This window comes from Diceros bicornis, chromosome 26 (assembly GCF_020826845.1).
Source record: "Diceros bicornis minor isolate mBicDic1 chromosome 26, mDicBic1.mat.cur, whole genome shotgun sequence".
In the NCBI taxonomy this organism is placed as follows: domain Eukaryota; kingdom Metazoa; phylum Chordata; class Mammalia; order Perissodactyla; family Rhinocerotidae; genus Diceros; species Diceros bicornis.
This window is the reverse complement of record NC_080765.1, coordinates 28,245,389-28,389,567: the sequence shown is the minus strand read 5'-3', so window position 1 is coordinate 28,389,567 and position 144,179 is coordinate 28,245,389. Positions and strand designations below refer to the sequence as shown.

At 46.5% G+C, this 144,179-nt stretch overlaps 2 protein-coding genes and 1 pseudogene across 2 annotated transcripts; 2 read left to right on the top strand and 1 right to left on the bottom strand.

The window, feature by feature from the left end:
- The first annotated feature begins 37,645 nt into the window (after window positions 1–37,645).
- On the top strand, window positions 37,646–61,375 carry SCNN1B (sodium channel epithelial 1 subunit beta). Its single transcript, XM_058569871.1, has 12 exons — window positions 37,646–37,957; window positions 40,326–40,599; window positions 42,712–42,902; window positions 52,158–52,261; window positions 54,048–54,211; window positions 54,542–54,649; window positions 56,903–57,020; window positions 58,105–58,180; window positions 58,281–58,338; window positions 59,027–59,088; window positions 60,448–60,523; window positions 60,791–61,375. Exons 1-12 carry the CDS (start codon window positions 37,647–37,649, stop codon window positions 61,169–61,171), a joined length of 1,923 nt encoding a protein of 640 aa, XP_058425854.1. The 5' UTR covers window position 37,646; the 3' UTR covers window positions 61,172–61,375.
- A 4,504-nt stretch (window positions 61,376–65,879) lies between these two features.
- COG7 (component of oligomeric golgi complex 7) lies at window positions 65,880–141,085 on the bottom strand. Its single transcript, XM_058569868.1, has 17 exons — window positions 140,745–141,085; window positions 136,748–136,896; window positions 136,324–136,440; window positions 132,553–132,721; window positions 120,767–120,849; window positions 119,881–120,003; window positions 108,012–108,210; window positions 102,623–102,750; window positions 101,488–101,642; window positions 96,298–96,414; window positions 93,990–94,055; window positions 88,725–88,911; window positions 86,722–86,862; window positions 80,928–81,011; window positions 77,328–77,442; window positions 69,209–69,352; window positions 65,880–66,289 (listed from the first exon to the last, which is right to left on the bottom strand). Exons 1-17 carry the CDS (start codon window positions 140,911–140,913, stop codon window positions 66,123–66,125), a joined length of 2,313 nt encoding a protein of 770 aa, XP_058425851.1. The 5' UTR covers window positions 140,914–141,085; the 3' UTR covers window positions 65,880–66,122.
- Window positions 112,496–113,123, top strand: LOC131422542 (peroxiredoxin-1-like; annotated as a pseudogene).
- Window positions 141,086–144,179: the final 3,094 nt, after the last annotated feature.

Genomic DNA, 144,179 nt, shown 5'->3' with positions numbered 1-144,179 from the left:
TCATCTATAAAACAGGGATAATACCGGTACCTATTCTATGGAGTTGTTGTGAGTTTTGTGTCTGGCACTATAAAAAGTGTTCATTCTCATTATTATTCTAAGTCTCTCATTTTTTTACTCACAATTTTGAAGTCTATGAACATTCATATACATAGATGGAATATGTTCGTTTTAAATGCTGTATACTATTCCATCAAATAACCATTCCACATTTTATTTTGTTATTTATCAACCACAAATAATGACAATGGTAAACTTCTTTCTACTTGTAGAGGTTCATAAATTTACAGCATCAAAACTTCTTGGTTGACTGATTTTCTCCAGTAGGGCTCAGCCTCCTGCAGGCACAGCATCTATGGTAGACAGAAGACAGGTCCCCCAAAGATGTCTATGTCCTCATTCCTAGAATCTGTGAATATGTTAAATTACATGGCAAAGGGGAATTAAGCTTGCAGATAGAATTAAGGTTGGTGATCAGTTGACCTAGAAATGGAGAGATTATCTTGGATTATCTAGACAGGCCAAATGTAATTACAAGGGTCCTTATAAGGGGAAGAGGGAGGCAGAAGAGAGAGAACCAGAGATGCCGTGTGTGAGAAAGACTTGGCCTGACATTGCTGCTCTTACAATAGGGGAAGGGGCCACAAGCCAAGGAATGCAGGTAGTATTTAGCTGGAAAAGGCAAGGAACTAGATTCTTCCCCAGAGCCTCCAGAAGGAACACCTTCCTACCCACTTCTTGATTTTAGTGGTGTGGGACTTCTGACCTCTAGAACTGTAAGGTAATAAATTTGTGTTTTTTATTATTTATTTATTTTGAGTGTGTGTGAGCTAACATCTGTGCCAATCTTCCTCTATTTTGTATGTGGGTTGCCACCTCAGCATGGCATGATGAGCGGGTGAGTAAGTCCATGCCTGGGATCCCAACCCACGAACCCCAGGCAGCTGAAGCAGAGCACTGAACTTTAACCACTATGCCACCAGGCCACCCCCTAAATTTGTGTTTTCTAAACCACTACATTTATGGTCATTTGATCCAGCAACAATGGAAAAGGAATCGTCTGTCTGTGGTGGGAGACACAAGGCAGATATTTGGGGTTTGCCAGGCACGTGTGAAATGAAGACCCACGTGTGAAGGATATTGGCAAGAAAGTGGCTGAAAGGGCAGTCCTTGGAACCTTGACCTGATGGGCAGAGAAGAGAGAAAACAGTGAGAAGGAGAGGCTGCCCCAAGGCCTGGTCTTGGCTGAGGCCGCAGCACAGGTGTGTGGGAGTCACTGGGAGGAAGCCAGAGGTTGTTTGAATTTCTAATACTGGGTGGGGCCTTCAGGGGATGACAGGAATCCAGGAGTGACTTCGGAGGGGGTGGCTGAGGCAGAGGGAAGGGGAAGGTCCCTGGGAAAGCGAAGGCGAGCCAATGCAGAGGTCAGGTGAGGTGCGTGGACTTTCCTGGGGAGATCAGCTGCAGGAGCCCGATCCTATGCAAATTCCCGAACGTCCTCATCTCGCCCCGAGGACCAGCTGTGCCTGCCGGGGTGTGGATGTGACGGGCGGGCTTGCGGCTGTGCAGGCGTGCGCCCTGTTCCGGTGCGCCGCGGGGCAGGGGGAGTGTTGTATGTGGCACGTGATGCGCAGTGGGGGGCCTGTGGGGGACAGCGGTCTGTCTGGGGGCCACGCGGATGGGGGGCGCTATATGTACGTATGTGGGGCAGGTGTGGGTGTGGTGGGGGTCCGGATGTGCGGAGGGAGAAGGGGGTGTGTGCGCGCTGGGGGCGGCGGGGGCGTGGGCGCGCGAGGGCGTGTGCGGGCCTGGAGCTCGGCGGGGCGCGGGTGAGCGAGAGCCGCCCGGGAGGCGGCCGGGGAGTCGGACCGGTGCGGTGGCCGGGCCGTGGGTGCCGGCTAGCTCCGCCCGCGGGCGCTCCCGGGATCCCCGCCTCCTCCACCGCTCCCTCCCCGTCCCTGTCGCCGCGCTCCCAGCCCCAACGCCACAGCCGCCCGGCCGCCGCCGCCGCCGCCGCATCCCGGCCGCCGAGCCGCCGCGGGAAGCAGGTATGACAGGCGACCCCGGGCGACCCCGCCTGCGCCTCGCGCCCTCCGCTGTCCCTACCTCAGTTTCCCACCGGGGGGCGCTTGGGCGCTTGGCGGCTCGCCTCGGGGCGCAGGGGGAGCACTGGTGGGGTGAGAAAAGCCCCCGGAGTGGGAGGCGAGGGACGGGGCGACAGAGAGGGCTGCGGAGTCCCGGCGCCGAGGGCGGGGGGAGGTTCAAGAGGATGACAGCCGCGACACCCGAGAGCTCGGATGGCCAGGAGGCGCCGGGGAGCACAACGCTTCGCTGCAATTATCTGACTTCACCCACCCAGCATCCCTGGGTGGTGGGCCTTCTGGGTGTTCCCATTTTACAGAGGGGAAAACTGAGGGTCAGAGGGTTGGAGCAGCTTCCCTAGGTCCCAGCGACAAGTGGCGGAGCCCAGATTTGAACCCAGGGAGTCTGACCCCAGAACCTACCTCTTACCCTGTGGGGGAATGCGGGTGTGTTCTCCGAGTGTCCCCCTTGGGGCCGTGCTGGGGAGAGGTCAGATCCGACCTCCCTGCTATCTATCCCCCAGGACGGGGCACGTCTGAGAAATGTCCTATCCCCTCCGTGTGCTAGGGCAGGGTGAAATTGGGAACGGAGGTATGCCGCGTGGAGCGAGGACCTCCCGCACTGGCGTGGAGGGAGAAACTGAGGCACGGAGTTTAGGGAGGAAGCCCGGAGCTTCTCCCATTCACAAGGGGCACAACAGCGCCCCCACCCATCTCTATCCAGGAGCGCAGGCTGTCCCTGGCTGCCAGCCCTCAGAGAGTCGGGGTGGGGGGGCCAGGAGGACCTGTGTGACACTCCTCAGGCCTAGGCATCCCCCTGGCTTCGACATCCACCAGTGACCCGACCGACCTACCCACTGAACTGTGTCATTCCACAGAGACACATGGGTCCATTCTCCCTTGTCTGTGACCTTCCCTCCCTGCCCTCCCTGCCCCCCAAAGGTAACCACCTTCCTAATTTCCTTCTAGACCTTTCCTACACCCATGTAGTCATATGTGTGCATACCCACAGAAAGTATGTAAACTGCATACTAATGTGGTGGGTGGATGTCTAATAGAAATGACATAATCCATCCACATCATTCTGCAACATGGCTTCCCTCCTCCCACCTCCGGTTATGGCTTCCTTGAGAGTTATCCATGTTGCTGCATATAAATCTCGCTTATTTATTTGAACCACTGCATAGTTTCCCACCATGAATATGCCTACTGGTGGGCATTTAGGTTATAAAAATTTCGGGACTGGTTTTTATTTCAATCTCTTCTGTAAATTGACATTTCTGGGTTAAGTAAGATGTCTTTGTTCTTTGTCCTAAACTAACTTCCCAGGATCTGAATTTGGGGGAAAAATCCGCTCTTGTCCGTTGCACATGCACATGTGTGCACACATGCATATATACATGCACACACACAAGGCATACAGACATGCACATGTGCGTGCATACAATGTATACACACGTGCACACAGGTCTGTGTGCACACGTTCACATACACACACTGCACACACGCACACATGCACGAGTGCACGTACGCATGTCTCTATCCTGTCTGTCTGTAGGCAATGATGAACACTACACCCGCTGTAGCTGCCATCTCCGCTGAGCCCAAAGGCCTGGGCCTGAGCCAGGCCACAAGTTCTGCCTGTCCAGGCCCGAGGGGGCAGAATTCCCGTAAGGGACTGCGTCCAGGGGTTCTCTTAAGATGCCACCACTGCCACCCCCACCCTCCAACAGGAAACAAGAGTTAGGAACCATGGCTGGCGGACTGGAGTGTCCAGGGTCCTGTTTGTGCCCCACCAAGTTTCCAGGTCCAGGCTGTGGCGTGAGCTGTGCTTGCCCTGGAATGTGTGCCAGGGCCGTCACAAGTCTGGTGGAGTGCCTGATAACAGCTGGCTGGGGAAAAGCTGGAATCAGGGCCACTTGCCTTCCAATCCCAGCCCCACCACTTCCTAGCCTGGGCACCTCCCTTCCCCGTCTGAGCCACAGTTTTCGCGTCTGTGTCACAGAGATGACAACGGCAACCTCCCCAAACTGTTGAGTGGCCAGAGGGATGATGAAATAAAATTCTCAGAGCTCTGTCAGCTCTCGGTGAGCAGGAAGTCTTGTCCTGAGCCGGGGCTGGCCCCAGGTGGGGGTGACCTCAGAGCCACCGTTAGGGACCGCATCCACACCCCAGGTGCAGGCTAGAGACTCCTGAGTGCTGAGTGGGACTGAGGATGAGATGTCTGCTTGTCGAGAGCCAGGCCCAGCTCGCAGTGGATCCCGGAAGGGTCACAGCACCCACAAAGGGCCTACTGTGCACCTGGCCCTGAGCGAAGATGCAGAAATAAAGTGGGCAGAAGTCACAAACGAGGCCTGTGGGCAGGTTTGTGAGCCTATACGCCTTTGTAAATTTTAGCTTACTCCTAAGATTTTAAAAAGTGCAAGATGCCACCTAGAACTCCATATTTCTGTATCCTCTTGAGAAAAGAGGATCAGAAAAGCTGACAATTCTGTGGTCCCCACCTGCTCGCCCTTCATAAAGAGCAGCATAATATAAAAGTTAATAACAGACACAGCCAGCTTCTACGTCCCAGCCCTGCCACAGGTGAGTTGTGTGGTCTCAGGCAAATTATTTAGCATCTTTGTGACTTCACTTCCTAACATGTAAAGTGGGAATAATATATTTATTATGCCTCAAAGGGTATTCTAGGCATTAAATGAGTCAACACACCTAAAGATCTTAGAACAGTGCCTGGTGTGTGGTAAATACTGTCTAAATGTTGATGATGCTGATGCTGATGCTGATAATGGTGGTGTTAGCTTGCCTGGTCCCTGGAACGGTGCAGTTTGTACTCCAAATTGCACTCCATATAAAATGCTGTCGAACTACAAGTGAAGGAGGAAGGAAGGATGGAAAGTAACACTTTGAGTGCCTTCTTCAAATAAGATGCCACAACCCTAGATATATTTTCTGCCCAAGGACAGGAAGAGGACAACATTTCAAGGAAAGATACAAAGAGCAGGGGACTTCTAAGATGGGTTTTGAAGGATGAATAGGAGTTTCTTTGGAGCAGTGGAGTGAGAAACGCATTTTCACACAGAGGAAACAACCTTTACAAAGGCCTGGAGGCATGACCAAGTGAAGCATGTTTAGGAAATGACAAGTAGTCGAATGTGGCTTTGAGGTAAGGTATCTCCAAGTATGGGGAGAGGCAGGAAGATGAGTCTGGGGAGACAGAAAAGGACCTTGAGATCACGATGGGGCTTGCAGCAGGAAAGGGGATGAACATTTCTTGAGCACCTACTGTGTGCTGGTGCTTTTACTCACCACCCTGTAGTCTTCATAAAGCCCCCGGGAATCAGGTTTTGTGATCCTCATTGTACTGCTGCGTTAGACAGGCTCAGGGAGGGTCAGCCGCTCACCTAAGAGTTTGCACGATGGGTCAGCGGCAGAGCTGGGGTCAAGCCCCAGATCTGTCTGGTGCTAAAGCCAGTTCACCCTCTCTGAGTCTCAGTTTTCTCATTGTGAAGTGGAGATGGTACCAGGAAAACCCACCACAGAGGTTTGGTGTAGGATCAGATGAGAGAACAAATGCACAGCTCTCAGCACAGCCCTGGCACACGGCAGTGCCGTTGTTATTTTGATGGGAACAAAGCCCGTGTTTCTCCAGGCCTCTCGGCCTGACTCGCACCACTGCCCAGCCTCAGATGGAGGACCCCAGGGCGTGAATGACCTGGGCCTGTGGGTCTCGAAGTGTGGGCCCTGGACCAGAAGCATCAGCGTCACTTGGAGCTTGTTAGGAATGCAGATTCTCAGGCCTCCCAGACCTACTGAATCAGAGACACCGGGGGTGGGCCCAGCAACCTCTATTTTTTTTTTTTTTAAAAGATTTTATTTATTTATTTTTCCCCCCAAAGCCCCAGTAGATAGTTGTATGTCATAGCTGCACATCCTTCTAGTTGCTGAGGCCGTGTGGGACACGGCCTCAGCATGGCCGGAGAAGTGGTGCACGTCCAGGATCCGAACCCGGGCAGCCAGCAGCAGAGCGCGAGCACTTAACTGCTAAGCCACAGGGCCGGCCCCCAGCAACCTCTATTTTAACAAGCCTTCTGGGTGATTCTCACGTACGCTAAAATTTCTAGAGAGAATTTTAGAAATTTTTAGAGAAAATTTTCTCTAGCCTAGAGAAAAACTTTAAATGGGATCCCCTCTGGCCACCTGCACCCACCTTTCACTAGAAAAGTGGGTAGATGGTGAGAATTCTGTTCTCAGCAAAGACTAAAGCTGGAGGGCGAGTCCTAAAACAAGTCACGGCCCACTCAGCACAGCAGGCTGGAAAGAAACATTTCTTTATGGATAGGAAAATTGCCGAGGGGCTGAGTGGAGTTCCCAGGGTTATTATTCTTTAGAACTTGCTCTCCTTCCTAATCTTGCAGCCTCCAATCTGCTCACCTTGAGGGTCTGGGGCAAGATTTGACTTTCAGAGGAGCTGTTTCCCAGTGAAGGAGGCCCTCTGGCAGCTGAGGACTCATTCTTCTCCCATAAAAAGCCTGTTATCAGAGGCCCCTCTGTGCCTGGGGCCTTTGTGGGCAGTCTCTTCTCCCTTGGCCCCCATGGGAACATGTGTCCTGGCACAAGTCCTGAGGGTAGGGAACAATCCCACGACTCTGCAGTGAGGACCATTAAGAAGGTCCCAGGTCAAGTGATAAGGAGCTAAGTCCAGGTTGGGGACAGTCACATTCTGCAGAGGACTTCTAATGGAGAAGCAGCCCCCCTCTGCACGTCCTCTTTGATGCACTGATCAAGAGTGCGAGGCAGTACAGCCTAATGGGTAGAACCATGGGCCTTGCCTGAAAGATCAAGATTGCTAGGACTGCCTACATAAAAATTAATATTTTACACATGACCAAACAAACAAAAAAAACCAAACACCCAAAAGGTCAGGCACATGAAGCTAGTAAAAATCTTTGCCACTTTTATGACAAAGAGTTAATTTCGTGGAGAGCTCTTGCAAATTAAAGACCAAGTGCCTCTTCCAAAAAAAAAAAAGAGAGCAAAAGATATGATTTGGCTATTTACATAAAAAGAAATACAAATTGCATTCAAACAGATGAAAAGATGCTCGACCGTACTCTGAACACAGAAATGCACAAAAAAACCACACTGATTCTGTTTTCCAGCCGCCAGATGGCCGGGTAACACTCAGTGTTGGTGGAGAAACCAGGACTCGCAAACTCCCCAGGTGAGAGCACAAATTGGTGCAGCCTCGGGGGGAGTTAGGAAAACTGTCAATATTGAAGATGCCTGTACCCCCACGACTCTGCAATTTCACCTCTGGGAATTGACTTAGTGGGCATCCTTGCGTGGGGCCCAACATGTTAGAACAAAGATAGTCAGCGTCGTGTGTGAGAGCAAATGATCAGAAACCATCTAAACAGCCGTCAGAAAGGAACTGAGTACTATCCATGTCGAAACAGCCACAGGAGAATACGCTGCAGCCATTCAAAAGGAAGCAGTAGCCCTTTATGAATGGTTGGGAAACCATCTCCGGGATGTTTTGTTAAAAGAAAAATGCAAGGTATTTTTATATAGTCTTCTACCGTCTACGTGTGTGTTTTAAAAAGTGACTTGATATGCATACATATGTCCGTGTTTGTATATGCACATTACAATCTGGAAGACTCTGGAAGCTGGTGATAGTGGTTGACTTGGGGGGGAAACTGAGGGTCTTAGGTGAGAAGGAGACTTACTTTTCACTGCATACCATTTGGAACTCTAGAAGTTTTTTCCCCCATACATTGGTTATATTATACTTATAAAATCTAGCCGCGCACATTTCTCCTTATTATAAACAAGCACGACATTAGAGATAAGGTGAACTCCCCCTTTTGATCACTACCCAAATTATATATTTTCAAATGGAAAATGAGTTAATATTTTTAAAAGTAGGGCCTTTGATCACACAAGAACAAATCCTGTATGAGTCCCTAGAATAGGCAAATTCATAGCGACAGGAGCAGAAGAGAGGTCCCCAGGGGCTAGGGTGGGCGGAGAGTGGGGAGTTGGTGTTTGATGCGTACAGCATTTCATTCTGTTTGAGATGATGAAAAAGGTCTGGAGATGGACGGTGGTGATGGTTGCACAACAATACGAATGCACTGAATGCCACTGAAATGTACACTTAAAAATGGTTAAAATGGTAAATTTTATGTTGTATATTTTGCCACAATAAAAAAAAATTAGAGATGACAAAAAAAAAAAAGGTAGGAGTTTTGATATCAGATTCCTTGGGTTCTAGTCCTTGGTTCCACCACTTCTTAGCTGTGTGTACCTGATCAAGTGTGTGTACGTCCCTAAGCCTCAGTTTTCCCACCTGTAAAATGGGGCTGTCACTGTGTGCCAGCTCACAGGAATCCTGCCAGGATTGAATGACTTTGTCCATACAAAGGGCTTGTTCTGCATCTCTGGAGCTATCGTAGAAGGTCAGGTTTAGGAGAATAGGGAGGCTGGAATCAGCCACTGGACCAAATATTAACACTAGCAGATTCAGGTGGGATAAGTGTCTAGGGAGTTTGTAAAAGCATCATCTATCTTTTTATATCACTATGCATTTGCAAATAAAAAAATTATGTTTCCATAATGTAAATGATAAAATATAGAGTCAGACAAAATCTTCTTGTCTGGTGGGAATACACAAAGGATGCAGCATTTCTTAACCTGGGGCCTGCTAACCAACAGAGATCTGAATCCTGGCTCAGCCACTTACCAGCTGTGTGACCGCAGGCAAGTTACTTAACCTCTCTGTGCTTCAGTTTTCTCATCTGTAAACTGGAGATGATAATAATTCTCACCTCCTTAGGGATGTTATGAGGATTAGATGTGTCAAGTGCTTAGAACAGTGCCAGGCACAGTAAGTCCTAAATAAATGTTTGTTAAGTAAATAAGTTAACTTGAAATAAGCCTGAAAGTCTTAGCATTTTTGTTTTTAAAGAAGGAATTTATTTTTTACACTAAGGAGGTGGTGTCCTAGCCAAGATACAGTCATGGGCTGAGCTGAACCTGGAGGAGGCCCTGGGGTGGGTGTGCTAGGAGGTAGCTTGGTGAGGCAGAAGGAAGATAAAGGGTGCCCAGCTGGTGAGGGGTAGGGTAATAAGAGACTGAGGGTCTAAGTGGTTCAGGGATTTGCCTAAGAGGCAACACAGCAATAACAACACAACCCGAATTCAGCCCCAACTTTCTCCTCCTCCCCAGTGCCTCCATAACGGGGAGAGTCTTGAGGATTGGGGGCTGGGGATTTGGGGGCCCTACAGCAAACACAGCCTTTTCCTTGCAGACCTCTGGGACAATCCAGGCAGCCTTGTTTCCTCCTGATGTGCCAGGGAGCTCCTCCCCGAGCCAAGGTCTAGAAGAAGGGCTGAGATCTGGGAGGTCTGGTACCCCCTCCCTCAGGAGCTGTCTGACTTGGCCCCGCTGAGGACCTTAAGTAGGAGCTAGCTCGCCACCTCCCAAACAAGCTTCCCCCACCTGCACGCTGATTGCTGAAATTCCACGGTGGGTCTCGCACCTGTGTCTGTGTGTGGAGTTGATTGGTTTTCCGGGTTGAAGGAAAGGCACACCCCTACCCCAGGAGGGATCACCTCTGTCCTTGCCCAGTGGTTTGCACTGCAGTGAGAAGGAGCTGGATAGAGGCTTTGGCGAGTCTGGTTCGTGAGAGAGACCATAAGAAACCTTTGGGGTCTGAGGCCTTGGACCTGAAGGCAGGCTTTGAAGGTTGGTTTAGAGACTAGGGAAAAATGTAAACTGTTTCCAAGTGTGCCTATGTCGGTCCTCCTGAATGAAGGAGGGGCCCTTTCCTGGGGGAGTCCTGGTTTGCTGCAGGCTGCTTCGAGAGAAAAGACTTACCGCCAAGGTTTAGGTGTCCAAATCTCCCAGACTCCTTCCTGCTCTTTCTCGGACGGGCAGTCTGTGGAACAGCTAAGAGTTGGGGAGTCAGGCGGGCTGGAGTTGGGGCTGAGCTGCATGTGACCTTGGGCAAGATGCTCACTCCCTGAGCCCCACCCCTGGCCTGTGGACGGGACAGGGGTACCTCCCGTGGGGCCCTTGTGGGGCGTCAGCGAGCTGAGCGCAGGGTGCCTTAGCTCAGTGGCGGGCAGGTGACTGACCCCAGTCACGGCCCCACCCTCCCCACTGCTCTGATTAACTGCAGACAGGCTGCACTGTCCTGGCTCTGCTTTGAGAAGCCATGAGGGTAGGGCGGTGGGGGGAGGGGCCTGGGCTGAAAAGCCAGAAACACCTTTGCTGCAGAATTCAGGGAAAGTTGAAAGATCAGAATCAGGGCCTGGGGGTGTGTGTCGAGGGAGGGGTGATGTTCCAGTGGAGGGTGGACTGTTTGGTTGTAACTCGCTGGCTGTTGGAACAGGAGTCGGTCTGGGCCTCACCCCTCCCTGACCCCTCTGCCACCAGATGACAGGGGGTGGCAGCCAGACCACAACCATAGGATGACCAGCCCGTTGGGCATATCTCCTCCTGCAGAAGGCAGAACCTGCAGGAGCAGGGCCTGGAGTGTGTGGCGGGGTCGGGGGGGGGGTCGGGGGAGACGCATTTCCCAGCATTTGGGAATATTTAAGAGTGTCTTCTGAATGCTACAACACTAGGTCACAGGATTTCAACTTCTAGAGGGCAAGGTTTTGTCTGTTTTGTTCACTGCCTTGCTGCTGCAGCCCCAGCTCCCAGTAGATGCTCCATGGATGTTTGTTGAATGAATGATGGATGGAGGAGTGCCAGCAATGGGCTGGACACTGGAGATACAGTGGTGAGCAAGCTACGTCTCTCAGCCCCCAGGAGACCCCTCAGCTTCCCACCCCAGGACCCCCTCCATCCTTTCTTCTACCCGTGAACTCCCACTGGGGCCCACCAATGGCGGCTGGGCCTGAGATGAGTGGGCTGCGTTCTTGTTGGATCTTATGATCTAGTTTGCTAAAAACCCCGCCGTAAAGACCCCTCCCTGCTGTCAGACAGCTCCGAAAAGCATCTCCTTCACTCGAGGAGGTGTGGCCACTCCTTCCGGGAACCGTGTTGTTCATTTGCCTTGTCCAAAGGGATGAACTGGCTTCAGTTTCTCTTTCGACACATGATGTGTATGGTTCGTCAAATAAATGCCGATGGGGCCCATGTGAATTTCTCCTTTATGGTGATAATCAAAACAGGCAGCGTTTTTTAAGTGTACACTACATGCCAGGCACATGCGTTATTTCATGGAACTCTTTCAGCAACCATAAAGGGCAGGTACAAGTATTCTCCCCCACTTGACACCTGGAGAAACTTCACTCTCTCACTGCGTGATTTCGTTGTATCCTTCCAACAGTCCAGTGAAACAGGCAGTGTAATTGTCTGCATTTTGCAGATAAGAAAACGGGCCAGAAAGGTTAAGTAACTTGCCCAAGGTCACACAGAGCTAGCAAATGGTGGGGCTCGGGCTTAAACCCAAGCAGGCCGACGGCCGGGTGCACTTTGCTCTCCCCACCCTGCCTCTCCTGGCTTCCAGTGTCATCTGAGAGGGGAGTGTGGAGGACGAGTGGAAATTTTTTGTCCGTGACATGGCTCTCGAAGCCCTTGGTTCACCTGCAGCCAGGTATAAGGTTTCATCTGTTCACTGCCCCAGGAACCACCCTGGGTCGCTGTGTGGTTGGCGAGCCTAATCCCTCAACAGAGAGGGGCAGCCAGAGCCCAGCGTGCATGTGGCTGTGATTCTTGGGGCAGCAGCCCCTCACCTTCCTAGGCACCAGACCCTCAGCCTCCCCCTCTCCCTGGAGGCCCGGGAAGCCCACCAGGGCTGGGCCTGCCTCCCAAGGATGTGGTTCCACAGCCTGGACCCAAGGCCTAGAAACACCACGCTGGATTTCAGAAGCTGACAGGAAATGGGGACTTAGCAGGGAACAGGAGAGGCCAAGGGAAAAAAATGTCACCATTTTTTCCCTTTCTTGTCTCTGATTCATGCGTTTCACCTGGTGTTTGAGGAGGAAGGTGTTTATTTAATAAACTCCAATGCAGTGGAGCCTACTCTGGAGGTCTAGGGCACAGGGAGCCCGGCTGACCTGACGCTTACAGAGTGCTTACTGTAGAGCAGGCGCAGCGAGCAGTGTTTGCCTGAGTTACTTCACTTAATCTGCACAATAACCCTATCAAGTAGGTGTATCATCATCATCACCATTATCATCCTCATTCCCATCATCATCGTCACCCCCGTCGTCATCACTACCATCCCCACCCCCACCAGCACCACCATCCCCATCCCCATCATCACCCCATCGTCATCACATCATCCCCAACCCCATTGCTGTCATCATCCTCATCCTCATCATCCCCATCCTCATCATCACCCCATCATCATCACCATCATCATCCTCATCATCCCCATCATCATGCCATCATCATTGCTGTCATCACCACTCCCATCGTCATCACTGTCATCCCCATCATCACCAGCAGAACATCGTGCCCACTCACATGGCTTCTCAGACTCAAGGCCCAACCTACAGATGGGGAAACAGACCCAGAGGACATGACTCATCCATCCCCTAGAAAGAATTATTAAGAGTTTGGACTCTAAAGTATGGAAGACTCAGATTTGATTCCTAGCTCTGACACTTTCTAGCTGTGTGACTTTGAGCAAGTGACCTAACCTCTCTGAACCTCAGAGTCCTTGTCTGTAAAGTGAGGATGATCACAGTTCCTGCCTCATAGGGCTGTGATGATCGTCACACGAGCTGGTGCGTGTAAAGTGCTGGCACAGGGCCTGGCTCAAATCATAAAAGCAAAGCAAACATGGGAGAACACTCTGGCAAGGGGAGCCGCAGTGAAGGGGAGAGCTTGGGGCGTTTGGCTGGGAGTTCCCAGCAGCACTGGATGGCGAGGGGCAGGTGCTGCCTAGCGTGAGAACGGGCACTGGAGGGCCAGCAGGGTAGCTTGAGGGCAGGACTGGAGAGACTGCTCAAGGGCCCTTCTCTCTTCTCAAGGAGCCGGGGTGGGAGGGGTGAGAAGGGGAGCCTCACCTGGAGCGGGGCTGAGAGCTCAGAGCTGGAGCTGCGATCTGTCCAGGCTGAGAGAGATCCGGGAGCAGGATCCTTTTCAAGCTGGAGGGAGGAGGCCCCAGGAAGAGCCAGCCACTTCCTGCTCCTGACCCAAAGGGCTCCCCAAGCTGCCAGCCCAGACCCCCACCATCCATGGCATTTCCTTCTGAGCCCTTCTCCCTTTTTAATGGTATGTTTCTGAACAGCAGTGGATTGACGGTGGGTACCCAAGGTCAATCCTACATCACGCAACCCTGAGCATCTCATCTCCAGCCTCTGGGGCTGCCATGAACAGCTGTGTGGGTTGTGTGCTCCATAACTCCAGTGGTGTCATTCACACAGACTACATTGTGAATGATGCCCACTAGAGTTGTGCAGTGCACAACCTGCACAGCCATATGAGGCAGCTCTGCCAGCTTCCTTCTCCCTGGAGAGGGTGCAGAATCTAGGTTGGGTGTTCCAGGTCTGCCTGCAGCTCAAGGCAGAAAAGGTTGAGTGGCGTCTGGATGCCAGTCAAGGTGCAGAGAGCCCAGGTTTGCTGCCCAAGGCTCGTGTTTAAGAAGGTTGTGTCTGGGCATTGTGGTGACTGGTGATGGTGATGGATGATTGGTCGTCCTTAACATAGATTTTTGAGAGGCAATATAGCAAAGTGGTTATGAGAGCAGGCTCTGGAATCAGACAGATAAGGTTCAGTTCTGCTCTGCTACTCTCACTGTGTGACTTTGGCCAAATCAGCTGACCTCTCTGTGCCTCAGTTTCCTCATCTAAAAACTGGGTATATAACAGTACACGTGGGTATATACTGGTTCTTTCTCTCGTGGAGCTGCCATGAAAGGAAACAGGATGGTGCAGGTAGAACTCTTAGCACAGTCTGCCACAGAGTTAAGTGGTCACTACAGGTGAAAGGTCAATCGCCAGCCAGGGATGTTGGGCTCGCAGTCACCCACCGAAAGGCAGCTCCCTGAACTCCTGCCAGGACGATGGAGGCTTTGGGGTCCCATCTGAAGTCTTTGGCCCAGAGCCAGATCAAGCCAATACTTGATTGGCCCTTGTCAACATAACCCTTTTGTCATCAAGTGCCACTAAGGTTTTGGAGGCTGTGCAGGGGAGGTTGTGCAGGCAAATACCGGGAAGCAGAAGGTGGCCTGCAGTCCAGGCCCCCGGGCCCTCAATTCATTCCTCTAGCCCAGGGGCCAGCAAACTACGGCCCAAAGGCCAAGTTTCGTCCGCCACCTGTTTTTGTGCAGCCAATGAGCTGAGAATGGTTTTCCCATGGTTGACAAAAATCAAGAGAAAAATAATATTCTGTGACGCATGCAAATTAAATGAAATTCAAAATTCGGTGTTTTTATATAAAGTGTTATTGAAACACAGCCGTGCTCAATCATTTAATATTCTCTGTGGCTGCTTTTGCACTGCCGTGGCAGCCATGAGTAGCTGCAACACTGACCGTATGACCCTCGAAGCCTAAGCTGTGACTGCCTGGCCCTTTACTGAAAAAGCTCACCGACCCCTGCTCTCGCTGTGGTTCCCAAACTCTGCTGCAGGTTGTAGTTACCTGGGGAACTTTTTAAAAGTTGGATGCTCAGGTCACACCCCAGACCGAGTGAATCAGGCTGTGTAGCGTGGGAGTCAGGTATCAGTATTTTTTAAAGACTTGCCCGTGATGCCACTGCGCAGCCAAGTTTGAGAACCTCTGTCCCAGCCCTCTTGAGTCCCTCCCGTGTCCTCTTGCCACGCCTGGGAGGGCAGTCCTGAGCTCAGAAAGCTCACCCAGAGCTTAAGGCACCTTTCCTGCCCCGAGCCCTGTGAGCAGGGTTGCGGCCTGGAGCCCCACGGGCCTTATTTTATGTGACCCACACTGTAATTTTTAAATCAGGAAATTTCACTTTGGCATCTGGATTTCCAGATTTTCTTGAAAAATTGGAAGATCTGGCCATCCTGAGCGATTTCCAAATGGCAGTCATCAGCTGGATCTGACTTGGCTTCATTTTTTTAACATCACTTGCTTGGCCGCTGAAAGCATTTGAGTTTGAGACCCCCGACTTAAGGGTAAGGAAGTCCAGGCTGGCACGTGTCAAATTTTAACACGCACACAAGTGCCCTGGGGCTTGGTAAGTGTAGATTCTGATTCAGTAGGTCAAGCGCCATCTCGAGCAAGCCGCCAGACCGTACCGATCTGCTCGTGGTGGCCATGTTTTGAGTATTAAGTCTGCAGGGTTCTCATACTTTGGGGTGGCCCAGAATCTTGCTTTGAGAACCACTGCTCCAGGCTCTGCGCTGTGTGCCCGGCCCATTGGCTCTCACCTAGAGTGGGGGTGCTCTGAGGTCCCCCAGATGGCGGGATTTTTGTTCCCCCTGAGGTCAGTCTCCTTGACACCCAGCTGTCACCGAGGGAATGAGATCTTCATTGGCTTCTTAAGGCAACTGTCTCTTTGACCAGACCCAAGCGGTTTCCCCAAGTTCACATCCACAATTTAAAGACATAACTGGAGCCCGGAGACGGCAGAACTTTCTGTCCATGCGTTGCAAACCTCTTCCTCATTCCAAGGGGTTCTGATCTGTGCATCTTACCACAAAGGCCCCCTCCGAGGAGGTCTAACATTAGATACCACAGGGAGCCCTGCTCAAGCAGATCTGAGTCCCAGATAAGGGGTCTTAGGTGGGCCCAGGCCTGCAGCTCCCGGCCTGAAGCCACAGGGCGCAGGGGAGCAGCCACACCCCGCAGATAGCTGTGGCTGCAGTAGCTTCAGGGACATGGGCAGGGCCCCCTCTGGATCAGGCTGGGCCCAGTGCCATCCGCCACGACTGCCTTGAACAAGAATGACCACCTGGGCCAGGACTGGTTCCCCAGAGTCCTTGAACTTGAGAAGGCTGGCGGCTGGATCTGGATGGGTGAGCCTGAGGAGATCGGAGATTGTGAGTTATTTAGTGCTCTTCCCGGACCCTTGAGAGCAGGGACTCGCTGCCTCACAGGGGCTCTTTGTTGGCTCCAGAAACCAGAAGCCCCTGCCCGCTGTTGGTCCCAGGCAGGGCCTTCAGGTCCCACGTGACAGGACGGCTCGTGGGGCCTGGCCCCTGGGGTGAGCAGGCATTTGGGGAGGCTTGGACAGCCCTTGTGCAAACGCTGGCTCTCCCCTCACCAACTGGGTGACCTTGGGCGGCCGTCTCTGCTGTGGAAGCAGACTTTGCAGGATTGAATCCATGATTAAATGAGATCATGTGTGTAAAGGGCCTGACAGTTTCTAGCACACTGCTCGCCAAGCAGTAGTTGCTATCCTCAGCAGAAGAATAGATATTTATTACGACTATTTAGTTATGTAACTTGCTCCCCCACAGCCTCCCTCCTGTTCTTCTGCAGCCTGACAGGCAGGACAGTTAACGTATGCTCAAAAAAGCACTTATTTGGCAGCAACTGTACTCATTTCAATATTCAAATTATATTTAAGTGCCTACTGTGTGTCAGCCATGGTTCTGGGTCAGCACTGTCCAATATAAATATAGAACAAACCACAAATCTGAGGCACATAAGCAACTTAAGATTTCCTAATAGCCACATTTAAAAAAGTAAAAACAAACGAGTGAAATTAATTTTAATCATATATTTTATTGACCCCCATACATTCAACACATTATCACTTGAACATGTAATCAATATTAAACATTACTGAGTTTTTTTATGTTCAACGTGTCTTTGTTTGGTTTGGTTGTTTTTTTTTTTTGTGAGGAAGATCAGCCCTGAGCTAACATCCATGCCAATCCTCCTCTTTTTGCTGAGGAAGACTGGCCCTGGGCTAACATCTGTGCTCATTTTCCTCCTCTTTTTTTATATGGGATGCCGTCACAGCATGGCTTGACAAGCAGTGCATCGGTGCGCACCTGGGATCTGAACCCAGGCCGCCAGCAGCAGAGCATGCGCACTTAACTGCTACACCACGGGGCCGGCCCCTCAACGTGTCTTTTTAAAAATTTTTTTGTGTGTGTGAGGAAGATCAGCCCTGAGCTAACATCCATGCCAGTCCTCCTCTTTTTGCTGAGGAAGACCGGCTCTGAGCTAACATCTATTGCCAATCCTCCTCCTTTGTTTTTCCCATTTTTCTCCCCGAAGCCCCAGTAGATAGTTGTATGTTATTGTTGCACATCCTTCTAGTTGCTGTATGTGGGACGTGGCCTCAGCATAGCCGGACAAGCGGTGGTCGGTGCGCGCCCAGATCCGAACCTGGGCTGCCAGCAGCAAAGCGCGTGCAGTTAACTGCTAAGCCACGGGGCCGGCCCCTTTTTAAAATTTTTAATTGTGGTAAAAAACACATAATGTAAAATTTAACCATCTTAACCGTTTCTAAGTTCGGTAGTGTTAAGTACATTCACATTGCAGTGTAACCCATCTCCAGAACTCTTTTCATCATGTACAAGGTTAATATTTTACGTCTCTTTTTTGTACAATTTCTTGGAAATCTGGGTTGTGTTTTACACGGAGAACCCATCTCGGTTTGACCAGCAGTGTTTCCAGTGCCCAGTAGTTGCTGCATGTGGAGAGTGGCTGCTGTATCGGGCACAGAGGCTCAGCTCCTGGGGTAAAGCCGGGAAGGAGAGAGCCCTGGGCACGCTTGTGGGAGCAAACCTCTAATGGAGGGAGAGAGACGGGAAACCAGTGAATGGATTACAGTCTCTGATGGTGTCAGGTTCTTCAGGGAAAATAAATAGGGCAGTGGGCTAGAGCGCTGGGGGAGGCAGTGTTGGGAGTCAGGTCACTTCTGGGGGGTGGCGTTTGAACTGAGGCTTCAAAGAAGAAGCCAGCCCCATGAAGATCTAGGGTGATGGTCCTCAGCCCTGCCTGTGCATCAGACTCTGTGCGGAAGTTTAAATTAATACACAGATGCCAGCCCCCGCCTCCATCGGCGCAGTCAGAGTCACTGTACATGAGGCCCTGGCCCGTGTATTTTTCCAGAGCTCACTGAGTGATCCTGATGCACGGCCAGGAGAGCTGTGAAAGCTGCTGGGGACCAGTGATCCACAGGGCGCCGTTCCACACAGTGGGCACAGCAAGTGCAAAGGACCTGAGGTGGAATGATCTTGGAGCATTGGAGGAGCAGAAGTGAGGAAGGGAGAGATGGGTAGGAGGTGAGTCTGGAGGAGGGCAGGGGCCAGGCCTTGCTGGCCTTGTAAGGAGTTTGGGTTTTATTCGAAGTGCGACAGGAAGCCATTGCTGGACTCATCGTGGGAAAAACTGCAAGGTCTTTTTGCCAAAAGTTTTGGACATTCACTCTTTGTCTCTGCCTGAGTAAAAACAATACAAAAACAAAAACAGGTTTAAGGTTCCAGGCATTGCCTTTAACCTGGCAGTGAGGAAGGACTTCCAAGGCAGGTGGTAAAATACGGGAGTGTGTTTCCAGGAAGGTTCTGGCATCCCTTAGTTGGGGGAATAAAAAGAATAGATTCACCCGTGAGCCGAAACTGTTCCTGTTTGGGGGGCAGGGGAGAGACTCACTGCCAGTCTTTCCAATCCTCAAGTCAGGAGGGCACCCTCCATTCTCCCTCTCGGCACACCCACTCACCCTCATGCCTCCTGGTTCCTTCTCTCTTTTCAGCTTTCCTGAGTCTGCTAAGGCTGCTATAACAAAAGGCCACAGACTAGGGGCTTAAACAACAGACATTTATTTTCTCACGGTTCTGGAGGCTAAAGTCCAAGATCAAGGTGCTGGCAGGGTTGGTTTCTCCTGAGGCCTCTCTTCTTGGCTTGCAGACAGCCACTTTCTCGCTGTGTCCTCACATGGCCTTTCCTCTGAGAGCAGGCATCCCTGGGGTCTCTGTGTCCAAATGTCCTTTTCTTATGAGGACACCAGTCAGATTGTATTAGGGCCCACCCTAATGGCCTCATTTAACTTAATCACCCATGTAAACATCCTATCTCCAAATACAGTCACATTCTGAGGTCCTGGGGGGTTAGGACTTCAACACATGAATTTTGAGAGACACAACTCAGCCCCTAACACAGCTCAAAGTGGCAGGTGGATGGAGGGAGACCAAGTGCCCGCATACCCCGCTCCACTCACCCCTACACACACAAGCACCTGTGGTGTTTAGAATGTTTAGGAGAAAGGCACCTTCCAAGTGGAAAGGTTTCCAGCCATAACCACGCCTTGCGACCATTTCAGGGCATATCAGCTGAATGTCAACCCTGCCCCCAGCCCTGAAGTCCACAAGTATTTATTGAACACCTACTGTGTGCAGAGTTCCAAGCTCACTCATCGGGGAGTCTGTGCAGGGACCTCCCGACCCAGTAGGTGGATTGGAGAGGGATATAAATAGCCATGGTATGAGGCAGATGGGAGCAAATAAAATAGGAGGGGTTGGTCTGCAGAAAATATGACAGGGCTATGGAGGAGGGACGATGGCTTCCATTCAGTGGAGACTGGGAAACTTCTTGGAAGAGGTGGCCTTGGAGCTGGGCCTGGAGGGAAGGTGCTCTAGGAGAGAAATAGTGTGCTGGTGGGAATTTCCAGAGTATACATGGGATTCAGCGACTGGTCTGATGGGACATGGGTATGAGAGGCACAAGAGGAGTTGCTCACAGACATTCATCCCTCTGTGCCGGACACTTTACAAGGTGCTTCTTATTTACAATTTCATTTTCATACTAACCCAATGAGGTAGGTACTATTTGCCCCTCATTTTACACATAGGAAAACTAGGGCATAGAGAGGTTAAGTCAGTTCCACAAGGTCACACAGCAAGTAAGTAATAGAGCTGGCATTTGAACCCAGATTCTTAACCACCACCCCATTTTGAAAGGAAGTGAGGGGAATATAAGGAGATGTGTAGGTTGGGGCCCTTTTGTAAGGCATCTTGAAAGCCAGCTAAGGGTTTGGCCTTTATTCTGCAGACACCGGGAGCCATTGAAAGTTTCTGTCAGGAATGTGACACGGTGACAGCTGAGCCTCCGGGAAGTGCAGTCCCAAAACCAAGTCATTCATTTACGGAGCTGGGAAACTCCCCTTCCAGCACCTGCCCTTTCTAAAGCAGCCTTGCAGATAAGTCTGTACATTTACGAGCCACCCACGTACTTTCATCCTTCTTTCCCCAAATAATGATAATCGGAGCCAGCGTTTATTCAACACCATGCTGAGGGCTTTACGTGCGTGATCTCATTTTAATCATCACTGAAAATAAAAGCCCAGGGAGGGAGATACCCTTGCTGGCCCCATTTATAGATGAGACAACTGAGGCTCAAGGAGGTGATGTGATGGGTTCAAAACTCCACTCAAGTCTGTCTGACTCCAAAGCCCACTTTTTTTTTCCTTTGGTGAAGAAGATTTGCCCTGAGCTAACATCCGTGCCCATTCTCCTCTGTTTTCTATGTGGGATGCCACCACAGCATGGCTTGATGTGCGGTGTGTAGGTCCGTGCCCGGGATCCGAACCTGTGAACCCTGGGGCGCTGAAATGGAGCCAGCGAACTTAACCACTACACCACCAGGCCGGCCCAAAAGCCCATATTTTTAATAATAATAAAATAATTGGGGCCCGCCCCGTGGCTTAGCGGTTAAGTGCGCGCGCTCCTCTACTGGTGGCCTGGGTACGGGTCCCGGGCGCGCACCGACGCACCGCTTGTCCAGCCATGCTGAGGCTGCGTCCCACATACAGCAACTAGAAGGATGTGCAACTATGACATACAACTATCTACTGGGGCTTTGGGAAGGAAAAGGGGGAAAAAAGGAGGAGGATTGGCAATAGATGTTAGCTCAGGGCCAGTCTTCCTCAGCAAAAAGCGGAGGATTAGCATGGATGTTAGCTCAGGGCTGATCTTCGTCACAAATAAATAAATAAATAAATAAATAAATAAATAAATAAATAAATAAAACTAGAATAATTCACGTTTCCCAATGGGAAACAGAGAGAGAGGCTATAGAGCTGGACCTCCTACGTGAGCCTCAAAATATTACCAGGTTGACCTTGTTTTTCTGACTTTAAGCAGGGACACTGCATTTTATTCCCAGTGGAATAACCACCTCCCTCCTCCACCTCTACGCCCACCCCCCGGCATCTTGCAGGGCTCGGCTCTCCGCTGCAGGATGCTTCCAGCCTTGCCAGGGAGGGACGTAGGGAGCCAATGAAACTGACCACATTCTTCCCTGCCGGCTGTCAACACACACCACCCACTCTGGGCAAGGAGCCACTTGCATGGCTGGATGGGGGCAGGGCCATGGGCTTGCGTACTCGCCATTGGCACCCCCAAGTCATCTGCCCGTGAGGACACGATGACACGGCTCCTGGCGCCAGGCCTGGTGGGTGAGGTGTTTTCCCCTGTAATTGTGATTGCGCAGGACAAAGCCTGGTGTAGCTGAGTCCTCGGCAATAAGGAAAGCAAACACAGTGTTGAGACTCTGTCAACAAGGGTTGGGAGGACAGGAGCCATCCAGGAAATACGAGTTCTGATGCTGCCACCTCCTCTGAAATCCATCCTTGGCTCACCTTGTCCCTGGGAGGAAAGGAAATGTCCTCCTGCATAAATTGTGGAAAGAATGATTAGGCTACTGGAGACCCCTGGCTGATTTTCCTAGCTGACTGAAAGCCCTTCCCTTTGGGTTTTTTTCTTTAATTTTTAAAAAAACTATGAGTAACAAAATTTTGGAACAGTTACAAAGATTATAACACAGCTGAAGTGTACAATCTGATCTGAACTTCTCTTACGAGCTCCCACTCTGCCAAATAGTAGACACTTAACCCAGCCAATCCAGCACCCCGATACCCCCTTCCCCAGCTGCATCTAAATTCTAGAATGCCTACATTTAAAAAAAATTCTTCTATAACTCCCACTGCCCTAACAACCATTGTTCCTGACAATCAATTTTTCCATATAGTTATAATCTCACTTTTAACAAGTAACAGTCTATCATAAGCTTTTTCCGTGTTGGTATAAAAAATCATTTTTTCATTTATTGTTTTTTATGATACAAGCAATATATGTTCATTGTAGGAAAGCTACAAAACACCAATAAACTAAAAACATTTTTTTTAATAACCCAAGATCCTTCCACCCAAAGGTAATCACAAAAAACCTTCTGGTTAATCCCATACAAATTTTTTTTTCCTGTGTACAGAGATACCTACAAATCCATAGTTTTTTAAAACAAAAATAATTAACCATCCTTCTTAACAGCTCCCCATATTCCATCATGTGCCCGTATCATAGTTTATCACATCCTTCTGTTCCTGTTGTACATTTAGGTTTTCTTGCCATGAGAGTCTGTGTTCATGCAGAGAAGCCAGGCAGTGAGGGTTCTATCATCAGAAGATCCGGTCACTTTTCAAATCTACCTGTGGTACTTGGTCACCAGGTGAACAAGGAGATGATACAGCAAGAGCACTCTGGTCTCATGGTAAGACAGATCCTCCAAGGCTTAGCATATTGGCCTAAGGCCAGATGCACATTTGTTTCTCCTCTAAAAGGCCGTTCAAAAAGAATGGCAGTTACGGCCACATCTGATGCTTGGAGTTTGGGGTCTTCTGGCTGGGGCGGCAGGACACGTGTCAGGCTACTCCTGAGATGGAGGCTGATACCCAGGAGTGGAGAAACCTACAGAACGAGTTTTGTAAGACCATCGCCACGCAGCTGGGGGCCGAAGGGTCAGGACGGTGGGTTGTCTTTGAGTAGCAAGTGACAAGGTATTTTATCTAATCTGGTGAGTTTACGAGACAAGGGAGGATCTTTGCTGAATCGGTCTTCCTGTGCAGTGTGGCGTGTGGAGATGGTTTTTAGATGGTGCCCAGACAAATGTCTTTCATCTCATTAGTAATTATTTATGTTGAGATGTATTAGAAAACATATATAATTAGTAAGATCAAACCTGTGATTTTGTTGACATTCTTGCTTAAGGAGGTATTTAAGTAAAAACAAGAGTGAGTCAGTGTAAAGAACAATATTAAGTCAGTGAGAGTGTAATTGGTGCCCAGATACAGCCCAAGTCATGAACGTGGCAGTCAAGCAGTTAGTCCCCGGGGACAGAAAGCCAGCAGCCGTCCTCAGCCCCAGTCTTTGACCTGCCTTTGCTACAAGAGGCCTCTGTCTTGAAAGGCAGCTTCTCAGAGCTTCTTTGCCCCTCCAGTGTGAGCTGGATCAAGATCCCAGAAGGTACTGGAAACAACCAGTCGGCACAGACTCATCATCTGAGTTCTTAAAACCTAGAAGCTGGTCTGGTCCCATCACTTTTGAACATGGAAGTCCTGTCCTAAAACTTTGTTATAAATGCCCCTGAACTGCGGGACGTGGTTTCACCGTCTGTGCCGTAACTCAAGCATTTCTTTTTGAAGTGAGATTTTTAAAAGGATTTGTGTATTTGAGATTTTCTTTAGACTTTGGATTATCGTGTTGGCGTATGAAGGGGTCCAAGGGGTCTCCCAACTCTTGTTGATGACCCATTTATGTATGTGTGAGTCTTTGAAAAGGAAAGGTTCTAGGCTTTTGACTCTGAGCTCTTGGTTGGAGCTGGTCAAAGTGACTCTTAGGAAGTGGGTCATGGATCGCCACGGGAAGGAGGTCCCCAGGTCTCGGGTGGCATGGCCCAAAGTTCAAGGAGAGTGCAGACTGAGGTTCCTCATCCTGCGGCCATCTTCTTTGGTGACCTTTGTAACTTTCACTATCAAATAAGTGAGCTCCTATATCATTTGCATATCACCACCTAAGAGCCGAGTGGCATTTATCTGGTTGGCATCATGTTGCAGACATTGATTTAACTGTTCTGTTTATTTAAAATGCTGCGGTTTTCATTTTGTATTTGGAAAACAATCATTTTTTTCCACTTGCATAGGCCCTTGAAAGAATAAAGGCTAGTAAGAGCTGATGCACATATAGCACTGTGGACCAGACCTTGTTCTAAGCACCCTCAGAGGGAGGTGTAATATTGTTCCCGGTATTCAGAGGAGGAAATGGAGGCCCAGAGACACCACGTAGTTTGCCCAAGGTCGCACAGCACACCTGGAATCAAACTCAAAGCTTGGCTCCAGTATCTAAGTCCTGAGCCAGTCCCCTATACAGGGGGTCATGGGAGCCTTTCCTGCAAACTCTCTTTATTGGATTTTTTCCCATATCGGAGGAAATTCACCCCCACGTTCCAGCCAAGGGACAGGAGACTTTCTTCTTTGAAAATATGGCCCAGCTCAGCCATATTTTCAGGCAGAAGCTGTTGTTTGGCAGGACCGCCTCTGCCAGCCCATATGACGCCTTCGAGTGAATTAGAAAACGGCGCCTCTCTATGTGGATGCGTGATTGGGGGCCCACGACTGGGCCTGCGGAGCACAGGCTGGGCTTCACTCCTGTCCCCCAGCCTCCAACCTGAACAGGCCCAAACCGCACACTCATTCTTGGTCCCCCGATGGTTAGGGAAGAAAGCAGGTGTAAGCAGCCATTCTTGGGGCCCATAGAGGCCCCATACCACCAAGAGCATCAAGTGGTAAAGCGTTTTCTCCCAAGTGCCTCTCTCTTTTGGGTCCTGCGCCCAGCTTTTCGTGTGGTGCCCGAGGGGCGAGGGCGTGTGGCATGCTGAGCTCTGTGCAGCGGGGTGCCTTGTGCTCCAGGCCTCCCTGGAGCCGGGGGGGGGACCTCAGTTATGACTTCACGTCTGGAGACCAGACCAGGTTTTCCAAAGACCCTGGCACCGGCTCCCTGCAAGGCATGGCCCGTGTTCTTCGCCACCACCAGCAGCTCTGAGCACTTACCTGACCTCACTACTCATCTTTCGTCCCAGGACCAGCCAGACTGGCACAGCAGGGCCACTTCGAGCTGGGTTGGGGTGACAATGGCGCAGGCCTCTGCCCCTCGTGCTTTGCCCATCCCCCACGCTGGCTTCTGTCAGGGTCCCTGCTCTGCTTTTAGCCCTCCTGGGCCGTGTTCAGTGTCTGCAGCGTTGGCTGAACAGGCTCCTTTCATTTCCCAAGACCTGAGATCACAGAGCGCCTGTCGTAATTTGCCTCCTCGGGAAAGATGGTTTCATTTTGCTTGGGGACAAAGGGAGAGTGCTGGCACCTGAGTCACTGCAGGATGTCCCAGGGTTTTACAGAAGGTGCAGGGAGGAGAGTGCACAGAGTGGGGTCCCCTGCCCCTCAGCCTGACGCTGCCAGCCTTCGACAGGGAGCCCGCACCACTTCTTTCCCAGGATGGCTTGGAATTAGCACAGGAGGAAGGGAGTCTGTATTCCAGGTCTGGGCTCTGCCTCACCACCTGCATCCTTGTGGGCTGGCACTGGCCATGCAGAGGGGCGGGATGAATCTATGCCACCACACCACAGGGTGTGGGTTAAGGAAAAGGCTTTATAGGGAAACCTACAAGGTCAAAGTCACTAGCACAGAGGTGTTTTTGATCTCCCCGGCTTCCGTCATCCCGCAGAGAGGCATGCCGGGGCCAGGGCAGCTGCTGGGGTGGAGAGGGCTCCATTCCAGGGGAGGGATCCCCAGCCCCCTGGGTCTTGCCTCGTATGGCACAAGTATGGGACATGGCCTTGCCAGTGGTGAGCACACATGGGCTGCGTACCTGGCTGCTGGTGCCAGGCAGGCTGGGTTTAGGGGAGCTATTTACAGGAGTTGTCTGGGAAAGCCAGTTGCCAGCCACTGCAGACCTTGGAGACTGTGGGAATGCCCTGCCAGCGAAGGACTCAGTCCCACAAGAAGTAGAGCCCAGATGCCACTTCTCCGGCTGGCCATTTTCCCACGAATGACAGTCCCAACCACCCAGGGTGAATACTCAGGGTCATTTTGAATAATTCTGCTCCTTGCACAAAATAATAATGATAATAATAATAATAAGAGCAGCTACCATTTATCAAGACTTACTATGTGCAGGCACAAGGTGCTTCCCATGCATTATCTCGTTGAATCCTGACAACAACCTAGAAGGCACAGGTACTATTATCCCCCTTTTACAGATGAGAAAGTTAAGACTCCAAAAGGGCAACCTATGCCGTTGTGGATTGAATCCCTCTCTTGAGGAAACAGCAGAGCCAGCCCCTAACTGGGATCTGACTCCCAAACCCTATGCCATCCACCCCCTGATGGATGTAAGTCTCTTCTGGGTCCTTAACATCGGGCATTTGGTGGCCTGTGCTTGTCTGTGCTGCGGATGGGAACTTCTCATTGCCCTTTGAGGTTGCTCCCTGCCCCATGGAATGAGAGGGTGACTCCACCAAATCCCCACCATGGAGTGAAACAGTGGAACACCTACCAACATGCCCCTCCACACTGCCAGACACCACCCTAAAATGTGGGGCAGTGACTCCAAAAGACATCTCCATAGGGTGCAGGAGTGTGGCCACTTCCCTGACACCATAGCGAGGGGGGACAGTGACCCATCCATGACCCCGCTGCAGAGAACTCGGAAGTGACCTCAGCGTGACATCGCCATAAATTCTTAGCATTTCGGGGCTGGAATGAACTTGAAAGCACTTCTAAATCTTTCACGTTGCCTCCAACCTCTCAGGTCGTGGTGGACAGAGAATGGGCATATTTGGTTTTATTATAGTTTTATTTTTTGTTTATTTTTTTTAATTATTTTATTGAGGTCATATTGGTTTATAGCATTGTGTAATTTCAGGTGTACATTATTATATGTCAGTTTCTGTGTAGACTGCATCGTGCTCACCACCAATAATCCAGTTTTTATCTCATGCACTGCGGTAGAGACAGGGCAGCTTGTGGCTGACGGCGGGGGGGGGGCCGGGGGGGCGGGTACTCCAGCTGCTCCAGCCCAGCCGGGCCACCCGAAGGCAAGGCTGAGAGCATCAACACCTTGTCTCACCTGAAGCACTCACGGCACACCTGTCGGGACCGCTCTAGTCCAGCCCTCACCTGCAGCCAAACCCCCCGACAAGCCTGACACGCAGCTGTTCTTCCTTGCTTTGCTGCCACGGCTCCCATGGTGGAGCCGTGCACCCCGTACACCCACAGCAGCCTTTTCATTCTGGGCGGGCAGGTTGTTCCCAGTTTGAGGGCATGACAGTGTTGCAATCCCCATCATTGCTGTACACACACCGGCATGCCCCAAGCACCCATGCATGCACGCATGCACAAGAAGTGGAACTGTTGGGCCACGGCTGTCTCATTTCAAATGTAATAGAAACTGCCAAATTACTCTCCAAGAGACCGCACCAACCTAAACCCCATCGGCGTGTAAAGGTGTGCTTTTCCCCAAAGCTTGGCCAATACTGGGTATTACAAAACCTTTTCATCTTCGCGATTCTAATGGTTGCCCTATAGATTTTTTTGTAACAACTCCAATCAGCATAAATTTAAAAATTGCTCTTTTTAATATTTTTTTTCTGTGTCCTGCGGGCATGCAAGCTACACAAAGACAGGGATTTCTTTCTTTCCTGTTTATTTATTTACTGATGGATGCTCAGCACCCAGAACAGTGCTTCATATTTATTGACTGATTGAATGAATAGATTAGACATTGATATGGTCCAAAATACAAAAAGAGTAGCTCATGTTTAAAAGTCTCCTTCCCTGCCTGTCCCCCAGCCACCTAGTTCTCCTTCTTGAAGGCAATGGCTATGCACACACAGTAAATGTCTCAATACTACTTCTGTTTCCTTTTTTTTTTTTTTCCACACAAATGCATGCAGGCTTTATGTACTGTTCTGCTCTGTCTTTTCTCTCACTTAACAATGTACCTTGGCAACATTCTCCACCTCTGATCAGCTCAGATAAGACCATTGTGTCACCCCTCCTGGAGGACTGTGGAGGGAGCCACTTTTCTTATGACCTCCATTAGTCACGCTGAGTTTCGCTTTATGGGAGGACCCTTGGATGTGGGAGAATGGCAGCCTTGGGTGAAGGAGGTACATATGCCTTCGTGGAGGAGGAGGGCCAGCCCCATTGCTACACTGTGGACTTCGCGCATGCCCACCAGAGCAAGTGCAAGAGGTCAGGTGAGGGGTGGCTGAAAGCCAGGTGACCTGGTTTTTATTTCCAGATCTGCCTCTGACTCACTGTGACCATGAGTAAGTCCCTCTGTGCTCTAGTTATGTTCTCTGTGAAATGGGCATAATTATGCCTACCCCAACATACTTAAAAGGACGGTGTGCAGATGCATGAGGAAATACTTAGAAGAGATTGTATGTTTTAGCTGGGTAGAAAACAATTAACAGAGAATTTCCTAAAGGGTAGTAAGCAAGATGATTTTAAGTGGTACACAGAGAAAACGTTTTTTTTTTTGTAAGGAAGATCAGCCCTGAGCTAACATCCATGCCAATCCTCCTCTTTTTTGCTGAGGAGGACTGGCCCTGAGCTAACACCTATTGCCAATCCTCCTTCTTTTTCTCCCCAAAGCCCCAGTGGATAGTTGTATGTCATAGTTGCACGTCCTTCTAGTTGCTGTATGTGGGACGCCGCCTCAGCATGGCCAGACAAGCGGTGCGTCGGTGCGCGCCTGGGATCCGAACCTGGGCTGCCAGTAGCAGAGTGCGTGCACTCAACAGCTAAGCCACAGGGCCGGCCCCCTATTTTTTTATTTTATTTTTGTAATGTTCATGAGTTTATGTATACAACCCTCTACAGTAATTTTTTGTGTGTGTGTGTGGGGAAAGATTTGCCCTGAGCTAACATCTGTTGCCAATCTTCCTCTTTTTTTTTCCTGCCCAAAGTCCCAGTGCATGGTTGTGTATCCTAGTTGTAAGTCCTTCTAGATCTTCTATGTGAGCCGACGCCACAGCATGGCAACTGACAGACCAGTGGTGTGGTTCCATGACCAGGAAATGAACTCAGGCCCCTGAAGCAGTGAGAGCACTAAACTTTAACCACTAGGCCATCAGGGCTGGCTCGAGAAACCTTTCTTAAATAGTGAAATTATTTTAATGTGTATTAGGCAAAATGGCTTAGCATGTCAAAGTTATTTCACAGGCACAGTATTGCTTGATAGTCTCAGTATTGCTTAGGACAAGGCTGAATTTTTTTAAGCAGAGAAAGTGAGGTCGTGTTATATATTAAGTAAATAACGACACAAGTGCTACAGTGATTTAGCAAAAATTGTGAAGGTGGTATGCAAATGACTAATGTTTGGGAAACATTGAATTAGCAGACATTTTGGGGAAAAATAACAAAATCAAACTTACAGATACTTATATGAAAACCCATTTTAAAGATTTCTTTTTATTTAATGCAAACATGTAGGACACAGTAAATCAGGCATTGACAAGCTTTTTCTGTAAAGGACCACATACTTCTCTGCCATATAGCCTTTTTTTAACACCCGTCTAAAAATATAAAAACCATTCTTAGTTCCAATAGACACCAAAACAGGCTTTGGGCTGGATTTTGAGCTGAAATTTGCAGACCCCTGCAGTAAATTAAGGAGTTTATTGAACATAATAGCTGCTAGTGCCCCAAATACAGGTAAAACAACTGAATGAGACCCATTTATTAATGCCATTTATTAATAACATTAATGTTTTACTCACTCCCCTCTTTTTTGGTATCATTCTGAACTTGTGGATTTTTTTTTTATTGATGTTTTAATGGTTTCTAACATTGTGAAATTTTGGGTTGTACATTTTTGTTTGTCCATCACCCCATATATGACTTCCTTCACCCCTTGTGCCCACCCCCCACCCCCACTGCCCGGGTAACCACAGTCCAGTTTTCTCTGTCCATGTGTTGGTTTATATTCCACATATGAGTGAGATCATACAGTGTTTGTCTTTCTCTTTCTGGCTTATTTCACTTAACATAATACGCTCCAGGCCCATCCATGTTGTTGCAAATGGGACGATTTTGTCTTTTTTTATGGCTGAGTAGTATTCCATTGTATATATATACCACATTTTCTTAATCCAATCGTCAGTCGAGGGACACTTAGGTTGCTTCCACTTCTTGGCTATGGTGAATAATGCTGCAATGAACATAGGGGTGCATAAGCCTCTTTGGATTGTTGATTTCAGGTGCGTTGGATAGATTCCCAGTAGTGGGATGGCTGGATCATAGGGCATTTCTATTTTTAATTCTTTGAGGAATCTCCATACCGTTTTCCATAGAGGCTGCACCAATTTGCATTCCCACCAGCTGTGTATGAGGTGAACTTGTGGATTTTTTATGCCTTTAATATGTTTCAATCAATTGCATGTTGTTGTTGTTTTTAAAAGACGCTCCAATTGTCCCGTCTTTGCCAGTGAGAACCCCTTCAAGGAGTCCTTTTGATCTTTGATACCTGCCTTTGCTTTCTGGGGTGATCAAATATCCCAGGCTCATCTTGTACATTTCCTGCACCAAAACTGATATCAGCCATTTTTCTAAGAAGCCTTGGTTCCTTACAGTCAAGAATGGTATTTAGAGACCAAAATCTGGGTGCATGGAAAGCACATGATATTTGCATTTCCAAATAGAAATGATGTCCAGGGTATGTCCTGGCCCCTGGAGAGATTCTGACCGCTCCCCTAAAAAACTCTCCTTCACCATCTCTAGCCTGGTACGGTGAGCTGCGTCTGTGGCTCTGACCCTGGTGAGGTGCTTGAGGAGAAAGAGGCAGTCGTGTTCTGGGGCTGCCCTAGCAGAGACGGAAACATGAAAGCTTTTTCAATAACCAGAGTCAAATCCATTTTCAGGTTAACCTTCAATTAACTATAAAAATCCAGCTACCCAGAACCTTATTCCCTGGTAACCTTGGATAATTGAGGTTTTGCTGTAAACATAAGTACAGGGGGATTTTAATGAAAGCATCTGACCTATGATTTACAGGGGTCACAAAGTCAGATGTCCATGTGAGCCAAAGCAGGGAATAAAAAAGTGAGTAAAGTGGGCTGAGTATAGGAAAATAGAGAATGGGGTGAACTGGAGTGGAGTGGGAAGCAAGTGCTCCATCATAGGTGGGCAGAAAGTTCCATGTGGGGACAATTGTCAGATCTTTCTGATTTTTCAAAAGATGAAGAAAATTTACATTTTTAAAAATATGAAATAAATAATTATTAAATATTTAATATAATTTAATTTTCATAATTTTTAAAGAGCAATGGATTTACACATTATGTTAAAACTTTAGATAGAATTTATATACAATAAAATAACTCCATTTTTAAGTACAGTGTTTGATAAGTTTTTATGAATGTATATATCCAGTTAATCATCATCTCACTCAAGATATAGAAGATTTTCATCACCTCCAGAAAGTTCCCTTGTGTACCTTTCTAGTCAGTTCTCTATTTACCCCAGGCCTAGGGAATCTCTGATCTGCTTTCTGTCACTGTAGATTAGTCTGTCTTTTCTAGGGCTTCATTTAAATGGAATCATATAGTGCGTACTCTTTTCTCCCTAGCTTCTTTTACTCAGCATGATGTTTTTTTTATATCCACCCATGTTGTTGTATGTATCATTAGTTGGTTCCTTTTTTTGTTGCTGAATAGTATTCCATTGTATGCATATGCCACAATTTATTTATTTATCCACCTGTTGGTGGACATCTGGATTGTTTCCAGTTGGAGGTTGTTAATGAATAAGGCTGTTGTGAATATTTATGTACAAGTCTTTGTATGAACATATGTTTTCAGTTCTCATGGATAAAGAAAAGTGGAATCACTAGGTCATATGATAAATGTCCATTTAACTTCATGAGAAACTGCCAAACTGTCTTCCAAAGTGACTATACCATTTTGCATTCCAACCAGTCATGTAGGAGAGTTCTGATTGCCCCACAGCCTCACTAACACTAGGTACTGTCAGTCCTTCTGGTGGGTGGGAAATGGTATCTCATTGTGGTTTTGATTTGCATTTCCCAAGTGACTAATGGTGTTAAGCATCTTTTCACGTGCTTATGGGCCATTAACATCTTCTTTTATGAAGTGTCTTTTCAAATCTTTTGCCTACTTTTTGTTGGGTTGTTTGTCTTTCTCATTGAGTTGTAAGAACTCTTTATATATTCTACATACAAATTCTTTATCAGACATATTATTACAAGCATATTCTCCCAGTGGCTTGCTCTTTCATTTTCTTAACACTGTGTTTTAAAGAACACAAGATTTTAATTTTAATAAAGTACAATTTATAAGTTTTTTTTCTTTTGTGACTCATGATTATGGTGTCCTATCTAAAAGATCTTTGCCTAACTCAAGGTTGCATAGATTTTCTCCTGTACTTTCTTCTGGATGTTTTATAGCTTTAGCTCTTGTGTTCAGGTCTCTGATCCATTTCAAGCTAATTTTTGTATATCGTGTGGGGTAGGAGTTGAGATTCACTTTTTCTTACATGAACATCCATTTTCCAGCATCTTTGGTTGGAAAGACTATCCTTTCTGCCTTGAATTACCTTGGCTCCTTTGTAGGTGTATTTTTGGACTCTATTCCATTGATCAAGATGTCTATCATTACACAAGTATCACCCTGTTCTGATTATTGTACCTCATAGTAAGTTTTGATATCAGATAGTATATGTTCTTCAACTTTGTTCTTCTTTTTCAAGTGTTTTTTTTTCTATTTTGGTTCTCTTGCTTTTCCATATAAAGTTTAGAATCAGCATGTCAATTTCTGCCAAAAGTCTGCTGGGATTTTAATTGAGATTGAATTAACTCTAGAGATTAATTTAGAGTTAATTGACATCTTAATGATATCTGACCCATGAACATGGTACATCTCCCCATTTATTTAGGTTTTCTTTAATTTAAGTAATATTTTTCAAAAACCACTAAGGGTGCTAAGCAGTTAAATGGAGAAAGAATAGTCTTGGTCTTGGGATAAGTGGATGTCCACATGCGAAAGAATGAAGTTGAACCCCTACCTCACACCACATACAAAAATTAATTCAAACTGGATCAAAGACCTAAATATAAAAGCTAAAATTATAAAACTCTTAGAATAAATCACAGGAATAAATCTGTATGACCTTGGATTAGGCAATGGATTCTTAGATATGACACCAAAGTACGAGTAACAAAAAATATATAGACAAATTGGGCATCATCAAAATTAAAAACTTTTGTGCTTCACAGGACACCCTCAAGAAAGTGAAAAGATAACCCACAAAATAGGAGAACATTTTTACAAATCCTATATCTGATAAGGGACTTGTATACAGAATATATAAATAACCCTTACAACTTAATAATAAAAAGACAATCCAATTAAAGTATGAGCAAAGGATCTGAATGGATATTTCTCCAAAGAAGATATATTGGCCATATAATGGATATATTGGCCAGTAAGCACATGAAAAGATGGTCAACACCATTAGCTATCAGGAAAATGCAAATCAAAATTAGAATAAGATACCACTTCACACCCACTAGAATGGCTATGATAATTTTTTTTAATCCATAATAAGTGTTAGAAGAGGATGTGGAGAAATGAGAACCTTCAAACACTGTGGATGGAATTGTAAAATAGTGCAGCCACTTTGGAAAACAGTCTGGCAGTCCTTTAAAAGGTTAAACATAGAATTACCATATGATCCAGTGGGTATATCCTCTCCTAGGTGTATACCCAAGAGAAATGAAAACATATGTTCACACAAACACTTGTACAAGAATGTTCATAGCAGTATTACTCAAAATAGCCAAAAAGTAGAAACAATCCAAATGTCCATCAACTGATGAATGGATACATAAAATGAGATATATCCATAATATGGAATATTATTTGGCAATAGAAAGAGGTGAAGTTCTGATACATGCTACAACATGGAAGAACCTTGAAAACATTAAGCTAAGTGAAAGAAACTAGTCACAAAAGACCATACAATGTAAGTTCCATTTATATGAAATGTCCAAAATAGGCAAATCTAGAGACAGAAAATAGGTTAGTGGTTGCCGTGGGTTTGGGGAGGCTGGAGGGAGGAATGAGGGTGCACTGCTAATGGGTACAGAGCTTCTTTTGGGGGAGATGAAAATATTTTAAAATTTATTGTGGTGATGGTTGAAAAACTCTGTGTATACTAAAATCCACTGAATTCTACACTTCAAATGGATGAGTTATATGGTATGTGAATTATATCACAATCAAGCTGTTATTTTTTAAAGGGAACTAAAAACGATATTGTACTAACATGAAAAAAAATTCTACTAAAGCAGTACATCTCCTGGGTCATCCATTTGCAACCTCTCATTCAGAATGTTCAGAAGAATTGGTCAGATGAATAGCATTTGTGTGTCTTCTGTCAAAATATTAAGTAGAGACACACGCTGGGTTCCTAATTGTCCTTCTGCCAGGAGACTGAGTCAAATCTCAGGGAAAATTCATCTCCGAAAGTGAGTGGATGTTTTCTCCTGTAAGAAAACAGCAACGGTTGTACACAACACGTATTGTTTTTGCGTTTGCTGCCAGGAACGTTTGCCGTGAGTTGGAGGTCAAAGTGTAGATAGCGATCTGTGACTTCCTGAAGCGTGACGGTGTCCGTGTTTCCTGCGTCCATATGTGGACCCAGTCTCCACTTGGCTTGTTTGGGTTGGTTTGTTGGTTTAAGCTGTAAACCGACTTAGAACTTTCTACGCAAGCTGTGTATACATTCCAAACACAGACCATTTATCACCTTGGGGGTAAAATCTGACAGGAACAACATGAAGTTGTTTGGAGCATTTATTGATTTTTACTTGGCAAAAGGCCCAAGGGACCAAACTAGTTAGGAGATAAGCCAGGACTCAACAAGCTTTTGTTATTTGCCTACCATTGTCACAATTTTTGCTGCATGTAATAGTAATGTTTACTGAAGATTCTTCTTTAAATGCATCTTCTTTTTCTTTACTTAAGTGTATTTATGAATCCGAAGCAAAGGCAAGTATCTCTTGCCGTAAACAGAAGGTCTCTCTTAAAAATAAGCCCAGTGCAAACGGAATGGTGTTAATTCTAACTAGATCCTGTTGCCTGACAAGGCTCTGGACCTGAGGCCTCATTGTTCAACTGGGAGTTCAGCAGGGGTTAGGTAGACGTTAATGACCCATTGTACCAAACTGAGACTTTCTCCTTGACTGAATCAGAATGGCTGAATGAGAATGGGAAATGGTGGACATCGGAGAGGCCCTTTGTCTGTTTCTTTCACAACTATTTATTGGAGCCTCATGTGCTGTTCATCTATTAGGCCTTCGGGTGCTGGCCGATACAAGACAGAGGAAGCCCCAGTTATTTCCAAGTTTGTAGTTGTGGATAATAATGTATAAGAATGAAGTAACATATGAAGCACCTTGCAGGGCCTAGATCGTAGTACTTTGATGTAGCTCTTGTAGTTGTTATTATTATAATTATTGTTATTTTATTATCCCAGAGCAGGGAATGGGCCCTCTGGGGAACGGCGGTGGGTGGATGAGTCTGTGAATGTCCATCTTATAGCCATGATGGCCTGGGAAGGCACGTGGACCTTGATTTCCATCACAGAGCAGAGGCATTGGAGTTAGAGGAGAAAAGCTTTAATGCTTTGGCTGGAAAGGTGAGAGATGTTACTGTGTCAGAAAATTAGGTCAGGAGTGAACACGCTTGGACAAGTTGAAGATCTCTGCTTAGATATGAAGGTCTGTAATTATGCATTTGGCTATCCAGTGGAGCTCCAGGCACTGTGCTGGGCTTGTCGGGGATACAGAGCTGCTACCCTCCAAGGGCTTATGATCTCATCAGAGTGAGAAGCCGCAGGCAGAAGTAACTATGACACAGGGTAGAAGAGGTGAATTTCTTGTTCTGTTAGGATTCTAATGGTTGCAAATGACAGGCACCCAATTTGGATAAGCAGCAGTAAGAAAGAAAATTTATTGGTTCCCATATCTGATGAGTCCAAGAATAATAGCTTCAGGAATGGCTGGATCCAGGTGTTCAAATGATGTTGTCAGAAATCTCTCTCTCCATCTTGTGGCTCTGCTTTCCTCTGTGTTGGCTTTGTTCTCAAGCCGTCTCCCCATTTGTGGTACCAAATACCACCAGCTTAGTAGCCTTAGCTAAAAGGGAGTCTCTTCCTCAGTTATTCCAGCATAAAGTAATGGAATTGAGTCCCAGTGCTCAATTCAAATGGGGCTCATCTGAGCACCCCCCTAGACTAGGGGTGGAGGTCAACCTGGCAACTCACACCAACTGAGGCTGGGGGAGGGGCAGTTCACCTGAGGAGACATCAGAGCCGAGGGGAGAGGATGCTGGACGAGCAGGCACCGCACTGCTCACCACAGTGCCCCCAGGAAGACAGAGGCTCCGAGAGGAAGGCGAGGGTCATTCTGGCCATGAAGTCAGGACAGCTTCATGAAGGAGGCAGCCTTTGGATAGGGCTGGGGTGCTACTGCAGCAGGTTCCTGCTCTGTATTTGGGGAGAAGCAAAGAGGAAACAGGTCTTTCCTGAGAAGCCATCCTGTGCAGGCTCTGCGGCAAGTATCTTGGTTATCTTCACGAGAACCCTGTCTGCTCGTGCAGAGGGGAAACAGGCTCAGAAAGGCTGGCCCTTCCACAACGACCCACAGCTGGCACCGGGGACTCCCGGCCCAGCCTCCTGTGTTCCAGGCCGTGTCCACAGAGCAACTGGAGTGTTCTTTTCAGATCACAGATTTGACGGCATCACACCTCCACGCCTCCAAAGGTTCCAATTCTCTCGGGATTGAAACCCAAATCCTCATCATGGCCACGAGGCCCTGCTCACCTCTACAGGCTCCCTCCCTGCTCACAGCCTTTGCCCCTGCTGTGCCCTCCACCTGAGTGCCCCCAACTCCTTGTCACCTAATTAACGCTGCTGTCCTTTAAGTCTCTGCTTCTCCCAGGACTCTCAGACTTGTGGGTCCCCCCCTTTGTCATAGCCATGGCTGACACTGAGGTGCCAGGCACTAATCCACACACTGCACCCGTTCCTTCAGTCTTCCTGGCAACCCTGTGAGATGGAGGCCACTATTATCTTCATTTTACAGGTGAGGAAACTGAGGCACAGAGAAAGTGATGGGCTCAAAGTCACACAGTTAGAAAGAGGCAGAGCGAGATTCAAAGCTAGACGTTTCAGATGCAGCACCCCCATTCTTCACCACCGCTCTTTACTGCCTCTGGGACCTCAGAACACAGGCTCCAATCCTTCCTCCCATGTTTGGGAACCATGCATCTTTGATGGGTTATTTGATCAACATCTGTCTCACCCACTAACAGCTTGTCATGACGGCAGCTAACAGATTGAGCTCGTCATCTGTGCTGGGCACTGCACTTAGCACTTTTTATACATCACCTAATTTCACCCTCTCAGCAATCCGATAAATTAGGTATAATTATCCCCGCTTTACAGGTGGAGCACCTAAGGAATTGAGAGCTTAAGTAACTCTTCCGCTAGGCTGGAAATTCCTAGAGGGCAGAAACCGTGTCCGTTTTGCTCATCATTGAGTCCAGAGGGACTCATTCAGGGCGTGGTGTACAGTAGGCACTCGATAAATGCTTTTTGTCTGTGTGGATGGATGCGTGATAGGTGGCAGGAAGGGAGGGGCGGGGGGCTGGGATGTGCAGCCCGGTCTGCCGTCTCCAGTGCCCCCGCTCTGGCCACGACTGAGACACCCTCGGACGCGAGGCTGATGTCGCGGCTGTCCCGTGTGTTTCCGTGTGGCAGGCGCCACGATGCACGTGAAGAAGTACCTGCTGAAGTGCCTGCACCGGCTGCAGAAGGGCCCCGGCTACACGTACAAGGAGCTGCTGGTGTGGTACTGCGACAACACCAACACGCACGGCCCCAAGCGCATCATCTGCGAGGGGCCCAAGAAGAAGGCCCTGTGGTTCGTGCTCACCCTGCTCTTCGCCGCCCTCGTCTGCTGGCAGTGGGGCGTCTTCATCAGGACCTACCTGAGCTGGGAGGTCAGCGTCTCCCTCTCCGTGGGCTTCAAGACCATGGACTTCCCGGCCATCACCATCTGCAACGCCAGCCCCTTCCAGTAGGTGCTCCCCGGGCGCGGCGGCCTCCGCGGGCCGCTTCTCCTCGTTTCCCTTCCCTCCTTCCTCCCCGGGCTCCCTCTCTCTTTCTCCCCCTCTTCCCTCCTTCCTCTCCTTCTCTTCTCTCTCCTTCTCTCTCTTTCCCTCTTTGCTTTCACCCCTTTGCAGCCAGTAAGATTCAAAATTCATGAACTTTCTAGGCTTAACGAGAGCATGAACATATCTGGTGGGCCCTGCCTTCAGGCACGCCGGTGCCTAATTCTTGATTCATTTCTTGAGCACCTACTGTCTGCCAGGCACTGGGACCAACCACATTAGTGAATAAAACAAACCCCGCCCTCTTCACAGCCCACCAGAGAAAACAGACGTTAATCTTCTTCCCCCGTAAATATTAATTAATTATAATTGTGATGATAAAAAAAATATATAGCAACGTGCATCGCGTGTCTACAAGATGCCAGGCAGTGTGTTGGGTGTTCTTTGGGTAAGTTGTGTAATTCTGATCCACAAAGCCTCCCTAGGGGTGGGCACTACTGTGATGGCCCTGATTCACAGGCCAGGAAATGGAGATTCAGAGAGGTGAGGGAACTTGCCAAGAGACTCACAGTGGGCAACGGTAAGAGTTGAACCCAGGCCCAATGTGACTCCAGAGCTGCCACTGTTTAACTGCTTGATGGCAAGGCCTATGACAGGGACACACAGTCAAGGGGACTGACTAGGGGAGGTCCCCTAGTCAAGGGGACCTCAACTTTGTTGAGGAGAGACAAGGAGTCAGTCAGAGAAAAATGCCCCAAGGAATGAGTAGACATTAACTAGGCAGAATGAAGAGAGTGTCCCAAGTGGAGGATACAGCACGTGCAAAGGCCCTGGGGTGAGACAGAGCTTGGTGCATTCAAGGAATTGAGAGAAGAACCAGTGTAGCTGAGTCACAGAGAACATTCTTGTCCCACAGAAGGTCCTGGAAGGGAATTCATACTTCCTGATTACATTTCCAGTTATCAGAAAGTCCCTCCTTTCTAGTAATAGGGCTCCTGCCTGCTTGGGTGAGTCCTCAGAACTACTCAAGAGAATCCTTAATAATTATAATAACGATGCTGTTCCGTCACTGTTCCAAGTGCTCTATGAGCATCACCACATTAAGTCCTCCCAGCCTCTGGGGTACATATTTCAGTCCCCCCACTCTGTAGATGAGAGAACAGAGCCTCAGAGAGGTTAACTTGCCCGAGGTTGCGCAGATATTAAGTGTCATGCCGGGATTCGAACCCAGAGCCCATGCAATGACCCTCCCGAGCTCGACCGCAGCTGCTGCCCTCTAGACTGTAATAGCAGCCCCACTTCGCAGCCCCCTACCCTTCCGAATCTTCCTGTTCCTGTGTGCGCACAGGTGGTGGGTGTAACGGTCAGGCCAATGTCAGGCCGATGTCAGCCCTGGCTGCTGGCACCTTTGTACCAGGCCCTGGGCCTGTGTTCAGGGTCTGATGCTTTCACTCTAGGACGCCCCCCAGCCAGAGCTGACACACACTGCCCCGGAGGCCACACTCTGGGGCAGGCTCTGGGGTAAACTGGGTATGGAATGACTGGAGTGCAGGGCCCGGGGCCCCCACCTGGGGCCTGATGGGGACGCTCCCCCGTATGGACACGTTCCTGCCAGCCTGACTGGTCACCATGTCCAATATGGGAGCCTCCAGGGGCTGAGAGAAGATTCTGGAGCCCAGCTCCGCAGTCCTATCCACCTTCTCCCTTCTGAAACTGGCTCCTGTTCCCAAAATCGCTGCTGAAGAATTAGGACCTCGGGATCACAGACCTGCCCTCCTCCCTACATCTTCTACCCCCTCCTGGGAGGGAGAGGTCAGAACCCCTGTGCACAGCATGCCCTCTGGAGCCCCAAACCCGGGTTCTGATCTCAGCTCTGTCCCTCGTCAGTGGGGCGAACTTGGGAAATCAGAGCAACTCCCAGAGCCTGTTTCCTTATCTATATGTGGGGATGATCATAGAATTGTGGCAAAGATTAAATAAAATAAGACACAGACAGCACCTAGCACCTGGCACATGGCCAGCGATCAATAACCATGAGCTCTTAGGATTCTTCCTCACGAGAATGTGAGTTTCGTAGGGAAAGAGACCCAGTCTGTCCCGTTTGCTACTGTATCCTCTGTGCCTTGCATGGTGCCTGGCACATAGTAGGATTCATTAAATATTTAGCGAGTGGCTGGGTGGATTGACACATGGGTGCGTGGGTGGGTGGGTAGAGAGGCGGGGCATTCTCACACGTGGTGGCAGCCACCCCGGAGTAGGAGGGGATCCCAGACTGTAGTTGCTCTGCCCCACAGCTGCCCCTTGCTCCCCTGACCCACCCTCTCCCCCACCCAGGTATTCCAAAGTCAGGCATTTGCTGAGGGACCTGGATGAACTGATGGATGCAGTTCTGGAGAAGATCCTGGCTCCCGAGCTGAGCCATGCCAATACCACCGGGGCCCTGAACTTCACCATCTGGAACCACACTCCCCTGGTCCTTATTGATGAGCAGAACCCCTACCAGCCGGTGGTCCTCGACCTCTTTGGGGGCAACCACAATGGCTCAGCAAGCACCAGCCCAGCTGGAAGGACCTGCAATGCCCAGGGGTGCAAAGTGGCCATGAGACTGGTAAGTGGGCCTCGGGCACATGTCAAGCAATGGGCTCCACCCAGTGAGGCTGGTGGGAGTTTCTTGTCTTTGATAATCTGGGTCTTATTGGGAAAAAGGCAGGCTGGAAGCCAGTGCCTATTTTGTATGTTTGCTGAGCTCTTTGAAAAATAGAAATGGCTGGTATGTTAGTCAAGATACTTTTGGACGCAAGTGACCTAGCTCAAACTAGCTTAAGCAAAACAGGGAATTCATTGGCTCACATACTAAGAAGTCTAGGGGCATTGGGTTCAGGTATGACTGGATCCAGGTGTTCAAATGCTGTCGTCAGGACTCGATCTCTCTCCATCTCGGCTCAGCTTTTCTCTCAGTTGACTTCACTCTCTGGCAAGCTTTCCCCACATAGAGGGCCCTGACGATGCCAGATATACACCCCACCAGCACAGCACTCTCCCCAGAAACAGAGCTGCTCTTTCCCAGTAGCCCCAGCAAAAGCCCTGGGGCTGACTCATGGGGTCACATGCTCACTCCTAAATCTATCACTGTGGGATGGACAATGGGCTCTCATGATCGGCCAGTCCTGGGCCATGTGCCCTGGAGCTGGGGGTGATGTCAGCCTCCATCAGACCACATGGACTTCGTGAAGGGGAAGGGATGGTTCCCTGAAGGAGGAATTACATCTGTTATCAAAAGACAGGGGCATAAATATTGGGCAGGTGAAAAACCACAGCTGTGCAGTACCGTCAGATGCCACACTGCAGCTGCCCTGTGCTGGGATGCTGGGAGCCTGCAGCCCACAGGCGGGAAGAAGGTTCCCTGGGCCTGGATCCCCTGAGGGCTGTGTAACTTGCAGGTACCTGGGCCCCACTCCTGGGGAGTCCAAGTGGGCAGTTCTGGGCCTGGGCCCAGGAATCTGTATTGTTCACAGGCTGTCTGGTGATTCTGATGATCCCTTTTGTTGGGGACCTAGGCTGGGCCTCCCCTCACTTTGCCACACAAACCAGCAAATAGCATGAGACTCCAGAGCCCCAGAGGCAGCTCTGACCCAGAGCCCGACTCCTTTTTGGTGCAGTTACCCAGGTTCCCGTGACTGTGTCCTCATCTGTAAAGCAGCCTGGTTCCTGGTGCTGCACCAGCTCCCAGGGTCGGGCCCACGTGTGCGTGTGTGTGTGTGTGTGTGTGTGGGCATGGAGTGTGTGTGCACGTGCGGCGGGCGGTCTGCTGCTGTCACGCCTTACTTAACCTCTCTTACCTCTCTGGGCCTCAGTTTCTTCATGACGGTGGCAGAGGGTTGCAGTGAGAACTGAAGGGGTTAATAAAGCCCTGAGAACAGAGTGGGCATTGAGTATTATTGTCATCTCCCTCATGGGTGACAAGGAGGCCTCCAGGACTGGCCCTGACAACAGGGCCCTGGCTGGCCCCGGGAGGGCTGTCCCACGTCAGGAGGAGCTTCTCCCTCTGGCTTCCTGGTTTTCGGAAGGGAGGCCCATTATGAGTCGCCAAGGCCAGAGATCAGGGCCAAGTCTGTCCTGTGTCTGTGGGGGACCTGGGCTTTGTGGTGAGCTGGCTGTGGCGAGAAGGGGTCCTTGCACCCCTCGGTGGGCTCAGGCTGACAAAGCCCAGGTCCTTCCCCCAGGGGAGGGGGAGGCAGAGCCTTGGACTCGAGTCCTTCATGGTCCACACAGCCCCGGGGAGCTGCCCCGGAAGTCCTGCGGGGCTGTCTGTTGTATACGCACCCACGTGCGCACAAGGGAGGTGCCACTGTGGGGATCCAGGTGCATGGGCTTCGGGGGAGTATGGATACGTGTGTGCGTGGTTGTGACCATGACTTCGCGGGGCTGGGGATGTCAGAAAGTGGGTGTCTGTCTCTGTGTACATACTTCTGTATGCGTGTGCGTGGGTTCTTGGGCATACGTGTGCGTGTGTGTGTGTTCCCTGTGACCGTGCAGCTGTGTGTGAGGGGGCAGCCCCTTAGCACGGTGAGCGAGAGTGTACACGTGGTCCCCACTGGCCCCAGGGTGCAGCCAGAGGCAGGGCGGCCGGCAGAGCCCTCGCTGCCCTTGCCCTGGGGGCAGTGGCTGGGGCCCTGCCGGCGGCTCCCGCACCCACAGGAACCCCTCTTGGCCTCCACAGTGCAGCCTCAACGGGACCGTGTGCACCTTCCGGAACTTCACCAGCGCCACCCAGGCCGTGATGGAGTGGTACGTCCTGCAGGCCACCAACATCTTCTCGCAGGTGCCTCGGCAGGAGCTGGTGGCGATGGGCTACCCCGCTGAGCGGCTGATCCTGGCCTGCCTGTTCGGGGCGGAGCCCTGCAGCTTCAGGTGAGAGCCGCCTGCCGGGTTCACAGCCCCGCTCTGCACCACAATATTCTGCGCCTGGTGTCTCCGCTCGGGTTTCCCGGAGGCAGAGCCTGAGGCAGGGATGCGTTGAAGGCCCCAGGAGGTACTGAGGGAATCGCGCTAGGACAAGTCTGTAAGGGAAGCGGCATAGGGAGGGAGGGCAGAGCGAAGCGAGGATGGGCTCTCAGGAGATGTCTGGCCCGGGCCTGATCCATAGGGGGTCCTGGGGCCCGAACCACACCAGCGAGGGCCAGCCTTTGTACGTGCCCCCGTCTCTCACTCATCGGCTGCGTGCCACGCCAGGAGGATGGGGCAGGGTCCCCTGACTTCCCGGGCAAGGGGGCTGGAGAAGGGGCAGCCGTGCGCTGTTAGCCTCCAACACCTAGCAGCTGGGGCCCCAGGCGGGCACCCCAGCCTCGATGGCCCTGAGTTTTCTCGTCTCTAAAACAGGGGCAAAAACTGTGCCCACCTCCTAGAGTTAGATGAGAGTGAATAAGTTGGCTCAGGTCAGCACTTACAGCAGGGCCCTGTAAGTGTTCGCTGTAACTATCCTTTTTCCCAAACAGCCCCCAGTGTGGAGAGGATGACAGAATGAGGGTAACATGGACCCTGAAAGTCTGGGTTCTCTGACAGCTGGGTCACAGATCCCCACCTTCTTCACCTCCCCAGCTCCTGACAAACCAAGCCTGGGCCTGAGAGCCAAGCTTTGTCCCGCCTCTGGGGTGGCTGGCGGAGGGCTGCAGGCTCCCCTGGACGTGGCAAGGGAGGCAGAGCAGTGGAGGCCCCAGGGGCTTCCCTGGCCTCGGGGCCAGGCCTCCAGGTGTGGGGGGGCCACACCACCTTGGCCCCGCCCCAGCCTTCGGCCAGTCCTGTTTCCCAGAGAAGCTGATGTCCTCTTGGTCTGGGGCTTCAAATTCTCATACTTTAGGCTGCTGGAGATAAGGGGCTTTTTGCTGAGTCTTGCCACTTTGGACGAGTGACAGGCTTTTGGTTTCACCCTCCTGGGGACTGTGGCCTCAGCCCAGCTCTCTCAACTCATGAACCTTTGGGAAGCTCTGCGGAGAATCTGCTGACAGCCCTGGACCCTGTGTCCCCCAAACGCACTGGCGCACACGGGCAGGCATTTTGCAGGTAGTGTCAAGGAACCAAGGCCCCCCGCAGGCAGAGCTGCACACCTGGCCCATCGTGTGAAGCAGAGAAGGCCAGCCCCGCAGGTGGGAGACCAGCAAGATGGCGCCCTGCTGACCGGACATGTCCTGCCTTGTGCGCTGCCGCTTGGCTGCTTGTTCAGGCTGGATCCCAACCCCTCTCTCTCGGCCAGGGGACTTCGCTCAGGGCACCCCTGCCCAACCACTCCTGGCAGCCCTGCGTGAGGCTGGGGGTACCCAGTGGACTGGTGTCATGCCCACAAGTTCACCTTGACCCTCTCAGCTAAAAGAGAGGTGTGATACTGTCCCTTCAAATATACGGCCCATCGGCTCAGTGAGAGCGTGCCCTGGAGTGCGAGGGAGGTGGGCAAGTGGGATCTGCTGTTCTGTCCGTGGTGCCTGAAGTGGGCGCTTCTCCCACTAAGGGGACCCCAGTGTTCAAAGGCGTGCATTCTGCACACAGCTCGGCCCCTAAACTGAGCCACTACTCAGGGGCTGTGCCAGCCCTGGAGGCCACCGGGCTGGGCTGGACCAACTGGGGATGGTGTGCCTGTTGCCAACATGGCGCCCTCCAGAGTGAGTTCTAGAACTTTCCTTTTGGGTCATATGGACTGGGGGTGAGGGATGGGTGATCCCGCAAAGAGAACCCAAGGAGCTGTTAGCAGGAGAAGGGGAAATTGGTGGTTGATGGGCAGCCAAACACCCAGTGTTAGCCACATAGCTTCTGAGGTGTGGCTGTGGCCAGGCAGCAAGTCTAGTGAAGGGTCAAGGCTGGGCTCTCTGGTGAGTCCATTGTGTTCAATCCTTGCTCTATCTTACAAGCTGTGTGACCTTAAACAAGTTTAACCTTGATGTGCCTCAGTCTTCCTCCTCCCTAAAAGATGGTGATAACAATGTCTCTCTGTTATGAGAGGTTTGGGGATTTGATTGGAGACGTAAAAGAAACTTTCCACTCCAAACAAATGGACTGAAGGTATATTTTATTATATAGAGGATAGTAAAGGCGATAGTCCGCAAACAGATCCGAATAGGTCAAATAATAAGAGGGAAAAAACACCAGCTCAACTGGAAAGGGAAAACATCCACATCGGCTGAGATAGCAGCAGATCCGAATAGGTCATATAATAAGAGGGAAAAACATCAGATCGATAGGAAAGGGAAACACCAGATCGACTGAAGGGAAATGACACAAATCAACCGGAAAGAGAAACACCAGGTTGACCGAAAAGAGAACACATCAGATCAGTTACTTCACAGTAAATCAATTACTCACAACATCCACGCCCCACTGCCGGGAGAGTCCTGTCAATCGACACGGCTGGGCAAGGATCACACGGCCTGGGGAAGGTGTCCCTTCCACAGGTGGAACTCTCACCGGGTCTCAGTCTCCAGCAGTTTATATAAGCAGTTACAGAGTTTGCAGAGCAAGCATCTAGTGTTCCCATGCACAAAATGGTTATCAGTGGCATAGGTGCACTGAGCCCCTTGGCTAATGTCCCAGCCCAGTAGTTGTGTACGTGCATTGTTCTCTTTGGTTATCGTCTTAGCCCGGCACAGATGGCCAGTCCATCCCGTGCTACGATGCTCCAAGAGCCTTGAAATGTTACAGCTTGCAACTCTCTCCGTGGGAGAAGGGCCAGTTCTCACCACGCAGAAAGCAGCTTTTATATTTCTTTTTGTGCTGGTGGCTGTAGGTCAATGGAGCGGCCAAACATGGCTGTACTCATGTCAAGACACTCTCCTACAGGGTTATTTTGAATATTAAATGAGTTAATATGCACGAGGGGCTGACAATAGTGCTGGGCTCAATCAGCTGTTACCATCATTAAACCCACATTTGACAAGGAACTCATTATTTAATAATACTGCTAGCATTTATTGAGCCCTTCTGATGTGCCAGGCGTTGTTCTTAGCAGTCTACATATATAAAATTAGTTTAACCCTGGCAACAAGCCCATGAGAAAGGTACTATTACTTCACCCCATTTTATATGATGCAACCGAGGCCCAGAGATGTTAAGCAATGTCTCTGAGGTCACACAGCTGGTGAGTGGCAGAGCTGGCAGTCCGGGCCAGGCCCGTCCCATGTGACTCTATACCACCTCATCAGAAATCGAGAGCATCACCTCCCCTCCCCACCCACCTCTCCCAAGCCTGTTGCTCCAGCCCTCAGCAGGCCTGAGCGGAAGGCGCACCGGCCACTTGGCACAGAAACCTCAGTCCATCAGTCTCTGTGCTCCCTTCACTCCCACAGCCAACTGGTCACCCGCCTCCCTGAGTCAGCCTCAAACACGGTGCCAGAGGACACGGAGGACATGCGCCTCTCTCTGCCCTCCCAACGCTGGGCTCCAAACACCAGCTTCCTCACTCTCTGTCTGACTTTATCCTCTTACCCTTGCACATGGCAACTGCTCAAGACAGCAGCTGCTGTCTTAGGAAGATATGAGCCACATTTGGACCCGACACCAAGCTGCCTGAATGTGAATGGCAGCTCTGTGTGCTGTTGGGCACGCTACTTAGCCTCTCTGGGCCTCAGTTTTCCTGTCTGGAAAGTGGGGACAGTGAAATGACCTCACAGGGCTCTCATGGGGATTAAATGAGTTAATGTAGATAAAGTACTTAGAACAGTGCTTACTTGGCTAGCACAGGGTAAGAATTATATGAGAACTTTAAAAATCAACTTTTAGTTGTGGAATAATTTTAGATTTATAGGACAGTTGCAAAGATAGCACACAGAGTTTCTTTACCCCCCTCAAGCAGTTTCCCTGTTGTTAACATCTTCCGTCGCTGTGGTCATTTGTCAACGCTAAGCAACCAACATCGGCACATTACTGTTAACTAAACACTTATTCAGATTTCATCTGTTTTTCCCGGCGACCTTTTCCTGTTCCAAGACTCCATCCAGGAGACCACACGGCACTTAGTTATCCTGTCTGCTTAGTCTCCTCTGGGCTGCGGCAACTGCTCAGACGCCGGTGTTTTGGATGACTGTGACAGTTTCAGAGCACTGGTCAGGTGTTTTATAGAAAGTCCTCCATTGTTTTTCTCAACTGGAGGCGTGGGTTCGGGGGAAGAATATACAGAAGTGAGGGGCCCTCCTCATCACATCGTATCCGGGGTCACGGTAACCACATGACACGCCCACGACGTTGCCCTTCCTCACCTGGTGAGGTTCTGTGGTCAGGTGACCTCTTCCCCTCCCCGTGCTCTGTGCGGTGGAACTGGTCTCTAAGTCCAGCCTGTACTCAGGGGGGCGGGGGTCTTTGGGAGAGAGGGGCTGAGCTTCAGCCCTCCTAAAGAGGGGCATATATACTATTTGGAATTCTTCTGGAAGGAGGATTTGTCTCATCTCCACTTGTTTATTTATTCGATCCTTTCTTTACACCAGTGTGGACTCGTGTGTATTTGGGTTGTAATCCAATACCACATTATTTATTTTCTTACTCAGATTCTTCCAGCCTTGGCCACTGGGTGCTCCTTCAGTTGGCTCCTGTGTCCCCTTGACATGTCCCCATCTATTTATTTATTTTTTTGAGCACTTGCTTACTTTCTGGCACTACAAGATGCCCCAGCCCTGGAATGGGCCATTTCTCTGAGGAGCCCTGTTCCTTTTGTTGGAGAATGGTATTTAGAAACCAAGATCTGGGCATAGATAAGCATTATTAATATTATTATTGCCTCAGGGATTGGCTAGCTAGTTTCTGCCCTGGGAAGCCTTCCCTGACCCCTACCACACAGTACCACTGTTGTTATACTGCTTCCTGCTAGGATGCTCTATTTCCCGGTCTTTTCTGGAGGCTGGCTGGTCTCTGTCTGCATGCCTGGCCCCTGTCCCAGGAAAGGTTTCTGGAGGGAAATGCCTTGGGAGCAGCCTCTCTGGGTAAAGAGCATTATCAAGGAGCAAATAGTTGGCACACTCGGGAGACCAGGAGTGCAGACCCGGGCAGAAGGGATGGGGCCACACCCTGAGCAGCCTGCTGCTCCTGGGCTGCAGATGTCCCAGACAGTTTCTCGGGAACACAGCGTCCCCGCGCCTCTCGGGCGGGTCTCTCCTTCTAGAGCAGCGCCCTGCTCGAGCTGGTTTGCTCCGCTCTGTTCCTTCCTTGTGGCCACAGCCCTGATTCCACACAGAGTGCAGACTCCACAGCGCCCGCCCGGAGCTGTTTCCTCCCTCCGGGCCTTTGCCTGTGCCTCACCACCTGCCCATGTGCCCTTTCCCTTCCCCACCCCCTAGGTTCACTACCTCTTAGAGTCTAGCTCAGGCCTCACCTCCTCCAAGAACCCTTCCCTGACCCACTCCCCACACCCCACTCCCAGGGGAATTAGGTGTCGCTCCTCCGTGCTTATCTCTCTTGATGCTCTTATCACATATTATAATTTATCCAACAAATATTTACTGAGTGTCTGTCTGCTGGGTGCCAGGGTCTGAGGACAGAGCGGTGAGTGGTGGCAGCCGCTCTGTTGAGTGCTTCAGTATGTTTGGCATCCGACCCTCATCTCAGTCCTTTTGAGTGGGGGCTGTTATTACTCCAGTGTTACAGGAGGGGAAAACGAGGCACAGAGAGGTGCATTAACTTCCGCTAGCTCACCAGCTAGTAAATGACAGAGCCAGAATTTGAGTTCAAGCAGGCTGACTCCCAGGCTTGGGCTCTTAGCCTCCAAGTTCTTTCTCCCCAAAGACAGACAAGACCCCTGCCCGCACTGGGCTTACATTCTAAAGCAGGAGGAGCTGATAAGCAAGCAATTCAATAGAGAAGATGATTTCAGATTTTGATGGCTGCTATCAAGGGACTAGCAGGTAGAAATGATCGAGGAACTGGGCAGGGAAGTGACTTTGCATCGGGAGGTCTCAGAGCAGATGAAACCTGAGGGACGAGGAGAGACCAGTGATTTGAAGAACTGGTCAGAGAATATTCCAGGCACAAGGAGTAGTGGGCATCAGGGCCTTGAATTTGGAAATATGTTGGAGTTTTGCTGGAGTGTAACAAACAGGGGAGATAAGGCCAAAGTAGAGAGTTAGCATTTTATTCTGTGAGCAGCAAGGATCTTCTAGAAGGTTCTAAGCAGGGGCATGCTGTGGACTGAGTCACAATTTAAACAATCGCCCTGACCGCTGTGCAGGCGGAAGATTGTGAGAGAGCAAGAGTGGGAGCAGAGGCTCCTGCAGGAATCCAGGCCCCGGGGGCTGGTGGCTCAGACCAGGGTGGGAGCCTCAGAGATGGAGAGAGTGGACAGGCCAGAGACACATTTTGGAAGGAGAGAATTGCTGTGATGCTGCTCCATGCCCTCTGCCACACCACTGAGCTTCCAGGGCTGTCTTTCTGGCCTCAATAAACATTTTTGGGTGAAGAAATGTGGTTTCCTCCTGATTTCCCTTCCACTGTTGGGGAAACCAAAGCTCAGAGGCTGAGGAAGCAGCTCAAATCTGTGTGACGGGGTCAGTTCCCAGATGGGATTTCACAGCCTGCCCTAGACCCCCCTCCTTCTGCTGGTGCAGAGCGTGAGGCGAAAGATAGAGGAGTGGCCTCCTGATCTGAACACAGGGACCAATGGCAGCTGACCTCATGGGGTTATTTTGAGGATTAAATGAGAGAATGTATACAGAAATAGTCTGCACAGGCCTGGCCCCGAAAGAGTTGCTCAGCACATGTCGTGAAATATAAGGCTCGGGGACAAGACTGCGTTTCAGCTGATGTTTCCAGAGCATTGGATGCACTTAGCCCCTTTCCTCCCCTTTTTTAATAAAATAAGAAAAACAATATAAAAACATCCAAAGACATTTTTAAAGCTAGTTCTTGTGGAGACTTGAGAACGTGCAGAGAGACAGAACAGAGTATGATGAACTCACAGGGACTCGCCACCCAGGTCCAACAACCACGACTCGCTTCCCCTCCTGTGCTGTTTACTCTGCAGCAAATCCCAGACACCACACTCGTTCACATGTAAAGAGTTCAGAATGTATCTGTAAAAGAGAAAGACTTTTTTTAACAGAACCACAATACCATTATCCCACCTGAAAAAGAATTAACAATAATTCCTCAATATCCTCAACTATCCAGTTGTGTTCACACTTGTAAATGTCATTTTTTTGTTTGCTTGTTTGAATCAGGATCCAATTAAAGTCTGCACACTGTGATTATAACCAAGTCTTTGAAGTTCCTTTTAACCTATAGGTTGCCTCCCTTTCCCTCTTTCACAGTTTATTTGTTGAAGAAATTGGAGTGTTTATCCTCTAGAGTTCCCCAAGGTCTGGAGTTTGGAGATTGACTTTCTGTGGTGTCTTTGAACCTGTTCTTCTGTCTCCAGTGTTTCCTGTAAATGGTAGTTGGAGACAGATGCTCCATCCTGTTCAGGGCTGATTTTTTTTTTCTTTGGCAAGCCCACTTCCTTGCATGGAAGACACACAGCGTTGGTCACCACTGGCGCCTGCTGCCCAAAGTCGTTCATTCGTCGGACATGCAAAATGGTGATCCACTAATTGTATCAGTGCCTCTTCAGTTATTAGCTGGATCAAACCAGAACTCTTTTTACAGCTATATTGCAAGGAAAAAAAATGTCAGACGGAGGGAGCCATAGGTTAAAAGAGACTTAAGAGACTAACTAATCCCATGTTAACATCATTTGGATCCTGATTTAAACAAATAAATTGTAAAAATGAAATTGACATTTATGAGACAACTGGAACTTTGAACTGAATGTTTAATAATATTAAGGAATTTTGGTTAATTATTTTTAACATGGTAATAGCATTATTTTTTGAGTTCTTTTAGAGATACATATGGAAATGTTTACAAATAAAATTATGACATCTGAGATTTGCTTCAAAATGATATGGAAGGGAGGGTGGGGGGCGGGCAGAGATGAAACACGACTGGCTGTGGGGTGATGGTTGTTGAAGCTGGTGGTGGGCTTTGTTTTCTCTACTTTTTTGTGTTTGAAATGTTTCATATAAAAAAACATTTTTAACTGAATTCTTTGAAACTACACTATGCTGTTGCTACTTGTATGCACATCTTTATGGAAACGTTTCTTGTTGTTGAATTATTTCCTTAGGAAGTATTTCCAGGACATAAGAGAGAATCTCACACAAGGCTCTTCATGCCTCATTTTGAAGCTCTCTCTTTCCTTGGCCTGTGCTTCCACCCCACCCTGATTCCCCTCCCTCCGTGACCCTCCCTCTCAGTCCACTTCCCTCTTTACCTGAGTCCCCAGGTTCCCACAAGCCCACCTGTCTGGATTCTGCCGGCTCCTTCCACCACTCACTGCCTGGCCTGGCCCCGCCCTCTCTTGGGATCTGTGTTAGTTTCCTGTGGCTGCTATAACTAAGTACCACAAACTGAGTGGCTTAAAACAACAGAAATGTATTCTTTCACAGAGGAGGCCAGAAGTCCCAAATCAAGGTGTCAGCAGGCCTGGGCTCCCTCCAAAGGCACTAGGGGAGAATCCTTCCTCGCCTCTCCCAGCTTCTGGTGGGCCCACGTGTTCCTTGGCCTGTGTTTGCATCACTCCCATCTCTGCTTCTGTCTTCACGTGGCCGTCTCCTCTGTATGTGTCTCCTCTTTTGTCTCTTCTAAGGACACTTGTGATTGGATTTAGGGCCCACCTGGATAAGCCAGGATAACCTCATCTCAGGACCCTTAATGACATCTGCAAAGACCCTTTTTCCAAATAAGGTCACATACACAAGGTCCCTGGGGTTAGGATGTGGACATATCTCTTTTGGGGCCACCATTCAACCCACTACATGGTCTTATAAGACCTTGTAGATGAGACAGATGAAAACATCAAAGAAATGTATTTCTCATAATTCATGGCTAAGCAGAGAGCCTGAGCCCCGACCCCAGAGAGACTCCTTCCGGCCCTCCTTCCCAAGGGAATCTGGGAATCTCCTGTCTGGCTTGTGCACGGATGCAGGGGGCTGGATGGAATGACCTGTTGCTCCCCTCTCACTTCCTGATCCTCTCTGAGCAGTAAGTGAAGGGCGGGGAGCAGCTGCCAGCTCCCTCTGCCACGAGCCCTGGACAGCAGACTGTCGGGGCAGGCAGCGGGTGGGGTGGGCCCTGCCCTCCAGCTGATGGTGTTTCTTTTAGGAACTTCACGTCCATCTTCCACCCTGATTACGGCAACTGTTACATCTTCAACTGGGGCATGACAGAGAAGGCGCTCCCTTCAGCCAACCCCGGAGCTGAGTTCGGTAAGTCTTGGTTCCTCCTGGGGCCACAGCCTTAAGGCTTTGAACTCCCCACCACATAGCGCCGAAAGACCAAATTTCCATCAACCATTGAGGGGCAGGACCTGGGTGAGACGACGCCTGCACAGGAGGGCGGCCAGGAGCCCCTCAGCCATCCCTCACCCAACGCTCATCAATCTTGGGCAGGGACTGGTGCCTCCACCCTGCTGATGAGCAATGCGAGGATTCAGCGGCAGGACAGCGTAGTGGTCGAGAGCTCAGGCTTCTGTGCCTGGGTGTGATCTCAGCTCCACCATTTACCCTCTGCGAGAGGCTGAGTCAAGACCCAATTTCTGGAAGCCTTGGTTTCCCCACTCAAAGATAGTCTATAGTAGCATAGCATCCAGCGTACACCTCGCTGAGTCATTGGGACGGAGTGCGGGTAAACCGCTTAGCGCAGCACCTGGCTGGTGGTAGATGCTCGCTCTGTGCCAGATTTTCTGAGAAGTCGTACAGAACTCGCCCAAGTTCACACAGTCAGCACGGGGCAGAGTCCTTCCTCAGCCTCGTTGCTATGTGGTTCTTGAGAGAGAAGAGAGAGGGCCAAGGAGCGAACAGAAGTCAGGAAGTGAGAGGTGGTGATGCCAGAGGCGCTGCCTCGGCCTGTCTTGGGGGAGAGGCTGGCGGACTCAGGATGGCTGCGGCTTTCGGGCTGCAAGCCAGGCACATGTGGGAGCAAATCCTTCCCCCTCAGGTTCTGACCTCCCCAGCCACCAAGAGGCGGGTTGTCATTCAGTAACTATCAGGGCTGTTGGTCCAGAGAGGCAGGGGTGGACTGACCGCCCTTCACCCAGTCTCTGTGCCCCTGAAAACAGTGTGTATCACAGAAATGCTGGTCACTCACGTTACGGGAGGGGGATTAGGATCAAGGAGCCGGCTGCCTGTATTAGAACCCCAGCAACTTCACCTCTTTGCTGGCTGACGTCGCACAAGTCCCCTGGCCTCTCTGTGCCTCCATTTCCTCATCCATAAAATGGGGATAATAGTAGTACCATTGCTCTTGTGAGCACCAGTGAGACCATGTATAATAAAGCACTTAGTCTAGCACTCAGCAAGTGCTCAATAAATGCTCCCCTTATTGTCCTAACCACCTGCATGGTCCTGTGGTGCATAAAATATTGGATCTGGTCTCTGCCCTCAAGAAGGGAACAGTCGAGTGGGGAAGGAAGACAGACAAAGAAGAATCACACGAATGAGGCAGGTACTGCTAAGGAAAGTTCCAGAGCTAGGAGAGCATATAACAAAGACCCTGAGGCCTAGTCTAGGTAGTCAGAGAAGGCTTCTGGAGGAAGTGACACTTGGGCTGAGATGTGAAGAAAGAGCAGGAGTTTCTAGGTGAAGGGTGACGGCGAGGTCAGCATTCCAGAGTGAGGGAGCAGCATTCTCGAGGGAACAACATTGGTGAAGGCCCAGCAGCAGGAAGGAGCATGGAAGCTAAGAGGGACTGAACGGAGAGAATCAGAACCCCTGTGATTTGAGGTGGGGCTCTGCTGTGCCCCTAGATCTACCTGCCATGTGGAAAAGAAATTATGGGAGGAGAGAGGGGCCCAAGTCAGACACAGTGGTGGCTTGGACTAGGATGGGGGCCTTGGAGAAGGCAAGAAGTCTGGATTTTCGCCAAGTGGAGCCAGCTTCCTGGGCAGGCCCTGGAGGCCACTTGGCTTCGGGGAGCTTGGACAAGTGGGTGGTGGGTCTCCCCTCAGCCTTGGGGAGCGCGTTCAGGCAGCCCTTGGCCTCACCTTCCCCACAGGCCTGAAGCTGATCCTGGACATAGGCCAGGAAGACTACGTGCCCTTCCTCACGTCCACAGCCGGCGCCCGGCTGCTGCTTCACGAGCAGAGGTCGTACCCCTTCATCAAAGAGGAAGGCATCTACGCCATGTCGGGGACCGAGACGTCCATCGGGGTGCTGGTGGTATGGCCGCAGCCCAAGGGCAGCCTGAGGGAGACTGAGGGTGGAGGCCCACCTGCCCAGGACCGACCTCCCACGGTCTGAGAGGAAGGGGTCCGAGCCTCCTCAAGACCTGGCCCTCCCCCTCGGTTCACTGCTGCCTTGCTTCTGGCTGGAACCCACCAAGGCGGCCACGCTGTGGGGGAAGATGAGCACCCTCTGGCACCTGCTGGGGCCTACAGCTCTCCAACCCCTTTCAGCATCCCCTAGACCCACACGCTTGATGGGATGGGGGTCCAGAAGGGGCTTCCTGGGGGGACCAGGGGCCCCCACGAGCCACCTCTCTGGATACAGGACAGGCTGGAGCGCAAGGGCGAGCCCTACAGCCAGTGCACTAAGAATGGCTCTGACGTCCCCATCCCAAACCTCTACAGCGACTACAACACAACCTACTCCATCCAGGTGGGAACATGGTGCAGGCCTCGTGACCCTTGGGCCCGTCCATGTCAACCTGACCTGACGCTTCAGGTCTCTGGGAGAGCTGATCCCCGCAAGGCTGGCTCTGCTGGATTTTGTGACCACAGGGTGTCCTTGGGGCTACGGAGCCAGCCCAGTCCCTGGGTTCTCACTCGGCAGGTGTGCCCTTGGGGATGCTCAGGATTATAGGGTCTCACTTGGGGTCTCCCAAGAAGAACCCTTATATGTGTGAGACACTGTGCTAAGGGCTTGCTTGTGTTACATTATCATTTGATTCTTTCAATACCCCCCCGAGGCAATACTACACTAACAATAATTATTAGTTATTGTTAGCAATTATTAATGTACTGATAATAGCAGGCTTATCATGGGCTGGGTAGGCACTGGTCCAAGTGCTTTACATATATTGACTCATGTAATTCTCACAACACCCTGAGATATGGATACTGTTATTAGGAATGAGGAATAGGGATTTACAGCCCCCAGGCTGAATGCCTCATTAACGTACCTGAGAAGTCCCTCTTTGTATCTGGCCTCCATCCCCTGGAGCTGCGGGCTTCCCTCTTGCCCTGCTCTCCAGGGTCAGCCCAGGAAGGCTGGGCCCCAGACCTGGCCCCAGTGGAGAAGACAGTCTGAATCTTTGCAAAAGTGACAGAAGTGACCACTGGCTGACACTTCCTCTCCCAGCCCAGTCTGCATAACACGGGGGCTGCCTAGTGCCTGCCTCCGCATCTGAGAGCCCCGAGCATGGCGTGGTTTTCCCTTTGCCTTAGTCACAGGAAATCCACCTTCCTCCGTGCCCACCCGCCTGCCCGCCCCGTCCAGCTGACCCCATGTACCCCACACTCTGACCCGGCTGGTTTGGCCACCTCCTGTCTGGAGGGGCTTCTGCCTGCGATGGAGAACGCGGGGAATCTTCCGATCCTCTGGAGGGACAGACAGACAGACAAGGCAGCGCAGCGTAGTCGGAGCCTGGAGAGGGAGGCCACAGAGGCATCGGGCCCCAGCCCTAGGGACCTCCATCCAGAAAAACCTCAGTTTTGCTTCGTCCAGTGCAGTAGCCACTCTGGCTGAGACCTTGGCAAATACCCAGGCCCTGGTCAGGTGCTCTGTCGGAGCCCGTCCTGCCCCATCCCCAGGCTCAGTCTCGGCGCCTGGAGAGGACTTCTGCCTTCCGGGTGAGACAGTGAGTTCTGCAAGACTGGAAGACACAGACCCTCCCACCCCACCCCAGATCTGCTCCTTGGGCTGTGCCATTTCACCCGCCGGTGGCAGGGAGCCCACGGGTTTGTCGGGGAGGACAGAAGGACGGGACATGTGAGCCTGGGAAGGAGGAGTGGGAGAGAAGCTCGTGGCTCCTTGGCTGCTGGGAGCTGAGGACAGGCCGGGTGGGGCAGGACTGAGAGAGGTGGAGAGAGCAGGCAAGGGTTGGAGCGAGGAGTCCCCCGTAGTCAGGACTTAGCAAACTGGACAGACGGAGAGGCATGACTAACAGCCGCTTCCACTCCCCAAGCGCTTACTGAGTGCCACATGCCAAGCCGAACCTCCTGACCTTACGGGACGGGTGCGACATGAGTAAACTGAGGCTCAGAGGTTAATAACCAGCCCGGGACACATAGCTCCTTTCCGAGTGGACTGAAACCAGGTTGGAATGACCTGCAACCCCAGTCTGAGTAGAGAGTCATCACATTCATCACACCCCTGGGGGGCCTGAGGCCACTCTCGCCCTCCCCCTCCCACCAGGGGACATTCTGCTCACTTCCTCCTCTGTCGGCTCTGAGCATCAAAGATCTCCTTCCTCTCCCTGAGTGTTTCCCTCCAGGAAGGAGGAACACAGAGCAAGCCTGCCTGGCTTCCTCAAGACTGCCCTTCTGGGGCCTTCTGTGTAAAGGGCTCGGAAGGCTGCTGGCAGCCTTGCAACAGGAGCTCTCAGTGATGGCTTTAGTGTTTGGAACAAGCCCCCCATCCCCATGTCACCTATGGGGCCCCAGGTCTGAAGGGTGGCGGGGGCCATCCTCAGAGAGCTGGGGTGCTGGGTTCAGGCCTAAGTCCCTCCACGGGGGCCAGGGACGGGGAAGGACAGCTGCACCCCGACTGCGGGGTCAGTGGGCGCAGCTCGGCCACCTCATCACCACTTCCTAGCGGGAGGGGCACTGCCCCTGGCGCCCCCAGCTCCCTGGCCTGGACGTGAACCTCCCTGGGCCCCATCACCAGCCATGTCTGTGTCCTCTCCCCCAGGCCTGTATCCACTCCTGCTTCCAAGACCAAATGATCCGTAACTGCAGCTGCGGCCACTACCTGTACCCGCTGCCCCCTGGGGAGAAACACTGCAACAACCAGGACTTCCCAGACTGGGGTGAGTACGGAACCCTGGCATCGGTGCCCTGGCTAGCTGGGCCACTGCCCTCAAAGGCTCTGACCATGAAGGAGGGGGCGGAGCTCCATGCCCTGAGCAGGGCCCGGGGATGTGCCGTCCACGGTCCATAGCACCCCCCTCCGGCACCCCCCGCCTCCTCCAGTCCGTGAAATGCACACTCGAAATGTGCATGTGCGAGAGTGAATTTGTCCTCCTAGGCAGTGTCTCTGTGCCACGTAAACGCCCACGTGTGCGTGAGCCTGGGTGTGCAGCTGCTGGAGAGTGCACGCGTGTGTGAGCATTTACGTTTTCACGTGCACGTGTGAAAGGGCATTTGTGGGTTTGTGTCAATGCACAGGAGCACTCGGGACCGCCGTGCGTGTCTGCATGTGTGTCTGTGCACGGACACGGATTGCTTCCATGTCTGCGTTTGTGCACGTTGGTGTGTGTGCACGTGTGTGTGCATGCACGCACAAGGCCATGTGTATTAGCCTCAGCACGAGTGTCTGGGTCTGTGTGGGCTCACCTGGTCTCTCTGTGGGGTGCTGGGGTGGGAGGAAAGAGTGAAGCGGCCTCTGAGGGCTTAAGACCTGAAGCCACAGGGGCAGAAGCTCCTGCTGGGCTCACACCAAGCTGGCGTCCAGGCCTGGAGCCCTGGTGGCCTGGAGTCCAAACACCGACGGATGTGGGTGGCAGAGAGAGTCCCACCGCCTCTGAAAACCAACAAAATGTGTAGACAGGAAGGGAACCATTCTCCCTTCCAACCACCCATCCCTTCTACGTGACCCCATCACCCTGTCCCCGGCGAGGAATGGGGATGACAGGCAGAGGGAAGGCTGCCTGATCCTGCTGGGCTGAGTCTGGGATGTTTGGGAAGAGGGCCGGGCACAATGGCTGGAGATGGAGGGGAGGGATGGGGGCAGTTATCTCAATGCGAGAGATAACTCCCCCCACAACCTAACCACAGGACAAGGTGGCCCAGGGCCAGGAGGGCAGAGGGCAGCCAGAGGCTCAAAGGGGAGAGGCAAGCTCCTAGAATCCTCTGATCAAAGTCTCCTCCCCCACACCGCTCTCTCCTGCTCAGCCTATTGCTACTCAGACCTGCGCATAAACGTGGCCCAGAGGGAGACCTGCATCAACTTGTGCAAGGAGTCCTGCAAGTGAGTGTGAGCACAGAGACTCGGGGGGCGTGGCGGCAGGCAGGGGCGTGCAGGGGCCGTGCTGGCGGGGACAGCCACAGGGCTGCCTTCTCTCTTCCAGTGACACGCAGTACAAGATGACCATCTCCATGGCCGACTGGCCTTCCGAGTCCTCCGAGGTGAGACGGTGGAGTGGCCAAGCTCCTGGCCGCCCACCATTGGGCTGGGGGCAGCTGTGGGCATAGGTCTTCAGGCCGTTTGGGACTTTGGAGAAGGTGCTCCCTCCCTCCCTTCCTGCTTCCACCAGTGTCCCCCCAGGCACTGTGCTGGGGGCCCAGCAGTGAACGAGACGGACATAGTCCTTTGCCCTTACGGAGCTTACGTTTTCGTGGGAGAGACAGACAATATACAGAAATAAGATCATTTCACAGTGTGATAATGGCTGTGTAGGAAGTAACCCGGATGATGAGAGAGTCACCGGGGAAACCACGTTAGATAGGGTGATCAGGGAAGACCTCCCTGAAAAGGAGACATTTGAGTTAAAACCAGAGGATGGGGCTGAGCCAGCCTGGGCAGAGCTGGGGAGGAGGATCCGGGCAGAGAGACAGCAGGTGCAGAGGCCTGAGGTGGGAGACAGCTGGCACGGGATGGCTGGGCCTCCGGGGGAGGCCTTCTCCCCACAATAGCAGCCACAGTGTGCACCTTTCCCCTCCTCCCTGTGCCAACACATGGTCCCCTTCAGGGGGCTTCAGGGGGCTTCAGGAAGATATGGGGCTATGGTCTCTGCCTCCCAGAGATAGTAGGGCCCATGATCAGGAGGGAATGCTGCAGGCATCATTTTTTTTCAGCTGCCTTCTTGGTTTCCAGGACTGGATTTTCCACGTCTTGTCTCAGGAGCGAGACCAAAGCACTAATATCACCTTGAGCAGGTGAGCCTGGAGTCTGGGCAGGGCTGGGGAAGGCAGAAAAGGGGAGGAACCAGAGCCTCAGGGCAGGGGTTTGGACATAGGGCAGCTATTCAGACACTGCTCAGATCCAGGAGGAAGCCTGGGGGAGGAAGCACTGGGAGTGAGAGAGAGGCCAGCCAGGGGGACTCAGAGTCTGCTGCTTCCTAAAGGAGAGCCTGTTCCTCCGTCTGTCACCTGTTCATCCACCCACTCACTCATCCACCCATCCACCCATCCGTCATCCATCCTTCCATTCTTCTCCCTATCCATCTATCCACCCATGCATCCATCCATCACTCATCTTTCCATTCTTCTCCCTATCCGTCTATCCACCCATGCATCCATCCATCACTCATCCTTCCATTCTTCTCCCTATCCATCTATCCACTCATGCATCCATCCGTCACTCATCCTTCCATTCTTCTCCCTATCCATCTATCCACTCATGCATCCACCCATCCATCCATCCATTTTCCATCCTTCCATTCTTCCACTCACCCATCCTCCATCCACTCAACACAAACATGCATTCAGCACAGGAAACATACAAAGTCCAAACTATCAGGAAGCTCGAGTCTAGACGACAGAGATATGCAAACAAGTCTTATGGTGATGAGAGTCTGTACAAGGCCCTCCCTGTAGAAGCACAGCAGAGAAGGGGCCTCTGTCTGCCTGGGACATAAGGGAGGTCTGTATAGGGAGGTGGCACTTGAGCTAACCCTCCAAGGAAGAAAAGGATCTGTTGAGATAAATAAGAAGAGACAAAGGTATCCAGGCAGAAGCCTGGAGGTGTGAGAGATCATAGCCTTTCTGAGGATCAGATGTAAAGAGGAAGCCCATTCGGCCACCCTTCTCTGCCCCACGGCCCCTGACAGAGAGGCAAGGTTTAGGGCTTAGGACTAGGATGTCCCCAGCCAGGCTCCAGAGACCCGGAACTCCCGCCCCTGGGAGCAGGCCACTTCCCTCCCAATGCCAGTCACCGCCTGCTCCAGAGGTGAACAGCCTCTTGCATATGGGCTGGGCCACCCTGGGGGTGGGAGAGGGGAGCTCAGAGCCAATCCTCAGTCTGTCTTGGGTCAGAGTATCCTTTAGGAAGCTGGTTCAGAAAGGGGCCCACCAGATGGGTGCTAGGCAGAGATGTCATTTGTGGCCTCAAGGCCCAGAGGAGCCAGGAAGGGCAGCACTGTTGGCTCTTGCTCAGACCTCGCCCCTCATGGGAGCGGGCATGTGAGAAGCTTGAGCCACAGGAGGGCTGGGGTGGCCCCTTGGCTGCCTTTCCCGTGTGTGTGCGTGTGTGTGTGTCGGGGAGAGGGCACCAGCCCTTCTTGCTGCCTCTTGCAGGAAGGGAGTTGTCAAGCTCAACATCTACTTCCAAGAATTCAACTATCGCACCATTGAGGAATCGGCGGCCAATAACGTGAGTCTGGGGGCTCCTGACACCTCAGCCCTGCCCTGCCCCCCCTCTGCCCTGCCCCCTGAGGGTGCGGAGGCCTCCAGCCCAACAGGGGAATTAGGAAGACCCCTAAAGCAGGGCCAGATTGTTTCCCTGGGCCGAGACAGTCACCCTTTCCCCCTTCCCAGCCAACAACCCGCCCCACAGGAACGTGTGAGGCCGGGGCTGAGGCAGGAATCTGCGGCCTGAACCCCAGCCCCCACTAGGCCCTCAGCCCCCTGCTCCCCACAGATTGTCTGGCTGCTCTCCAATCTGGGCGGCCAGTTTGGCTTCTGGATGGGGGGCTCGGTGCTGTGCCTCATCGAGTTTGGAGAGATCATCATCGACTTCGTGTGGATCACCATCATCAAGCTGGTGGCCCTCTCCAAGAGCCTGCGGCAGAGGCGGGCCCAGGCTCGCTGTGCTGGCCCACCTCCCACTGTGTCTGAGCTGGTGGAGGCCCACACCAACTTTGGCTTCCAGCCTGACGTGGTCAGCCACCACCCCAACACTGATACCTACCCTGAGGAGCAGCCCGTGCCCGTCCCGGGCACCCCACCCCCCAACTACGACTCCCTGCGCCTGCAGCCACTGGACATCATCGAGTCTGACAATGAGGGCGATGCCATCTAGACCCTGCTCCTGCCCACCCTGGGCAGCCCAAGAACTCGGACCTGAGAAGCGAGATCATTCCCCAAGGCCTCATTTTATGGTGTCCTCTCCAAAGGGCCGGGACGATAGTTGACCAAGGCCGGAGTCTGTGACCCTCTACGGAGAGACCAGCAGCTCCTGGCCGGTCCCAGGCCGAGGGCGCCGTAGGGTCACGGTGCTGGTACGGATGTGGGAACTGTGTACTCATTTGGTTCCTGCCCACACCCCCAACCCGACCTGATCCTTGGCCTAGGGTGTCCCTAGCCAGGCTCCAGAGACCCCGGAACTCCCGCCCCTGGGAGCAGGCCACTTCCCTCCCAATGCCAGTCACCGCCTGCTCCAGAGGTGAACAGATGGGCCCGCCGTGCTGTCTGTCCGTGGAATCAGCGGTCTTCTCCTTCCTGGCCCTGGCTGCCCTCTGTGAACGGGCTTGGTGAGGCTGGCGGTCGTGGAGCGCCGGAAGAGCGTCAGGCATGGGGGGTGGGGCGCCTGCCAGGTGGCACGTTTTGTTCTAGAAAATAAAACTAGAAACACCAAGTCGAGCCTGGTTCTTTGTCCGACTGGGCGGCCGGCGTGCCCTGATGCATCTGTACTGGCTTGAGAGGAAAGGCCCCCAAGCAGGTGATTTTTAAAGTCCCCTTCAAGTTATCCCTAATGCAGTGGCCTTATGACTTTTTCAATGCCACCCAACTTAACTTCTTTGCGTTACAAGAACAGAGAGAGAGAGAAAGACAGGGAGGGAGGAAGGGAAGGAAAAATTCTCAAGCAGCTCAAAAGATGTCTCGGTCTCTCTCTGCTTTCCCAGGCAGGCTCTCCGTACATTGCAGCAAAAAAGGCCGCAGGCAACTCCAGGCTCCCTCTCTCCAGCTCAGCAACCACAGCTAGAGGAGAGCACCTCTGTCCTAATTATCACAGCAAGTTCCCAGGCTGACTCTCATTGGTCACTGATTGGGTCACATGCTTGTCTCTGAACCAATCAGCATGACCAGTGGGTAGGCTGCTCCGATTGGTCAGACCCTGCCCATCCCTGAGGCCAATTGGCCCCCAGCAGAATCACATGTTCTGAGGATGGTGGGGACGCAGCTCCTAGGGATGCCGGATAAAATACAGGCCGCCAAGTTAAGTAGGAACTTCAGATAAATAATAAATTTATTTTTTAGTAGAAGTATGCCCATGTAATATATGGGGACATATTATATTAATAAATCATTCGTTGTTTTTCTGAAATTTACATGTAACTGAGCAGCCTGTGTTTTTAATAGCTAAATATGGCAACCCTAGTGGCTGCCCAAAGAGATCGGGAGCTGTTACCAAAGAAGAATGGGCCCTGCTGTCATCGGCCGGCCCCCAGAGGTGAAGGAGCTCTGGTTTTAGAGCCTGGACACCCCACGGCCCAGCCCTGCTGGTCTGGAACACCTGGGTTCTTGGCCTGAAAGGCAAACAAGCTGGCCTCCCATTAAGTGCCCACGGTGGCACCTGTGGAGGAAGGCAGTGCCATGGACTTGCTGCCACTCCGGCCAAAGGCAGCACTGCTAGGGAGTGAGTGGGGAGGGCCCGGGCGAGCTTGCAGGCTTGAGTCACAGTTCTTGGTGGTTACCATTCTTACTATGATGACTGCGACTTTATTATTAGCAGTAGTTATCACCACACAAATGATCATTTGTTGTTGTTGTTGTTAAACAATGGCTACATTGTATCAAACAAACACACACCGCATGCCAGGCACCAGGCCATGTACTTTATAAGTCTTATTTCGTTTAATTCTCATAACCACTGAGAAATATTATCGTCTCATTTTACAAGTAAGTAAATTGAGACTCAGAGAGGTGAAATAAGGTCCCCAGGATCACTATTCTAGTAAGTGACAAAGGTGAGACTCCAGCCTCATCCTCTTGCTGCCAGTGGTCAGGAGCCCAGGGCTTTCATATTTATTGTCTCATCTGATGCTCTGGGGCAGGCAGAGCAATGATTGTTATCTGGCTCCTTTTGCCAGCTTGTTGGCCAAAGTTAATTTGAACTGACTTAAGCTAAAAAAGGGAATTCATTGGTGCGTGTAATAAAAGTCCAGGGATTTCAGGCATGGCTGTATCCAGGGGTTCACCTAGATCTGGTGATTTCTATAACTACTGGCTTTATTTTCTTCTGTGTTGATGTCCCTCTCAAATTGATTCTCTCCATCTGCTCCTCTTCCCCCTACAGTTCTAGGCCCCATTCCCTCAGCTCAGCAACCACAGTGGGAAGAAAGCTCCTCCTTCAGTGTCCCAGCAAAAGCCCCTAGAATGAGGCTCATTGATCAGCCTGGGCCACATCTTCATCCTGAACCGTGAGAGGTTCTGTTCAGAGACACTTTGAAGCAGGAGTGAGGAGAATGCTCCCTGCCCCCAGAGCTGCCTGTAGACTGTGAGACAGGGACCAGGCTGACGGTGGGCTCAGTTGCCATCCCTGCTCTCAGGGCAGCATTGAGGGCCAAGGTGAAGATGGACGATGGCCCATCTCTGAAAGCAGGCTCTGCATCAGACAGACAGGCATTTCTTCCGTTCCTTCAGATCTAGAAGAGACAAGTGCTGTCCTCTACACTGGGGACCCGTTGGAGCCTTTTAGGGATCAAAAATTAGGCTGGCAGAGCCCAAACTGCCCAGAAAATGGCATTCTGTAATTCCCACCTCTACCTGAGAAGGGAAGGTAGGTTACAGATGCTGGAGGACTAGGAAATTCATATTTATTGTGCACTTATGACATGCATTGACCCCACTGTGTCTCAATGGCTCTTCAAATAACCCTGTGAGTTAGGTACCATTATGACCCCCATTTTCCAGATTAGGAAATAAGGCTCAGAGAGGTGAAGTGACTTTCCCAAGGTCACAGAGCTGGGAGGTGGCGAAGCCAGGAATCAAGCCCACGCCTGTCCCCTCAAAACCTAGTGGCTCTCATGGACACTGGCACAAAGGTCACCCCAAAGAGCTTTCCACTTCACAGCAGCACATTTCACCTTCCAGGTTTCCAGCTCTCACTTCTTCAGGGCAGGAGCCAGGCTCGACTGTGCCAGGGACAGTCTGTGAGAAACCAAAATATTTTTCTTGGTGTGGGTTCACAGCGGATGCTCTTTCCGGGCCAGCAAAACTGGTTCCAAGGATGTGAAGACAGAATGTGTGGGAACCCCTGGACGACAGACCCAGCCAGATACTCGCACTGGCAACTGGCGGGCTGGTTCACGAGAGGCCGTGGGCATGGCGCTGCCACTCCAGAGGGCCAGCACAAGCAGGCCAACCCGGCTGGGATTAGGTGTCACGCTGTGTGCCTCCTGCCTGACGGTCAGGATGCGGGCGCCACAGTCCCAGGCTCGCTCTGAACGCCAGCCCTGCCACGCGGTAGCTGAGTGACTCCAGGCAAGCTCCTTAAACCCCTCCACGCCTCTGCCCCTGGGTGTGTAGAATGGGGACAATATTCCCTGCCTCCCAAGGCTGATAAGAGGCATGGGGGAGAGACAAGCAAAGCTTAGCCCGTCCAGAACGCAGTGTTCAGTGCGTGCTCAACCGATAAAGGAGCCCTTCCCCTCTCCTTTGCTAACAGAAACCTGGTTTGTTCAGGGCAGCAGTAAGTCCAGCCCAGACAATAAACCCCGATTGGGCTAAGCCAGGGTTTCTCTACTGGAGGTGATTTTGCCCCTCGGGCCATGTCTGGAGACATTCTTGGTTGTCACAACTAGGGGAGTACTACCGGCATCCAGCGGTAACGGCTAGAGATGCTGTTGGCCTCATAACAAATAGCTATCCAGCCCAAGACATCAGCAACGCTGGTGCCAGTGGAAGCCAGTGCTGCTTCAGCCTCCCTTGCAGCAGGGGGCATGCCTGGGGACCAGAAATGGCCAGCGAGGCCTAGGAGAAAGTCGGTGGGGCTTCTGGGAGGGGTCCTGGCGGAAGGGACAGGATTGCTGCTCAGCCATGCCCTCTCTGCTCGCCTCCTCCCTGGCCGCGGAGGCCGCACCTGCAGCTGCAGGAGTCGCCCTGCGAGGATGAGGCCTCCAGCCCACGGGGAAAGGCCAAGACCACAGAGAGGCTGGTCCTGGTCCTGACTCCGTGCAGCCACTACGTCGGCGCCCATAGCCACCACCGTTTGACTTCTTGTCACTGAGAAAAATCAATTCCTATTTGTTTGCATCACTCAAATTACATTATTCGGTTACTCGCCAAATACAATCTTAAGAGATACAGAAACTACTGGCAAAAGAACTGACAGAATCCACATCATCCCGTGAGTTTTAAAAAAGGAAAAAGGAAAAGCCCAAGTCCTTCCCTAGGCCTACAGGACCCTCGGTGATCCGGCCCCCTTCCTCTCTGACCTCACCTCCTACTTCCACGCTGCTGACCTGGGACGTGCCCCAGGGCCTGCTCTGCGCTGTTCCCTCCGTCTGAACACTCCTCCTGTGGCTCTTTGCCATACACGTCTCTCATCCTTTAGGTTTGGGGGTTGCCCACTCACCCTACCCCAGGCAGCCTTGCACCCCGACGCCCTCTTTCTCCCCAGCACTAACATCTGACACGATCTCCTCTGTTGGTTTACCTGCTGATTCTCCCCCTCCCTCCTTCCCACCGCCGGCCTACTTCCCGGCAATATCCCCAGTGGGGACAGCATATACGTGGGAAGCACCAGACACTCACTGAAGAAAGAAGGAAAGAAAACAACCTTCTCTCATTTCACAGTATTTATTAATTCCATTTTCCAGATCAGATTACTTAAAAAATCATCTGAAAATTCCTCTCTAATAAATAATAAACCCCTAATTTACAACTTTTTTCTGATTATACAAATGAACTAAGTCTTTTTGAAATAAACTGCCCCATCCCAGGCAGATTTCTAGAGCAAATCCATTCCGGAGAGTTGCTATGACCCCAGCACCCAGCCCTGAGCATCTTCTCCGTCGGACGCGTGGGGGTCAGTAGTCCACGCTCCGCATGGCAGCCACCGTGGCAGTGAGGCGGCGGGGCAGGCCTTTGCTGACCTGTCTGTAGTCCTCAGGTTTGGTCTTCAAGAGCGTCACAATGTTCTGGAGGGTGCGGGACGGCTGCAGGCCCAGGGCGTCCATCACGTTGATCAGGTAGTCTGTGGGGGTGGGGAGCAGAGAGACAGCCCGACAGACTAAGCACAAGTGGAACAGAGCCCCAAGAGGCTGCCCCTGAGTGGGAAACAGAGACCGGCCCCCAAGCCCCCAAATGCTGGGTGCCTGCTCTGCTCTCGGCAGGCGGGCCTTTACTCAGGTGGTTTCCAAGAGCATCAAAGTTGACTGTGAGCTGGCCCGAGTCCAGGAGTTCTAATGCAATAAAAGAGTAGCCAACATCACTGCCATCCCCCCCACCCTACTACACACTCAGCTCTCCAGCTGGACCAGCTGACCTCATGCGCAGCTCTATACTGGGGACCCCTGGGTTTCCAGCCCCGCCTCCATGGTGTCAGGAGACACATGAGCTTATCTGAGCAGCTACCAAAGACTCCCCAGCAGTGAAGACAAGGACGGTGTCTGAGGTGGTGGCCTGGTACAATGCAGGCTCCCACGCTCCCCAGGTAACTCCTTGGGGTACTAGTTAAATACAGATTCCTGAGCCCACCCCCCACCAAGTCCAGGAAAATCTCCAACAGAGGGTCCGAGGAGTCCGTCCTAAAAAGCAGCCCCACGATTCTAACCACCAGGCAAGCTGGGGTGACACTGGCAGAGTGAGAAGGAGAAAACCGGGTTTCCGAGGTGGGGGTGACCTCGGGGAAGCCCTTCAACCTCTCTGAGGCCTGGCTTCCACCTGGCGATGCTGCACTGCTAAAAGGATGGACTGGGACAGGCCATGACAGCCCCTGATCTGTTGCAGGTGATCAATAAATGGGTGCTGGGGCCAGCCCAGTGGCATAGTGTTTAAGTTTGGTGCGCTCCATTTCAGCAGCCTGGGTCTGCAGGTTCAGCTGCCGGGCGCAGACCTATACCACTCATCAAGCCACACTGCAGCAGCGTCCCACATACAAAATAGAGGAAGACGGGCACAGATGTCAGCTCAGGGCCACCCTTCCTCAAGAAAAAGAGGAAGATTGGTAACAGGCGTTAGCTCAAGGCCGATCTTCCTCACCAAACAAAAAAATAAAATAAAAAATGGGTGCTGCATCTCCTTCCTTCCTCCTTCCTGGGTGGGTCGAGCCCAACCCTAAGGGAAGCATTCCACAGCGCACTCCGGGCCCTCCCTCTTCCTGCTCTAAAGGACTGGAGTGGGCACCGCCCAGTGGGTCCCTCCTTACTTTGCGATCACCACCCTGGTCAATCTCTTCTCCCCGACTGGACTGGAGCGCCACGCATGGCCTCTATCTTCCTTCACGTCTTCTTGTGGAGGCTCAGCTCAGCGCAGGGCCATAGGAGGTGCCTGCTCTGCCCTGGCTGGCGGACTCACGTCCAGCTCAGGTGAGCTGCCTCCCAGGAGCGGCACCACCAATCAGTCAGGCACCTGTCTCCTGCACAAGTTTACCCACAAAACTGAGTTCCACTCGACTGTAAGCCAGGAGCTGCCAAGTGGTACCACCATGGCCTACCATGGTATTTTTCGTTTGGCCAGCAGAGTGTTTTTGGTTCTGTTTTAACGTTCAGTGTGAACGTCTGTAAGGTGGCCATGCACTGCCACAGACCTCACCAGTCTACTGCGTTACACCTCGAGCTTCACGCATTAGCCTCTTCTTCCCAGCCCCTAACCACACTCCCTTCCAGTGCAAGCCCAGTAAGAGGCAGACAGGACTGTGTGCCTCTCTGTCGTAGCCCACCTCCCAGCACTATGGCTGGCACACACCACATGCTCAATCAATGCTGAGTGAGGAACGATGGATCTGGAGGGGGAGCTTAACAGGGAGGGAGAAATAATGTGGACACCTGAAATCTACAGGTAATCTCCAAATCTCTCTTCACTCACTATTCCAGCTGGTTCTCTCCTCAACACAGCTGCCTCTACTAACAGGGACCACCACCGAGTGCCTGAATCTCCCCATCTCTCTTCTCTGAACACTGTGCCCAGGGAGATGATGAGAAGCTGCCTGTGCCTCTGGCTGTTCACTGCTGTGAAATGAGCACAGCTCGGGAAACCAGGGCAGCTGGATTCTAGGCCTGGCTCCCTCACTAACTGCTCTGGGCCCCGGAGGAAAGCACCTCACTTCTACTCCTTCTTCAGCAAAACAAGAGGCTGGCTTGGCCCTGTGGTCACCCAGGTCAAAGCTCTGGCTGGTGCCCAGGAAGCTGATCTCTAAGGTTGCTAGAACCCTCTCCCTTGACCACCCCAAGAGCTGTCTCAGGTGAAGAACAGGCAAGTCAAGTCAATGGAATGATCCAGAGACTGGGGAGACTCCTGGCACCTGCCCATGGCACCCCCACCCTCAGAGCACTACGGGGCAGTGAGGACCTCAGGGACGGTGCCATCAGGAGCAGGTGGGCACGCGCCCCTCTGACCTGGGAGGCGGCAGGTATTCTAGGTGGCCTCATGATGCAACCGCCCTGTGCCTGTTTCCTTATCAGCCGGATGTAGGTGAGGACCGACCCCACAGGGGCGTTCTGACGATTGCATAAGGCGATGGGTACGAGTGCTTGGCTCAGCGCCAGGCATGCCTGGTGCACAATAAGAGCTTAATCAATGTTAGTTTGGGTGATCTTACATAAGTGGAGCAGAAGGCAAGGCGGGGTAAGGCAGCATAACGCAAGACTGCATCATTCATTTCAGCTCAGCTCACTGAATCTCCCCTAAGGGTTCCCGGCCTCAGCAGCCTATCAGACTCCCCTGGGACATTTTCAACATACAGATGTCTGGGCTTCAACCTAGACTTATTAAGCCAGGATCTTGGGGTGCAGGGGGGGCGGGGGCTGGAGAATCTGGCTTTTTAATAAGCTTCATAGCCAAACCCAGAGTTGAAGCGAAGAGGAGACCTGGGATGAGATCCCTGGAGGGTAGGGGGACCGACAGATACAATGGCCAGAGTGGTCCCTCCCACCGCCTGGCCCGGGGCACCCACCGATGTCAGTGGCCAGCTGCTTGGTGGAGTGTGGGGTCAGCTCAGGGATCTGCAGGATCACGTCACAGTAGGTCTGCATCGTGGCTCTGGCGATCGAGCCCAGCCAGTTGTCAGCCATGTTGTCCAGCTCGGGCAATTCATCTCCTGGAAAGGGAAAGAAGGTCGCCATAGAAACAGAATCTGCTCAGGAAAAACCAATCACCAACAGCTCTTACGGAGCCCCACTGGGTGACCTGGCCCACAGCAGGTGCTATGTGCACAAACATGCCAGGGAGCTTACAGTCTCCACGGGAAACACAGGAAACAGAGAACAATTACATCTTAGGTCAACTGGTACTAACTAGGGACAATGAGGATTCAGAAAAGGAAGCAATCAGGTGAGGCAGAATACCTTCAGAGTTCTGCAAGGCTGGGGAGTGAGTGCAGCCACGCAGGCCAGGAGGATTTCTGCACAGAGTGGGGGGGGGGGGGGCGGGACCAGTGAGAGGGGCCATACACGAAAAGGGAGAAGGTGAGAGAGTTGGCACAGCCTCCCAGGAGACAGCCGGCAACGGTCAAGACACAGGCAGCGAAGCAGACGTGAGATCTGGGTTCAAGGCCACTCGACCTCTAGTGAGCTGAGGTGACCTAACCTCCCAGGGACTGTTTTCTGCACCTGCGAAACGGAGATAACAACAGTCCCGCTTACAGGGCTGCTGTGGGACTTACACGGGGCCCTGGGCACGGCGCCTGCCACACACTCAGTGCTATACACACGGCAGCTCTTAGTGTTGGAATGATTATGTGGAGCGGGAAAGAGTACGAAGAGGCAGCAGTGGGAAACAGCATTGGGGGCATAGGGCCGGTCACGGAGGGCACCCCAAGAATCATGTGGACCCCAGGTAGTAGGCGACAAGGCACCTTGCAGGTGCCCAGCAAGGCTGCGACATGACAAGCCCTGCAGGCACAGCCAGTCAGCCTGTGGAGGGGCGAAGGAGGGAGTGGGGCAGCCATCCAGGCGAGAGAAGGCGGGCCTGGCCTCCGAGGGAAGGAGGACACCTGACAACAGAAACAGAAAGAAGGGGAGAAATGAGAGCCACATGAAAAAGAAGTATGGGAACAAGCAGTAACAACACATTTAGGAGAAGATAAGCAAAATGCTACTACCACCACCTCCGCTAATAATAATAACACAGAATATAAAGTTACATGGCAAACACCATCTGCATATAGAGCGGAACCCGAGGGGCGTGTGAGAAAATGGATATAGCAGCACGTTCAATGGCAGGATATGGCGATTTATTCTTTTAAAACTGTGATCTTGTTTTGTATCTAGCATCTGTACAACAAATACAAACTAGAAGGTTAAAACACAAAACAGGATAAACATAAATGAGCACAAAGATAACAGTGTGTGATCTCGGGTTTCCACCTTGGAAACCGACCACTGGACCAGTGGTCGCATGGCCAGAAACGCAGCTCGGCATGGAGGCTGGTTTGGGGGATGAACCGCCTCCCCACCGACTTTGACCTGAGGGTAGAAGAGCCAGAAAGGGCTGAAGATACAGGCCAGAGCACCAACTCCCTAAATTCGACAGCTGTCAGATAGAAACGAAAGCTGACGACTGAAAACGGATGAGAAGGAGACATGAAAATGAGTAAGAGACTGAGGCGGGCGCCTCAGGAGACACTCCAGGTCGGGGGAAGAGGCGCCACACTGGACAGACAGTGGCGGGCAGTCATTTGTTAGCTGCACGAGTCCCATTTGCTGAGGCCCTGCTGGGCCCGGCGCTGCCCTGGGCGCAGGTGCTGGTGCTGGGTGGCCCTCTCCTTCACGAACTCTCCGGCCAGGGGAGACAGAAGGCCCTCCACACAGCAAGGTCAGTGCTGCAGCAAGGGTGCCATCAGGCGAACGGGAGCCCACAATCAGGAGCAAGTAGCTGCGCTTCGCTTGGACAGATGGGCCGTTTGCCAAACACACATGAGGAAAAAGAGCTTTCCCAGCAGAGAGCACAAAAGTTGTCTTTTAAAAGTGCTCATGAGGGCCGGCCCCGTGGCTTAGCAGTTAAGTGTGCGTGCTCCGCTGCTGGCGGCCCGGGTTCGGATCCTGGGTGCGCACCGATGCACCACTTCTCCGGCCATGCTGAGGCCACGTCCCACATACAGCAACTATAAGGATGTGCAGCTATGATGTACAACTATCTACTGGGGCTTTGGGGGAAAAAAAAATAAATAAATAAAAATTAAAAGTGCTCATGATAAACAGAGCATCTGTGAGATTATCCGGTTCATGAAGAAGTGTACACGTACATCTGCAGAGAAAGGTGTGTGCAAGAACGGGTTCCTCAGATGTTACCAGGGACTATCTCAGGGCAGCAGACTTTTATTCAGAATTTTTTAATTTAAAAAAATTTAAAAGTCCTTCTGAGTGGCTGGAATGTGAGCACGTGGGGGCACAGGAGAGAGGGAAAGGGAGGAGATGAGGCTGCAAACACTTACTGGGAGGATTGAGAAGGGGCTCCACTGCCAGGCCAGGGAGGAGCTGGATTGTATTCTGTAGGTTCTGGGGTCATCCGAGGTTTTTAAGGAGGCAGGGAATCATTAGTCAGAGGGTGAGGACAAGAACCAGGAAACGGAAGCAAAATAGACAAACTGCAGGAGAGAGAAGAAATCTCTAGAAGGAGGGGTGTGAATGGCCAGGCAGATGAAGTGCTGGGCTCAGCAACACTTGAGCTTTTGAGTTTGATTTTGGGAATGGTCTGGCCACAAGCACTTTCAAGTCGGCTGAAGGCAGCTTCTTCCTGAGCCGCACTCCCCACAGGGCTAGCTCTTCCCGAGGGCCCACCACACAACAGCAGCTCAGCAGAGAAGCCGCACCTGCCCACCAGATGACCCATCCAGAGCCTGACCACCCACACCAGCCGCTGCCCCTTCTGCCCGTAATCCAGGCCCCAGAGAGTCGGGAGCATCCCCAGTGCCCAGCACCACACCTGGGCAGCACTTTCCTCCTCAACCCAGAAGCACAACTCCAGCGGCCAGCCACCTCTGCCAGACCTCCCGCCCCACTGCAGCCCATACGCGGTAACTCCACTAAGGAAGAGGCCCATGACGGGCACAGAGATTCAAGTTTTCCTGCAAATGCCTCTGCTACAACTCAGTGTGTGCGTGACCCTTGGATACATCACTTCAAAATTTCCAAGTTCAATTTCCGTGTGGGAAAAAGACTCAAAAAGATTTTTAAAACTCCCTTCTACTTATCATATTGTTTAGAAAATGCCATTTATCTAAGCCAATAAGTTCCTACTGGCTATTCACTATCTGGTTCTTAAGACCTGCATTGTTAAAATGCTAGAAATCCTCGGATTTTTATATGGGTTTTCACTGTGTGATTCTTTCCAATTTTCTGTATAGTTGAAAATTTTCATAACAAAATGTTGAGAGAGAGGAAAAAAAAAAGAAATACCCAGATTGGCTTCTTGTTGTGATGGTTGTTACGTTTTCAACCATTGTTACAATTCTACTTTATGGTCGCAATCTTTTCCTTCTTAACAATACCCAACCCAGTGCCTAGCACATAGTAAACAGTTAATAAACATTTCTTAAGTGAATGAATGAAGGAGTGAGCAAGAGAAAACAATTACATGTTCACTAAATCTGTATATATTCTTTGTAGTGGAACAATAAAACATTATGTTCTTCCTGGTGTGATGCAACAGACAGCAGACAGAGCTCCACAGTTTTCTTGCCAAAGAATTTGAACCTGAATTTAATCCTTATCAACAAGAGATACGTAATAAAGTATATAGGGGTGAAATAATATGATGCCTAGGATTTGATTTAAATACTCTAACAAAAAATGTGACGGGAATATATGAAACAAGAAGCCATTCTTGAAGCTGGATGATGAATGTCTGAGGCTTCATTGTACTATTCTCACTACTTCTGTGTGTGTGTGTGTGTGTGTGAAAATTTCTACAAAAAAATGTTTTCTAAATTTCTTAAACTTAAAAAGTATATTAGCAAACAGATGAAAATAAAAATCACTTACATAACCTCAAAGCCCTTCAATAACTATTATCAACATCTTGGTGTACATATATTTTTTACACACAATACAGCAACATATCCTTATAAAAAAACTTTGGACAATACAGAAATGTAGTGAGTAAAAAGTAAATCTCCTTCACACCTTTCCTCCCACTCTCTGCTCAGAGGGGGCCACTGATACCAGTTTGGTATGTATTCTTCCAGACTTGTTTTCCATGCAGATGTACATGTAGAAATACACGGCAGTGAGTTTTTTCAAAACATGAGTAATGTTATATGTATTATTTGGCTTCTTGCTTTTTTGTTTTAACAATATTTTTGAAGATCTCATCTGTAAGTCCAAAAAAAAAAGTCCTACCTCTTTTCTTATAAAGAAAATTTATACACTGTGGATATCTCACAATATACTTAACTGCTCCCCATGTAATAGACATTCGGGTTGTTTCTAACTTTTTGCCATTACAGACAATTCTGCAATGAACCTCCTCATATGCACCTCCATGGGCACACGAACATGGATTTCTCTAGAATGGACATCTAGAAGAGGAACTGCTGGGTCAAAAAGGATGGGTTTACTTTGACCCTTGATAGAGACTGTCCTCCAAACAGCCTTTGTCAATTTATTCTCCCATCGACAGGGTCTGGTCTTTGGTTTTCTTCTTTGTCTAAATCCTGAGATTTACCACACATATGGGAGAATGTATAAAACACATTACATTTGCTTTAGAGAACTATAAAGCCAACGCCAGTGCAACACCTCTCTGGTCAAGAAAAAGGCCATTGACGGCACCCAAAAGCTCCCACACGGCCCTCCAAGCCATGTAGCAGGTGGCCAACAGCCAGATCCCGGGTAACCTCCTCCCGCCCTGCTCCGCAGCCTCTCCCATCCCCCAGCAGGCCTTCCAGCTTTGCTGATGGACACTTGGGCTGCTTCCAGACTGGGGCTATTACCAAATCACCATGAATATTCTTACAGATGTATATATATATGGAAGAGATTCTAGGGCCAAAGGGTATGTGCACTGTCACTTTCACTGGAAAATGCCAAACTGTTTCCAAAGTGGATATAGCAATTTACAGCGGTGGATGAAAGTTCTCCAGTCTTTTCTTCTTGCATTTATATGCACAGCAGTTTTTTAAAGGGACTCACACTGTATATACTACTTTAAAACCCTTCTTCACACTTAACATGCTGAGAATATCTGCATGTCATTAAATATTCTTTTATAATATCATTTAATGGCTGTACCTTAAATTAAAGTTACATGTACAGGGGCTGGCCCTGTGGCTTAGCGGTTAGGTGCGTGCGCTCCACTACTGGTGGCCCGGGGTTCGGATCCCGGGCGCGCACTGAGGCATCGCTTCTCCGGCCATGCTGAGGCCGCGTCCCACATACAGCAACTAGAAGGATGTGCAACTATGACATACAACTATCTACTGGGGCTTTGGGGGGAAAAAAAAGGAGGAGGATTGGCAATAGATGTTAGCTCAGAGCCGGTCTTCCTCAGCAAAAAGAGGAGGATTAGCATGGATGTTAGCTCAGGGCTGATCTTCCTCACAAAAAAAAAAGGGTTACAAAAAAAAAAAGGCTACATGTACATTTCACTACATGGATGTACCAAAATTTTTTAACCAATCTCTACAGTTTCACATTTATTTTTCTTTTCAATGTTTCACTTTTATAAACAATGCTGGGATGAACATTCATAGAGTTACACTCATGATTATTTTATTAGCATAATTATCTAGCAGTAGAATTCCTGATCTAAAAGGTATACACACTTCTAAGGCCTTTGATCTTATGTTAAACAGGCCTTCAGAAATTCAAACTGTACAGTTTAAACTGTTTTTCTCCATCTTCCAATATTAAGTGTAAACACTTTAAAAATTTACATATATATAAAGTCAATTTGATAGGTTATAAAATGGTATATCCTACTTTCATTTGCAGTTATTTGAGAATTGTTGAAGTTAAACATTTCTTCATATGTTTTTAGGTTATTTGAATGCCTTCATATTATTTACTTATTTTTCTGTGGGGTACTCACCTTTTTCTTAGTGATTTGTAAGGACTTTTATAAAATAAAGATACTGACCATCATCAGTCATATATGTTGCTATTTTTTCCAGTTTATCATTTACCTTTCAATTTCCTTACAGTTTCTATCTTGCATTTCAAAAAGTCTTCCATTCCCTACCCCTAACATTAATTTATATTCACTCATATTTTAGCTTAGCAGGTTTCATATTTTAAATAGAATTATTCTTTTTTTCAAAAATTATGTGAGTACCCTTAATGTTTATGATCCTATGAAACTTATAGAGGTTTTATTTGTATTATTTCCACAAATGATTTATGGAAATTTGACAACAATGCCTATTGTCTGTGGGATAAAAAGCTTGATTATTGATTCAATCAAGCGTACTGATTATACTGAGCAATTCCTCTTTTATCCTCTTTAATTTTCCTTTCTGATGTGTCAAAGCCTAAAAGAGAGGTACAAAATTTTCTCAATACTAATGTGGCTTTGTCAAATTCTCATTCTATGTCTGACTGCTTCGTTATACACTTCAGTGCTATGTTATTTGACACACAAGTGTACCTGACTATTACAGTTTCACTGTGGAATCTACCTTTTACCAACATAAAGAATTACTTTGGGGGCCGGCCTGGTGGCGCGGCGGTTAAGTGCATGCGCACACTACTTTGGCAGCCTGGGGTCCGCAGGTTCGGATCCTGGGTGTGCACTGACGCACCGCTTGTCAAGCCATGCTGTGGCAGCATCCCATATAAAGTAAAGTAAGATGGGCACAGATGTTAGTCCAGGGCCAATCTTTCTCAGCAAAAGAGAGGAGGATTGGCATCAGATGTTAGCTCAGGGCTGATCTGCCTCACAAAAAAAATTTTTAAAAATGGGGCCAGCCCCGTGGCTTAGCGGTTAAGTGCGCGCGCTCTGCTACTGGCAGCCCGGGTTTGGATCCCGGGCGCGCACCGACGCACTGCTTCTCCGGCCATGCTGAGGCCACGTCCCACATACAGCAACTAGAAGGATGTGCAACTATGACATACAACTATCTACTGGGGCTTTGGGGAAAAAAAGGAGGAGGACTGGCAATAGATGCTAGCTCAGAGTCGGTCTTCCTCAGCAAAAACGAGGAGGATTAGCATGGATGTTAGCTCAGGACTAATCTTCCTCACAAAAAAAAAAGAATTATTTTGATCCCTTTTATTATCTTTTGATTTGATTCAACGTCATCTAACAGCAATGCAGTCATCTGCTTTCTTTTTATTTGCTTTTACATAGGATGCCTTTTAGCATCCCTTTATTTTTAACCTTTTGATGTGATTTTATTTTCAGTGTGGTACCTTCTGTTGAGCTGCTGAATCTTTTATATACCAAGTGATTTTTTTCTGTTTGTTCAACCTTACAGAGCGAGGCCTATAACACCCAATATTAGGAATAACATAATTTTTGACCCGAGAGTATGTGGTCCCTGTTCAAATCTGTCAGGCCCAGATATTGAGAAAAAGGAGAAGTTTTAATTTATTGTTTTTTTACCTTGTCAGTTTAGAGATCTAGGAGCCTTGGGGAGTTGGAAGCAGCTACAGCCAGAGGCATCTGGACAGGAAATGTTACCTCTATGCTGAAGAGCTGATTTCTACCCTAACAAGAAAAACTGTTCTTGTGAGGTGCCACTTTACTTGGCATGTGGCCCACACAGCAAGAGCACACCCCCTTGCCCTGTGACCTCGCTTCCACTACCATGAGTCCCTCGGACCCCAGGCCCACTTGCCCCTGCCTCCTCGGCTGAGGGGCACTGGTGGAGCTCACTGAAGGACTCTCTGCTCTCCTCCCAGGGACGCTCTGCATACGTGAGACAAAGTTAGGATGGCTCTTTCCCTAATCCACTGTCCTGCAGAAGCTCCTCAGAGGGCGCAATGAGAGAACCCCAATCCTCCTTAGTCACTAGTTCAGACTCTGACAACTATCTCAGCAGGAGTTTGGAGAGATGCGTGTGCTGAGGGTAAGGTGCTAAACTGAACACACTGTGACATTGTGAGGCCACGTGTCCTTACTTGCAGCTCTCTCACCTTGCTCCGGAGGAAATGGCAGCTTTCCGGCGTGCAATGCCAGCTCTAAAGCAGAGTCCTCCTGCGTCACAAATGGCTCAAGATTCAGGGGGAGGGACATGATATACTGCCCGATCTGAAACAAAAGAAAGCGCTTTCAGCCCAACATTGATGCATACAGGTAATTATTTCAGGCAGTATATTTGTGTGAAGGCAAATCGTGGGCCGAGAAAACTGCTGGACGTGGAGCAACCCAAATCTGATCTTCCTAGTGTGTGGTAATGCTGGTTACGGCAACACTGGTTACAGCGGTGGTTTGCATGGGGATCACAGATTTATCGTTCTCACTAATGGCCTCAGTATTTTTGGAATGCATTCAATGCAAGCTCTACCTCAAATGACGTAATAGATACTGAAGTGTTCTGTAAAATTTAATAATTTAATATAAGTTGTTATTACTGTTAGTAGATGAAAAACCAATAAGATGCCAATGTCAAGAAATGCATGGCCGAGCAAGAATTCAAATCCTGTCTTCTGGATTTGGGTCTGGGTCTCTCCATTCTAGGTGATTTAACCAGGTGAAGGAAGGAATTTTGTTAGGAAAAAAAGCCATTTATAATTATAAATTAATTTGGAGGGAAAACTATATTGTTTTCATTATACAAAATCTAGAAAATAAAGAGCGACAAAACCTTCTTGGCCAGTGAGGAATTGCAAAAGGTAGGGTTACGAGACATTTGGGATGAGCCCACAAATAACAGTGTTTGTCATATGCACGTGACTGTCATTGTGTATATATTTTAGACATCTATTTCTCGTATAACTCATAAATGTTTTGTTTTAAGGTAAGTATATGTTTTGTTTCAAAATAAGGTTGATTTTCAGGTTGCGACAACATAATATATATTTTTTAAAAAGTCTTTGAGCCCGTAGTTGCTTTTCTTGGCACCGTATTCACTCCATATCATCATCTCAACATAGAGTTGATACTGATTCTGCAAGCTAAAAGTCCGAGGACTATCAAAGCAGGATCTTCTCAATCTGGCCTCACACACACCTACACTGTGGCAGGTCCCTCTTAGAGCGCAGTGTCCAGAAGTTGATGCAGACTCCAAAATCCACCCAGCCCAGAGGACTACAGGAGGTTGCACCCTTGCTTCCAAACCTTTAATGTGGTTTGGCTGTAGTAACTCTAAACATCCTACAGTCCATCGTGCTAACAAAAAATCGTAATTTGGTCTCCCTTTAAAGAGGTACACAGATGGTAAAATAAATTAAATCAGCATTTTTCCCTTTCATTTACTTAGTACAATCTTTCACTCAAACTAGACAAGTGGCCACTTCCCTCACTAACAATACCACATTGTACATTTCAGCTTGAAAATGGCTACAAATTCATCATTTTTCCACAAGGCTAGAGGAAAAGGAGGATGCTGATTTCTGGGGTTGGAATTTCTCCATTCTAATTCCATTCAGCAAGCACTTCCTGAACACCTACTAAGTGTAAAGACTCCAGGCATAATCCTCTATTTGGTACACCTTTCGTCTGTAGTCATAAACTTTTGGCTAAATCCACAGACCCAGTTTTACTTGAAATAAAGCATCATCATCATTACACCTTGTATCGATGTTATTTTTAATTTTTCAAAGCATTTTCTCCTATTTCATCCCTTTGTAATGCTCACACCGTTCTGTGTGGGTGAGGGCATGCACCAACAAGGCAAAATGTCATTTGGTGCAAAATTTCAATAATGTGACATCTCAAACTTCAATTAATTGGCCTTAGATTGTGGGGATTGCTGTGGTTCTCGGACCGATTCCATGGCTCCTGATTTCTCAGGGGTTCCGTCTCTACTTTTTGGAAATCAATGTGGAAAGGGATGCTTATCATCATATCTGGGGATATTTGTGTTACTATTATTATGATACTATTCTCACGTATTCAATAAACACTCCTTGATATCCTGTTTGGGTAAGCTCAATGACTCAAGAGAAATAAAAAGCTTTGTGGTCAGATGGACTTGGGTCTGAGTTCTGGCTCTACCCTTGCGTGACCTTGGGCAACTTACTCAATCTGTCTGGGCCTTGATTTCACCATCTCTGAAATGAGGATGATCTCATACTTACTTCAAAGCGCTGTAAAGCGCCTGGCATTCTAACAGAGCAGCTGATGGATAAATGGCTTCCCACCCCACTCCCAGTCCTCAGAGCCTCGGGGCCTGCCTGCTAAACAGGACCACTGCCAATCAGCTCATGGAGTTGTCGTTAACACAAATTCTGTCTAGACTGTGCACTGTCTCACGGCACCGACAGAAGCCCAGGACTGTCCTTGCACACAGTGTGTGTTCGATCACTGTTCCCTTCCTGAGTTCGGCTCATCAGCCCCCAGGTACAATATCCACAACTCATGAGGGTCACAGCAGGTGGGAAAGGGCCCTGGCCTGGAAACTCATCCTAGCCTTCCGTACTCCTCTACATCTAACTTTAAAATTAATTCAATAACCTCTCAAGTCCCTCCAGCAACATCATTTCCTGAATTAATTTAGACTGGAAGGCATATGGACTCAATTCTAAAAATAAGATTATTCCATTGGTTGTAAAGGCCAACCCCCACCTTAACGGTTTCATCAGCACAGAATATTGGGTGATGCCCTGGAAAGCAGAAGGAAAATGACTGCTATTTTGGACTTGACACTGCTCCCACTGAACAGAGAGCAGAATGCCATCCTCCCTACCCACCAGTAGGATCACCACACGCATCTTCTACCTGTACAATATTTACTTTTAAGATTCCTTTGTATCTATTACAACAGAGGCATAGCTTACATGGGGGTGGGTTCTAAAGTGAGAGCATAAGGCAGAAATTGCCTGTCTCAAAATCCCCCCCGAGAATCCCAGAAATCTCCCACAGTGTGAGGTCCACACGGCTGGGGTACAGTACTCCTATCTAATATTTCTTACGCACACTGATATTGCAGAGCAGCTGAGCTGGGCTGCAGGGAGGAATGGAAGGAAAGGCCATGTGCAGACGTCTGGGTGACTCTCAACTCCCAGGGGTGAATGGAGAAGGAGGAAGGGACTCTGAGTCTCCCTGTTCTCCTGCAGGGCTTATTCTATCCTTTTTTTTAATATTAAGCCTCTATAACCACAATTCTTGCTAAGAGATTTATTTGCTGCTGTGAAATTAAACATGAGAGCATTCAGCACAGGGCCTGGCACACAGTAGGTGCTCACTAAAAGTTTGCTGAATTTGACTTCAGAACTATATACACATTGTTCTGAAAAGTCATAGAGAAGAATCCGGCCATCTGCTTCCTGTTCTCCCAAGTCAGAATTTCCTCCTGGACTCACGCTCCGATGCCCTCAGGTACCAGCCACACCTCATACTGCAGTGAGCGGGGAGGGGTGGGAACGTGCTAGGTTCTGATTTCACCAGCTGATTTCAGGAAATCAGTGCATTTCCTGAAAATCCTGGATCTCGATGTAGACTATCCAAGAGCAAACGTCCAGATAGCACTGATGCGGTAATGACTGCTTTACCCAGAAGGGCTGGAATCAAAAGACAGGGCGAGGGCTGAAATGCTATGACCACCACGGAGAAAAGTGCACAGAAGCTCTTACGTTACTGATGTACTCGAGAGGGGTGAGACTGAAGGTGGGCAAGTCGTCGGTCAGGGTTTCTCCAATGCCGGCTGTGTTCCAGCTCTAGGGAAGGAAGGAGAGGAAGCAATCAGCGTCATGGCAACAGGCAGCACGGGAAAGCGTCACATGCTGGAAAATACACGAAGAATGCAGCATTCTCAAAGGTGTCGCCCTCGCTCAGAGCTGGCCTTTGGAATCACCACCACTTGGCCGACCAGGGATTTCTCTTCTTTAAATCATCACCTTGAAGCCTGCCACAGAGAACGTAATCCTTTCTCTCTCTCTGCTTTCCTGCAGATCCATAAAATAGGAACTCCCGCTTTCTCAACTGAACTATTCTCTGGGAACCAATCCCTTTTGTTTATCTCACTCAGAATGCGAAATGAAGAGAGCTGGATATCCTTTGGTCTGAGTTTCCCTACTGGGTGGGGCCAAAAAGTAAAAAGGTGCTGGGTGCAGGGAGCCTCACTAACTCTTGGACCTTCAGCTCTCTGAAGAGACCAGGACCCCTACAATCCTCCACAGAGCCCATATGTAAATCTCATATCTTGAGGGAGACTTGGGAAGCCCTCTCTGGCTGCACCTTCACCAATACTACTTTACCAAGTTAAAACTGCTGCTTTCATTTCTACCTGCCTTCTGGATCTAGTTCTCATCTGATTCAGAGCTCAGAGGGGAAGGGAAGGGAAGGAGCTTCCAAACCCCACCCACTGCCCCTTTGTCCTCTTTGTGACCCCTCTGTCTGGGGAGACTCTCAGCACCAACATGTCTGCTCCCATCATTTAAAGTGCAAATGTCTGCGATATCACTGTGTGAGCCTTCTCAGAGTTCGTTGTAAGAAGTAGACCAATTACCGGCACACACATGGTTACAGGGGTCACGTTGTAGGGGTTCTCTGCAGCCACCTGAGGCTGATCTGGTTGCTTGATCCTTTAAGTAGCGTTCTGGGAACGCAATGACCACATCACTCCTGGGCTTCTAGCCCAGGCTAAGCCTCAGCCGTCCTTCCCACGCTCTCTAGCACCAATGCAGTTCTGTCGAATTTTCTTTGCTCTAGACAAGTTCTTTTCTTCCCCACTCCTGCCCCTACAGTTTTCTAAACTTGTTCTAGCTTGAGAATCCCCTTTCATTGGAAAGTGGGCTAGTTGCTTTCAGTTAACTCCCACCTCACTGAGAAGGAACACTCCCATCATCCACACGTACCGAGGGCCCATGATGTACAGCACCTTGTGCTGGGCCTTGGAGAGAGGAGACAAGGAAATTCAAGACGTGGTCCTTGCTCTCCAGAAGCTCCTTGGGGAACCAAGACCCCCTGACACACTCCCACCCTATAACCCCCACCCCTCCCTGTGCGTGCCCACGTGCACACACACATGCACACACACACGCAGACTTCCACTTCAAGAGTTCTCAGAGGCAGGTGCAAGGTTTTATACAATCAGAGCTCACAGGAGCAAGAGCTCAGGATGATTCGGGAAGGGGCTGACCACAGGACGCATGAGGTGTTGAGACGGAAGGCTGGAAAGAGAAGACGTGGCTTTGAACGCTAGACTAAGGAAAGGCTTTATCTTCAACAAATAAATTGCAAGGGAAAGTGAGAGAGAGGAAGAGATGGAAGGGCAACCATGGGTCAAAAGAGACAGGAAGGATTTATCAATCAATCTCAACGTGCAACACTCACCTGGATCCTGCTTCAAACAGTTAAATTATGACACTTATAAGACAATTGGAAATTTGAACACTGACTGACGACACTGAGGAGTTATTTTTAATTTTCTTTTTTAGGGGTGATGATGGTATTGTGATTATTTTTAGAGTTCTTATATTTTAGACAAGGGGGTATACATGAAACAGGATGGCCAGGAGCTGGTTGTCATTGAAGCAGGGTGACGAGGACATAGAGTTCATTATTTTCTTCTCTCTACTCTTCCATATGAATGAAAATTTCTGTAATAAAAAAGTTTTTAGGGGTGGCCCCGTGGCTTAGCGGTTAGGTGCACGCGCTCCACTGCTGGCGGCCCGGGTTCGGATCCCGGGCGCGCACCAACGCACCGCTTCTCCGGCCATGCTGAGGCCACGTCCCACATACAGCAACTAGAAAGATGTGCAACTATGACATACAACTATCTACTGGGGCTTTGGGGGAAAAATAAATAAATAACATTCTAAAAAAAAAAAAAAAAAAAAGTTTTTAAAAATAGACTATCATACCGGCCCTGGGAAGCCAGGTAAGGGTTTTGAATGAGGAGAGACAAAATCAGAGCGACACTTTATGAAGATTAATGCAACAACTCTGTGGAGGATTGAGGGTGAGGAGGCAGAGGAAAAGCTTAAGAAACAGTTCAGAGATGATGAGAACCCAAACTAGGGCAGTGGCCACAGAAACAGAGGAGAAACATATTGAAAAAGAAGGAACAATACAACTTGGTGGTGAAGGCATTGGCAAAGAAGGGTGCAGCGAGGAGCAGAGACGCTGTAGGTCAGAGAAGCAGAGAGGTGGGAGGAGCAACAATGTGGGCAGGAGCCAGGGCCCAGTTCTGGGGAAGACCAGCGTCACCGGAGTGCATGTGAGGGACCAGCAACGTGGGCTGGAGGCCCTGGGAAAGGCTTCAGAGAGGAGGCGGGAGGAGCAGTGTCAGAGGTGATCAGGCGAGGGGAGAGGAAAGGAGAGCCAGAGTGGAAGAGTGGTTTGGAATAAGAGTGAGACAGAGTGCGCTGGGTTAGGGAGGGGCTTAAACAGCAGGCAGAGAAGGGGGATTTGAAGAGGGCAACAGGGAAATGCTGTAGATTATTTTCCAATTGTTCAAAGTTTATTTTGACTTTCCTTTGAATGGGCTTTTCTATCCATCTGTCACCAGATAATGTAGGTAAACTTCAACAATCTATTTTGAAATGGAATATAATGTTGGTTTATATTCTTGTAATATAAAAGAGCAATACAATTTGCCAGCAAACATTAAAAACAAACATTTAATGACCAAGGTTTAATTTTCAAATCCTCAAGGCCAAAGTGTTTGCCTTTGTATTGTGTGCTTTCACCCTGGCAGAGAACTCCTCCTAATCTCCAAAGCTGCCTGTGTCCATTCCCAAGAACCGAGGCGTGGTGGTGAGGCCTGGATGAGACCTGAGCCACCAACGACGGAGTCATAATAAGGAGCTCTGGAATGCAGAAGTAGAGGCGAAAGGACAGGTGGGAGGCACCAAACCCGTTTCAACGTAGAACTAAGACAAAATAACGGGGAGAATTAAGGTTTTAAAACAGAAGATCAAGATTTTAAGCTTTGACAAAATAAAAATAATAAGAGCAATCCAATCTGGCAGTTGGGGAAGGGGGAAGAGAGATGTAAGGAATGGTAATCCCTTCATCTTTCAGAGCAGGTGAATCAATATCAGTATCTATCTAAAATGGAAACGTGATTAACAAAAAACAATGACTCCAATCTCTTAACAGTTTTCATAATCTCTTTTTCTTAATCTTGGAGAGATCTTCTGGGAACTAATATCTTTTGTGGTGAAGAAATTATTATCTTAAGTTCAACAATTCCTTTGGTTTCATTTAGTTTATCCTCTGTTTCTAGTTAAATTCAAATAAAATTTATGTTGTATACATTTCATTTGTTTTAAAAATAGCATGGGTAGTCCAATTCCACTTCTTCCTATGGACTAACTATTGATGCCCGTCCAGCCTTCAACATGTGAGTGGGCAGGAAGTGAAGTCTGGGTTGATTATTTCTAGACGGTGGGATTTTTTGTGTGTGTGTGAGGAAGATCAGCCCTGAGCTAACATCCATGCTAATCCTCGTCTTTTTGCTGAGGGAGACCAGCTCTGAGCTAACATCTATTGCCAATCCTCCTCCTTTTTTTCCCCCAAAGCCCCAGTAGATAGTTGTATGTCATAGTTGCACATCCTTCTAGTTGCTGTATGTGGGACATGGCCTCAGCATGGCTGGAGAAGCAGTGCGTCGGTGCGCGCCTGGGATCCGAACCCGGGTCGCCAGTAGCGGAGCGTGCGCACTTAACCACTAAGCCACGGGGCCGGCCCTAGATGGTGAGATTTTGAAGGGATTTATTGCTTTTTTTCTTTGCACTTTCCTGTATTGCTGAATTTCTGAAAACGAATATATGTAATTTTTATTTTAAAAAATTGTCATTCCTCTTAAAAATGAGAATCGCAGAAAGGAAGAAAACCATCCCTTATTAAGCATCTACTCTGTGGCACCTGCTGTGCTAAATTCTATCATATAGAAACTCTCCTTTAATCCTCACAGTCATATGGTGAGAATTACCATAACCCCATTTTAAAGATGAAGAGGGGCCGGCCCCGTGGCGTAGCGGTTAAGTGCGCGAGCTCTGCTGCTGTTGGCCCAGATTTGGATCCCGGGTGTGCACTGAGGCATCGCTTGTCAAGCCATGCTGTGGCGGCGTCCCAAATAAAGTGGAGGAAGATGGGCACAGATGTTAGCCCAGGGCCAGTCTTCCTCAGCAAAAAGAGGAAGATCGGCATGGATGTTAGCTCAGGGCTGATCTTCCTCACAAAAAAACATAAAAATAAATAAATAAATAAATAAAGATGAAGAGATGGGGGCTCACAGAAGAAGTAATAACCTCAGCCACGTGATCCACTGAGACCACACACAGGCGGTGCTCAGGCACAGCTATGGGTCATCAACATCACTTCTGCTACGTTGTGACAGCAGTGGCTCTCCTCCAGTTTTACCTCCCCTCTTGACCCATGCTGGAAATGCAAAATCTGCTGGGAGTAGATCTCATGGCATTTTGCACAGAAAAATCATAGAGAATGAAAATCACAGAATTTCAGGGGTAGAAAGAACCTTGAAATCGTGTAGTTCAACCATGTCATTTTACAGATGGAGATTCTGAGATCCAGAGAGGGGCTGAGACTTGACCAAGATCACACAAGTGTGCTTTGCAGAGGGCAGCAGAAAGCAAAGAACTTGTAATTATGCCACACAAGTTCTTGTAGCTTCCTAAAAGGATCTCCTGGTTATTAAAGGCTCATAACTGGATCTTTCCCAAAAGACTATCTTTAAAAAAACACCAAATCCAGAGAGACTTGAGGAGAAAGACTAACCAGGGGACTGTCCAAGAAATCCAAAAGGAAGTGATGAGATCCAAACCTGGGGAAGAAAGAGCCAGCAGAGAAAATATGACTGACAGGCAATTCCTTGAAAAGGAATCAGGACAACCAGAAAAGAGAAGAGGGTGAGAGGCAAGGAAAGTGAGATGCCAAGAAGAGCCAAATAGAAAAGGCATCAAGGACAGAAAAGAGCAGAACCCTTCAAACCTCCTCAAAAACACCAGAGCAAACCTGGTAAGGCATTCCCTGAGTAAAGTTCCAGAACCAATGCTCCAGAAATGTTTGTGGCACAAAAACAATGGAACTTCACAAGATAATTAGCTCCTCTGACCTGCCCCCACCTAACCAGTGGCACATAATCTCCCTTCTCAGGCACTTCTCCCTGAGAGGGCACAGCTCTGCTGCTCCAAATGGTGAAAGTTAATCAAGCAATAGTAATGATCCCAAGAAACAGTCTGAAAATAAAATCACAGTAACTACAATTAAGATAAGAAATTCTTGCTAAGCAATAAGTTGCAAGGGAACAGTGACTCTGAATGGTGGGACTTTTAGCCTAAGAAAGTCAAAGTGGGCTCCTCCTAAAGCTCTTGGGTTGGGGGGCGTTAAGCCCAAACTCAATAAGCTTGAGAAGGAGGCAGGGCCCAGGGGGATCTCTGCGGTCAGTAGGAAACTCACATCCATCTTGGAAACGAGGAGCAGCTGCTGTTTGATGCGCAGGAAAACCGAATCAAAAGCCAGCTGGTGGGCCTGCTGGTTAAGCCGAGTCAGGGCCGCCCGAGACGCAGACAGCAGGTTGTGGTTACTTGATCCTTTTTCCTAGTATGAGAAAATGGAAAAGACAGGTTGTTAGGCCCTGAATCCAATCAAGGTATTAGCGAGTTAAACATTTTGAACAGCCACTGAGAGAAAAATAGTGAGGGGGGGTTCTACACAATAGAGGTTCCCAAACCTGGCTGTGCCCCAGGACCCCCTGGGAAACGTGCTGAATTAGATACACAGGCTCGCCCCCAGAACTACTGAATTGGAATCCAGCAGGGTTCTGGAGCCTGGGAACCTATATATATACATATATATATATATATTTTGTGTGTGTGTGTGTGTGTGAGGAAAATCAGCCCTGAGCTAACATCCACGCCAAACCTCCTCTTTTTTTTTGCTGAGGAAGACTAGCCCTGAGCTAACATCCATGCCTGTCTTCCCCCACTTTATGCGTATCGGTGCTCGCCCGGGATCCGAACCCGGGTGGCCAGCAGCACAGCGCGCGCACTTAACCACTGTGCCACAGGGCCAGCCCCTGGGAACCTATATTTTTAATTCACTTTCCCAGGTGATTCTGATGCATTTTGAGCTAACACAAGCTCATGGATTGGCAGTTCAGGAAAAATTAACTTGTGACTGTCCCTCAGGGATAGAGGAGGAAGGAAAAAATGATCAGAAGTATCCTGTATAAACAAGAGTGATGGAGAGAGCCCTGATCCCAGCGAGGTCAGGTCAATTACACTTGGCTGTACGCCAGAGTACGCACAACCTGTGTGAGTCTCAAGGAATTCCAAACACCCTGAGAAAATACAGAGATGGAAAATGTACCTTAGTTTTGCTATGAACCCATAACAGCAAACAGACATAAATCAGATTAGCAATAAAGATAAACAGAGTTGCTTTAACCTAGTCACAGAAGCATGGATGAATGAACTTGCAGAATTGCTTTAAGAAGTGTTTGTCAAGCCAGTTGGTGGGCCAAGCTGCAGACGGATAGGGGAGAGCCTGCAAGGGCAATGCTGAGGCTCAGACATGTGCAGAGGCACACTGTACAGTCACCCCCAGAGCTCAAGGCCCATCAGGATGATTTTATAATGTATTTAGTGCTATGGGAACAGTAATGTCTCCTCTGCCTATCATTAAGAGAGTAAGGTTCAACTCGGACCAGGGGGATAAGGGAATGGTTCTGGAAAGGATGCTTATGGCCCTCTTAGAACCCTGGGGCCATTCCCAGGGAGATATGTGGCTCATTCCATTCGTTGGGAGGTTTTCCTGTCCCTGGGCCCAAATATCAAAGTCAAGGGCAGCTTTATGGTAGACAAACTAAGAGTTTAAACTAAGGGAACAGCTAGGAGAGAACACTTACCCCACGTCCTCATGTTGCCATGTGGAGGAATTTGCACTAGAGGGGTGCTCCTGGCTTCTCTCCACCCTCCTTCCTTCCCTGGGGAAGAGGAGCGACTTCTCTGACTGCTGGGGTGGGGGCCTCCTTCACAGGTTCTGCCCAGCTGTAGGCAGTACCTGTTCTGGTCCCCTCTCTGCCACTCAGTAAAAGGGGACTGACTCTGCATAGGAGCCAGGGGCTATCCAGCTCTGCTCATCCTGTTGACAAGTTGAACTCTGGAGTAAAGTACAGCAAACCCATTTGGCAGCAGATTGAAAGCCACATTCTCCAACCTACCTTTTGTCAGTAATAAAGCTCCATTTGTCTGACTCCTACATCTATATTTCAATTGGTTCCAACCCAGTTTAGTTTATTAGTGCCTTAAAACCCCAAGACAAATGAGACAGAGACGTGGCAGCAGGACACACCACAGCCCAGGGCCCCCACACAGGGCCAGAAAGCCTGGCTCAGGGCAAGGGTGAGGGACAAGGGAAAAGCTTTCATTTGCAAGAATGCCATCGGTCTGGTCTCATACCTTGAGGGTGTAAAGTATTTCCATTAAACTGGCATATTCAGCAGGGTTATCTTTCTGGAGGTAATTATATTCTTGCCATGGGTTCTTGGCAGAGCTCTTCTTGTCTGTCAAGATGCTATCCTGAAAACCCGTCAGGCTCCGAGGGCTGTAGGAGTCCGAGAGATACTTCCCAGCTGTGGACAAAATCCTGTAATGAAAGTGATGACCATTATGCCCAGAGCTATTGTATGGAACTTTCTTCTTGGAGCATTTAGATTGCTCCTTACTAAATCCCAGGATACCCTCATGAGGCAGATTGATTTAAGGTCCATTTTATAAGGAAAGGAAGACATCTTTCACCATTTAGAAGTGAGCTGGACCTCAGGTGCACAATAAACACCAGGCATTTTTATTTCCTATTTAATACTCAAGCCACCAGAAGATGCCATCCTCCTGATATGGCGTACAGCCTACACAGGACAGCTGTCAGTTTACTACAGCTGGAATACTGTGCACTCTCTATGGAGACCTTTTCTGCAGTAGGAGCATCACTGTTTGGAATAGTCAAAGCCATGCGCAGCCAGCAGCCAGCAGCACCTCTACTTACAGAGGCACTAGACTTGGCAGCAGGACAGATGGACCCTGGAGAACAGTGACAGCGGCTCGCTGCATGCCTCTACCCACAGGACTCACACTGTCAGGCACACTGGGCGTTTGTGTTCATCAGCACTGTAAAGTTTACTTTTGTGGTTTACGTGCTACGGTGAGATCTACTGAAAGAAGCTGGCACTTTCCAATTCCTCTGAGAAAGAAAAACGCCCGGAGGAGGTTCTGTGTGATGATCACCTCTAGTGCTGCTGGGGAAGGTGAATCTCTACTTCCAACAAGGATGAGCGCTCCCTGATGGATGCTGAAAATCCCCAGTTTTTCCTTAGCCCAACTTTGCCGTTCAGCCTACACATGTCAATGTGTACAGAATGATACAAACCCATGTAACCAGGAGAATAGACATTATAGCATATCCCAAGTGTGGCTAAGCCTGACCCCTCCTTTACCGTAATTTCTCATGAAAGAAATTGCGTTGGACACGGCAGCTTTTAGGCTGCACTCACTTTTTCAAAAACAAATCCCGTGAGTTTGCCAAGGAATGCCTCTATTTGTAAACAAATCCTGGAGACAAGGGGCTTCCTCAGGAACCCTGGCCGACACAAGCAGCCACATGCCTCTGCCATTAAGGTCAAGTTACAGTTTTCTCTGTTGCTTAAGCCTACAGGTAATTTTGGTTGGGGCTTTTATCTGCCAAACTGGCCTGTCCCTGCCACCGCCTTACTTCCAAATCTTGGCTATTTCTTGTCTAGATCACAGTAGACTTCCCTTCCTCTACTCCTTCCACACTCCACTTAATCTGTCCTCCTAAGGGTTAACAGAATGATCTTTCCAAAACGTGAAACTGATTTTGCCCTTTCCCAAAGATCCCTCAGTGCCCCCAAGATAAAACTAAAAATGTCTAGGTGTGGCACCCAGGGCCCTCCATCACTGGAGCCCTCATATCCTTACAAATGTTCCCTCTGCTCACGCCAACTGCCCCCCACCCCACCCCACACACAGTGCTTTCCACACTTGCATGCCTTGCTCACGTGGTCCCTTAATCTGAAATGCTCTCCTCTCCTCTGTGCACCTGGGGAAATCCTACTTCTTCTTCAAGGACTGGTCCTAGGGGCTTCTCCTCTGCCAAGTCTTTCCTAACGTGCCTCCCAGGCACTCAGTGTTCTGCTCCCATCAGCCTCTCACCTCCCTTACGGCATTTATCACATGTTGTCTCATCTCTCTCCCACTAGATAGTAAGGATGAAACACTGAGTGGCCTCCGTCTCTGAATTCCTAGCACCTAGCACAGTGCCTGGCCCCTGGCAGGTGCTCACTAATTATTTCTTGAATGATAGGGGACCCTGCGTTTAGTGAGCAGGATGCTGGGAGCTGAGCTTCCGTCTTTGGCCTCTGGGAAGTCAGCTCTCCTTTGCAGGATTACTGCAATACGTATCTCAGTCTCAGTCAGCTAGGGGAAACTGTCATCAGTCTGCCATCCAAGTTGAAGAAAAATATTAAAGATTACAGTTTAAATGTCAGAACAGTGTGCTCTACAATGAAAACCAAATCTAATATAAAAAAAAGTCAGAACAAATATAACTCCAACCCCAGGGATCTAATGGCATCTTTCCCCTAGTCTCCTCTTCATCCAGACAGACACCATTAGATGCTCTGATCATTAGAAGCTGATTTTCTATTATATTTACTAGTATTGTGAAAACCATACTGAAATGAACACTTGATTCTTCCTTCATCACAGACACATTTTCTCATCATTGTCATGAGCTCTGAGCTAGGTCTTGGGGATATCAGATGATTAAACACAGTCCTTGCCCTCACCAAGCTCAGAGATGAACCGGGGAGTCCAACATGTGCCAACTGCTGTGCCAGGAGAATGCAGTAAGGACGTGCAGAGGAGGGAGGGACTAACTACAACTCCATCTATTTCCTCAACTCATTTCCCTTCCTTGAAAAGTTGTACCCACTCCTCAGCCATGGAAATTTGTATACTGGATCCCCCAAACCTGACTGTCCCATTGAACCGTCCCACTAACAGCTTATCCTGGTAAAAACACCACCATTCCAAAGATAAGTGGCGGCCACCAGGAAAGTACACAGGAGCCGCGGCAATCTCCATGTGTCTCACCCAACTCGCCCAGTATAAGAGAAATCCCTCAGGTAACATCCAACTCGGCCCTGCTTTACTCTACGAGGAGGTAATATTAAGAGCCTGATAGCCAATGTCATTCATGTCGCTGAAGTAACCTGGAGTGTTTCGAGCAATTGCCTCTGCCACCCAGGGGGAGTGGTCCTTGGTAGGAGTCTGGGTTCTGCAGGTGCGATTTATAGGGAGATAAGATAAGCTTTATAGGCAGTTGCACACGCGTGGCCTCCCTGATGGGAACACAGATGGTGACTTTCACTCTTTTTCCTTTCCAGGCTCAGTGCTTCCAGAATGACATCACCTCTTTAAAAAGGCTCCTCTGGATACACCCAGTCTGTTCTCCTCTCACACCAAAGTTCAAGCCAGGCCTTTAGCCTCTCTGGGTTGAAAAATGCAGTTAGAGAGGCTCATCCTTTATCTGCCATGTCCCCATTCACCTTCCCAACTAGATCCTTCCTCACTCTTTAAAATGTACTATTTGTCTTCATTAAAATATTAAGGAAAGTGTGTATGTTCTGATATGGAAGATGTCTGACACATATATATACAGAGAAACCCAAGTCTAAGGCCAGACACTAACCTGTGAGAAAGGACAGTGTGGGGGGGACACTCACACGCTCTGGATGACTCAGCTCATGTCCAGGTTCAGATCACTGCCTCGTAGCTGTATCACCTCAGACACAGCTCTTTCTACAAATAATTTCTTTTACCTAAAAAGTTATTACCTGTGCCAAATTCTATGCCTCAATGTCCCTTCATCTGTAAACGGGAGTAAGAATAGTACCTATTTCTTTGGCCACTGGGAGGATTCATAGTTAATTCATGTAAAGTCCTTAATGCAGGGCTCAATAAATGTCATAAAGTAGGAGGCAGGGGAACTGTTAACAATGTTTCTTCTGGAGAGAAGAAGTTTTAGGGTGAGTAGATTTTCAGTTTTCATTTTGTATACTTGTGAACTGTTTTAATTTTTGTAATGTGCTGGGGCCAGGCTATAATTACTACTGTAATTAAGAAAATAATAAGCTACATGCCGTTCTTTTATTTTTTTTATTTTTATTTTTTTGCTGAGGAAGATTGTCCCTGAACTAACATCTGTACCCATCTTCCTCTATTTTTTATGTGGGATGCCTCCACAGCATGGCTTGATGAGCAGTGTGTAGGTCCACACCCAGGATCCGAACCTGTGAACCCTGGGCCACTGAAGCAGAGCACACGAATCCAACCACTATACCACCGGGCCCGCCCCGATGCTTTTCTTTTAAATACGTAAACGTTAAAATTTTACGTCTTCCTAGGAGTCCTCTGTGAACCCAGACCTACTCACCCTTCCACCACAGGCTCCCCTCACCAAGGGTGTGTGTGCACACATGAGCACAGGTGTGTGTGAAAAGGGGAGGGAAGGGGCATTTACTTCATCATTTATATTATTTACACACATTCCATCGTATGCCTGTGGTGCTTTGGTTTTATTCATTCCAGGAAGTCACATAATTTCTGTGCTGGGCCGTTTGGGAGTTATGGACAGCAACAGTTACCCATTCTATCCCACTGCAAGACTTTCCCCATAATGAGAACCATGGTGAAAAATCTTGGGGCTTGAAGACAATCCATGGGTTCAGAAATGAAAGAAGACAAAAAGAAGAAATAGCCAACACAGAGTACTAACTCCATGGCCAGTTTGACCTCTGACCTCCTTCCTTAGCGACTCATCCCTCTCTCCCATCTGGTCCCCGGAAGCCTCAGCTTTCATTCCACTTTGTACCACTGCCAGAAATTCCCTCTCGCAGAGATTACTGAAAGACAATCAAGAATTATCCCAGAAAGAGGTGAAGGGATTGCTGCTAGCCCCTCGCACAATTGTATGAAACACACTTCTTCCCCCAGACTCATGGAGACTAGAGAAATCAGCTGTATCAAGGGAATGAGAGATTTAGCTGAAAGGAAGAAAGAAGGAAATTTGGGAGACTGGAGCACTTTGAGGGGAAAAGCTTTTTGAACGGGGCCACTTCAGGGCAATGTAAAGCCCTGGCAGCTATCAGAATAGAGAAAGGCAGTAGAAGGGACTTTTCCCAGGGCCGACCTCAGAAATCCTGCTTTGACACACACTCCCTTGAACAACACAGAATTCTGCTGCAGAACCCAGAAGGTGGACTGGCCCAGGAGACCTCGCCACCACTTATAACACCGTTTCTATGGGGAAATTTATTTTGGTCCCAATAACTGACTTACAAACAAGCAGTGGGAACCCAGCCCATTCGTAATTTGGAGACAATATGTACTGTTTCCTCATTTAGGCTGAAACTCCATATCTAACCAAAATTATATGACCATTGCCAAGTAGGTCAGAGCCTTGCCCTGTTTAGGTGCTCAATAAATGTTTAATGATGACAATAATGACACCTCGTATCTTGGTACAGACAGTCCTCGAGCTCTGTGGCTTTCAGATTTGACTATATGCTGTCATGGCTGTGCTGTGTACTGTAACAAGTTCTTCCCGGTGGAGAACCCAGGGAAGCCCCCACAGCTGTCTCCTACCTGTTTGCTAGCTGCTGCTCGAAGTCCCCACATTGTCTTAAGAGCTCTCCACAGGTGGCTATTATCCTAAACAAAACAAAAAGCACTTCAGGTTCAAGTATCTGGAATGCCTGCATTTGCAGGACAAACATTGTCTCATTCATAAAAATTCTAACTATTCACTCCTTTTGGTGGTGTGCTGGGTTCTGGGAAAGCAATTAACCATTTGATGGCCTACCTGAAATGTTTCATTAATCAGTAATTAATGCAAAAAGTAAATGCTAGTCCCTTCTAATATCCTCATGTCACAGGCCTCTCTGCTATGAATCACAATTCTGTTCAACATGATCTCAAATAATTTTACATTTTCAAAATTCGGAGGTGCTTTTGAGCTTTGTCCTTGAGAAAATGGGTTGGAAATACTATGTATCTAAAATTTAAAAACCAAAATTCATTACTTAGTATTTGTTAGATGTCTGCTATTTGCTAGGCAAAGAAAAGAAAACTGTTTTGATACTAGAATTCTCTCTCTCTCTGATCACATGAAAGGCAGATGAGGACTAATCCATCTGTCTCTCAGAGATAAGCCTGAATGATCATCATATCTTATCTAATAATCCTTTAATTTTTAGGTAATTTTATGCTTGCCTCAAACTGCAGCCACTGCATCCTTCAACACCAACCTATAATGTCAGGACAAATCCAAGGATTAAAAACATCTGAAGTCTAGTTAACTTTTAACTTTCTCTAAAAGCGCCTATCATCACCAGGGTATCTAGGCATTCCATCATAAGAAAGGTTTATGAGAAAATGAAATATTCCACTCACTTCAGGTACAACAGAACAAACTTGTGCATAATATTTTCTAGTACACCAAGTCAGTACAGATGATAGGGGATATAGTTAGCATCCAGAACATTAAATTTCATCAAAAAATAAAAGTCCAGATCAGAGCCCATGAGGAGATACTCCAAATGGTCCTGGATTTACCCTAATTAAAGACAGCCTTCAGAGGGTCTGGATCTGCCCTGGCGTGGGATACTGCACTGAGACTTGCATGTGTCATGGGCACCCTGCACACACCACCTAGGCCAGGAGTCAGGCAAGAAATCTAAGTGAGCGAAGAACAGCATCTCTTTTCAGAATGTATATCCATGAAGAATGGCTTTAAGGAAAAGAAATTTCTAGATTGCTTTTTCGCTCAGCCTAATAGGATAGTTGTTAGACCACATGGGAGTAGAAGAACCACAGCACAACAGAGAACATATACCCAGCCTACTGGGGACTTTGGCTACCAGCCCCACTAGGTCATGGCCTTGGGACAATGCAGGCCCAGTGCTTTCAGAAGTTCCAATTTTTAAGTGATGTTAGAAATCTGGATTATGTTAAATCTGGTTTTTAAATGTTGGCAACTAATCCAAAAATTTTTAAATGCTGTGATCAAACAAAACATGTACATAGGTCAGATCTGGCCACAGGCCAGTAGTCTGTGCTCTCTGGACATACCAAGAGCCAAACTTCTCAGGCCACTGCTGTTCACACTTCCACCAGACCTCAGGGCTTGGGGCAACAGCGTGTCTACCTATTGGCCCACCATCACACAGGTTACCCCAGAATCTGGCTGTCAATAACCCTTGGGAGGGGTACCTCAGAGCCTTTCATGGAACTCTTACATGGACCTTTCCAAGCCAAACAGCACTGTTTTACCACTTAGCACTAATGTGTTTAGATCCAGAAACAGGATCGAATCAGCTGTGCATTTTCTAAAACATAAGCTCTAAGTTACTTTAGGTCTGTAAAAACTATAGGCTAAGATGGAAAAATCTTGACGCAAATACGAAAAATTTAACTCACCAAAAAAGATGAGGCATTCATAAAGAACTTATAAAAATGTTTTAAGAGCAAGAGGGATCTTTTTGGTGTTTGTTTGGTTTGGTTTGATTTTTTGTTTATTGGCTTGTTTTTAGATTCCAGAGTATTTGCTTTTAAAAAAAAAACAGTGAAAGACAGGAAAAAAATGAATCCCTTACACACACATTTATCTTATTCTTCTTGTTTTTTTTTGATGAGAAAGATTGGCCCTGAGCTAACTTCTGTGCCTATCTTCCTCTATTTTGTATGTGGGACGCCTGCCACAGCATGGCTGACGAGTGGTGTGTAGGTCTGCACCTGGATTCCAAACCCACAAACCCCAGGCCGCCAAAGTGGAGCGTGCGAACTTAACCACTATGCCACCAGGTCGGCCCCCTTTATCATTTTTATATACTATATTATGCATGTTTATGCTTATTACATTAGGCATATGCTGAAATCACAACCCCCCCTTCACCTAACGGAGTTCTGAAAAGCTGTCCAATCTTCCTGAAAAAGGGAGTTGGGAGGAACATCCTCCAGCTTGCACTTCTTTCGTACTGAGTGGAGAGTACTGGTGAAATCAGACACGTACCTGTGGGGAAGGACAAAAAACGAGAGGGATGTCATCATAAACTCCTCAGACCTAAAGACACCTGGAATGACACAGATTTGGATAAATTGCTAATGACCTTGAGAGTGTCTTTAGAGACTCCTACCGAGATGTGAGACTACTTATAAAGCTCTGACCACTAAAAGGTCTTCTCTGTGTGGCAAGACCATTTTTTTCACCTGGCAGAGCAACTTTAAGAGAGATGCTCAAGATGAGGGGGAAGGGGGTGGCCACTAAGACTGAGACTCTGGTGACCAACCAGGCAAGAGATGATGCTGGTAAATTACTCCCTCATCATAACAGACGCATTTCTTTGGGAGCTGGTTCAAAGAGCTGTTTAAAAACATCATGGTCCCTCTATAAGACCAGACTGTCACCTGGGATACTACAAGTGGTTCACTGATATCCAGGGTACTGCTGCATCATCCTAAACCCCTGAATTTAGATTAAACAGCCAAGCTCCATGGCAGCCAAGAGCCCGACTTTAATGGCACAGGAGCATGAAACTGGATTCAGAGCCAACAACCCTCCCTCCCAGACTGTGCTGCTTGCTCCAGCCATACACCACACACCTTCCCTCACAGCACCTAACACAAGCACAATTAAACAGCTTATTTAATGTCCGTGTTTCATGTTCATTGCTGTAGACAGACCAGAAGCTCTGGGAGAACAGAGACTATCTCTCTGCAGCTCGCAATCATCCCCAGGAATTAGCACAGGACTGAGTGTGAAGAAGACAGCCAGAAATAGGTCCTGAACGAATGAAAGACTTGCACTGCAGGCTCGGGGAAGTATCGAGGTGTTTGGGGGCCTCAAGTTTCCTCATCTTTAAAACAGACTTAATGATGTCTTCTATATTGCCTCACAGAGTTGTCATGATGATAAAATAAAATAAATGAAATAATATATACAAAAGTTCTCTGAAAAGTATAAAATGAAAGCTGATGGGGGGGCTATTGTTTTTAAGGATGTAAAGTTCTTATAACATGAATAAGTGCATGTCCTTGGGAGGGTGACGTGAGAAGGACAAAGGTGGGGGGTCATGTTCTCTGGAAGCCAAGAGACTCCCTGAAAACCTATGACATTCGTTTACATCACAAGAGGTCTTCCCTCGCTCCCTTCCCAAACCCTACACTCTAAGTGAGGAGAGCGCAATGTGATGACCCAGGGCACAGCCCTGAGGAGTAAGTCTGTGTGCTGGAGAGAAAGGCCGTTCAAAGAACCAAGTGGAAGAAACTGCTCCAGACCACTCCACTAACCACAAACGATACTGCCGTTCCCTTTACGCCGGACTTTTGCTTTAAAGTGCAAAGCTACGAGACCAAAATCCCAATGACAGCACCTTCTCTTTGCACCAAGAGAGGTGACAGCTTTCTTGGGGAATTAGTCCCTGGGGGAGGGAGAGGGGCCTCAAGGACAAATTGACCAGGGAATGTCGAGGAACATAACTGTGCTTTAGCTGTAGGAGATTAAACAACTGTGTTACCACCCTGCAAATATGACAAATAAGTATGAGAAGAATACACTATGCAACAGTGCACGTGCTCTGCAGAAGCTCATAGGACAGAGCTCCCCGGGGTGGGGACCAGGCCCCCGAGCACTTGGGTGTGGAGGGGAGGCTTGTTTAGCCACAGTGTGTATCGCGTGTGATGTGCGTATCGCCATCACATTTTTATCACATTTGTCCCAAAACCTTCCAATTCTCTCACAATAAACGTTTCCAAGTGTCTCTACCATGTGAGAACTGCTGCATTAGGGGCTTTAATTACATGTTTTCACTTAATATTCACAACCAGCATGGAGAAGAGATATTACCACCATCAGTTTACTCAGAGCAAAAGCACCAAGACTCCGAGAGGAGTACTAACCCACCCAACGTCCCAACTAGTGAGTCAGAGCCAGGATCTGAGCTCGGGTGGCTCCAGAGCCCACGTTCCCGTCACAGCTGTGTAACACCTTGTCAGCTGCTATCTTCTACGGCTTCACCCTAGCTCAAGTTGGGCCAGTCTCCTCCTGCCCCCCACCGAGAGCTCCAACCTCCCTGCCCCTGCCTTCCTTAATGCTCTCCCCAAACCCTCCCTGCTACTGAACAACACCCCGTTGGGACCCTGCTCCAGTTAGCTTCACAGTAACTTCCCTGACTGATTTTATAAACATCAGCAGTTGTGGTAGCTTCACAATATTCCCTTCTAGAGCAGCTGACCTGGTTTCATCACATATCCTTTTGTACAATTTGAAATTTTTAATATGGATTTGTATTATTTTCAAAAACGAAGTAATCAAAATAACTAAGAGAAGAACTAACAGTAAAATATAACTAACAAGAGCTGGGAGAAGCAGGGGATGAGAGAGCACTGGCCTTAAGTAAGCTCGGTTCCTTACCTTTCAGAGTTGAGAGTCAAGATATAATCAAGTTGATAAACAAAAAGTCTTTAAAGTATGGAAGGAAGATTAGAAGACTAAAAGCAAAATGTTCAAAACTGAGCATTTCTAAGGAGAAGCCCTAAGGGTGGGCAGGAAGGGAGGAAGACTTCCACTTTCTTACACCTTTTTTTTTTTTTTTTTTTTTTTTTTATTTGTGAGGAGATCAGCCCTGAGCTAACATCCGCCAATCCTCCTCTTTTTTTGCTGAGGAAGACGGCCCCTGGGCTAACATCGGTGCCTATCTTCCTCCACTTTATATGGGACGCCGCCACAGCATGGCTTGCCAAGCAGTGCGTCGGTGCGCGCCCGGGATCCGAACCAGCGAACCCCGGGCCGCCGCAGCGGAGCGCGCGCACTTAACCGCTTGCGCCACCGGGCCGGCCCCTTTCTTACACCTTTTTGTATTTTAAAAAGTTATTTCTGAAAGCACTATTTTTATTTTATAATAAAATTTTTAGATCTCAAAAAAAATTTTTTTTTCATCCACCAAATCTTAGCTGGTGGCAGAGAGAGAAAGAGGTAAATTTTACTTGATTAAAGTTGTTGCTGATGTTTCTCTTTCTACGGGCTCATCTGATTACTCCTCTGTCTGCGAGCAGGGCAGCCCTGAGTGCCCACACGGGGAGCTGCCCTCAGGAGGTGCTGACTGCCCATGGCAGTGACCGAGAGCACAGGGTCCAAGGACCCTCGGAGCTCACAGGGGCATGCTCAGTATTTCTGGAATGACAAGAGCTCCCTAAGCTTACTACAGCAAAACAGCGTTCAGTCCAATCAAAAGAACTTCTTGCGCCTCAAGCCAACTTCATTCTAGAACAAGCTACCGAGGGAAGGTCTCTCAGGGAGCCTAAGAATGTATTTGTCTACAAGCCAGAAACTGGAGCATCTAACCATCTAATCTAACTGGAGCACGTAACTTTATTTACAAAAACAGACGGGCCCTTACACCTCAATCGCTCAAGTCAAAGAATCCGGCCTCATATTGCTTTCTTTCTTTTTGTCTAACTAAACTTAATTTTAGTTTCCCCTTCTTTCTTTCTTTTAACAGCTTTATTGTGATATAATTCACATACTACACAATTCACTCACGTAAAGAGACAATTCAGCGGTTTTTAGTGCAGTTACCGAGTTGTACAACCATCACTACAATCAACTTTAGAACATGTCATCAACCCAAACAGAAACCCCATACCTTTTAGCAGCCATTCTCCATCTCCTCCAAATGCTCCCCTCTCTCCAGACCTAAGCAAGCACTAATGTGTTTTCCGTCTCTATAGATTTGCCTGTTCTGGACATTTTTTTTTTTTTTTTTTTTTGTGAGGAGATCAGCCCTGAGCTAACATCCGCCAATCCTCCTCTTTTTTTGCTGAGGAAGACGGCCCTGGGCTAACATCTGTGCCTATCTTCCTCCACTTTATATGGGACGCCGCCACAGCATGGCTTACCAAGCAGTGCGTCGGTGCGCGCCCGGGATCCGAACCAGCGAACCCCGGGCCGCCGCAGCGGAGCGCGCGCACTTAACCGCTTGCGCCACCGGGCCGGCCCCTGTTCTGGACATTTTGATAGATGAAATCACATAATGTGGTCTTTTGCAACTGGCTTCTTTCACTTAGCATGATATTCAAAAGAAACATGTGAATTTATGTTCCTTTTTTAAAAAAAGTCAGAAAATAACAAATAAAGCTAAATTCCTTATGACCGTCATCCTAGTCCTTCCCCAACTCCCCAAAGATAACCAATGTTTTGAGTTTGTTGCCCAACCTTCCACATCAGAGCTCAGCAAACTTCTTCTGTTAAGGTCCAGATATTTTCGGCTTTGAGAGTCACAAAGTTTCTGCCCTAACTACTCAACTCGACCTTCATAGTGTGAAGGAGTCACAGGCCATAGGTATGTGTATGGGCATGGCTGTGTTCCAATAAAACTTTATTTACAAAAACAGATGGCAGGCCAGATTCAGCTCATGAGCTAGAATTTGCTGACTCCTATTCTGTAGAAACATATAATTCATTTCAAAGTATTAAAAAAGATCCAGAACAAGGGTCGGTGCTCCTGGTTTTTTGTAAATGAAGTTTTACTGGAACATGGCCACACCCATTCATTTACATGTTGTCTACAGTTGCTTTTGTGCTGCTAAAGCAGACTGCTACAAAAGTCTCTATTGACCATCAGGCCCACAAAGCCTAAAATATTTACCATCTGGCCCTTTGCAGAAACAGTTTGCCGAACCCTGCTACAGAAAATATACTCTATTTTTTGTATGCTCTTTTCACCTCCTGTATGAGACTCTATATATGATTCTGCAACTTGTTTTTATTCACTCAACAATATATTTTTGAGATCTATCCATGTTGGTATGTGTAGATCTAATTAACACCTTAACTGCCCCATAGAGTTCCTTTGAATGAATAGACCATATCTTATTTAGCCATTTCCAAACAGACAGACATTTAGGTTGCTTCAATGCTCCACCAGTACAAACAGTGCCCCCATGAACATCCTTCAGCACGCCCCCTTGGGCTCAGGTGCCAGTGCTTCTCCAGGGTTCATAGCAGGAAGACAGAACACGCTCATTTTTCATTGGAATAGACATCGCCCTCCAATGTAGCCAGCCACATCCCCACCCCTAGCCTTACTTGGTAAAGAGGGATTTCAGGGCTGTCAGCAGGCCACAGGTCCCCAGGCCGTTGGTGAATCTGACGCATCTGTCAACAGCTGCAGACGCCAGGCCAAAGAGCTTGTTCACTGAGTGGCTCAGCTCCTGCACACAGTCAATGACCTCCCCGTGCTCCTGGGCAGCAAATACAGACAAACAAAAGGCGCCTCAGACTCGAGAACAAGTGAAGAGACAACACGAAGATGGGGAGACCTCCAAGCCTCCTGACAGTAAAATCTCTTAATAGGGACATCAGCGACGCAGACTCAAACTGTGACAGCTCTTCAAAAGCCTGACCCAGGGAAGAATGGTCTCAGCACCCAGTGAGACACAGACATTAACTCCTGGATGAAAGCATGATCAAATCCTGATATGCATCCCTATATTTTTCATTTCTTTCCTCTTTTTCTGTGACTACAATGGCATCTCTCCCTCTGGCACTCAAGCTAGGATTCAAATTCTTCATATCAAAAAGAATGCAGTACTCATACTCCAAAAGAATGGAGTACTTCATACTCCAAAAGAATGTAGTAACAGGAAAATGCTTCCTTCAGGGGCAAGAATTAACTGAAGTGGAACAACTTTCTAGGTACGTCTCTAGAAAATGGAAAAATGGCAGGAGGCAGCAGACTTTAACTACTGTAAGATCAGTTCTTAAATGTTAACTCTCCTCATGCTAGACAACCTTAATGTCTGCCATGGAAATGACCTCTGTTCCCCCCTGGTGCCCACATGGTGAACCTGCCCCCATAGCACTGTCCATAAATGCCCCGCTCCCGTGCCCATTTGCACATCTGCCTTAAACAAAAGAATGCCAAAATAAGAAATTACTAAATCAGGGAGATAATCAACTTATCCCGAGAATACTTAAGCCCCTTGTTTTGCTAGACCTTTATCGGAGATTTAAACAGAAAATTGGTAGCACGTCTGTGGTCTCGTTTTACATTTGGATTGCAAGAGCCCATGAGGCACTTAGAGCCCATTTTTTGCACACCTGTTCCCACTCTTTGCACACCAGATGCCACCTCACACCTTCTCCAGTGCATCTCACCCCCAACTCTCTGCCTGGCAAACAGAATGATTCCTAATGGCCACGGGCAGTATGACGACATTACCAAAGGCACTGCACTGATCTGGATGAGGAGGTTCTTTTCTTCCATGTCGCCATACTTCAGTTGGTAGGGTTTGTACGGACCATACACAGCATCCACCAGTTCCATGACTTTCACCAAGTTATGCTCATCTTCAGGGAACCAGAAATTAAAGGCAATAATGAACAAAGAATTGGAAATTAATTGTTGGAAAACAACAGGTGAAAGGTATTCTTCTGGAACTTTTCGTGTTTCATCTCAGGGGCAACTACATTTTGTTAATCTGCTTTTATCGTTCATGGAATCTTCAATAATCATGTCAGTAAATATTCTGATAAATTCGGGCTTTGTGTATTATTTGCCTAAAGCACTACCAAAGACACCAGCCCCCATAATCCCACAACCCATCATAGTCAAGAATCTCTTCAAATGATAACCTTCCTCAAGGTCAAGTTCAAGAACTGCTACAGAGAAAAGGCTCTGCAGGAAGAACATTTTTCCATCCTGAGCCTTCCTGGGACTTTATAAAACAGGATACCCCATACACTCAGAATTCCAAAAATTCCTATATTCAACTACATAGAAATTTAAATGTGCATATTCTAAGGCACAGCAATTCAACTCCTAAGAACTCTGTCTTTGGTTGGAATCTAAAATCTGTTCTATAGCCTACAAGGTCCTGTAATGCCTGACCTCAGGAGGTGAAAGAGGGTGGTAGTTGAGTGAAGGCTCTTCTACCAAAGCTCTACTGCTCCCCAGTTATGTGACTGTGTGCAAATGACTTCTCTCTTCTATGCCTGTTTCCTCAACTTTAAAATGAGGTTAACAATGGCATCAATTTTATAAGGTTTTGGTGGACATGACATAAAATAATACATGTCTAGCACACGGTAAGCACTCAATAAACACCAGCTATTTTTGTTATTATTTCTACAGCCTCATCCTCCTTCCCAATCCCCCTAGCTTCCAGCCTTCTCTCATTTCCTCAAAAGCACCAGGCTCCCTTCTAGTCACATGCTGCTCCTTCTGTCTAGAAGGATCTTGTTCTTCCCTACCCCTCTTCATCTGGTCAACTCCTATTCTTCCTTCAATACTCGCTCAGCTCAAGTGAGCCAGTCTCAATCATCTTTGTTTATATACTGTCCTAGAACCATTTTGCTTTTCTTCCAAGTTCTCATCTCACTTTGCAATTATACATCCATCAGTGTGATCATTTGGTTATCTCCCACTGAAAAATACTTATACGAGAGCAGAGACTGAGCACAGCATCCTCAGCATCCAGCACTCCAGTACCAGTCCATTTGTAGTCGAATGAACAAATTAAATACGTGTAACCTATCCATAATGCAGTCATGAAAAAGAACTGTATGAGTATATATAAAACACACACACTCAAACACAAACACTGTTGGGAACCAGGATTCTCACTGGAGGAGAAAAGAGATACAACTGGGAATGGCAAGAGGTGAAAATCTTGCGGTGCTGGATTTGATTTGGAAGTATCAGTATAAACTGGTAATTTTTAAAAAATATGTATTCCCTAGTTCTGTCCACCATAAAGGCCTAGAAGTAACGATAGCCCAGCAAAAATGAGAATCCCTGGTGCCTAGATCTTAGTTTCTAAATACAATTTCCCACTAGAAGAAACCAAACTCCTTGGGAAAATGGCTGATTCCAAGTTTGAGGCATGGAAGGTACACGTTCCTGGAATAGTTTGTGCCAAAAAGCAAGAAAGCACTCAAAGATTGAAAGATACAAGTGCCAGCCTGAAGGGGCAACCACTGACCAAATCTGAAATAATCTGAGCCTCAAAATGAATAATGACAATAACGGATCGTAACACAATGAATAAAAAAATAGTCCATGAGTTCATAGTGATATTAAAGAGAAAGAAAGGAAAATCACTTCTTGACAAAAGAATGCCAGCAAATAAATGTAGAAGGAATCAGAGAATTAGGAAATCACCATTTTATAATCAGCAATGTAAAAGTTTATTCAGGCAAGGATTATCAGTGGATGCTAAAGTCACTAGGTAAATGTTTCTTGAGGAACAGTATATTCCTATGGGCTCAAAGCATCACCCCACAGATTACTTATTAATTACAAAGAGGAATAGATAACTTGACAGTGGAGAGATCTGGCAGATACATTTACCAAGTGACTGATCCAACTCATCACTGATAAGCAGATATTATGTGTCTCCTGATGTGAGGCCATAGGAAGTACACATCATTATCAATGTAGAATTCTTTCCAAAAATGTTTAATCTAAATCTAATCATGAGGAAACGAGACAATTCCAGAACATGGGACATTCTACAAGAATGTCCCTATATTCTTCTATCCTATATACTTCAAAGATATCAATGTCATGAAAGACAAAAGAAAGATGAGATGACTGTCTCAGAGTAAGAGATTAAAGAGACGGGACAACCAAATACAAGATGTGTACATTGACTGGATCTTAATGGGAAGGAGAGGTGGGGAAGCAGCTACAAAGACTTTTATGGAACAACTGGGAAAATTTGAATACAGATTGTATATTAAGAGACAATATTAAATCAATATTAAATTTCTTGGGTTTGACAATGGTAATAAAATATTCTATTAAAGACACATTTACGCACACACACTCATATGCAAAATCTACATATGTATATAATTCAAAATACTGTTTCTGGGTGGTAAGTTAAGAATGATCTTTTTCCTTCCTTGTATTTTCTGGGTTTTCCTATAATGAATACATATTGCTTATTAATTATAGAGTCAACTTAAATTACTTATAAGATTTACTTTTATTTAAAAAATTTACTGTATAATCTTTTATATATTTTGAATTATACCATGTACATGTATTAATTATTAAAATAGAAATATGTTAAAGGCAAAATATAAAGTTAGAAAATATATCTGCAACATACTTGATAAACAATGGGAAAAAACTCTTTACTATGTAAGGATAAATTTTTATTTTATTTTATTTTTTTTAAGATTTTATTTATTTCCCCCCCAAAGCCCCAGTAGATAGTTGTATGTCACAGCTGTACATCCCTCTAGTTGCTGCATGTGGGACACGGCCTCAGCATGGCTGGAGAAGCAGTGAGTCGGTGCAGACCCGGGATCCAAACCCAGGCTGCCAGCAGCGGAGCGCGCACACCCAACCGCTAAGCCACGGGGCCAGCCCAAGGATAAATTTTTAGCAATTGTTGTTTCTAGCAAGTGGGATTATAAGAGACTTTCATTTTGTGTTATGGATTTCTATATCATGAACTTTTATAACGTACTTTGTTGCTTTTTATAATGTATTTAATAATACATTATTTTAAATAAATTGCTCTTATAAATTAACCAGAAATAAACTCTCACACAGAAAAATAGGCATAAAAACAAGCAATTCAAAAGAGAAAAAAATATAATTTTGATACTAAATTTTCAAACTTGCTAGTAATCAATGAAATAAAAAATTAAAATGATACATCATTAATTGTCTAAGAACCTGGCAATGACGGGGAAGGAAAAAAAACACAGTCTAGTGCTGGTGAGGGCACGGGGGAATGGGCACCCTCATTCCCTACTGATAGACAAGAAAATAGGTAGAAACCTTTTAAAGAACAAAATACGATAAATATCTTTAAAATGTTCATTTCTTAGCAACTGTAATTTTTAAACTTATCCTAAGGAATAATCAGAGTTGGGCTCAAAAATTAATGTGTAAAATTGTTCATAATAGTTTTATTTACAATAGTGAATAAAAAAATTAAAGTAAGCCATAGTTATCACAGTTATCATTAAAAACCATGTCTTAGGAAAACATTTAATGACATAAAAAATGCTCATTATATTATTTTAAGCAAAAAAAGAGAATATAAGATTGTATACAACCAATATTTTAAAGTATATATATGTGTGTATATGTGTTTATATGGAAAATGCATATTTTTATTTTAATTACTAGGAGAAAATAGAATGTTGCCAGCAGCTGAGTGATAAAGTTATGGATCGTTTTTATTTTCTTTTATTTTTATGTTTGAGTGTGTTTCCAAAGTATTCTTAAATCAAAAAAATACTTTTTGAAAACCTCAATAGAGTGCTCACTTGGGCAGCACATATATACTGAAAACCTCAATGGGAATCATTAAAAATCTAAACTTCCATGGCTGACTAACAAAGCCCTCTGTATCTGAGTCTTCAGAGGGTGGTTCTCTCTTCTTCAATAACGTCCAGCACCAGTGGGAGGAAGGCAACCTGTTCCTTGCCCTACCTTCATTCTACTCTGCTCCAGCAGGATGTACAGCCTAAACACTCTTTAGCCACTTGGACAACGGCATCCTGGTCCCCTGGAAGCTAATCACATCCTCCGTGCCTCTCTCATAACCACGGCCTGACCGGTGAGCGTGCCAAAAACACCTATGAATCATCAGGAACCTGAACAATAAACACACTCCCTGGAATGTACAAGGTAATTATATGTGAATGTAATTAAAGAGAATAACTATTAAATAAACCACGCTAGTGACACGCAGCAGCCAAATGATAGAACAAGGCCTTCCTGAAGTGATTTCCTGATTTGACAGCAGCATGCGTCAAGAGGTCTGTGTTACTTAAAAGTTTATGATGCTTTTAACATAGATGGAAAACAGCTGGGGAAACGTCACCCCTGCATTGTTTGCCCAAATGGGAATAAGCAGTCCTCTGCTCTCAGGTGCAGCTGGTGAAAGCCCATTTTCCCCATAGCCACCCTTAGTCCTAACATAGCATCCCTGCCCTTAAAAACTTGCTGTTAGGGCCGGCCTGGTGGTATAGTGGTTAAGTTCAGCGCGCTCTGTTTCAGCAGCCCGGGGTTCGTCGTTTGGATCCCAGGTGCGGCCATACACCACTCGTCAAGCCATGCTGTGGCAGGGACCCACATACAAACTAGAGGAAGACTGCCATAGATGTTAGCCCAGGGACGGTCTTCCTCATCAAAAAAAAACAAAACAAAAACTTGCTGTTGCCCCATCAAAAAGCTCCTCTAACCCATCTGTTCTCTTAAACTTACTCTTTAGGTTGAATTGTCTGAGGTTTTATGATGACTTGAAATGGAAGGACACTACCCTCCCAATGCAACTTGCTGCCAACTTGTTGCCACTAATACCTACCTGTCTCTTTTACATTCTAAGCCCCTGCAGAAGTGTCCATCACTTTCCCAGTGCACCTAGGCAGCACTGGTGCTAGGTAAACATATTAAGCAACAACTATTTCCATAATGGCAATGTTTGCATGGAAAAGGCTTCCATATTTGTTGAGAAGGAAAACACTGATCCTTTTCATTTCTGTAAAATCACTCACCTGAAAAGGCAAACAAACCCAGGCCCCACAAGCTTCAAAAAGAGCAAGTAAAGACAAGCAGGAGAGCTGGGAGGAGGAATGTTTACATGCGTGGGGAAGCAGTGCCATCTCCAACCCCTTGGCAAAGTGGGCGGTGGCCTCGTAGAACTCCAGCAGTTTGGTGAGCTCCAGCTCAGGTGCCGCCCTCTCCACACTGGAGCTGAGGCAGATGGGCAGAGAGGGCACCAAGGCCCCCAGGGTCTGAATCAGCAGCACGGTCACCACCTCGTGGGGATTCTTGAAAACCTGCAGTGGGAGAGAGGGACCTGCATCAGCACGGGGACCAAACAGGAGCATACCCTTTAAAGAAGCAGTCCCCTGGATCGCTCAAAGGAATCCCTCCAATAGCTGCAAAGTGGTCTAATCAAGAGCTTTAAGCCCCAAGTTTTCCTCACTGCAAATGTGAACATGCTCAGAAAGCCAAGTAAACTGGCAGGACTTGCAATTTGTCCAGAACAACTGGCTACTTCATGTCTACCACTGGCACCAAGTGCCTCACTATTTTCAAATCAATCAAATGTAGTATTTAGATGGTCACCAAAAATTGGCTAGAGAGAGGACTGTGAACATGACAATGCAGAAATTGGGAACAAATAGAATTAAAGAAGAGTGATTTGGGCTGGCCTCGTGGCTTAGCAGTTAAGTGCATGCGCTCCACTACTGGCGGCCCGGGTTTGGATCCCGGACGCGCACTGATGCACCGCTTCTCCGGCCATGCTGAGACCCCTTCCCACATACAGCAACTAGAAGGATGTGCAACTATGACATACAACTATCTACTGGGGCTTTGGGGGAAAAAAAAAAAGGAGGAGGATTAGCAATAGATGTAGCACAGAGATGGTCTTCCTCAGCAAAAAGAGGAGGATTAGCATGGATGTTAGCTCAGGGTTGATCTTCCTCACACAAAAAAAAAAAAAAAAAAGAAAAGTGAGTCACTGAATCAGAGCTGGAGGACCTCTGAGCAGATTTGCAGACCAGCCTGTAGCCACCTCTCCTCTCGACACAGGTCTTCAGTGAAGGTGGATTTACCTTTTATTCGTAAGGACCACCAGGAATAGCGTATCCAGAGCTTTTTAGATTCTAGATTCACTTATTCATTGAGGCTTTTTTCTAATTCTATATATTATAGATATCTTCGACAAAACTTGAATAATGTACACAGTGAATTTAGACAGAGACTCTCACAGACCCCCCACTGTTGATTAAATGCTTTTTTATAACATAACTTAAATATGCAAAAACATGAAATAAGATATAAGACTATTCTTATGCCAAAAAAGGTATAAGTTTAAAAACTGTACAATCAATAAATTCAAAATTTTATTAGAAAATATCTTAAGATGAATGAAAATGAAAACACTACATAGCAAAACTTATGGGATACCACAAAAGCAGAGCTAAGAGGTAAATTTATAACTGTAAATGCACACATTAAAAAGAAGAGATAAATTAATTACCTAACTGTACACATTAAGGAACTAGAAAAAGAAGAACAAACTAAACCTAATGATAGCAGAAGAATGGAAATAATAAAGATTAGAGCATAGACAAATGAAGCAGAGAATAGAAAATCAATAAAGCAAATCAACAAAACTAGAAGTTGGTTCATTGGAAAGATCAACAAAATGGACAAATCTTTACCTAAATTGACTAAGAAAAAAAGAAAGAAGACGCAAATCACTAAAATCAGATATGAAAGTGGGTATTACTACCAATTTTACAGAAATAAAAAGGATTATAAGAGAATATTATGAACAATTGTATGTCAATAAATTAGATAACCTAGATGAAATGGACAAATTCCTAGAAATGCAATTTACCAAAACTGACTCAAGAAGAAATATAGACCTATAACTAGTAAGGAGATTGAACTGGTAATCGAAAACCTCCCAACAAAGGAAAACCCAGAACCAGATGGCTTCACTGGAAAATTCCACCAAACATTTAAAGAAAAATTAACACCAGTCCTTCTCAAACTTTCTCCAAAAACTGAAGAGGAAGGAGCATGTTATGGTCTGAACTGTGTCCCCCTCAAATTCATATATTGAAGTCCATACCCCCCCAGTATATCAGAATGTGACTGTATGTGGAGGTAGGGCCTTTAAAGAGACAATTAAGGTAAAATGAGGTGATCTGGGTGGGCCCTAATCCAATCTGATTTGTGTCCTTATAAGAAGAGGAGATTAGGACGCAGACACATAGAGGAAAGACCATGTGAGGGCACAGGGAGAAGCAGCCATCTGCAAACCAAGGAGACGGGCCTCAGAAGACACCAACCCTGCCAATACCTTGATCTTGGACTTCCCGCCTCCAGAATTGTGAGAATATAAATTTCTGAGACAGCCCTGATTGCCTAGTGGTTAGAGCTCTGTGCGCTCCGCTTTAGCGGCCCAGGTTCAGTTCCCAGGCATGGAACCACACCACTCACCTGTCAGTAGCCATGCTGTGGCAGTGGCTCTAGAAGAACTAGAAGGACCTACAACTAGAATATACAACTATGTACTGGGGCTTTGGGCAGGAAAAAAAAAAAGAGACAAAGATTGGCAACAGATATTAGCTCAGGGCGAATCTTTCCCAGAAAAAAAAAAGAAAGAAAGAAAGAAAGAAATTTCTGTTGTTTAAGCCACCCAGCCTATGGTACTTTATTATAGCAGCCCTAGCAAACTAACACAGAACACTTCCTAACTCATCCTATGAGGCCAGCATTATCCTGATATCAAAGCCAGATAGATAGAAAAAGAGAAGAAAATTATATATCAATATCCCTTATGAATACACATTCAAAAATCCTAAACAAAATACTGGTAAGCCCAATTCAGCAGTGCATTAAAAGGATTATGCACCATGACCAAGTGATCTCCAGAATGCAAGGATGGTTCAACATATAAAAATCAATCAATGTAACATACCACATTAACAGAATGAAGGGAAAAACACATGATCATTTCAATTAATGCAGAAAGAGCATTTGACAAAATTCAACACCGTTTCATGAAAAAAAAAATTCAGTAAACTTGTAGTAGACAGGAATCTCCTCAATATGATAAAGACCATACCTGAAAAACCCACAGTTAACATAATACTCAATGGTGAAAGAATGAAAGCTTTTCCCCTAAGATCAGGACTAAGACAAGGATGACTGCTTTTGCCACTTCTATTCAACATATTGCTCTAGCCAGAGCAACTGGACAAGAAAAAGAAATAAAAGGCATCCAAATTGGAAAGGAAGAAGTAAAGTTCTCTCTATTCACAAATGACACAATCGTATATGTAGAAAACCCTAAAGAATTCACATACACCAAAAAAACTGTTAAAGAGTTAATAAACAAATTCAGCAAAGTTGCAGGATATAAAATCAACATGCAAAAATCAGCTGCCTTTCCATACACTAGCAATGAACAATTGAAAAGTAAATTAAGAAAACAATTCCACTTATAACAGCATTAAAAAGAATAAAATAATTAGGAATAAATGTAACCAAGGAGCTGAAAGACTTGTATACTGAAAACAACAAAACACTGCTGAAAGAAATTAAAGAAGACACAAATAAAATGGAAAACATTCCATGTTCATGAATTAGAAGACTCAATATTGTTAAGATGGTACCGCTACCCAAAGCAATCCACAGCTTCAAAGCAATCCCAATGACATTTTCTGGAGAAATAGGAAAACTCATCCTAAAATTCATACGGAATTTCAGGGGACCCCAAATAGCCAAAACAATCTTGAAAAAGAAGAACAACATTGGTAGTCTCACACTCTTCGATTTCAAAACTTACTACAAAACTACAATAATCAAAACAGTGTGGTACTGGCAGAAGGACAGACAAATAGCCTAATGGAATAGAATAAAGAGCCCAGAAATAAACTCTCACATGCATGGTCAAATGACTTTCAACAAGGGTGCCAAAACCATTCAGTGGGGGAAAGGATAGTCTTTTCAACAAATGGTGCTCAGAAAACTGGATATCCACATGCAAACGAAAGAAGCTGAACCCTTACCTTACACCATATACAAAAATTAACTCAAAATTAAACAGATGTAAACATTAAGAGCTAAACTATAAAACTCTTAGAGGAAAGCATAGGGGAAAATTCTCATGACCTGGGATTGAGCAATAGTTTCTTAAGTATGATACCAAAAGCCTGGGCAACAAAAGAAATTGGACTACACTGAACTTTAAAAATTTTGTGCATCAAAAGGTACTACAAGAAAGTAAAACAACAACCCACAGAAAGGGAGAAAATATTTGCAAATCATATATCTGATAAGAGATTGCTATCCAGAATATATAAAGAACTCCTACAACTCAACAACATAAAAACAAACAGCCCAACTCAAAATGGACAAAAGACTTTAACAGACATTTCTAAAAAGAAGATAATACAAATGGCCAATAAGCACATGAATAAATTATAACATCATTAGTCATTAGGGAAATACAAATCAAAACCACAATGAGATACCACTGCACACCTACTAGGATGGCTATTATAAAAAAAGTGGAGATCTTCTTCCTGAGTGGTCTTGGTGGTTTTTGCGTAATTGCTGCTGATAGCAAGATGTCTTCAGGAAACGCCAAAATTGGGCACCCTGCCCCTAACTTCAAAGCCACGGATGTTATGCCAGATGGTCAGTTCAAAGATATCAGCCTGTCTGACTACAAAGGAAAATATGTTGTGTTCTTTTACCCTCTCGACTTCACCTTTGTGTGCCCCACAGAGATCACTGCTTTCAGTGATAGGGCAGAAGAATTTAAGAAACTCAACTGCCAAGTGATTGGTGCTTCTCTGGATTCTCACTTCTGTCATCTAGCATGGATCAACATACATAAGAAACAAGGAGGACGGGACCCACGAATATTCCCTTGGTATCAGACCCAAAGCTCACCATTGCTCAGGACTATGGGGTCTTAAAAGCAGATGAAGGCATCTCGTTCAGGGGCCTCTTTATCATTGACGATAAAGGTATCCTTCGGCAGATAACTGTAAACGACCTCCGTGTTGGCCGCTCGGTGGATGAGACTCTGAGACTAGTTCAGGCCTTCCAGTTCACTGACAAACATGGGGAAGTGTGCCCAGCTGGCTGGAAGCCTGGCAGTGATACCATCAAACCTGATGTCTAGAAGAGCAAAGAATATTTCTCTAAGCAGAAATGAGCCACTGGGCCATTTTAGGGCCAGGCTGCAGTGGGCAGCCATGAGAACAAAACTATTGTCCTGCTTAAAATACAAGACCTTAGACTCAACCCCGATATGGTATGGGACAGGACAGACTTTTCCTGCAGGGGTTGGGGAGGCCAGCCTTCCTTCCTCTGGAGGGAATGGCCTGAGCTGTGCTGTGGGGCAGGCCAACTGATGTGTATAGTAGTGGGACATCACTTTTGATCTTTTGTAGTTTCTATTAAACTTGAACTGAGAAAAAAAAAATGGAAAATGACAAGTGTTGACAAGGATGTAGAGAAACTGAAACCCTCATGCATTGCTAGTGGGAATGTAAAATAGTGCAGCTGTTGTGGAAAACAGTTTGGCAGCTCCTCAAAACATTAAAGAATTACAATATGATCCAGCAATTCCATTCCTAGTTATATACCCAAAAGAATTGAAAACAGGGACACAAAAAGATACGCGTGCACCTATGTTCACAGTAGCATTATTTACAATAGCCAAAAGGTAGAAGCAATCCAAGTCTATCAACAGATTAATGGATAAACAAAATGTGGTATATACATACAATGGAATATTATTCAGCCTTAAAAAGGAATGAAATTCTGATACATGTTACAACATGGATGATGCCTGAAAACATTTTGCTTAATGAAATAAGCCAGACAAAAGTCAAATATTGTATGATTCTACTTATATGAGGTATCTAGAATAGGAAAATTTATAGACAGTAGAATAGAGGTCACAGGGGTCGAGGGAGGGGGGAATGGAGAGTTATTGCTTAATGGGTACAAAGTTTGTTTGGGATGATGAAAAAGTTCTATAAACAGACGGTGGTGATAGTTAATCAACTTGTGAATATACTTAACGACACTTAACTGTACACTTAAAAATGGCTACAGTGGTAAATTTTGTTATATATATTTTACTACAATAAAAAAATTTTTAACTATAAAACCAATAAAATTCAAAATAATAGGAGAGATGAAGATGATATTCTACTGCAACTAAACTGCCTTTTTCATCATTAATTTGATCTGATTGCCAGAGCACAGGTTCTTTTGAGTTCGGCATTGTGGTGTGTGATGAGAATTCTCACACTGCTTCTATTTCCATTCAAACATTAAGAAGACATTAAGATGGCTATGGCATTAAACAGCACTCAGTTGACAACACCACTTATATCATATAAGTATTCAGTTTGTTTCTGTTCTTTTCTCATTGGCCCCCAAAAGAATAGGGGTACCAATGTGACTATCGACACAAACGCACCCACCGAAATCACACAGCAGCAATTAGTTATAAGGTGGTCACGTGAATGATCCAAAATATGCTTATATTTTTTCTTAGATTATTACCAAAATGGAAAACAAATTTTTAAAATTCTCATAGATAACTCACAAAACTTCAATGAACACCTGTTTAGTTTGATAAACCTCCCTGCTAGAGTCTGAGAGAAAGAAAGAAAGAACCAAACAAACCCAACAGATAACAAAACAACCAATTAATATTTCCTGAGCAACAGTCTTCCAACGATCTACTGGATGTCACCATTAGGCTGAGCCACTCTCACGTGGAATTTAGAAGTATCAAAAATGGGAATTCATTATTTCCTCACTGACCTCCCCAGACTTGTTCCCCTCAACTTCTCTATTTCTCTCAGTAGCATCTCCAGTCAACCAGAATAAAAAATCTCCCTTTCGACTTTCCTTTCTTTCATCATTTGCCAGGTCCTAACAACTGTTCACTCTTGAACTGGATGCCTTGCACTCCACTACCATCACCATCCTAGACCAGACAAAGCTTCTTACCTTGTCTCTAATCTTTCCTCATCAATTCACCATATACACTACCACCCAATTCATTATTTCTAAATGTTATTTTAAAATTTTACTTACATTTTAAATGTTTAAATATTGTAAGAATTATAAATTATTAACATTTTGCCACTTTTGCTTTATTTCTAGCACGGACATCACGACACATCACCTCAGCACGTATCTCTTAAAAACAAGGGTATCCTCCTACGTTACAACACTACAACTAATCAAACGCGACCTTGATGTAACACCTTTACCTACCTTACTCCACGTTCAAATTTCCCCAGTTGTCCCTTTAATGCCCTGGATGGTTTCCTTGTCATCATGCAGAATCCAATCAAGGCTCATGCGATTACATTTAGTTGTTATATTTTTTTGTCTTCTTTAATCTAAAAACAATTCCCCAACTTTTTTTCTTTCATGGCACTAACATTTTTGAAGAGTCCAGGACAGTTAGTTGTTTTGCAAAACTGTCTTTAATTTGAATTTGTCTGTGTGTTTCCTCAGGATAGCATTAGGGTTAAGCCTTTTTGGCAGAGAAAATATATAGGTGATGTTTTGACACTAAAATCATTCTTTATTTCCTCTTCTTCTTTTTATTTTTTGTGAGGAAGATCGGCCCTGAGCTAACATCTGCCAATCCTCCTCTTTTTGCTGAGGAAGACTGGCCCTGGGCTAACATCCATGCCCATCTTCCTCCACTTTACATGGGACGCCGCCACAGCATGGCTTGACAAGCGGTGGGTTGGTGTGCACCCGGGATCCAAACCGGCGAACCCTGGGCCAGCCCCCTAAAGTCATTCTTAAAATAGTAATGTCATCATTCACTTATTGCTCCAGAGTCTCATTATTTTCTAGAGAATGCCAAACTCCGGTGGCTTGATTTCAAAGTTTCTCCATTGTATGTTCCCACTCCCTACACACATCGCCGCGCAATACAAACCCTCCTCTCCAGCCAACGCATACCCCTCACTATCCCCCAAACATGCTCATGTGAGAGAATCACAAAGACCTTCAGATATCACCCAGTCCGACTGCCTCATTTGACAGAAGAAACATTTTACTACAAGAAAGGAAGGGATCAAAGGAAGAGATGAAAATTATTCTTGTCCAGAAAAGGAAATCCTCACTCCTCTCTATATACAGTGAGAAAGGACTGAGCAATGAATATCTACTTCACTCTTATCTCCTACTTAAATAACCTGGGGGCAGGGGGAAAAATTAGACTAAATGACTCTATTCTAAAGAGTTCTAATTGGTTGGTCAGCTGAAACTATAAAGTTATATCCTAGACCTTCAGAGGCATTTTTTTAATGCTTGTTTCAATTAAAACATGCTGGGTCCTTTACGCTCAATGGTGTCTTCTTTCCTTTAAAGTGACCTGGCAAAAGGGATTTTCTGGCCCTCGGCCAAAGAGCAACCAAAAAGTTCACAGACTCTAAGACCAAACTTATCAACTAGGACTACAGAATTAACCTAAATAGCCCACACAAAAACAATCTGACTCTACCTTATACTATATACAAAAATTAATTTAAGATGGACCATAGACCTAACTGTAAAAGCTAAACAAGCTTCTAGAAGAAAACACAGAAGAATATCTTTGCAACTTGGGGGTTGGTTATGGTTTCTTAGGATATAGAAAGCAATAACCACAAAAGAAAAAATTGAAAAATTAGGTTTCATCAAAATCAATATCTCTGCTCAAGCCACAGGCTGAAAGAAAATATCTACAAAACATATCTGACAAACGGCTTGTATCTGGAATATACAAAGAACTCCTACAACTCAATAAAAAAAGGCAAATAACTCAATTTTTTTAAATGGGTAAAAGACCTGGGGGCCGGCCCCGTGGCTTAGTGGTTAAGTGCTCATGCTCCGCTGCTAGCGGCCCGGGTTCGAATCCCGGGCGCGCACCAACGCACCACTTCTCCCACCATGCTGAGGCCGCGTCCCACACACAGCAACTAGAAGGACGTGCAACTATGACATACAACTATCTACTGGGGCCTTGGGGAAAAAAAGGCGGAGGATTGGCAATAGATGTTAGCTCAGAGCCGGTCTTCCTCAGCAAAAAGAGGAGGATTAGCATGGATGTTAGCTCAGGGCTGATCTTCCTCACAAAAAAAAAAAAAAAGACCTGAAGAGACACTTCACAAAGGAAGATATAAGCACGTGACAAGGTGCTCGACATCCTTAGTCATCAGGGAAATGCAAATTAAAACCACAATGAGATTCTATAACACACCCACCAGAATGGCTAAGATTAAAAAAGACCTGACAACATCCAATGTTGGCAAGGATGTGGAGCAATCAGAACTCTCACACACTTGTGTTGTGGGAGTGTAAAAAGTACAACCACTTTGGAAAAATGTCTGGCAGTTTCTTATAAATTTAAATATGCACTGGGCCTGCCCCATGGCTTAGCAGTTGAGTGCACGCGCTCCCCTGCTGGCGGCCCGGGTTCAGATCCCGGGCGTGCACTGATGCACTGCTTCTCTGGCCATGCTGGGGCTGCGTCCCACATACATCAACTAGAAGGATGTGCAGCTATGACATACAACTATCTACTGGGGCTTTGGGGGAAAATAAATAAATAAATAAATGAAATTTAAATAAATAAATAAATTTAAATATGCACCTACCCTATAACCCAGCAATTCCATTCCTAGGTATCTACCCAAGAGATATGAACACATGTATCAACAAAAAGAATTTTAGAACAATGTTCGGAGCAGCTTTATGCATAATAGCCCAAAACTGGAAATAGCCCAAGTGTCCATCAATAAGAGAATGAATAAACACACTGTGGTATATTCATGCCATATAATAGCATTCAGCAATAAAAAGGAAGAAACTACTAATACACACAACATGAATACATCTCAAAAATATGCTGAATGCAAGAAGCCTTACCAAAAGAACACACACTGTATGATTCCATTTATATGAAATTCTAAAACAGGCTCAACTAATTTATGACGGAAAAAAATCAGAACAGTGGTTGCCTTCAGGGGTGTTGAAATAAAGATTGAGAAGGAGCATGAGAGAACTTTCTGGGGTGATGGTATTGTTCTGTATCTTGACAGGGGATTAGGTTACATAGGTATCTGTATTTGTCAAAACTAATCAAATGGCATATTTAAGACCATTGCATTTCACAATTTTACCTCAAAAAACCTGTAAACAAATATTAGCTAGTTGATATGTACGTTCTGAAGTGACTAATGTTTGCAACTTACTTTGAAATGTATCAAAAAAACAAGATGGGTCAATGAATGGATAGACACATGGATAGATGGATAAATCTGTGATAAAGCAAGTACAGCAAAATGTTCACTGTAGAACCTAGGAGGTGGGTATATGGGTGTTCACTGCACAATTCTTTCAATTTTTTTATATGTTGGAAAATTTTCATATTAAAATACTGGGAATAAAATTCTGAAAGAGACACATTTACCCCGGCGCCTTTGGTTTTCTTTTGCACTATACTGAGCTTCAGGAGATGACAGCCACCTATCATGCTTACATCTGAAAAGAAAATGGGCCATTGGCCAAAAGCATAAATTAGCACAAACTCATGTCTTACAAAATTTGGGATGAGACCCAAACACAAGTTTGAGAAGTCAAAACTCTTTTTCTTAAATGATGAAGAAAGACATTTGTACGCACGGACATGAACTGTTTTTATCCTCATGATACAAGCAGTAGAAGAGGCAAGGACACATAAATGAGTGCAGACGGACAGGGTCACTGAAAATTGATGATTACTGGGGTCGGCTGGGTGGCGTAGCGGTTAAGTTCGCGTATTCTGGTTCAGCAGCAGCCTGGGGTTCGCCAGTTTGGATCCTGGGCACGGACTTACTCACCACTCATCAAGCCACGCTGAGGCAGCATCCCACACAGAAGAGCTACAAATCTACAGCTATGTACTGGGGCTTTGGGGAGAAAAAAGAAAAAGAGGAAGATTGGCAACAGATGTTAGCTCAGGGCCAATTTTCCTCAAAAAAAGAAGAAAATTTATGATTACATAAAAACTGTGAAACTTCTACTTCATTTGGGGGGCTTTTGTTTGTTTGTTTTGTTTTGTTTTTTAAGTCTGAACGAGGTTGCTTCAAGGAGAAAGAAATGAGGATGGAGAAGAGTCCTTTAACCACCTTGACTGACAAGACCCTGTACAAGGAATTCTCTCCAACTACAGTTGAGTTCATTCCAGCAAATGACTGATGAACATCTGAAGGGCGATTCACAAATCATCTTGAAAAAAATATAATAAGCCACACCACAAACAGACCAGTTAGTCATTGCTCAGAAGTAAGATAGCCTTTTCCCCTTCTAAAAGAGGAGCACCTTCTGGCATCAAGACAAGAGAAAACAGTTTGTACCCTTCATGGCTGACAATACCCAGAGACTTTGGGATAGTGAGTGATGCAAAGCTTCCATTTGAAGTGAAGTTGCCCCGTCTCCACCTCTCCCCTTACGTCAGAGGATGCCTTTAAAATTATCCTCTTCCTCTAACTCTTGGTGTACTGTGAGAACAAGGGAACTAACTTTAGGCCAGGTAAATTTTACCTGAAGTTAAGATAAAAACAATCTTGTTCACTCAAACACCACCTGACTAAGGGCCTCCTGCTTTCAGATCAGAAGATAATGGCCTTCAGGAATTCCAGGCTCCCTCGCGGAACAACAAGCAACATTGTCACATTAGATTCTATTTAAGATATAGATAAGAGTGATAAGAAGAGTTTTAACGGAGACCTAAAGATTTTACTGCCTTGTGTTTTGAAGCATATCTTTTAACCCCTTTGGTGACGGCAGCAAATTGGGAGGTTCTTCAAGCGAGGCTCTTCTGCTCTGCATTTGAAAGAGACCACACCCATTCCCCTGTCACCACGGGCTTTGTTCTCCCTAGAACCCAAAGGAGCTGTTACCTGCGTAGCCCATTGGATTTGCGTGTGCCAAGCACCGAGCAAGGCGTCGTAGAGCCCAGTAAGCTGCCGGTCCAGGGGTACGTCACTCTGACACAGCTCTTGCCAGGCTGCTAAAAGCGGCACCTGCAGAGACGGAACAAAGAGGGCCTTATGGGTACACCAGGCCATGCTGCCTGCTAAAACTGCCCTGCCCTTCTACCAAGGCAAGTGTTTTACCTCTGCCTACTATCCTGAGCAATCTGGTAACCACTGATGACCATTCACTTCAAAAAAAGGCCAGAAAAAAATCCCAAAACACCTGCGCTGATCATCAATCAAAGCTTGAATCTGCTGCCCTCTAAGTGATCCTTTCTCCTTTTATCTTGCCCCCAAAGCATGCCAATATACTTCCATTCAGCATGCTACCACTCTTCTGAATAGACCTTAGAGGTGTGTGTTTTAGCTTCACGTCCTAACACTACTGCTTAAAAGACAGATGAGGACTTGAAGGAATTAGGTTAGCCCAAGAAGCTGTCAAGTTTTTTAGTAATCTAACTTCAACAACCCTTGAAAATATGTAAAATTCTTACAGCTTGCTGAGGGCATATTAAAGCTTAAGACACGAATCTCCCTTAAAAGACAAAAATAGGAAAAATTAAAACAACTTTTCAGTCTGTAAATGGAATCCAGTTATAAATACAAATGAGGCTAAAATTGATTATTCTTTTTCCAACTGGCAATTAAATGAATCTATAAAGGCTGGACCAAGAGCACCCCCTACTGGCTAATTGAAAGAAAAAGACCTGAGGCTGAGGAGGCAAATATTTTTAACTTTGAGTATGAAACTGGGATTCTGTTGCCCAGTGTTATAAGCATTCCACAATCATAATCACTCAAGAGTTCTCACCTTGTGACACTTGTAGTAATACGCAAGAAGCTGGGGCATCCGGTCAATTTCAGTAAAAACCTTCACAAACACTTTGGACTGATCTAAAGGAGAACAACATAAAACATGTCCACACTGTTAGCAGGTTTCTGTTGCAGCCAAGATAAGGAATTCACCAGGGTAAGTGTGGATATATGTAAGCTAGGATTCAGAAGCTCCCACCTAGACAACGAATTAACTCAGGCATGGAGATCACGAATATGAAAAATACGTAAAGTTAAGGGCAGAACAGATGACTCAATCAGACACCACACGCTCTGGCTTGTTTAGAATAATGCATCAATAAGCATCATTAATACAGCTAAGATTATACATGTGAATAGCAAAGTGAGTTCGAGTCAGGATGGGGACGGGGGTGGGAGGAGCTGGGCTGTAACACTGGAGGCAGCTCTCACTCTCCGGTTGGGCAACGGCAGGGGGAGCGCCTCCTTCACTTCTGTGCTTTAGACAACTCACCTGCCTCATGTCGTCCTGGCCTGACTAGAATCAGAGAATGTCAGCAACAGAAAGGTATCTTAAATAACCATTAATCGACCTCATTTGACAGGTGAGGACACCATAGCCCAGAGAGCTTCAGTCACCTGCAGCTCAATGGCAGGACTGCTAAACATAGTACAGGTTGAACGACATGAAACTCCTGCTACTCAATTTCTGACCTACAAAGGCAGCAATTTCATATGACTCAATCTAATATTTATATGAACTAAAAAATATTCACACAAGCAGACCTTCTCTCAGGTGCCAAAAACAAATCATGCTCTTTACTGCCCCAGGGCCTTTGTACTTACTATGTCTTGGAATGATATTCTGGCTCTCTGTGTGGCTGTCGCCTTATCAGAAGGGCCTTTCCCAATCAGCCCACCTATATTAGGTTCCCCCTGCTATTCCCTATCACATCTTCCCCTTCATAGAACTAATCACAATCCATATTATTCTATTTAGTTACTTGTATAACAGCTTATTGTCTTTCTCACTCTTGGAAATAAAAGCTCCATGAGGGCCATGACCTTTCCTGTCTTGTTTCACTGTTCCTAGAAATCAGCACAGCACACAGCAGGCACTCAAAAAAACACAGTAAGTTAATGATGTTTTCAAATAGCACTGTTTTTCAGCATTATAAGTAGCATGTTCAAGGTGGAAAAAATGGAAAACAATAAGTAAGAAGAAAAATTTGCTATAATCCTATCACACTCTGTTAAACACTATCAACATTTGGCTGTATATTCAAAGAATACCTTTAGAAAGAAACTGTTATAATGTGTACTGCTCTGAATATATAATCATAATTTTAAAAATTTCTACCCAACGAAGTAGAATTTGTTATTTCTTAAAACAAATAATAAAGCAGAATTTGCCAATATAGCAAACCCATTTAGTAAAAGCATTGTAAAACTTCAAAGTAATAATATGTAGGTCTTTAGCTCCTATAGAGGAATGCCAGTTTTTCAAGACTAGTACATTAAATTAAACAGATAAAAAAAAAAAAACAGATAAATTGGTAAAACTGGGGGAAGTTAATTTTAATTAAATTAAAAAGAAGGAAAGAAAAAAAAAAAACCTGAGCTAACAGGTGCCCAACGTTTTTATATCTGCTTTGTTCCCCTTCATCTCTTAGAAGCCCAATAAGGAAAAGCCGTAATAGCAACTACCGCAGTGATAACCCAGCTAAACTTCGGAGACCTCCCAGCAGATCTCAATTTAATGGGCAGGAATTCATGTTAGAAAATGGCTATTTGCCTTTAAAATGTTTATTTTCATAAGATCACTTAAATAAATGAATCCTCCCGCTACATGTAAAATTATACTACAAAAAGTTGCTTCAGCTTATCGACTGAATTCATTGGTTGTATAAAATGCAGTAGGCATGTGTACTTGGAGACTGGCACTCTGGGAGAGAGAGAGAGAGGGAAATGTGCTGGGGATGTACTAATTTATCAGGGATTTCTCTTTAAAAACTGTTAGGTAAAGAAGCACCTTGGCCTTCCAGGAAAGATGGCTGATTAAAGAGCACATTACTTTTGGAGGGGAGGAGGGGCCCTTCCTGCTACTCACCAAAATTAACCACCAAAAGAAAAATACAATACCATTCATCTGTGTTGAAGCAAGGAAAATATCTGTACTGCAAACTTCAAAGGATGCCAATCAAATATTCAGTCATTTTGGTCCAAGATGAGGGGAGGCTGGGAGAACTCCGGACGTAAGCATGGAGCAGCATGGTAGACAGGTAAAGGCCGGGAGCAAAGGGAGGCCTGGGCAATACGTGGGAAGAAGGCCTGGTTCTGCGTCAGCCCAGCAGTGGGGACAGCCCACAGGGCTGGAAAATGCCATTTTCCGCCTTCTGAGTCGGCATCCTGCCTACAGAGAGTCAGGTCTGGAATCAAGCCTGATTCAAATTTGTGAACGAAAGCTGTCATATACAGCTTACCCCAAAAACCAAAGCCCATGATCCTGACCCAGAGGGCATCATTCCAACATGATGTCAGCTCCAAGTAGCCAAGTCACCCAGAAGGAAAGGAAAACCACTTGAATTCATGGAGCCCCCACCTCCCCGCCCCACTCCTACTTCCCCACCCCCCCACAACTGGATGTGTACCCCAACCACACAAGTGAGCTCCAGGGGTCTGCAGTTGCAACAAATTCATGAGAAAATGTGAGGAACAAAGCTGCCAGACGGTGACTTTCGAAAAGCCCAGCTCCTGTCCTAGAATCCTGCTAATGAGGAGAAGACTCAAAATAGAGAACCGACAAACGGGGAAGATATGGAACGAACAGGCTGAAGATGAGTACCGAATCCCTTCACTTTAGGCAACTGAAGAGGACAACAGAGAATGGAGCATTGAAATCAAGGGCAAGACGAAGGTTCTCGATAAAGCCCAGGAAACAAGGAGGAGCCTCCAAGGAGATCCCATGCCCACTATTTTTCAGTAAATAGCAGGCCCAGAAAAAAGCACCCATATACAAATGTGAACAAACAAAAAATTCCACGATGGGACCTATGCAAAAGTACCACATTGGGGGAAAAAGAAAAAGAACAGACAGGCAGAAGGTGCATCAAGAGAGTACTTTGAGAACAACCAGAGAGAAGATAACAAGGAAGCAGAGGAAACACCACTATAAACCAATCAGACCTAACAGACAGAACACTCCACCCAACAACAGCAGAATACACATTTTTCTCAAGTGTCCATGGTACATTCTTCAAGACAGACCATACCTTAGGCCAGAAAACAAGTCTAAATAAATTTTAAAACACTGAAATCATATAGATCATATAGTATCTTCCGTCACAATGGAATAAAACTAGAAATCAACAGAAGAAAGAAAATTGGAAAATTCACAAACATGGAAATTAAACAACACACTCTTAAGCAACCAATGGGTCAAAGAAAGCAACCAATGGGTCAAAGAAGATACTACAAGGGAAAGTGTAAAATATCTTGAGACAAATGAAAACAAAAATGCAACATACCAAAACTTACGGGATGCCACAAAAGCAGCGCTAAGAGCTAATTTACAGCTGTAAATGCTTACATTAAAAAGAAGAAAGATCTCAAATCAACAATTTAAATTTTACTTCCTAAAGAACTAGGAAAAAATAGAACAAACTAAACCCAAAGCTAGCAGAAGGGAGGAAATAATAAAGATTAGAGCAGAGATAAATAAAATAGAGAATATAGAAAGAAAAGAGAAAAGTCAATGGAACTAAGAGTTGATTCTCTGAAAAGATGAACAAAATTGAAAAACTTGTATTTAAATTCACTAAGAAAAAGAGAAAAGACTCACATAAATAAAATCAGAAATGAAAGAGGGGACATTACTACCGATTTTACAGAAATAAAAAGGATTATAAGAAAGTACTATGAACAATTATACATCAACAAAATGGATAAACTAGATGAAATGGACAAATTTTTGCAAACACACCACCTTCCAAGACTGAATCATGAAGAAACAGGAACTCTGAATACACCTAAAACTAGACAATAAATCAGTCACCAAAAACCACTCAACAAAGAAAAGCACACCAGATGGCTTCATTGATGAATTTTACTAAACACTTAAAGAAGAACTAATGCCAATGCTTTTCAAACTCCTCCAAAAAACTGAAGAGGTGAGAATACTTAATTCATTCTATGAGGCCAGCATTAACCTGATACCAAAGCCAGACAAAGACACCACAAGAAAAGAAACCTACAGACCAATATCCCTGATGAATATTGATGCAAAAATCCTCAACAAAATACTAGTAAACCAAATTCAACAGCTCATTAAAAGGATTATAGGGCCGGCCCCATGGCTTAGCAGTTAAGTGCTGGCGCTCCGCTGCTGGTGGCCCAGGTTCGGATCCCAGGCGCGCACCGGCACACTGCTTGTCTGGCCATGCTGAGGCCGCGTCCCACATACAGCAACTAGAAGGATGTGCAGCTATGACATACAACTATCTACTGGGGCTTTGGGGGAAAAAATAAATAAATAAAATTATAAAAAAAAAAAAAAAAGGATTATACACCATGACCAAGTAGGATTTATTCCTAGGATGCAAGGATGGTTCAACATATGAAAATCAATGAGTGTAATACACCACATTAACAGAATGAAGGAAAAAAATCTACATGATCATCCCAACTGATGCAGAAAACCATTTGAACAATTCAACACTCTTTCATGATATAAACACTCAACAAACTAGGAATAAAAGCAGACTACCTCAACATAACAAAGGCCATATATGAAAAGCCCCCAGCTAATGTAATACTCAATGGTGAAAGACCATTTCAAACTTTTCCTCTGAGATCAGCAACAAGACAAGGATGCCTACTTCTGCCACTTCTATTCAGCTTAGTACTGGAAGTCCTAGACAGAGTAAGTAGGCAAGAAAAAGAAATAAAAGCATTCAAACAGGAAAGGAAGAAGGAAAATTATCTTTGTTTGCAGATGATATGATCTTGTATATAGAAAACTCTAAAGATTCAAAAAAAAAACCTGTTAGAACTAATAAGCAAATTCAGCAAAGTTGCTGAACACAAAACCAACACACAAAAATCAATTGTTTCTAACACTAAAAATGAACCACCTGAAAAGGAAATTAAGAAAACAATTCCATTTACAATAGCATCAAAAAGAATAAAATATGTAGGAATAAACATAACCAAGGAGCTGAAAGATCTATACAATGAAAACAATAAAACACTGCTGAAAAATTAAAGAAGACGCAAATAAATGGAAAGACATCCTATGTTCATGGATTAGAAGATTTAATATTGTTAAGATGGTAATACCAGCCAAAGCAATCTACAGATTCAATGCAATCCCTATCAAAACCCCAAATGTGTTTTCTGGAGAAACAGAAAAATCTATCCTAAAATTCATATGGAATTTCAAGGGACCCTAAATAGCCAAAATAATCTTGAAAAGGAAGGACAACATTGGTGGTCTCATACTTCATGATTTCAAAACTCACTACAAAGCTACCATAATCAAAACAGTGTGGTACTGGCATAAGGATAGACAAATAGCCCAATGGAACAGAAGATTGAGCCCAGAAATAAACCTTCACAAACACGGTCAAATGACTTTCAACAAGGGTGCCAAGACCATTCAGTGGGAAACAGACAGTCTTTTCAACAAATGGTGCTCAGAAAACTGGATATCCACATGCAAACGAAAGAAGTTGGACCTTTACCTTACACCATATACAAAAATTAACTAAAAATAGATCAAAGACCTAAATGTAAGAGGTAAAACAGGAAAAGCCTCATGACTTTGGATTTGGCAATAGTGTCTTAAGCATGAAACCAAAAGCACAGGCAACAAAAGAAAAAACATTCAAATTAGACTACATTGAAATTAAAAACTTGTGCATCAAAGAACACTATAAATAGAGTGAAAAGACAACCCACAGAACAGGAGAAAATATTGCAAATCATATATCCAATCAGGGATTAATAGCCAAAATATAAAACAAACTCCTACAACTCAATAACAAAAAAACAAATAGTTAGCCTTCCATACAGGGGATAGGAAGGGATGACCGTATTCATTGTATTACGCCATTTTATATAAGGGGCCTGAGCATCCATGGATTTTTGTACTCATGGGGTTCCTAGAACCAATCCCCTGCAGATACCAAAGGACAACTGTAACCCAATTTTAAAATGGGCAAAGGACTTGAATAGACATTTCTCCAAAGATATACAAACGGCCAATAAGGATATGAAAATACATTCAACATCATTAATCATTAGGAAAATGCAAATCAAAATCACAATGAGATACCACTAGATACCCACTAGGACAGCTATTATCAAAAAAACAGAAAATGACGGGTTAGGAAGGATGTGGAGAAACTGGAACTCTTGTACATCGCCAGTGGGAATGTAAAAGGGTGCAACTCCTATGGGAATCATAATTTCTCAAAAAATTAAAAGTAGAATTATCTTACAATCCAAGAATTCCACTTCTGGGAATATACCCAAAAGAACCGAAAGCTGGGATTCAAACAGGTATTTGTACACTTACATTCATAGTATATTCATTCACAACAGTCAAAAGGTGGACGCAACTCAAGTGACTATTGATGGACAAATAGATAAACAAAAGGTAGTATATACATACAATGGAATATTATTCAGCCTTGAAAAGGAAGGAAATTCTGACAAGGTTCATCAACATGGATGAACCATGCTTCAAGGTTTCAAGTGAAATAAGCCAATCACAAAATGACAAACACTGTATGACTCCACTTATATGAGATACCTAGAGTAGTCAAATTCATAGAGACAGAAAATAGAATGGTGGTTGCCAGGAACTAGGGGGAGGGAGGAATGGGGAGTTAGTGTATAATGGGTACAGAGTCTCAGTTGAGGAAGATGAAAAGAGATCTGGAGATGGTTGGTGGTTACAGCTGCTCAACAATATGAATGTATTTACTGCCACTGAACTGTACACTTAGAAATGGTTAAAATGGTAAGTTTTATGTTATGTGTATTTTACCACAATTTTAAAAAACTTTTTTTAAAAGAGAGAGCACTTCAAAGATTTACCCCAAGAAAGAGAAGAAAATTTTAGGCTACAGCTGCTTCACACTCTCAAGGAAATTACACAAGGTATGTGTTTTCTTTACTAAGATCTAAAGTATCACAATGAGATATAAAGGGAGGCTGGTAGAGCTAAGGGAAAAAAATAGAAGCAAATAATGATATCACAAAAATTAAAAATAATCAGAAGAACAAAGCACAGAACAGATACTTTAGAAAATGCTATTGGTCATTTTGGAAGACAAACTTTTGAAAAATAAAGGGACTATGGTGAGGTGGGGGGATAGTTGGCAAAGAGCCAAAATAGAACAGTGAGAAAATGACATATATGGAGGGGGGGAAGGAGAGCTAATGAACAGATAGTTGATATTTTCAATGATGGAAAAGAAGACAAACAGAATAAGAAAAAAATTTTTAAGAAAGAAATTTTCCAGAAACGAAGAAAGATATGAACCAGCAGATAAAAAGGGCTCATATTATGTTCCAGAAAAAAATTAAAATTTTCAAAACTGAAAAAAAACATAGTGAATTAACTAAACTACAAGGTAAAAGAAAGAATCTTATAAACCAGAAGTCAGCACACTATGAGACAGCAGGCCACATTACCATCTGTTTTTGTAAATAAAGTTTTATTAGAACACAGTGAAGCCCACTCATTTACATATGGGCTTTCATGCTACAACTGCAGAGCTAGGTATTTGGGAGAGATCATATGACCCACAAAGCCCAAAATATTTACTATCTGGCCCTGTTGGAAAACAGAAAATGTTTTCCAACCCCTGTTTTAACTTTTCAAGGAAAAGGCAGAAACCACCTACAAGGCCTGTCTCACACTTATCGGCAGAATATACATGGCACAAAACAATGATGCAAGGCTTCTAGAATTCTGAAGGACAAAGACTGTGACCCAAGAATTCCAAAGCAGTTATTGTTTTCTACACATAAAAACAATAGAAAGACATTCTGTACTATATAAATACCAAGGATATGCATATAATCCCCAAGCCCTTCCTGAGGGGAAAAAAAAACCTACTTGAAAACAGAATCCTACTAACGAAGAAACGCCTCAAAATAAAGGATTAACAAATGGGGAAGATGTGGGATGAAAAGTCTGGAAGTGAGTACCAAATCCATTTAAACATGATATGAAACATAAATAAGCATGGCAAATATTGGTTATAAAACATTACAAATTAGGGGCCGGCCCCGTGGCTTAGCGGTTAAGTGCGTCCGCTCCGCTGCTGGCGGCCCGGGTTCGATCCCTGGCGCGCAGCGACGCACCACTTCTCCGGCCATGCTGAGGCCGCGTCCCACATACAGCAACTAGAAGGATGTGCAGCTATGACATACAACTATCTACTGGGGCTTTGGGGGAAAAAATAAATAAATAAAATTATTAAAAAAAAAAAATTACAAATTATAAAAATTTTATAATGCTTAAAATTTTAGAGAGAAAAGCTACATGTAAAAGAATTAATAATTTGATAGTATATCATGATAAAAATTCTGGACTATGCAATACTCTAGAATGTAGTGTTGGGGGCAAGGGGGGCAGGCAGGAAGAGGAGTGTAAAGGCACTAATCAGGGAAGTCAGATATTGTTTCATTTATGAGGTTGATAAACTGAGAAAGAAGTTTAGTTTATTATTTGAAGTCATAAATCACTAGTAAAACTAAAATCAAGTTATATATCTTTTAAATTATCTGTGAGAAAAAAACACAAAGAAAATATATATAGCAAAATACAGAGATCAAAAGAAACAGAACATTAAAGCAGAAAATACACAAATAGAAACATAAAAATCTGAAAATTTCTGTTAAAAAAAAAACCTAAATGGGATAAAGTCACTTATTAAAAAAGAAATACGAGGGGGCTGGCCCGGTGGTACAGTGGTTAAGTTCACGGGCTCTGCTTGGGCATCCTGGGATTGGCAGGTTCGGATACCGGGCGGGGACGACCCACCGCTCATCAAACCATGCTGTGGAGGCGGTCCCATATACAAAATGGAGGAGAATGGGCACGGATGGTGGCTCAGGGTCAGTCTTCCTCAGCAAAAAGAGGAAGACTGGCATGGATGTTAGCTCAAGGCCAAGCTTCTTCACAAAAAAAAATAATAAAAATAAATAAAAGTAAAAAAGAAATATGAGAATTAGATCAAAAAACAAAGTTCAACTATACGCCATCTCCAGTAGAGAAGTCTAAAATAAAACATTTCAGAAAGTTTGAAGGTAAAAAGAAAATGGGCAAAGACATACTAAAGCAAATACAAACAAAAAGGAAGGCAGAGGTTGTAATATTCATACCCAAGTTGAACCGCAGACAGCAAGCACTCGATGGGGCCACGGCAATATTTGATAAAAACGCTATTTAAATCCTAACAGAGGAGTAAGAAAGAATGAAAACTTCCCAGTTGTTTTTATGAAGCCAACACAATCATGATACTAAAACCTGATAAAGATATTCACTTACAGGATCTCAATGAAAAAATTCTAAATAAAATATCAGCAAGTATCAAGTAGTACATTAACATACACACACACACACACACACACACACACCCCGTGAACAAGCAGGATTTGTTCTTGAACTGCAAGAATAATATAACATTAGGAACGCTATTAATATGATTTGCCATATTAGTAGGTCAGAGGAAATAATACATTCAATCTTGATAGATGCTGAAGGGCATTTAATAAAATTTGACAATAATATTTATTTTTTTTAAATTACCTAACATGATAATATCAAGTGCTAACTGAGATTTGTTTCTGCCTCTGGAGTTAGTGAACAGCACAGGGATTACAGTACAGATGATTCTGCTGGGAGCAGAGGTATACAGCTCTCCAGGGCTGAGTTCCAGCAAGGCCCATTTTGATGTGGCTTCACCACCAGGGCAAGGGAGGCCAAAACTTTGCAGGCTTTGACTATGGAGAGAACTGGAGTGGGGAGAAATCATCTTTGGAGGGAGAACAGTGTTACTGTTTGGCATGAGGAAGTTAAGCTGCTCTCACCCACGCTGAAAACTCAACTATCCAGAGGGTCATTCTCCAAGGGTTCTATACTACATGGGTACAGGGGTGGCCCAGCTGGCCCAGGACAGTCTTGGTTTACACCTGTTATTCCAGCTTCATTAGTAAAAGCACTCTCTTTTCCTCTCAAAATTGTCCTAGTTTAATAATAAATTATGGTCATACTCAGTATACTGAAATTTTAAAATGTTTATACATATGATAAGAGTTTACATGTGCACATGTCTGCATAGTCATATATATAATTATCTAGCTATACATTTCCCAAAAAATAACTATTAAAGCCTGGTCTCAGCATACCCACCCATCCTAAAACAAATTAAAACATCAAATAGAACTCTTAAGATCTAAGAACTTCTCCCTGTTTGCAACATGGATGGACCTTAAGGGTATGATGTTAAGCGAAATAAGCCAGACAGAGAAAGACAAACACCATATAATTTCACTCACACGCGGAAGATAAAAAAAACACAATCGATAAAGAGAACAGATTAGTGGTTACCAGAGGGGAAGGGGGTGGGGGGTGGGTAAAGGTATAAAGGGGCACATATATATCATGATGGATAAAAATTAGACTATTGGTGGTAAGTACAATGCAGTCTATACAGAAAGTGATAACTAATAATGTACAACTGAAATTACACAATGTTATAAACCATTATTACCTCAATAAAATAATTGAAAAAAAAAAAAGTGAAAAAATAAAAGTAATGCAGCAAAAGTGCCAAAGCGAGAAAAAAAAGATATTAGAACTTCTTACGATTTAATTTCATCACTGGAAATTTACACCATATAAACAAAACTGCTGCTGCATTTCAAGAGCCAAAGGAGGAAAGCATTCTCAGACACGAGGGAGCAAAAACATCGTGAGCTGTTGTTGACAATGAAAAACAGAACAGTATAAACTGATATCAGGCCTTCGAGTCTGGTGATGACAGCGTTGTTGGAGCCCTTCAACAGAACAGATTCAGGAGAACATAAACCCAGAGTAGAAGGGCCTGCATGATATATAAGCAGGAGTCAGGAAGCAGGAGCAGTGGACACAGACTATATTCTGTCCACTATAAACAGCTGTGAAGGTAAGAAAAGAACTTTGCTGCTGCTTCATGTTTAACCAATGGTCTTGTGGATGAAAGGAAGAGGGAGAGTTAGATAAACATATTTGTTGGAAAACCACTGAAAAATAACATAGCAACCTAATGTTCTTGACAAGGCTCAAAACTCATCAAATGGTACACTTAAGATTTGTACATTTCTCGAAATGTAAATTTTACCTCACAAAAAGAAAAAATCATAAACCAACACTGAACTCTAGTTACGGATATGAATATAAAGTGTTTAGGAGTGAAGTTGACTGATGTCTGCAACTTACTCTGAAATGCATCCAAAAAATAAGATGGATGGATAGAGATAGACGGGTGGATGTGTGATAAAGCAAAGGTGGCAAAATGCTAACACTAGGCACTAGATAGTGGGTTCATTGCACGATTATTTCAACTTTTCTATATGTTGAAAAATTTCATATAAAATGCTGAAAAAAAGGCAACCATTATAAAGTTACAGATTTACTCCCAATCTACATAATTTAATTAACATTAAGACATTCTAAAGACTGAAAACTCGGAAAGCCTTATCTTTGGAAAAAGGTTGACACGGAGATGAGAAACAGCCAGCACTCACCTACAGACTGTGAGGTGAAGGCAGCTACAATCTGGGGGCTGGCCAAGGCCTCCAGCCTGTTCTTCAGAGCCTCCAAGTGCACACATTTCTCTGAGTAGTCTGGTGTATCGACAAGCATCATTAAGCTGTTCTGCATACCTGTTAGCTTAGCAGAAATCACGGCTATGTCCTAAAAAAGACCAGAATAGAGGATATTTATTTTAAAAGACCCCTGCTACTTCAATTAAGAATGGACAAGGGCCAGCCCTGTGGCTTAGCAGTTAAGTGCGCGCGCTCCACTACTGGTGGCCCGGGTTCCGATCCTGGGCGCACCCCGACGCACCGCTTCTCCGGCCATGCTGAGGTCGCGTCCCACATACAGCAACTAGAAGGATGTGTAACTATCACATACAACTATCTACTGGGCCTTTGGGGGAAAAAAAAAAGGAGGAGGATTGGCAATAGATGTTAGCTGAGAGCCAGCCTTCCTCAGCAAAAAGAGGAGGATTGGCATGGATGTTAGCTCAGGGCTGATCTTCCTCACACACACACACAAAAAAGGAATGGACAAAATACATGAACAAGCAATTCATAAGATAAGAAGATGGCCCATAGATATATTATGTTCAATATTATTAGTATTCAAATAAATGCAAATTAAAACAAGGAAGTGCCCTTTTCCTCCTAACAAATTGCAAAAACTTTTGAAAAATAATATAGCTATTGTTGGTGAGGGTGCAAAGAACAAGTCTATCTTGTACCATAAATTTTTTTTTTTTTTTAAATCAGTGGAGCGTACACTTTATTTATTTATTTTTTTCCCCAAAGCCCCAGTAGATAGTTGTACATCATAGTTGCACATCCTTCCAGTTGCTGTATGTGGGACGCGGCCTCAGCATGGCCCGAGAAGCGGTACATCGTTGCACGCCCGGGATCCGAACCCAGGCCGCCAGTAGCGGAGCGCGCGCACTTAACCACTAAGCCACGGGGCCGGCCCTCTGGTACCATAAATTTATACTGTCTTTCTGGAAGGCAATTTAGCAATATGCATCATGAGCTTTAAGAATATTCACATTTTTTGACCTGGTATTTCCTCTTCTAGAAATTTGTCCTAAGGAAATAATCAGAGGGACACAGAGATATTAATGTATTATAATTAATTAATGTGATTTCAGTGTTGTAATAACAAAAACATGAAAGCAAGCTAAATCTTCCATAGTAAAAAATAAAATATAAATTACAGATCACTCATAATGGCATGTGGAATATTGTGCAGCCACTAAAAATTATATTTTTGAAAAGTATTAATTACACAGAAAAATACTTACAACTTACCATTAAGTGAAATAAACAAGACAAAAAAGCATATAGACATTAGAATATATAAATGCATACATATCTGTAATATATGCATACATACATAAGTACAAATACATAGAAAAATACCTACTAGACATAAAAAACATATTACTAGGGAATAGGAATGAGGATCATTTTGCTTTCTTCCTTGTATTTTTCTGAATTTTCCAAATCTTCTAAGACACACATAAATTATGTTTATAATTAGAAAAATAAGTGCTATTTTTAAAAAAGAATTAAGAGGGTCCAGCCCGGTGGCGCAAGCGGTTACGTGCGCATGCTCCACTGCGGCGGCCCAGAGTTTGACGGTTCGGATCCCGGGCGTGCACCGACGCACTGCTTGGCAAGCCATGCTGTGGCAGCGTCCAATATAAAGTGCAGGAAAATGGGCATGGATGTTAGCCCAGGGCCAGTCATCCTCAGCAAAAAGAGGAGGATTGGCAGATGTTAGCACAGGGCTGATCTCCTCACAAAAAAAAAAAAAGAGAATTAAGAGTGTAATAACTAATTGTATTTCATTTCAGCATTCAACAGGTGCCTGCGATGTGTCAGACACTGTATTAGATGTCTGAGACACAAAGATGAGGAAGGTCACACTGCAGCCCTGGAGTTCACAATGTATTGGGATATAAAGATTACGATACAATTTGAGAAGTATGGCTCAAGTGTTATGGGGACATAGGTGAGGGAGCAATGAATTTTGCCTGTGAGAGGCAAGGAGCCAGCAGGGAGAACTATGAAAGGAGGTGACACTTTAGCTGGACCTGAGGGACGAGTGTACTGTACTGTAACGAAAATAAGAGGAAGGACAGTTCAGGCAGGGAACTAAGGCATGAAAGAGGATGGTGTGTTAACAGTCTGGAGCAGTGACAAAGTGGAAATCACATGGAGACAGCGGCCAGAGAAAAAGCTGGAAAGGCAGGCCACACGCAACGCTGTTGTGAAACACAGGCCTTGTGAGCCGGCTTAGAATTTATCTGGTAGAAAATAGTGAATCGTTCAAGCTTAAAATGGGAGGGCGAGGGACAGGGAAGGCCATGTGCCAATCTACTCTTTAGAAGATCCCCTGGACGCATGTGGAAGATAAAGTGGAGTGTGGGAGGGACTTGGCGGCAAGAAGACCAATGGATGGCTGTTGCGCTCCTCCAGGAGTAAAAGGATCGCAAAGCATGACTAGGTGGTGGCAGAAGGATAAAAAGAACAGAGAACTGAAGAGAAAGATGGGAGAGACGGGGAGGAGGGAGCAGTTAAGGACTGTTAATGTTTCTAGCTTAGATACCACATGGAAAACGATGCCATTAACCAAGACAGGGAGGCCAAGAGAAAGAGCAAATGGGGAATGGCTTTGGACAGAAATAATGAAGTCAGTGTTTGCAGTGCCTAGAAGGAGTCCACCAGATGCATGTGGTCTTGTGGGCAGTTAGTTCTGAATATTAGGATAGTTGGGAAGAGAAAATCAAGATTTATAACTTTTAGCTAATTAACATGAGCAGTTTACTCCTGTTAAAATCAGAGACCGTATTTAAATCCATTCTCTCTCATACACATGTGCCAAGAATAAGATTTACAACTTTCATCTAGGAAGCCTGGATCAATTAAACTTGTCAAGCGCCCTGAGGGGCTCTGAAATGGAATGGGAAGGAGTATGGCTCTATTCTACTTAAGGATAATGATAATTGATATAGAATAATAGATGGTGAAAGAACAAAGTGCAAAGCAGTGTTTACAATGCACCACCATTTGTGGAAAACAAGGGCAAGGAACATATATGTGTGTGTACATCTGGAAGGACAGGCATAAAGGCGATAACAGGGTTGGTATGTAGAGGGGAATTTAGGGGATCAGGAGGGTCAGGGTTACGAGAAAGACTTATTTTCCACTGCTTGTTTCTGTTTACTAAATTTTTTACCATGTGCATTTATAACTTCGTAAAAAAGTTTTAAAAGTTTTTAAAAACAGCAAAAAAGATGATAAATAATTCATTTCGCTTTACAATTGAAAAAGAGTTTTTCATAAGACATCATCTCACTCATCCTTTTAACCAGGTACCAAAGGCATATCTATTTTCCCCACTTCGCAGCCCAGGAGGGGTTAAGTAACTTGCCAAGGCGCCACTGTGTGTCAGGCCCCTCTGCCTATCTTCCACGCTCTCGTCTAATCCGTTCTCTCCGCCTTTTTTATTGAGGCTTCTCCTGAACTCACTCTCCGTGACTAAAAGGCTTCAGTCAAGCAGAGGGTACAAACTAAAGAGGGTGGAAATCCTCAAAGCTGTTTCAGCTCTTGCCACCCCGTGTCTGAATGTTTCCATACATGCCTATTTACTATCCCTTATGATTTTGAGTGGAATAGCTCACTCATTTGTTTCTCCAAAACTTAAGTTCCTGTTGAAATTCCTGGTTAAGATTTCACAACATCCCTTAAACAAGAACCTACTTGAGTCTTAAATGTCTCCTCAATATCAGCACTCAACGTGCTCCACTTGTCTGCTTCTTGAAGAGATTCTGCGGCAAGCTGCATTCTGGACTTGACCTGGTCGATTTCTACCAACACCTAAAAGAAAAATAAGCAGTAAAAACGAAGGAAGTGGCAGTTCCATTGTCTCTACCTCCACCAGCGACTTGAAACATAAGTATTAGGGCATGTTCCTGTCTTTAGAGAGCCTCTGTACCTCTTACAACACCAATCACAGGGCTACATTTGTTCAGTGAGCGCTGGAGAGAGATGAATAAGCTGAGAGAACTTAGCAAAAGCATCATTTGAGTGCTTGGTAGGATTCTGAGTTAAGGCTGGCCTCCCACTATGAGAGTGAACACCTTCCAGAAACAAGAATTGACATTTAGGATGGGGGCCAAAATACCTGCATCGACTGAGACGTGTCCTCTTCAAATTTTTTAATGTCCTCCTTGACAAGAATCATTTGTTCTTTCAGGAATGACGCCTCCTGTTTAAGGGCTTCGACATCACGGAGCACTTTGGGCATGTTCTGAAGGGCCTGGTGACTTGTTTCTGTAGCAAGAACCCAAGAAAAGCAATATGCACCAAATGTGAAAATCAGACCAGTTACCAAGGAATAATATGAATAAATCAGACGACAGGAAGGAAATTTTCCCTAAAGCACTACTAACCACACAGTTTTCCGAGCCTGTGGAAAATGGAGGGTGGGAGGGGAGGGGAGTGGGGAGGTGGCCTCTGCCAGGACCATGTCCACCCCAGACTGATGGCAAGGGTCCTGTGACTTAACAAGGAATGAACCATCAAACTGACCCAACATCAACTGTTTTCCACCACTGAGTTAAACTGAACTCCCTTTTCAAGGAAAGAGAATGAAGGAATCTGACAGATGAATGCCAGCTATGCGCCACGTGCAATACACACATTATATCACTTAATGTTCATGGCAATCATTAGCAGCCACCTCTTACAGATAAGAAAACTAAGGCTCAGAGAAGTTAAGTAACTTGCTCAAGATTTCACAGAGTTGAAATCAAGTCTTATGTGTGTCTGGACCCAACATCTGCTTTCCATGGTCTTTTCAAAATGTAGTCCACGGACCACCAGCACCAGCTGGAGTACAGTTAACATGCAGATCCCTAGACCACCTTCCAGAGATTCTTATTTAGTAAGTCTGGTAGGAGATCAAGTGAGATCAAGGAATCTGCATTTAACAGACTTCCCAATGTAGAATAAAATTTGAAAATCTTTGCAGACCATGATGTGCCATCTGGAACTGGGAGGGCTAACAGCATAACCCTTTAATGCTTTAAGGGGCAAGTCACTGGGGAATCGAGCAAAGAAGCCCAGAGTCTTCTGCTCCACCAGTGTGCTGAATGGAACCTTAACATCTTGAAGATGCACTTCAGGAACCTGTTCATCCAGCTCTGCCATAAAATAACATTCTGTTTCCAGCACTGACTCCAGGTAAGGTTCTCAGAGTAAGAACACAAAGGCAGAACACACACAGATTTCTTCAATGCACAGACTTCACTGACTTTTACCAGCACTGTTCTGGCCCCAGCCTGGTCTCCCGCCTGCTAAACCTCAGAGTCACTCTTCAGGCCTGGCTGGTTCCCTGTGTATCTCCTTTTCTCTCTCTACAGCCCCCCCCAAATTTAGTCCACTCTTGTATCCATTTTAAAACTACCACTTGCAGTGGTTGCCTCTGGGAGAGTAAGGACCAGATTTCACTGCGAAGGGGCAAGGGACCCTTTCTTGGTTGATGGTGACATTCTGTATCTTGATGGAGGTTTGAGTTATACTAGCTGTATACATTTGTCAAAACTCATCAAACTTATCAGATAAGATCCACGCATGTCACCTTATGTAAATTTTATCTAGTAAAAAAGAGCTACAAACAAGTATTGAACTATATAACATTTAGGGTTCTAACTGAAATGTTTAGGGGAGAAGTGTGCTGATGCCTGCAACTTATTTTGAAATACATCAAAAAATAAGATGGAGGGATGGATAAATGGATAGATTTGTGATAAAGCAAGAAACTGTTAATTGTAGAATCTAGGTGGTGGGTATATGGATGTTCACTACAAATGCTCTCAACATTACTATATGTTTGGCACCTCCATCCACAGCTGTTCAGTTCAAGAATCTGCCATCATTCTTGATTTTCTCCCCCTCTCATTTCTCATTCCAATCCATCAGCAAGTTCTCCCCTTTCTTCCTCCTAAACATACCTTAAATCTACCCATTTCTCACCAACGCCACTGCCATAACCCAGGTTGAAGCCGCTATCATCTCTCTTCTGAACTACAGTAACAGCCTCCTGAATGGGGACACAGCGAACCATGTCACTCCCCTGCTTAAAAATCCTCCAGTGCCTTCCTATTACACTTGATTTAAATCAAATCCAAACTCTTTAATGTGACATTCAAACCCTGCATGATCTGGCCACTGCCGACTCTCTAACCTAAGACTGGGTCTTGTTCAACATTGTCTCTCTGGACCCTGGAGAACAGTTTGCGCCCAATAAATATTTGCTGACTGACTGAAGGAACAAATCAGTCCTCCAATTTGCGGCCCTCACCATCTCCCACCTGAACCTCTGCAATAACTCCTCTTCACGGCAGACTTGGGCCCTTGTCTCATCTTCCATAAAAATAACGCTTTAAACCTCTGAAGGTTTCTCACTGCCTATGGGATGAAATCCAAAGTCCTTAGGATGGCCAAAAAGGCCTTTCACAGTTTGATCCCAATGTACTTTTCCTCATTATCTCCAGCAGAAGTTTCCCCCCATGAAAGCGTGATCTGCCAATAGTAATAACACCAATGATTAATATTTATTGACGTTATTGATGAAGGTCTGTTTGAACTCACCCTTCTCTGGGCTGGCTAGACCTTTTTATATCCACATACCTCTGCATGTGTTGTACTCTCCCCTTTAATACTATATTAACACTTTAATATAATAAAGTATAATGGATAAGAGCCTGGGCTCTGAAATCAATTGCGTGGTTCAAATCCAGGCTCCCCCTTTATTAGCAACACGATCCTGGGCAAGTTACTTCTCTCAGCCGCAGAGTCTACAACTATAAAGTGGGAATAATAACTGTGCCTACCTCTAAGGATTGTCAGGTTTAAATTAGACAATCACGCCAAAAATGGGGCACTATTAACATTTGGGCCAGGACATTTCTTCATTGTGCAGCTGTGCCAAGTATTGCAGGACATTAAGCATCGCTGGGTCCTTCCACTAAATGTCCATCATTGTGACATTCACTGCAACAACTAAAAAAATTCCCACGCACTTCCAAATATTCTGGGGCGCAGGGAGAGGCAGCATTACCACCCTTGGTTGAGGACTACTTAGTTAATACATATAAAGCACTTAAAACAGGGCCTGACACATACCAAGGACTCAAATATTTGCTTTTATATTATTATTAATATTCTCCCCGTCATTGCCCTATGAAGTCTTCCTTCAAGGCTTAACACAGGGAAAGCCTTTTATGATTCCCCAGACAAGAGGTAAGTGCACCCTTCCTCCAGCTCTCACAGCTCCTGGTTCTACTCTCAGTAAAGCCACCCCTCATTGTAATTTAACTGTTTATATATCTTCCCCACAAGGCAGCAAGCTCCAGAAAGGTAATCTTTTTATCCCCAGTGCCCATTTCTTGACACATGCACAGCAGATGCTCAATAATTAGTAAAAGATGCAAAGTACAATAAAGAAACTGCAGTGAAATAAAGTGCCCCTCCCACCCGCCTTTTCTTAAACACTGGACATCTCTATAAAACAAAGTTCTATTTACTTGGCCATAAGCTTCCAGTGGACAATCTCTTTGACCCGTCTATCCCACAGAGCCTAGCAGAGAGACCGGCGTGCAGAATGTACTGAATAAACACACAATGAACAAAAATCAAGTCGAGGAGTTAATGAAATGGTTGCTGGTGTGTATTATTTTTTATAATAAACTGTCCTTAAAAGATGGTGCAAGTTTCCCTTCAGGCCAGCCCATCTTCCCCGCTGACATGAAGATCCACTAAAACAATGTTTCCCAGATTTGTGTCATTCCCATACACCTTCAACAAGCTTTTGCCAAATGTAAGGATCAGTTGACTATTATTTAATAGTCTTAATATTCACTCTTTTAAAAGTTTTAAAAGGAAACTTGATGGCACCGCCAGAGGTGGAAAACCAAGATCCCAAATCAGCGAACGTTAAAGACAGCCGAGCAGCGGCTGAGCGCTTCTCCTCGACGTCCCCAGAGGGGCTGAGGAGAATCGGCCCGCGGCTCGCTCTGCGCCACGGGACGCGCGACATTTACTGCCCACTAGGTGACCCCCCGGGCGCCCCAGGCCCAGTCTGGGGGGCTCCCCGCCGCGCGGACGGCGCCGCTCACCCTCCACGGCGTGGTTCACCTCTTGGATGAACAGCTGCAGCTTCATCACCAGCGTGGCCGCGTGGCCGTCCGCCTTCCCGGCCGCCGCCTCCTTGGGGCCAGCCCTGAAGGCCGCGTTGATCCACTCCTTCACGTCGAAGTCTTCGGCCAGGAACTTGGAGAAGTCCATGGCCGCACTGCCTCAGCCCTGGCCTCCAGGCCTTAACGGCTGTCTCCGGGCGGCAACGAGGCTGCCGATGCGGGCGGCCCTGCAAGAGCACCCAGGCTGGCTCGGGACGCTGACGCCGGAACCCACAGCCCGGGTAACTGGCCCCTCCGCGACCTCTCTGTCAACTCGCTGACGTACACGGCTGGGAGTGACCCTCGCCGCGCGCCGTACTTCTTCCGGAAGTAGGTGGCTGTTACCATAGTGACTGCCGCTGTTCCGGGCGCCCTGGTGAGCTAGGTTTAGGAGAAACGCCAGGGCTGAGGAGTGGTAGGCGGGTGCTAGCATCCCGCTTCTTCTGCTAACTTAAGTGCTTGTTGAACACTTAAAGGCCTTACATAGATTAGCGCATTTAGCCCTCACAGTCCTACGAGACTATTATTGTCCCCAACGTAAAGATGAAGAACTGAGGCGGTTGAGCAACTGGTTCCAAGTCACATAGCTAGCAAGTGGCTCTGTGGGGATTTGAACTCAGGCAAGCCTGCCCCTGGAGCCTGACTCTTTATTGCCCTCCTAAAGGGGGCAGATGAACCTACCTGATCTGGCCTCTGCCCCCAACTCTTCCCGCTCCTGTCTCAAAGCTCTAGCCACATTGGCCCCCTGTCCTTTCCTGAAAGCCGCCACGCTGGAAATCACCACTCTGCACTTACTGTTTCCTCTGGATAAAAACAATGTGACACCTCAGAAAAGAGAGACTATCTGGGAGAGCCTCCTTTGTCATGGGAACCAAAATTTTAAAAAACAAAAACATTATGTAGAGTTGTGAATAATTTTGCCTTTTATCCGTTCTCACTCTAGGCATACTCTGATCCGCTGCATACGGTACTTCTTGAAGACTATATATCTAAGAACTTAAGTCCACAAATTAGGAAAGCTAGTACACTAGCCTTGGTAGGAGCAAATTGATCAGGTCCCGTGGCATGCTCTGAAGCCTTAGGTGCCTCTACAATATGCCCCTCCTCTCCTCAATGATCTGACACTTTTTAAAAACAGCTTTATTGATTAATTTACAGGACATAAAGTTCACCCATTGTAAGTATACAATTCAATGTTTTTTTAGTAAATTTAGAGTTGTGCTATCTCCACAAGCACATTTCCGTCAGCCAAAAATGTTCCTTCCTGTCCATTTGCACTTGTTCTCTGCCCCCACACCCAGCCCTAGAAAACCATGAATCTGCTTTCTGTCTCTATAAATTTATCTTTTCTGGACATTTCAGATACATGGAATTATACACTGTGCAGTCTTTTGCATCTGGCTTCTTTCACTGAGCATAATGTTTTTGAGGTCCATCCGTGTTGTACCATGTATCAGTAGTTTGTTCCTTTATGTTGCTGAATAGTATTCCATCATGTGGGTATGACGTATTTTATTTATGCATTCACCAGTTGATGGACATTTATGCTGTTTCTAGTTTAAGACCATTATGAATAATGCTGCTATGAATGCTTAGTACATGTGTTTGTGTGGACCCATGTTTTCCTTACTTTTGGATAGATTTCTAGGAGTGGAATTGCTAAGTTGTAAGATAAATTTATGTTTAACTTTTTAAGAAACTTCTAAATAACACTTTACATTACCATCAATAATGTATGAGGGTTCCAGTACCTCTATAGCCTCACCAATACTTGGTATGTAGTGGTAAGTCATGTTGCTTTAATTTGCATTTCCCTAATAACCAATGATATTCAACATCTTTTCATGTGCTTACTAGCCATACTTATATCTTCTTTGGTGAAATGTCTATTCAAATCTTTTGCCCATTTTCACACAGGCTTTCTTGTCTTCATATTATTGTGTTGTCTAAGTTCTTTACATATTCTGTATATAATTCCTCTATTAGAGATGTGGTTTGCAAATATTTCCTCCCAATCTGTAGCTTGTCTTTTCATTTTCTTAATGATGTATTTTGAGGTGCAAAAGTTTTTAATTTTGGTAAAGTCCATTATCAATTTTTCTCTTTTATGGATCATACTTTTGGTGTTGTATCTAAGAAATCTGTGCCTAACCCAAAATCATGAAGAATTTTTTCCTAGATTTTAAAGTTTTAGCTCTTACATTTAGGTCTGTGATCCACTGTGAGTTCATTTTTTGTGTATGGTGAGAGGTAAAGCTCTAAGTTCATTTTTTTTTTTTGCATGCAGATATACAATTATCCCATGCCATTTGTTGAAAAGATTTTCCTTTCTCCCCTGAATTGCCGTTAGATCTTTGTCAGAAATCAAGTGACATAAATGTAAGGGTTTCTGGACTCAATTCTATTCCATTATCTATATGCCTATTCTTATACTAATACCAAACTGTCTTGATTACTGTAGTTTATAGTCAGTTTTGAAATCTGGTAGTGCAAGTCCTCCCACTTTGTTCTCTTAAAAAATTGTTTTGTGGGGCCAGCCCGCTGGTGTAGTGGCTGAGTTCGCGCGCTCTGCTTCAGCGGCCCTGGGGTCGCAGGTTCAGATTCCGGGCACAGACATATGCACTGCTCATCAAGCCATGCTGCAGCAGCATCCCATGTACAAAGTAGAGGAAGATGGACACGGATGTTAGCTTGGGCTGATCTTCCTCAGCAAAAAGAGGAAGATTGGCAATGGACGTTAGCTCAGGGCTGATCTTCCTCACCAAAAAAAAAAAAAAATGTTCTGTTACTCCATACCCTTTGAACTTCCATATACATCTTAAGATCAGCTTATCCATTTCTACAAAAAAAAATGCTGCTGGAATAGGGATTATATTGAATTTATAAATCAGTTTGAGAATTGGCATCTTGACAATACTGGTCTTCCAATCTATGAACATGAAATGCCTATTTATTTAGATCTGGATTTTCAACCTTGGTGCTATTGACATTTGGGGCTGGATAACTTTTTGCTGTGGGGGCTGTCCTATGCATTGTATGTTTAGCTGCATCCCTGGCCTCTACCCACTAGATGCCAATAGCATCCCCTCCCCCAGTTGTGACAACCAAAAATGTCTCCACACATTGCCAAATGTCCCCTAGTGGGAACAATCACCCTGGTTGAGAACTTCTAATTTAGATCTTAGTTTCTTTCAGCAATATCTTGCAGTTGTACATGTACATTGCAAATGTCTTGCACTTCTTTTGTTAAATTCATTGCAAAGTATTGTATTCATTTTAATCCTATTGTGAATGGGATTTTAATGATTTTCATATTAGTTTTTGTTATAGAAATACAATTGATTTTTGTATATTTATTTTGTGAACATTAGTTCT

Bases quoted from the DNA above. Each gene is read 5' to 3' on its own strand.
- COG7 (XM_058569868.1), bottom strand. From the start codon at position 140,913: ATGGACTTCTCCAAGTTCCTGGCCGAAGACTTCGACGTGAAGGAGTGG. The intron at 88,912-93,989 runs GTAGGAGACAGC...CTTTCATTACAG, and splicing joins GAGCAGCAGCTAGCAAACAG to GATTTTGTCCACAGCTGGGA. The intron at 77,443-80,927 runs GTAAGAGCTTCT...CTTTTGTTTCAG, and splicing joins CTCTCGAGTACATCAGTAAC to ATCGGGCAGTATATCATGTC.
- SCNN1B (XM_058569871.1), top strand. From the start codon at position 37,647: ATGCACGTGAAGAAGTACCTGCTGAAGTGCCTGCACCGGCTGCAGAAG. The intron at 40,600-42,711 runs GTAAGTGGGCCT...TGGCCTCCACAG, and splicing joins GCAAAGTGGCCATGAGACTG to TGCAGCCTCAACGGGACCGT. The intron at 58,339-59,026 runs GTGAGACGGTGG...CTTGGTTTCCAG, and splicing joins GGCCTTCCGAGTCCTCCGAG to GACTGGATTTTCCACGTCTT.